This window comes from Musa acuminata, chromosome BXJ2-8 (assembly GCF_036884655.1).
Source record: "Musa acuminata AAA Group cultivar baxijiao chromosome BXJ2-8, Cavendish_Baxijiao_AAA, whole genome shotgun sequence".
In the NCBI taxonomy this organism is placed as follows: domain Eukaryota; kingdom Viridiplantae; phylum Streptophyta; class Magnoliopsida; order Zingiberales; family Musaceae; genus Musa; species Musa acuminata.
The window spans coordinates 48,328,188-48,439,202 of record NC_088345.1 but is presented as its reverse complement, the minus strand read 5'-3'; the positions used below and the strand labels follow the sequence as shown (position 1 = coordinate 48,439,202).

The following is a 111,015-nucleotide window of genomic DNA, read 5'->3' as shown; positions in this document are numbered from 1 at the left end:
AAGCATCTTGTTGACTGTTGTGTTCTCCTGTCATGTACAGATTATGAATGAGGAAGTACAGCCCTTTCTTCTTCAAAAAAGATTTTGCTGGCTGGATTTGAAGAACAAGTCTCCTCAAATAGTATAAAGCTTTTGAGAACAAGCTCTATCAGAAACAAGTGCAACAAAAGGAGTTCTTTGGCATGAGGGATCTGAAAGTGTGTTGAGTACTTCAGTGAAGTTTTGTGGTAGTCTGGCTTTGTGATATCATCAGTTAGTTGGGCAGAAGAGGACAATACAAAAAGAAAGACAGGTTATTATACATCATTCTTTTTTATTTTGATTTCCTCTCCCTAGGTCTACTAGGTTTTGAAAGTTGAGATCTCAAAGACATAATTGGATAGCTGCCATGAGAAGTAGAAATCATGAAACTACAAATTATTACCATGAAAGATCTTTAGGAACTATGTTGAAGGTTATACAGATTAATAGGACTGTTATTCTTTTGTGTCATCTTACGGTGATGTAAGAGGACAAGTACAGGTCAGATATCTGGTGACTTGATATGCTTCTTCTTTAATCAGTTTGGAGCAACAGTGGCCCAAGGATAATCCAAACTTCTGGTTGCAAAGCTCATGTTGTTCTAGACAATATTTATGGTCCTTGAATTCTTGGTGATAATTTGTGATACAAAAACTTTAAAATTTAGTTGCCATGTAAATCTCAGATTCAAATAAACCTGAAAAATGATTTTGTTGGGATGCTGCATTACCAAACATTTGACCCTTCTTAAACCCAACATTGACGGGAGTCTGTGCTTTAGGATATCCACATAATATCACAAAGATAAAGATGAAATAATGGTTTGACACTTCATTTCTTAGTTCTTCAAATGATGAAGAGGTGCTGCAGATAAACTCTGTACAGTTTTTTTTCTCAAAAACTTCCTGATGTATCCTCAAAGGTGAAAAAAGAGATGGGGAGGATTGTAGAAACTGGAAAAATGGGAAATCCTTGCAGCAGGATTGCAGTCCTTTCTCTTCTATAGAAGAGCTTCTATGGCAGCATATGGTGTGTCCTCTATCATGTGCCTTTTATTTTTGTTAATTAGTCATTAAAACTGGTGACATTGATTTTAGTTGACATTAAAACTATTATTGATCTTTGAGACCATAAAGATATCCTACCAAAATTCAAGAGGACAAAGTAATGTCATGATTATAAGGAAGGCACATACATTTTAAAATTAAACTTATTAAGATATCATAAAGATAATCGATGAAATACGTTAATAGCTTATCGAAGAATAAATCAAATTGACTATTAATTCTTGAAAAAAAATTTAAAAAATAATTTATATTAAATGTAATGAATGTAATGTATCTATAGGACTATATAAACTGTTATGAAATATAGAAAGTTTTTAAAGTTATAAAAATTTTTTAAGTGAAATGTAAAATATTTTGTCATGTTCTACGTTTCCTTTGTGTGATAGCTCTATCTCTTCTTCATATATAATTTAAAATTTGGTATCAGAGCTCAAGTTAAGTTATGATCTCTTCTTCAAGCATCATTCAACTCCAGATTCCTATATTGACAAAAAAAAATTATAATATATGGTACATCCAAATAAATATTCTTTTAGACTCCTAAGACATATGGGAGTTTATAGAACATGGATTTATTGAACAAGTCTAGTAGAAGAAGAAGTATTGAATGCAGAAGCAAGAAAACACTCGAAGGAAGAAGGAAAAAAAAAAATTCATAATTTACCAAAGTCTTGATCATACGATATTCGAGATCATCACTTCGGCAAATAGTTCAAAAAAAGGCTTGAGAAATACTTTCAAAAGCATTCGATGGTATGAATAAGGTAAAAAAACTTCATCTCTAAGTTTAGCTGAGATTGAGAATCTATTTTTGATATCATTTCTATTGTTCATCAAATGAGATAAAATGATGAATAAATAAATAATCAAAGAGTAATAAAAAAAATACTAAGATCTTTATATCTAAGGTTTGATTTTATTACTATAGCAATTGAAGAGTTTAAAGATTTAGAACAAATGTCTTTAATAATTAATGGGTTTTCTCAAAATCCACGAAAAAAAGACTTACAAAAAAAAGATAAGAAAAATCTCTAGAGCAAGCACTACAAACCAAGCTTACTCTTAAAAACAAAAGTTTAACATCTCAAAAAGGAAGAGGTCGTGGACAAAGAAAAAGAGGTGATAGGAATTAGATCAATCAAGAATCTCAAAATAATAAAGATGATGGAAAAAATTCTAGCCAAAAAGGTCGAGAATGTGACCGAGGCCATAGACATTATAGAAATTCTAAAAGGTTTAAAATACAATATTATGTTTGCAAAAGGTATGGATACTACTCCTGAATGATATTGTAATCCTAACAATCAAGATGATAAGACAAATTTTATTAAAAAAGAAGACAAGAACAAAAACCATGCTTTGCTAATGACATAATAATTCGAAAGAAGATCAATCTATAATATAGTATTTAGATACAAAAGCTTCAAATCACATATGTAGCATCAAAGAACTATTTTTTGAAATAGATACAAGTTATTCTGGCAACATTATATTTAATGATCTATCTTAAAGACCAATAAGAGGTAAAGATAAAAATTTTCTTATACTTAATAATAACAAATAATTATGTATTTAATGTGTTTATTATGATCCTGATATGAAAAATAATATTTTGAACTTAGGTCAATTGCTTGAAAAAGATTATGATATTGAGACGAAAGATATGCTCTGATAAGAATAAAATATTAATGTTATATGTGAAAATGATAATGAACAAAATATTCCTCTATATTTATATATTTTTGATTGATCAAATTATTTTAAAATTGATATTGAGGATAATTCTATATTATGACATCTTAGATATGCTTACTTAAATTTTGAGGCTTTGAAACTTCTAGAGAAGTATAATATGGTGACAGGATGCCAAGAATTGATTGCTCATCAAAGTTACCTAAAGTATATGTGTCATGGGCAAGTAAGAAAAAAAGTCTTTCAAATTAAGAAGAACAAAAAGAGCATGATATCAACTTGATTTAGTGCACTCAAACGTTTATGGCTATATTAGTCGAGTATCATTTGGAGAAAGTAAGTATTTTCTTACCTTCACTGATGATTATAGTGTCAAAACTTGGGTTTACATGTTAAAAAAAATAGTTTTAACCAAATTCAAATAATTTAATAATTTGGTTGAAAGATAAAATGGTTATAAGATTAAATGTTTAAGAATTGATAGGGGTGGTGAATACATATCAAAAGAATTTAAAAGTATTTATAAAAATAATTTATATCAATTCACCATGGCGTACACGCCTCAACAAAATAGTGTTTCAAAAAGAAAAAAAATAGGATTATATTTAATATGGTCCGATGCATGTTAAAAAAAAGAAGAATTCCTAAAGAATTTTGGAGAGATATTGTTACTTATATAGTTTATTTGTTTAACCGGTTTCCAATAAGGCGAATTGATAATATTACACTAGAAGTATGGATCATACAGAAACCAGGAGTTAATCTTGAGAATTTTCAGAAGTGTTACATTTTGCTAAGATACAAGAAGAAAAGAGAACAAAACTTGAGGATAAAAATCAGAAATGTTTCTTGTTAGGTTATGCTAAAAATTCTCACTATTACAAACTTTACAATCTTATCATAAATAAAGTTGTATGTCAAGAGATGTTACATTTAATGAACAATAGATTTGGAAATAAAAAAGTGATGAGCAACGTAAGAAAGTTATAACTTCAGAAGAAGAAGATATAATATAAGCAACATTGAAGAGTTTTTGCTTGAATCATCACATAGATTGGTTAGGTCACATAATTTAAGAAGTCTAATTGTAAATAGGACAAGAATGACTTAGGAGCTATATAATATGACTTAAAGATTTGATGCTAACAATGATGAACTTTCTTTATTTTATCTCTATGTAAGATATGATCCATTAACCTTCAATTAAGCTTGAAGAAAAATAACGACAAGTTATAAATGAGAAAATTCATGCTATTAAAAATAGGATACATGAGAGCTTACTATACTTCTAAAAGACCACTAAGTGATCAGTGTTAAGTGGATTTTCAAAATAAAAAGAAATGCACAAGAAGAGATGGACAAATATATGCCCAATTGGTTATAAAGGGATACAAACAACAATTTGGGATCGACTACGAAAAAGTATTCATATTAGTTACTCGACCAGAGACAAAAAGATTACTTATCTCCCTAGCAGCTCAAATGAAATAAAAAAAATTATAAATTAATATCAAAATCAATATTTCTTAATGGAGTTGTTGAAGAAAAGGTATATAATCAACAACCCCCTATTTTTATTATTCGTGACTAAGAAGATAAGATATACACGTTAAAGATGGCTCTTTATGGACTTAAACAAGCCTCGCAAGCATGAAATTCTCGAATAATTACTTAGTTTATTCAATATAATTTTTTTCTAAATATCTACATGAATATGCTTAATATGAAATTTAACTCTTACAAAGTTATCTTATTTGTATGCTTGTATGTAGATAATTTAATTTTTATAAGCAATAGTATCCCCATGATTAAAGATTTTAAACACTCTATAAATAAGAAGTTTGAGATAACGTACTCAAGCCTAATGACTTATTTCCTCGATATCGAAGTTGTACAAGATAATGAAATATTTTCATCTCATAAGAAAATTATACATAAGAGATCCTAAAGAAGTTTTCTATAGAAGATTGTCACCCTATTGATATAGCTATAAATTATGGCACTAAGCTGATCAATGAAGATGAAGCTAAACCAATTAATTCAACTTATTATAAAAGTCTAGTTGGATACTTAAGATATTTGACTGGACCTGATATACTATTTAGAGTTGGTTTAATAAGTAAATATATGAAAGCTCATAAGATATCTCATTTAAAGATGGCTAAAAGAATTTTATGATATATTAAAGAGACAATTAAGTATGGAATGTATTATTCATCATCTAAAAGGTTAGAGCTTATTGGATATAGTGATAGTGATTGGATTGAAAACTATGATATTAAAAAAGTACAATTAAATTTATATTTTATTTTGGTAAAGCTATTATATATTCTTCAAAAAAAAAAATATTTTTGTAGAATATATAATATCATCTTATGTTTATCATACAATACGGGTAAGAAGACTATTATAAGAAGTTCATATCGTAAGAGAAGTTAATCAAGATTTATATTAATAACAAATCAACTACTTCCTTAACCAAGAATCTAAGTCTACCACGAAAGATCGAAGCATATCGACACAAGATTTTATTTTATAAAAGATCATGTCAAAAGTAAAGAAGTGAAGCTATTTCATATCAAAATAAGTGAACAAGTGGCCAATATACTCACAAAACTTTTCAAATTTAAAATATTTCAATAAATTTAAAAAATAAAGTTGACATATTAGACGAAACAAATCGAAGGGGAGAAAACACTGGAATTAAAATTATCAAGATATCATAATATATTATCAAGGTAAAATATATTAAAGGTCTATAAAAGGATAAACCAAATTAATTATTGGTTCTTGAAAAAATCTCTTAAAAAAAAGTGTTTCATACTAAATATAATAAATGTAATATACTATGGGAACTATATAAACTACTGTTAGATCATAAAACATAAAGAGTTTTTAAAATTATAAAATATTTTTAAGTTAAACATAAAATATTTTACCTGTGATATCTCTATCTTTTCTTTTTATCTACTTCAACAATATATTGGTCTAGAAATCCATTCTTTCTGCTCCTTGCTAAGGCAAAAGTGAAAAACAATCAATTTGTTGGAGAACCAACATAACAAATAAATTAATATATTTATGAAACAGTTCCCTCAAAGAAAAATAAAAGAAAAGGACTAGATTCACGGGAAAAATCAAGCAAAGCCTCGTTAGATTCGATCAACAGATAACAATTTACTTTAGGCAAGACTCAGGTTGAAGCTTCCATATGTGATCAGATAGTTTCTTCTATTATTGCACAAAATATGCAATGGATCCAACTGGGAGATGCAGCATAAGATCTGAAAATTAATATACAATTCACTAAGATTTTCTGGACTAATATGGTTATTAAAAAAAGGCAACTGTCAGACAATATCGAATAAAGAAAAGGACAGCAGCCTCCATTATAGTGTTTAGCAGCACTTACTGAGCAACTTTCAGTTGTGGACCTACACCCTTGCACTGCATGATATCTCCCTCTCTATCATTCTATCTGCACATCTCCAATGGAACAAATTCTTAAAAAGCCTATGGTGTGAATGACAAAAGAAAAATGGAGTTGAATCAGTGAATAAAATTCAAATGCAAATAGAGAACAATATAAATGTCATATAATATGTCTGATGAAAGAGAGTCATGAATTGGAATGCTCTGAGTGCAGTCTCTGCATTTTCCACCTTGTCTCTGGCAGTGCTTGACCTTTGTGACCAAGGCAGAATCTGATGGGTCCATCCATAGTCTACAGGCTCTGTAACCAACATAATTACTCGTAGCAAGTAACAAGAATATTCAAAAGGAGGTACAAAGTATCTGAAACACTTTGTTGCCAAGAAATGCTCTCTACCTGATCAATAGACAATAATGTGAGTGACCTACCCGAAATGAGTTCCATGAGGGGTTTCCATCATTTATGCTTTATCTTTTACAAATCAAGCCAATTTGCGTATCATAGTGAATCTATGAGGGCCATACTTGATCAAATCCATGTGGATTTGTCAGACATGCCTGCTGTGGAAAGCAATAATGATAGGAACTGGGAGGGCAACATGATTTGGCTTTAATGCAATCTCTCTGACCTAATCATCTTGCTGGATTGGGCCATGGACAGGGAATTTAGATCCTGTAAGTGCTGTAAAAACTTAAATTAAATTAACTTTTGCCTTGATGCAGGCAGACCCAAAATGCAACCTGAAATTGACTTAATCTAACTCAAATACACCTATACATCCTTGGTAACAGTTATCATACCTTCCCTATATAATTCAGGATCATACATGCTATTCATCAGTTATTTATTAATCCAACCCAAACAAAGATAGATAAACTAGAATTGGCTTGTATGGCAGTAGAAAGAAGAAAAATACAAATCAGGGGTCAACTTGGATTAACTTAGGAATGGTGTTATACAAACTGGATGACTTGGCTCTCAATAAAACGGAACATCCTCAAATGAATCACATGCAAAATGGACCAACAATTCCTGAGCTTTATTGTTGGCCTCTAATTCACACACAAATATATCAAACACATGCATGAAACCACAGGGATTTGAGATATCAACTTTGAGAACCAAACTTCACCAACTAAACAGGAGGCTGAGATATAAGCATTGAACACATGGGATTCTGCAAAATAATATGCATAGAAAGTTAGGATGAAAAATACAGCTCCTGGCATGTGGCATAAAAATAAGCTGTCTGGAGATGAAGACCTCGAGTGCAAAAAGACACATGGAAACTACTAATAAAGATAATTAAATGTTAAACCAAATGAATGATAGTGTAGATGTTGGTTGCAGAGCATAATTACAATCATCAAGCTTAGAGAACATTGAACAGAACACTCACTTTTGTTTTCTGTGAAACCTTTTCGATGACCATCCTGCACAGCTGCTTTATCTTAGTTTAGTGGGAATCCTATCGTTTTCATTCCCATGTAACCTGATTGAAAAATGTCTCATGGCTTGGTATTGATTGATATTCCATGCCATAAACTATTAGACATTTTCAATCTCAAGTTACATTTGGCACACCAATTGAGATTTGTATCATAATAAATGAATCAGGAGATTGTCTGCCCGTGAACAAAAAGGTTATAGTTCTAAGACAAAACAAATGATAAGGTCTTTCTTTGTTAGGGTTGGCAATCAGTGGGGTAGAAGTGGTACAATAAGGATATCGATCATGCTGCTCTGGCAGCGCTGTATGCAGGAGGATGCAATCCTATGTAAGTTCTCATCTAAGCACTGCCATCCAACCAAACAAGATGAGAAGACAGTGATCGATAGAATGTTAGATCAAACAGTGGATATGCAGAGTGTGTGCCATATTTCAGTATGTAGGCAATTGAAAGAAATATTGAAAATGAAGAAAATGGAAGAACTTGAGAACATAATGCCGCTAAAGAGTTTCTTCACATAGTGCAAGATTTTCTGTAAGAGTTTCTTCTATCATAATCTCCAATTTATTTAATACAAAATTAAAAGAACAAAAATATTATCTGAATTAAAATTTATCAGAGAGCTCTATTACAACATGACTGACATATTTAATTTGAAAAAGAGACTGTAAATCTGAATATATAATAAAAAAATTTCTGATGAACGATAAAATGGTTCAGAAGAAGTGGCAGAAGATTTGCCTTAAGAGAGGACTACTTATTGAAAATGGTGTACTATGACACAGGATGCAATATGACACGGGACACAAAATAAATACATTGTTTTATGATGTAATGCAGTGCCTACTCTGCCCAGTATCTCACTTGCATCTAAATGACACCACCATGAGATCACTTTCTCTTGATCTTATATTCGAAGTATGGCTAATGGATTTTTCTTAATTGTTATATTTGAAAAAAAACACAAATATTATCTTATGCATCTACAATTCAATGATTACCATGAACTGAAACACACATCAAATAAAGTGCTGAAATTTTCAAAGAGTCTTGCTAATATTCAGCACTTTAATGAATGTATTCTAATAAAAATTTCCTCCCAGCTAATCATTATAACAAATGCTGAATTGAACAACCCATCCTATGGAATCAAAATTCTTAATTTAAGAAATTCAGACACAAAATATATGTAATGAGATTGCAGAATGCTAAGAAGAGAATAGATAAAAGTTGAAGTAAACAACAAGTTGTCCTCAAATATGTTGTATAACTCACGAATAAATCAAAGGGTTGTGGGGTGCACCACCTACTAAAGAAAATGAATGATGAATGGTATTTTGTGGAGGAAAAGAAAAACTATTGCCTTGATTATTTTTCCATGGGTTCTCCATTTCTATATGTAACATGGTCAGTCATGAGTGAACCAATATAAATGTTTACTGAGACAAATCCTGAAAGCTAACATGCCAATTGAATGCAATAGACAAAATGACAAACTAACTGAACAAAGAGTACAATACATGACATAGCATATGCATAGCAAAGAAGCAAGCTATACACATGAATCCATGTACACTAGCAATGTACAGACAAATATATGCACAGTACAAAAGCACGAATACACAACAAACCATGCACTTCTAGCAGTGTACAAAATGACACTAGCAGGAAATACCGGAAGATTACATAAGGCATCTTCAAAGCAAGTACCACTGCCAGAGAAAATGAACATACAATAATATACATCCCAGTATAAACTTGATTAGTAATTAGTGGAACACAAATTTCCAGAAACATACAGCAAATGCAATTTTTGGCAATAAGTTGAGCACAATAGAAAAGTTATAAAATCTGCTAACATATAAGAGTCCTCCAGTTGACATCTAACAGTACAAACTTGATTGGGAATTACTGGAACACAAATTTCCAGAAACATCAGCAAATAAAATTTTTGGAAATAAGTTGAGTTACAATAGAAAAGTTATAAAATCTGAAGACATATAAGAGTCCTCCATTTGACATCTAACGTTCAAGGATTACAGAAAATGGCATGCAAATAACCAAGGATGAAAAGTGTCCTAAATGAGAATAATGCAAGGTAAAAAAAATAAAAATAGAAAACAAGAAAATTTTGTGCTCAGAATTCTCAATGAATGGAAATTAAAATTAAGCTAGTCTCTTACCATCTCTGTCACCATGAAAGAAATATTGTATGTCTAGTCTCTAGTTAATTCATGAACACAACAATACTTGAAAAAAAAAACAAGTGACAAAACAAAATGAGTGAAATATCAAGTATCTCATCCATCAGCGACATTTAGCAAAGGAATTATACAAGAATTCAGTAAAATTGGTTGAACATTCTCACTTGCACTCTACTCCTGCTTTGGCAGCTCGACGATGCTTGCTCTTCCGCCGGCTCCCATTATACTGGAAACAACTAGATCTAGTTGAATCACCATTTTTGGATTTCAACCCAGAACCATTTTCCTCCATGACCATGTCAGATTTCTATTTTGCTTTTGAATATCTCCTCTTCTTCCCATATGCCACTGTTAAGCCTTCAAGCTTTTTGTTTGGTGCATCAAGCTTCACAACATCATCTCCTTCTTCAGTCTTTTCAGTAAGTCTTCCTCAGTGTCATCCTTCAAAGGCTCGTGAGGCCTTCCTCTCCTCTTATATGCAGGGAGCATCTTTTCATTGCCACTCCCTGGATCCTCACTAGAAGTGACCACAGCCAAATTTCCTCCCCTTTCCTCTGCCTCTACCCATCAGCCCCAAACCGGCAACTGAAATTACTCAGGCAATCATTTGCACTGTAAAGAGAAACAAAAAAGAAGTCAGACTAAGGGACAGTCAGCTTAAGTCATCACAGTATTATATTTATCTATTATTTGCAATGGTGTTATGCTACAACATCCAGCAAGAAAAACAAATGGAATATTGAACTAAGGTTGAGGAAAGTGACTAATACAAGGTCTTGCTAAAAAATATTCAGATCAAGCATTGAAATATCATCTGAAGCTTCAAAATGGTATAATGTAAAACGCTAACACGTGATAGCCAAAAAAATGAAAAAAAAAAAATCAAAGATCTGATGTATGAAGCAACCTTAGAGGAACTAAAGATGGACCTCAAAAGTTTCAAGATAAAGAATAGAAATAGTCAAAAAAGGGAAATTCTATCCATGGTTATCAGAAAAGAAAGTAAACAAAGCATTACAAATGGTTGAAAGATATAGAAGAATCAAGGAAAAAGAAACATTTCTCTTTTGGAAAGACAAATCCTTGGCAACTTCACCAAAATTTACATCTGAAAATAAGAACACACTTCCTAACGAACCCTACCGAGAAGCACTTCTATGATATATGGAAGAAAAAAAAGAAAGAAAAGGGGGGGAAAAGGAACTTTCAACAATGAAGCATGGCATATCCTTTTAAAGGTTCTGGTGATCATTAACCGATAAGATCCTGTCTAACATCAAATACAAGTAGAAAAAACACACAGTAAGTAGAATACAAATCCCTGAAAGAGAAACAAAAATGACATTTTTGGTGTGAAGAAATCTTGAAACTAACCTTGTACAAACATCAGGTCTTGACCACTAACCTCTGGCATCTGATGAGTGAACAAGAAGTGGAGGAAGGAGGCATAAAAAAGATCGGATTTTTGTGGTTCTGCCCAACACAAACTCGAAGATTTACTTGTCAAAGAATGATTCCTTAGAAAACAGAACGAGAAGTCAAATTCGACGGAAAAGGGAATGTGATTTGAAAGAGGAGAGAGGGATCCAGAGAGACCCGAGTATTAGACCCCTGCCATGATCCAATACCCAAGCAAAGCTAATAGATGAGCAGAGACACAAGAAGCCAGGGAGAAGAGAAGAGAATACGAGACCATAGATAAGATGAGATACTTCCTTGTATAGATTGCCAATAACTATAACTATAACTATAACTATAACTATATATATATATATATATATATATATATATATATATATATATATATATATATATATATATATATATATATATATATATATATTAGACTATAGCCTATAATAGTTTTCCATTTGAAAGTAATATAAAAAATATATTTTTCTATCAAAATAGAGAATATATATAAGGTGTTTGATGTCTCATGATTTCCTATGTGGACATCAGTCCAAAAATAAACAATCTTTTATATAATAATCGAGATTATATATTTTTTTAATATTTTAATTTATTCATCTTTAGACTAACTTAAATGTGGATAGGAACAAATCGAAAGATCTATTAGACTTTGCTCTGCGAGACAGTTCTAAAGATATACATGCCCGAATCATATTGAACTGACTAAAATATCATCATGTATATATATATATATATATATATATATATATATATATATATATATATATATATATATATATATATATATATATATATATATATATATATAACCAAAATGGATTTGAAAGAAAGCGAGTCTTCTCTTCCGAAGTAAAGATTGAAAAAGGTGTGTTGACTGAACCCTTTTAAGTTACTTATACATATTTAAACAAGGTTAAAAGTAAATTTTGTAGTCCAGCGTTGGAAAAATTTAAAATCGAGAAATGATATCAAGAAAGAAAAAGAAAAAGAAAAAGAGCTTGTGTCCTAACAACATCTGAAACGGTTAAATTAACGTCCAAACGATACGTTACAGGCATCCGCTTGGTTATCCGTGCCAACGCCACAGTCACAGGACCCACTTCACATCCGCCGTTGCTTCCTCGAAGCTGACGCCGGAGCCTTGGAAGGCGCTGCAATCTCTGCCTCCTCCCTCGCCCTCTTTGGTGGCCTCCCCACGCCCCGCTTCGCCGAGCCACCGCTCGTCTCGGCCACCTTCTTCCCCGAACCACCGCTGCCACCTCCTCCAGTACTCGCCTGACGGGAGCCCTGCTCCTTTCGAGCGCCACCTTTTGCCTCTTTCTTCTGCTCCGTACCTCTTCCGCTTCCGCCGCCGCCGCTGACTCCTCCCGACGATCTCTTCGGCATTTCCTCGACCGCTCCTTTTGGATTCCGCTTCATACGTTTCAAGAAGCCCGTGGAGCCTTGCTTTTTCGCTGTAGAAGCTGCACAAGTGGCAGCACCACCGCCCGTGTTCTTGTCTGGCTTCGCCGCCTCCCCGACGGCCGCCACATTCTCCACCGGTTTGGACTTGAGGCACGGAGAGGGAGCAACGTTGGACCTTTTCGCTGCCGGGCTTCCTTCCCCGTTACCGCCCCGGACCTTGCTGGTCCGCCAGCCTCTGGTTCTCCCAGAACGAACGGACCTTTCCTTGGTAGTCTTCTTCGGGAGGCTCTTCTCCTCGTTGTCCGACTCAATTCTCGCAGGATCAGATTTCTCTTCCTTCTCCACTGCCGCCACAGCTGGCTTGTTCGACGTGGAGCTGCGCTTGCGGCAGGCAATTAGCAGCGGCGAGGAGTTCGGTTTGTCAACTAGGCCACTGGAGAGGTCCGGTTCGGTCTCGGATTTCGAGGCGGTTGGTTTGGGCTCAGGAGGGGGAGGGGGAGGCTGCGGCGTGGGTTCCGTCGGCGTCAGAACAGTGGTAGCCATTTCCTTGTTCACGAGCCGTCGAAGATGAACGGCGGCGGCGAACTCGGGGGAGTCTTTGGGGTAGAAGACGGTGGTGTTACCGCAGAGCAACAGCAGATCCCGGAAGAACTCCGAAGTCGCGTAAGAGCGCCCGGGCTCTACAGGGTCCAGCTTGGCTCGCACCATCTCCAGGTCCACGTGTTGCCGTACGATGCTTCGGTATCTCACGCTTTCCTACGCATAGAAACAACTGGTCAGACAAAAAAGAGTAAATAATTCTTTTAAAAAAGCCGAGTTACTTTATATGGTCTAAGACCCCAATGAAGAATACTAACGTTAATAATTGCTTATCTAGAAGACAATCTTGAAACGACAGACTTGACGTGGAAGTTACAACTGACAGGTCATTTGCTACGTCCAACGTGCGACGTCGACAAATAAATAAAGTTATCTACCCAATCTGTAATCTGGTAAGCAACACAATTATAACCAAAGTTCAAACAGCTCAAAGTAAAATTAACAGAAAATTAGCTAATATAGAAGTTGCTATTCTTCAGACTGTCAACTAAATATCGAAGTGAAAAGTCTCGAATTAATAGTCACATAGTTTATTAATTTATCGATTTCGGGGTGTCCGGAAAGAACTATTAATTGTATATTTTTAACTATATATATTAATTGTCACTTTATATTACTTTTTATATCTCGTGCAGCCGTTTCCGAGAAACGAATAAACTGCGTGTCTTTATCACCACAAGATGACAAGACTGTTTCGCAGGGAAAACGATGAAGGCTCGTCGGGGGCTTGCCACCGTTGGATCTACGACTCACGGATACAATTACTCTTGCCTTTTCGGGTTCACTTTTGCACTCCATTCCGTCGATCCGACGGTGGAGAGGCGAACTTATACACGTTTTCCAACGAGTCGAGCATATCACATCCAACGGTCAAAAAAGCCCCACCGTAGCCACGCACGAGTTTCTACGAGACCTATCATTTTGGTTCCGAGCACAAGTCGATCAGAATTTTAAGGATGATGTCGATGAGATACATGAAAATAACGCGAGATATGCAAATTGGGAAGAATAGGAAACCTGGCTCTCGAGCCGCCGCTCGAAGACGGACCCGTATTTGTGCGACCGGATGATCTCGAGGAGGGAAACCGACGGCTGTGATGCCGCGGCCACCACCCCGCTCATGATCGACGCCTCCTCCGCCTCCGGCTCCTCGACCCCGCCGCCACCGATAATCGCCGTGCCCCGCCGCCGCGAGAGGCTTACCGAGCTCTGCACGTCGCTGCTCTCCTTTTCCCCCTCCTCGTCTTCCTTCGACTCGGCGATCGACTCGCCCATCGCTTGCGTCCGGGCCGCCGGGCTCCCCGTGCTGCTGTCGTACGAACCCTCCGCCGCCTTTTCGTCACCGCCGGTGGATGGCTCGGCCGCGTCGCTACCGGCACCGGCAAACGCTGCCTCTTCCTCAGGCTCCCTGCAGTCCTCGCCGGCTTTCTGCTTCGGGTCGGTGGAGTTGGACTGCTCGCACGAGGGGCCGGAGTCCCCGCCGGAGGAGATCCGGTTTCCGGAGAGGCTCTCCGGCGTGGATCCCGGCGCACCGCCCCCCTTCTTTGCATCCACAACCGGCTTCCCATCGCCGGACTCCGCATCCCGTGCGCTCCGCTCCCGCTCATCTTGTAGCCTTTTCACCTTCAGTTGCAAAGATCTAAAAAATATAATTTAAAAAAAATACTAAATATATTCACGATCCAGCAATCGGGACCGTCTGATCTTTATTCAAGGGCAAAAAAGGAGGTAAAGAAACCTAGCCAAACAAAATACGACGCTTATATAGATATAGATGATATTAACGATTAATTACCCGATCGATAGATCGTAACGTTGGACTTCGCGGCGGAGCTCCGCGACACGGAGCCTCCGGAGCTCCTCGAGCCATGGGACGTCGGCCGGCGGATGGGGATCGTCCTCGCCGCCGTCATCGTCGCCGCTGCCGTTGACGGCGCCGGCGCTGAAGCGGCGCTGGAGGTCGCGGTATCGCTGGCGGCAGCCGTGGGGGGTGATGAGGTGGGAGGCGGGGGTGCGGGACTGGATTTCGATGGCGACGGAGTCCCAGCGCCGGGTGCCATGGCGGTTGACGGCGCAGGCAAGGAGGAGCTCCTCCCACGTCCCCCAGATCTCCCTCTCCTCCAGGTCAGAAGATCTAGCCATACCCCCCTCCTCCTCAACCCCGCTCGCTACGCCGCTGCCATCGCGGTTGCTTAGGGTTTCGCCCTCCGTTTGGTTTTTGGTCCTCCTCCGTTTCGGTGCCTTTTTAATTTCCTTTTTCTTTTTCTTACGCTTTGCCCCCTTTCTTTTGTTTTATTCTTCTCTCATGGGTGAACCGTAATGCGATGGATTGATTCGCAACCCTTTTATAGTGAGTGCTTTGCGAAGTGACAATGCTACCCCGTGACTTTGTCGAACTAGCGCGATCCACGAATTAAAATAGTTTTGTGAGCTCCGATCGTTCGATCCTTGGATTCGTCTTTCTGGCCGTTGATCGTGGATATCTGCTTTTCTCCCATCAGATCACCTGACCTTTGTCGACCATGAAATCTCCGTGCCCACCAATACCCACCCAGCAACAATGACGCGTGTTTTCACCGATATATCTATTGCATACCCAACACGTTCAGGACCCACATGACGTGTCATCCTGTACCCACTAAGAATAATTGGGCCTGGCCGATTACCATCGATGTCGAGCCCGATTGCGGATTAGGAACAAAAAATGTTCTCGCCCGTCTTCCATTAGGGAATACATGCTGAAAATTAAGGAATCGCATATGGTTGTCGGCACATTGTCCAGTGGACGATCTAACCCCGTAGTTGTCGCCAAACCGAAGTACTCTTTTACTTCTCCACCATTCGTACCAACCCCAGCATAAAACAAACGGACTACCATTTAATATAAACGAAAAGTCTTTACGAGAAGATGTCGACACCTCGTTCTTTATTCCCAGTCTCCCGTATTCGTTTCATTTGATGCAATCCTGCCGGGAATCAGACCACACGATCTTACGGTCGACAAACTAAAGACTTACAAGCACGTAACGATGCCGGTATTCAAAGGCATCATCTATTTGGCTCTATGCGATAAATCAACAGGTTTAACTCGGTCAGAAGCCGGGGCCCGTGGTGGAGCCACGACCACCAGCATGGGGGTGGCCGCCGGATGCCACCGGAGCTTGGCCAGCCGGGTGGCCAGCCACACCGCCGCCTGCAGCTCCACCAGCCCTCACATCCTCCCTTTCTGCCGCGTGCCGCTCTTTCGCTGCCTCCTTCTCGGCCTCCGCCTCGTACTTCCTCTCCTCCTTCCGCCGCCCCGCCTCCGCCTTCTCTTCCGGGTCCCTGGCCCTCATCTTCTCCACCTGCGATACGACAGATACAACACCTCAAGTCATTCGTCCATAGCATTCATCGAAATAATATCCACAACCTTTTCCTCGACGGAGGCTTTGGTCTTCTCCATGCCGGCCTTGGTGGAGGCGGTGATGTTCCCCGCCGTCTCTTTTGCAGACTCCACCACTCTCTTCCCGCTTTGCATCCTGCAATAGTGTTCAGCGTGCAATTTGTGCTTGCGACCGAGGGAAATCATGAATCGGCGAAGCTTTATGTAGGCGTGGGGAGGGCGCAGCGCGACGTGATAAGTTTGCCACGCCCACAGAGTGTTAAAGCTTCGGTCGACGCATGGAGGTCTGAGTCCGCTGCACGTGTGTCCGAACTGGCATACGTGGCGCGTGATGCCAGTCTTAGACAGGAGACGCTGCGTGAGGATACTCCTGGTGCGGTGTTTATTAGCTATATCAGATTAGGGCTTCTAAAACGGACTAATTATATTTTTTTATTATTAGTTATTTTTAATATTTTAATCTTTATATTTTTAAAAATTAAGATCTTTATATTTAAAAAAAGAAAATTATTTAATTTTATTTTTTTTTCTCAAATACTGCAAATGCTGTTAAATAAAAAAATACTAAATTAAAATTAAAAAATAATTTTATAATATTATTTTTTTATCAATATTAATTTCACCTTATGTAACTTATGTGGAAGCAATAGTCAAGAAAAATTTATTAAGAAACAAAAAATGTACTCACCCATCTTCCATGAATTTATTAGGGAATACTCGCTACGATGACCACACTATGATGGGATGACTCCTCAGAAGCCTAAACCCTAGTGTTTTGTTACAGATGGAAAGGGGTTGTCGCGACAATGCGAGGATGGGATGGAATCCTCACAACTTGCTCGTCGTGTGATCTTCGAACGTTAAAGTCGATCCCCGATCAGAACCGTAGCTCACGTACATGAAAAGAAATATCACAATATGTGATTTCTTGAGGGAAAAGTCATGAATAAAAAAAATTCTCAATTTCATTAAAATACTAACAAATTCAAGCATCAAATTTGTACATGAATTTATTATCCTACGAACGCTCTACTTCATTAAAATACCAGCAAATTCAAGCATCGAATTTGTACATACATTTATTCATCCTACGAGTAATAACTAGACTTTCGGTTCATTCTCTTCTGATAGTGTAAGAGGCGTCAACAGGAACATCTTGCAGGTATGGTGATGCACGCCGGCTCTCAGTTCGTTCACGAACCTCTTCTCCGGTGTCGCATGCTACAGCAACCAATAATGTACAACCATGTTAACTACAACTGTCAATCGGTGACTGCAATGTGTAGGAGAAGATGACAAAACATTTGGAGTACCTTCCAAAGATCTCTGACTTCCACAACCGTGTTTGGTGGAAGACCAATGTCATCCCATTGGGCTGTGATGGTTCTGAATTCAGGGGAACGGTTCAACAGAACGACTACAGTTCTGTATCCAGAGAGAGGTCCTACCCAAACCTACATCCAAACTTCCATGATCTCAGGACTTGCGTGCTTCATGGGATGGCAGAATATGAGAAAAACTTGCAATGTCAATTACCAACCTCGGAATCTCCATACATTCGCACCTTCTTAGCTTGAACACCGAAAGGATCTGTTCATCAAAAAACAAACCATATGTGAAAGCCATGCTCATGAGAGCCCCATCGAACTCGTCGCATATGCCTACCTTGGTTTATAGCAATCACTTCCTCGTTGCCAAGGATAGCCAAGGTTTCCTTGGTCATGCTCCTTACATCACACCCGATAATAAGAGGAGCCTGCAAAGATGGATTGGATTGGAGTAAAGCTATCTGTAAATAGAATCTTCACCATGCAGAAAGATGATAAGTGAAAGAGAGTTATGCTACCTTGGAAGCGGCCTAGAGGCTGAAGTGCACGATGTACTCATCGTTACTCATACCACCATTTCCAACTTCGAGCATATCTGGATCTATAGACGTAAGCCGACATGTTAGATGTCTTGCACAGAAAATGATGGGATCGGCTAATTATACAATCACTTACCATTCTAGCCGCCGGGCCTTGCATGCTCAGCATAAACTTCATTCTGATCTGCCCTCGAAACCATACTGTAACATAAAAAAACAACACACATTATGCCATGTCACACAGGAACATCAAGAAGAAACGAAAATGAATAACTGTACCTTTCCCATGAATCATTTATGTCGAAAGTTGTTCTCCAGCTATTCCCCAACTTATTAGCCCAAAGAGCCGGATGCATGTCTCCCCTAAATAAAAAAAAACAAGAGCAGAGTCGATCAGCAAAGAAGCAAAGGATTATTTGCTCTTCTATTCTCTAATATTCTTTTCTTTTTTTACCATTCACAAAGAGAGAGGAAAATTGGTCTGCCTGTTCTCATCAGAGCTCGAGTCATCTCAGGATACCTACATCGACAGTTCTTCTTTATTTCAGTAACACATACAAAATCTCACCAAGACGAAAAAAAAAGAAAACCTTACCGCTTCATCGGTTTCAAATTATCATTGTTACAGTTGTCGTACTTGAGGTAATCAATGCCCTGGTACAAGAATAAGAAGAATCGACAAACTAATTAATATCAGAGAAAGCTTCAACAATTCGACCACGCATGCTTACCCATGAAGCAAAAGTTTCAGCATCTTTCTGCTCATGACCAAGCGAACCTGGCATCGTCTGGCTACATGTTCGATGCCTGCAATACCCGACAAGTCTTATTTCAAGAACTCACAGATCGAGACAGTCATGAAGAGATAATCAGAATTCATTGTTTCGCTAGACTTACCCTGCATCCGAGTAAATACCAAGTTTAAGCCCCTTGCCGTGAACATAATCCGCTAGAGCTTTGATTCCTGATGGAAACGTCAACCTTTTTGGCACCATATAACCCTGGAAGCATCCATGAATGACCATAAGAGTTGATGAAACACTAAAACGAATGCCTTTAAGTATTTATGAGCAATGCACTTGATGCATCATTTCATAAACCAATCAATAAAAACCCATTTACAAACCGTTGAATCACGATTATGCTCAGCCCAACAATCATCTGCATGTCCATGCCATAGACAATTCATCAGATTTACTCTATCTAAATCTAACGAAAATGAAATTGTGAGTGAGGCTATGAGAGGCATACCTATGTTGACATATCGATATCCAAGTTTAGCAAGCCCGGTGGACACCAATGCATCCGCTATAACATCGAAACAGAACATCACTAGCATATCATAAACCGATCTACTTATTTTTTGTTAGAAAAAACACATCAATATATTTGTACCTGATTCTCTAATTATAGTCTCGTTGATATCACAATAAAAGTGATTCCAAGTGTTCCAACTGCTCTTAAAGTACATCTTATGATCAGAAAAATTTACATGAATCTATCAAATAAGAAAAAAAAGAAAACATACCCCATGGGAGGAGTCATCCCAAGCCCATTTGCAAGCAAATTCCGACGCTCGACGACCGGTCTTGCTTCGAAGCCAATCAAACATTGGCTACACAGCATCACCACAGCTAACATCACCAAACCAATTTGCTTCTCCATCTTATTCCTCAGTGATACTTCCTCCTGGTACTTTTTAATAGTTAAGTCTTAGAGAGCTTTATAGCCCTCGAAGATGGCCTATTCCGTTAGTATTGATAGAGATTTTCTGTTAGGAAAGATATCGATAAGATTATCACGATCTCATAGATATTTTGAGAATATATTATTATAATTTTAAATTATAAAATATTATCTTGATTATATCAATAATAAAGATTAGATCTCAAAAATATTTCTGAAATTATGAAATAATTTAATAAATATTTTTATAATTATTTTTAAAATAAAATATATAATTATTATATTTTTATAATTTTAAAATTTATAATAATATATTATCATGATTCTATCAATAATAAAGAATATATTTTTTAAATTATGAAATAATATAGATTTCATTGAGATAAGATTATCACGATCTCATATTTTAAGAATATATTATTATAATTTTAAATTACAAAATATTATCTTGATTCTATCAATAATAAAGATTATATCTTAAAATAATTTTTGAAAACATAAAATAATTTAATAAATATTTTTATAATTATTATTTGTACATATAAATTTATAATCATTATCAATAAAAATTTAATGAGTGATAATCATTGGTACTGTTAATTCATAGCGTTTTAGGGTGAGTAGTGTAATTTAAAAAATATATTTTTTATTATTGATAGAATCATGATAATATATTATTATAAATTTTATAATTTAAGATTATGATAATATAATATGAATATAATATTAAGATTATGATTATGATAAATTATATCATGATTTATCACGATCGCTTTAATATATTAATATTATATTATCATAATCTTAAATTATAAAATTTATAACAATATATTATCATGATTCTATCAATAATAAAAAATATATTTTTTAAATTATGAAATAATATAGTTATAATTGAGATAAGATTATCACGATCTCAGAATATATTATTATAATTTAAATTATAAAATATTATTTTGATTATATCAATGATAAAGATTAAATCTCAAAATGATTTCTAAATTATAAAATAATTTAATAAATATTTTTTATAATTATTTTTGAAATAAAATATATAATTATTATATTTTTATAGTTTTTATTTATATATATATATATATATAATTATAATTATTATTAATAAAAATTTAGTGGGTCATATTTATCGATACCGTTAATTTATAACGTCTTAGGGTGAGCTATATCGATACCAAAAATCTCTTTAGAATGAGTTAGTATAATAAAAAATTATGATCATGATCAAAGGATTATAAATCATGATATAATTTATCATAATCTCCTTAATATTTTAATATTATATTATTATAATCTTAAATTATAAAAATTATAATATTATATTATCATAATTTTATCAATAATAAAAATATATTTTTTAAATTATAAAAAATATAAATATCATTGAGATAAGATTACCATGATCTCCATATTTTAAGAATATATTATTATCGTCCTCCTCTACTACACCTTTTTCTCTAATGTAGCATCCGTATAACTTTCTTCTTCGGCATGATTCTATCAGTAATAAAAAATATATATATATTTTTAAATTATAAAATAATATAAATATCATTAAGATAAAATTATCATAATCTTATCGATATTTTGAGAATATATGAAAAAAACTCTCTACTCTATTAAAAAAAATCTTTTATTCTGTTAAAAAAATCTTCCCTTATAAATAAGAAAAAAAATATATTAATATATTTAAATTTTTTTAATAAAATTTCTTCAATAATTTTTTTTAATAATTCTTCTTATCTTCTATTCTTTCTAATAAAATAAATTACTATTTAATATAAACGATGTCTTTACGAGAAGATGTCGACACCTCGTTCTTTTTTCCCAGACTCCCGTGTTGGTTTCATTTGATGCAATCCTGTCGGGAATCAGACCACACAATCTTACGGACGACAAACTATGACTGACAAGCACGTAACGATTCCGGTATACAAAGGCATCATCTATTTGGCTTTATGCGATATATCTACATGTTTAAATCGGTCAGAATACGGGGCCCGTGGTGGAGCCACGACCACCAGCATGGGCGTGGCCGCCGGATGCCACCGGAGTTTGGCCAGCCGGGTAGCCAGCCACAACGCCGCCTGCAGCTCCACCAGCCCTCACATCCTCCCTTTCTGCCGCGTGCCGCTCTTTCGCTGCCTCCTTCTCGGCCTCCGCCACGTACTTCCTCTCCTCCTTCCGCCGCCCCGCCTCCGCCTTCTCTTCCGAGTCCCTGGCCCTCATCTTCTCCACCTGCAAGACGACAGATACAACACCTCAAGTCATTCGTCCATAGCATTCATCGAAATAATATCCACAACCTTTTCCTCGACGGAGGCTTTGGTCTTCTCCATGCCGGCCTTGGTGGAGGCGGTGATGTTCCCCGCCGTGTCTTTAGCAGACTCCACCACTCTCTTCCCGCTTTGCATCCTGCTACAGTGTTCAGCGTGCAACTTGTGCTTGCGACCGACGGACACCATGAAACGGCGAAGCTTTATGTAGGCGTGGGGAGGACGCAGCGCGACGTGATAAGTTTGCCACGTCCACAGCGTGTTGAAGCGGTGCTTATTAGCTATATCAGATTAGGGCTTGTAAAACGGACTAATTATATATTATTTTTATTATTAATTATCTTTAATATTTTAATCTTTCTATTTTAAAAAATCAAGTCCTTTATACTTAAAAAATAAAATATTTTTTTTTCTCACACCAACAACTCCTCTAATATAAACACTACAAGTGCTGTCAAATAAAAAAAATACTAAAATAAAATTAAAAAAACAATTTTAAAATATTATTTTTATTGATATTAATTTCTGGAAGCCATAGTCAAGAAACCAACTTCAATAGTCGAAAAATTAATAATCTACAAGAACGGATGAAGAGGAAGAGATAGGATCACTAAAAAGATCTCCTTTCCATCTACTGTTTCACTTTCCAATAATTGAGTAACACTATTTTATTTATATTTTCTAATAAGACTTTTTCTTTTATTTTTTTTAAATAATAAAAATAATATTATAAAATTATCTTTTAAATCCTGTTTTAATATCATTTTGAGTATGTGATAACACGGAAGGCAGTATAATCCGTATTAACGCAATATCACAAGCACATTGCGGGCAAGAATGGAAGGAAGGAATATATGCGAGCACATGGTGTCGATGAAAACAAGCAATCCGACGATAACAAGACCAGCAAGTCTTTAGGTGAACGGAGCGAAGTACGGAGGTTGGGTTGAGACCTCTCAGCCAACACGAGTCACGGGCAAGGATCTAATTGGAGGGGGAGCTCCGCCGTCCTGCTGCTCCTCGTTTAGGGCTTTGTTCCTGCCACGAGTATCGCCCTTCTCATCCCCCCGGAAGTCGTCGTCGTCGTCGTCATCAGGGTCGTGGGCGGGGTCTGTGCGGGAGATGGCGCCACGGAGGCGGTCGAGGAGGGGCTTGAAGGCGGTTTCCACCGCAAGCCACGCCAGCGCCAGGCCTCCTGACACCAACAGAGCCCTCTTTAGCGCGCTCCCGTCTCCTCCTCCGGCGCCTCGCCGTGCCATCGCTCGATCCTCTCTTCTGTATGATGAAATGTGCAGCAGAAAGACAGGGTAAGAGTTTGACGCTTTGGTGAAAGGTTATGTTGCGATGGTCTCAACTAATGGCCTTCCGATTACAGCTACTGGGCCAAATATACTACCACAGACGTTTATATGGGCTGTACTAACTCCATGTCATATCTGCTGCCAAGTGTATCAGTCTTTTAGGGGTACAAATTTATCGCATGAACTCGATGCTTATTTTAAGTGTCCGATTTATCAATTTATCAAATTTAAAAATTATTAATAATATTATAAATTTTTGATCTTTTATAAATTGATTTAATATATCACCAATCAACATTTTAAGTTTACATAATTAATTATCATGTGACAAAATCTTTGACTTGTTACTTTAGATCAGGAATTCAAAGTCAGACGCCATCTTTCTTAGCTGGCAAAAACTTTTAACCTTCGAGGTTTTAGATCCAACTTTCATTTTCATCGCCTTATCCACTCCACAAATAAAAAAATAATAATAATAAAGAAACTAGTTTTTCTTGTAGTTTACTGCTGATCATGATATCGCTATCCTAGCCATTCATTCTAGCAGTAGGTAAGATCCTTCGCATCAGATAATATCAATTATCCTTAAAAAAATATTAACTTAACAATTCTAGCAAAATTGACTAACCAGTTAATCACTCTATTTTGTTTTCCTGCAATCATCATAGCTTTTAACATAAAAAAACTTGGATATTAACACCTCTCATGCAGATTGGGTAACCCATCTTCATTTATTTTGCATCATGTACAGCACATGATAGAATATGAATCCAAGTCTGCTTCTCTCATCCCAACCATGTACAATTAGCATTTTAGCAGCTTAGAGAACTGATGAATTGATTGAAAAGTTGGTTTATGTAAGAAGAACATCCTGCTGACACCCAAACTAAACTGATACAAGTAAACAATAGTTAGCTAGGAAGAGCATGATTAATAGGTATATTATCCATTTAGGATAATATACCTCCTGATTGGTTGACCAGCTCATCGTCGACCGTGGAATACGCTTAAGTTATTCTAAGAATACATGCAAACTAAATACGATAAGCAACAAACTCCTAGTCATCAATCAACTTTCTTAATTCCAAAATGGTTGATGCACAGATCCAGACAACACAGGTACTCTAAAAGTAAACAATTTATTGACAGTGAAAGAACGAATTAGTTACTTGAGTTCTCCAAAAAATAAATCTGTCACTACAATCTAAAGACAGATAACTACAACAAATATGTAAAGAATTAAATTGTTGAGTGCTTTTTCTTTTCTATTTGCAGCAAGTAATAAGCACACCTCTTACAAATTCAAAGAAGAAATACAAGTAAAACAACGGACCTAGATAGGAAAAAACTGTTTGCAAGTGTGCATCAAGATCACGCATCCACATCAGGAAAGATGATCCCCTGCAAATTAATTGCATGTGGAATTTGGATACTGGAATGAAAGCTGAGATGACCGACAACAAAACATTAATGATCAAAGATTCATCATGTTACCTGAAATCAATAATTAGTTTACATAGCTGAAGCCGTCATGCTTCCTTTTGTTAGGTCTACAGAAAAAGCAATACTGAACCCAACATGGCTTGGACTTTTCAGGTTGCACCTTAACATCCTTTTTAGTGACATATTCAGCCACGTACTGCACAACAGCCTTCAGAAATATGAAAATAAATTATTAGATCATCCTCCAACGTAAAATGAAAAGTGTGAATGCAATCAAAATTATGCAGAAAATATTTACTTGTGCACCCATCTCAGCTATATGCCTAGGTGGAACCTCCAAGGGGTTCTCTTCTGCATGAAGCACACGAAGCTGTGACAACATCCCAAAAGAATCAGGAAGAACTCTAATCTGGTTGTTGCTGATATCTAGCTCCTCAAGCAACTCAAGATTGCCAATGGAACGTGGAAGAGATTGTAAATCGGCAAAGTTATTCCCTACGTTTAGCTTGATAAGTGTAGTTGCAAGGCATAAGCTCTCAGGAATTGATTCAAGCTCATTAAAGCTAACATCAAGCTCCTTCAACTTTGATAATGATGCCATTGTTGTTGGAAGTCCTTTGATATTATTGTAGCGAACAGAGAGAATCTCCAAAGATTCTAACCTCCCAACAGCTTCTGGAAGGCCCTTCAGACGATTATAATCTAACCGAAGCTCAACAAGAGCGACACAATGCCCAATAGTGTGTGGGAGCTCCTCAATGTCATTTGTTTCTGCATTTAATTTCTTCAACCGTATAAGATTCCCAATTGCGTCTGGCAGTGAGGAAAGCTGGTTTGAGCTCAAGTCAAGTTCCTCAAGATGCACTAATTTACCAAATATAGATGGCAACGATGTTAAATTATTCCCTCTCAGATCTAGAAACAGCAGGCTACAAAGATCCCCAATAGAATCAGGAACTTGAGAAATTCTATTCGAGTGGAGGTCCAATCTTGTTAAAGAAAAAAGAGAGCCGATCGTGGCAGGCAAGGCTACAATTCGATTTTCTGAAAGGTCAAGAGTAACCAGGCCAGAGAGCTTCCCAATCGAATCAGGTAACCAATCTATTTGATCTATCAGCTTATTCTGAAGATTGAGTTCACGAGTGCCTTTCTTTGCAGAGACTTCAATCAAGCTAGCTAGTTTAATAAGGCTCAGCTTCCCACCTTCTTCTCCTGCACGATACATCAAGAATAAGCAAACACAGATAACCATATATATTTCAAGAGCTTCCATAACGATGTACATGCCTACTGCTGACATTCCAATCCTAAGCTTCTGTTAGAACTGACTCAATGAACTTTCCTACAGTCATGTTTCTCTCTTCTAAACAGTAGATATCTGTATAATACTCTGAGCACCATTGCATATATAAAACCTAAATCAATGCTTCATTGGTCCAAAATTTTTTGTAAAGAAAATTATCAAGCATTTCAAATATTGCACAAATTCTAGCAGGAGCAGAAGAATACACAAACTATAATCACTTATCACAGGTAACTTGTTGCCTAATTAAACTATAATCACTTACCAGAAATAACTTCTTTCCTAGTTGTCTGGTTTGGGATCATTCCTCCGGACAGGTGGGACTTAGTACCAATCCCATCTATATGGGACTTTGGTATTTTCAGGAAACTGTCATCTCTTGTAACACGATCACTGCTCCTTCCAGCCTCTTTCTCTGAATAGAAGACAGATGTGGGGCTACTTGAATAACCAGTAGGAGTCTTGAGATTGGCCGTGCTAACCTTCTCAGAGTTCATAGGGATTGATGGAGCCAATCCACTTGAGCTTGAAGGAAGACAGCTGGATGCTCTCTGGATCAATTTATCAAACAAGATATGGACGTTTTCCAGATCAAGCAACTTAAGAGCTTCCCGCTTCTGTTCTTTGCTCTGATGGCACACTACATTCTTCTGCATCTCTTGCAGCACAAAGAAGAGCTCTTCGGGGACCTCGAATCCCTTATTCTGATTCTGGATGGCATCGATGCGGGTTTGCTCTTCCTTGTCCACGTTGCGAACTAACGCCATCGCAGCCTCAACCTCATCTATTCCTGGTCGTGGCGGCAGAGATCGATGAAGCCTCATGATCTCTTCGACAACACTGTCGACGGAATGTAAAGAAGAAGCCATTTCTTGCAACAAATTCAGACACGCAGATCAGGAGGAACTGTTTGCGGAGCTTCGACGAGAGAAAAAGATATCACCTCACGAGCTCCTTTGCTTTTCCAGAACAAGTTTTGGGTAACAAGCAAGAAAAAGGAGACCACCTAAATCATCTTCCCCACACAAATTCAACAAAGATCTGAACTCTGGCGCAGCACTACCCGAAAGGCGCCGCTTTGAGCACAATGGCGATGAGCAAATCCAGAAAATTCTCCAACCACGAGAAGAATCACGCGTAGGAAATCTCGAAAGACGGCCTCAAAAAACCCATCCTTCTCCACAAACCAAGAAGAAAAGCCCAATCTTTTACATCAATTCCCTAGAGTCTCACCCAATTCTAACGGGATCTCACCAACACAAGCTCTAATTGAGAAGAGAGAAACAGATGAACCACCAACGAAGAAGCAAGAGAGATAGAGAGAGCAGGGCTTCTATCTCATGGATCCCTGAGGAAGACAGCGAGGCAACAGTGATGAGGAAACGGAACGCCCGGAAGGACGATAAAGTAGCGATCTTTATTACAAATCGCGTACATTTCTCCCTCCGTCCCTCTCTTCTCTCTCTCTCTCTCTCTCTCTCTCTTCTCGATTTCGCTTCACAACAGCGCACTGCTCTACCATTAAAAAAATAGAGAAACCAGTGTAAATAAATCAGAAATATATAAAAATAGGACCTGGAAAAGGAGCTCAATAAATAAGCCACTGCACCTCTCTGTGTCCCTCAAAATCCAGCTGTATCTGCTCTCAGCTATTAGGAAATTGTCCTGTAATAATAAATGTAAGCTGGAATTATGGGCTACTGTTAGTTTGATCCTAAGAGAGAGAGAGAGAGAGAGAGAAGAAGAGCTACTCAAGAAGGCCACTTTGTCTTAATACAAAACAAATGTAAGCTGGATTTATGGGTTTCTGCTGATCTGATACTATAAAAACAGAGAGCGAAGGAGAACATGGGACGGGAAGGCAAGCAGTGGGCGATGGTCCTACCGGCGCCGGCGTAATGGATCCACCAACACGTCCTTGTGGCTCTCGTGGCCCATCATTTATTATATGCTTCTTTTGATCTTATCTCCATTTCCGAGACCTACGGCTCATTTGCAGGTAAATCCACTTTGGGTTGCCTTGTTGAGCACTGCTCTCACTTCATCATCACAAACTTACCATGAGAACTGGACTCGAGATCTATTAGTTTATTAATGATGCATACACTTACTGCATTCTGGTCGCATGAACTGGTGAGTATGGCTTCTTCCCCAACGGATTGATTACTAATCTTCCTTTTAACTTGATATGAACTGAGCCTCATTCATTGAGCTTTTGACGTGCTACAACATTGCTTCTTATTCACAACAACATGCATACTCTCCGGGTTTTGAGCTCAGTACGATGAAACAAATCTCATATTTCTCGAGAAGTTTACTCAAGAACAGAATTCTTACAACTCGGAAACATACACAGGAATGTGATGTGAATAGGGAGATGCAGTCGAATATATATATATATATATATATAGGGTTGCTGGAGCAGCCGAATGCCCTTCCCTCCTTAGATGATGCGCCATGGGAGAAGGTTGATTGGTCAGCAGATCAACTGTACCGAGCAGTCGTACCGGTGGTGAAGCATAGTGCTTCGGAGCAAATCTGGGATCGAGTGTTCCTTCTCTCCGTCTCTGCCTTAGCAAAACTAGCACAGTATAAAGTTTTAGCATCGAGCAAGTATACCGAGATGGCTTCGTTCTCGAGAGCAAATTTGTCGAGGATGAACAACTGGCACAGAAGTACTACTTACTCATCACAACCACATATTTTACATGATTCAGTTCTTATTCTCAGCATCAATCATCAATGCAATGATTTGATCAAACAGGATGTATGGATTTTGAATTAAATATATTTTCTCAAGTTGATTCAACAGCTTGTGGGACCAACCAGACAATCATTTTTTATTTATTTATTTTTCTCTTCATGTAAGAAAGATATATTAATAAGGCTATAAGAAAGAAAACCATTCAGACAAATAAAACAAGTAAGAAAATAAGAAGATATAAAAATCATAAACCACATGGCAACACATTTATGTGAAAAACCACAGGCAAGACTCCATAAACTGATCACAATCAATGAAAAATAATCAATAAGATGAGTTTACTAAGGAGAAAATTCAGATGTCAGAAAACTAAGCAGGAGGGGGGAAGTCTAATCTACATAAAAAAAAAAAATCATGAAAATCAAATTTGAATGGACCATCCAATCATCCTCAGATTTTTTTTCTGCTCTGATGGCATCCTTTATTTTCTTCCTTGGCTTTCTTCAACATGTCAGTATTAGGATTTCATCTGTAACACCACTAGTCAGTTCTACCCAACAAGTAGTGTGGACTAGCAATAGTTTATTAGAAATTGATGATAACCCAAATATTCTATTCTGTAGACTTTGTTTTGCTTAGTAACCATAATTACTTGAGTATTAAGTGTTTTTCTTATAAAATCCAATGTATTGTTTCCACATAACCATTCAAATTGAAATTATATCCTCTTTTTTTTCACCACACTCATCTTTTTGATATGGTCAAATTTCCTTGCTCATAGTACCATTCCACTCCTTTTTTATCCTGGAAATGAATGATAAGTTTGTGAGTTTTGACAAAGTGGATGTGAGAAGCACCTCCCAATGCAAGCTGGGCAACATGGCTCATGGCTTTATTCAGCAAGTTGAGGGACAATGGCCCCCACTCCTTGAAGCTCATATACTACACAATTCCATCTTTCTATATCTTACAATTTCTTACTTTCTCACAGATGCCCCCATCTCCCACAACATCTTTTTCCATGGCACCAGTTTCCCCCTGATGGAGAATCCCACCACTCACCTCAATGAGATAGATAGTTCTTTAAGTAAATAGTCATGATTGATTTACAAGAGAGAAAGAAATTGAAAGCAATTCCTTATTACTTAGTATGTTAATCTGAAAATTAATTTAATTTATAAATATAATATATAAAATTTATCGTATATAAAATTTATCGATGATAAATATATAAATTTTAATTTATAAATCTGAAAATTAATATCAAATTTATCGTTTGTAATTTGATTGTGTCCATCAAGTTGTATTAAAATGTAAAATTTTAATAAAAAAAATTTATTCTTAGAAGTTTGAATACATTCAAAGTTTTATGATATCTATGTATCGATATCACTTTTATTCTTATATCGAGTGTCGAAATATTGACATATATCGAGTTCTAAAAAATAAAAAAATATATTTTTAGTTTATGTTGATTCGAATATGTATAATGCTGGGCAGTATTATAAACATCAGAAAAGAAAACTATTTTACCGCAATGAAATTTGGTAATGCTCCATTAACTTTGACGAATCTAAGAAACCAACACACACATCCAAATGACGTTCATCAATCTCTCGTTGCATGTAACCTTAAAAAGACATTCGGTGATGTTTTCTGCCACAGCGATGATGTCTCCAAATGCCTGCATAGAGTCATCCTCCTGCCCCATCGCAAGCAATCTCCAGACAAAGGAATACCAAACTTGCATCATGGTCTAATTCTCGACAAGATCTCTCTCTCTCTCTCTCTCTCTCTCTCTCTCGCTCTCTCTTCTTTTTCTTTAGCCACTCTCCCTTTCTCTTTCCCTTTCTTTTTTAGTATCCTTGCCTGCAATCTCCAGACATTCTTAACTGTGTTGTTGTCTGTCCTCTCCCTTCTCATACATCCCATAAAAGCCAGCTTGGACTCGTCAATGGCCACCGCCACCACCACCACCACCACCCTCATCATCATCACCCATTGCTCGCAGCTCCTCTCTCTTTTCCTCAGGGCAAGCCTAGATTCTTGAGCTCCCCGCAACCCCATCCACCTCGGTCCACTCGCTGCCTTGTTTCTAGCTACCACGCTTTCCTTTACAAAAGCAGCCAAAGGAAGAATATTATTCCTTAATTGAACTCTCGGAATCACTTCAGCCCCCTTTGGCATCTTTTGCTGCCTTCACTATATAACCCACCCGGCATTCTCCTTCCAGACTTATCGATTCCCTCTGCTTTCATGTGCCTGCTTCCTTCTCCCACACTCTCCCAGAATCACAGTGCAACCCTGGAGTCTTCTTCTTCTTCATGGAGGTAATAATCTAGCTACCATTTCGTTTCTCTGCATTACAGCAATATGAACCATGCAAATGGCTTCTCGAGTTCGATGAGAACAAGCTCATGCTAGTATCACTTTTGGTGCCACAGACTATTGAGCTGAAGGTGGACATGGTGGCATTGCATGAGAAGAGATTGAGGAAATGCCTATCCAAAGTCAAAGGTGTGATCCAAAACTCTGCAATGTTCACCCGGTGGTAGTAATACATCGTGACGGTCTCTGTGCTCATTGTTAATGTTTGGCAGGGATAGAGAGGGTTGAGGTGGAGGCCAGCATCGAGAAGGTGGTGATCACCGGGTATGCAAACAGGAATAAGGTCGTGAAGGCCCTCAGGAGAGTGGGGCTGCGAGCGGAGTTCTGGTCTGCGCATAATGAGATACTCAGCACCTATGCCACTGGAAGCGTCATGTTCAACACCTACAGTTTCTTTTAGGGAGCCGCAATGCATACACATCCTAACAACACTATCATATCTTTGTTCATTTGTTTCTTCTGCCTTTTCCTTTGTTTGAGAGGGGACCGGTGGCCATGTTTCACTGCCACAAGCTCTGAGAAGAGTTATCTGTGTTCATCCTAATAACCCCCCTGTGTTTTCTGTAACTAAGAGGTGGTAAACCAGATGGTTGAATTCAGTAGGGATCTCTGCTCACGGAATGATCACAGGATGAGAAGGGTATAGCCATAGATGATGTGTGGTGAGGTTTTGCATGCACACGCAAGGTTTTCTAGGTTACAGAAGTCGTCTTCTTCGAGAAACAATAGGCTGCACACCCAACGTTTTATGTCAATGAGCTGGTGGTTTAGTGCACAAGGAAGACGAACCTGCATAAAGGTGTTAATGGCGACATTAAATGTTAAACTGGAGTGCTACATCAAGGTTCAATTCAAACATAATTCAAATATTAAACTTATAGTTCTAATTTGATCCAAAACAGTAACTGAATAAGTGATTCAACATATTTAGGTTCAAATTAATAGTAATAGACCCATCTAGACCTTATAAACTCATATCTGATGCGGAGTAAACTGAAGTATTATAGCAACTCAAAGCAATAGGATGGATACCATTGGCTGAAAAACTGAAATATTGCCGATCCTAGACTCGATCCATTCACCTTTCGATTTTATGTAATCATAATCTCCACATATAAATCATGAACACGCTAATAAGTGTTGAAGGTTCAAAAAATGTCGACACATGCAAGTCCACAAAGAGTACTCAGATACATGATAATCTTGTTTCAGCAAAGAACCTTCAGCATATGATCAACCAGATTTGGTGCAAAGGACCAGAAACATGTTTTCCCAGCAATTTGTTTGCGTAGGTTCGTCAGTACATAGAAAGGGACAAATTCCAGAGTAGTTTGGAAGAACAGACTGCTAAAAATGTGGCTGGGAAGTTGATATGTATGTTCTCACTGAACAGCACAAATGGAAAAGATGAGAGAATTTTTAAGAGGATCAAGGCAGGCACGGGTTTGTTTAAAGAGTCAGGATGGTTCAAACAATGCCGTCGACATAACATAGCTGCCATAGAAAATCTAGATCTGAAGGGCAGTCGCAATAGAGCCAGCAAGACTGAGCACCTCAAATGGAGCCTTGTTAGCTATGGCCTTCACCGTAAGTGGGCATGAGTCGGTTATCCAAAAGTATGCAAATTGATGATCTGAACCCTCTAAGGAACACAGAACATTATTAGAACATGAAAATGCCATTGAAGAACTTGCCCAATATCTAAAATGAGTTTGTACCAGCATTTTTGTGTAGAAATCGCTCCCATGATCTCTTGGGGAACACACCATGGGTGACATAAGCACTTACTTTTCCAGCACCATGAGCAGCTAAAACTTTCTGCAAATCAAAAGCAAATGGAACTATTGTGTCGTGTGACCAAGTCTTATGGAGACTGCCAGCAATATTTGACAGTAAAAAAGCTCAACGATTGGTGATTCAGATGTAAGCTAAATCAACATTTACCTAAAAAATAGCATGTATGTATTTGATCCTTTGTAAACCAAGAAGCATGAAACAACAGGAACATGATTGTGCTTAGGCTGGTGGCTTAAAATATTTCTGATGTTGATCTTCATAGGTACTATAACATAACGAGAATCTTTGAAAGAGTACTAAGGAACCAATAAAATGTGTTTTAATAGATTTCCTGATGCTCACCATTCTCTTTATCTGAACATTCTTTAACAGAAATGCATTAAAATGCAAATATAGTACATAGAAAATTAGTTCAGCTCATTCTTATGTTGAATGTGTATAGATCAGATATTCCTTTATATCGTAAATGACCACGTATGGTTTTTAAATTTACAAAATAAAAGTTTTCATTGTCTACAACAGTAAGAATATGTACATGAATTATCCTGACAATACAAATATTTACAGGAGGGTTTTCATTGTCTGGTGCCCTTTGATCCTCTCATCATAAGGACCTTCTGGTTAGAGAATTTTGCCTACTAGGAACATCAAATTAGTCTCAAATTACTTCGGGTGTTCTAGCTGCTATACACACCAAGACCTTTTTGTCGGAGTATATCACTTTTAAATTGACTAGCATTTCTCAGATATAGCAAAGCAGATAATAGAAGGATAATTAAGAATGTAATTAGAAGCATGTTAATTATCACTACATTATAGATTGGAACCAAAAGTACCAACTACATAACTCAGTACAACTGGTAGATTGAACAGTGCAAGATGCATATGAATTGAAGAGAGAAGAGGTAATCTACGCAGAAATTTTAGACCACCACTATCATAGATGAACTTATTCAGTATACTTCCTGAGATTAAGAGCTAATAATACAGAAATTCAGGGGTTAAATTTTCTTTTGCTAATAAGGTGCAAGGTTTTCATCAACAGGATGCACGAGCAAGAAGATAGTAGAGTCAAAACTCTACAGAACTTCTGTGACTCGTCTCAATGTGATACCTGACATTCAATAAGAGTGCCACCAGATTGTACCAAATCATCCACGATGACAACATGTCGACCCTCAGGATTCCCTTCCTTAATTCGAACTATTCTCTTGTCACCTTCACGAACCTTTGCACAAACAACCTGTTATTTAATAATTGAACCTTCAGTCAGAAACTCCTTGAGAACTACATTTATTGTATTCACTGTTTGTGACCAGCAATCTAACCATTGGAAAGTGCATCAACAGCTTGTGAAACCGCTTCCATGCCCCATCATCTGGGAAAGCTATAGTTATCTACGTGGGTGACAATCACATGGGTCAGTGGATCGAGTCAAGATACATAACAGCAAAATTGCGATACGATATACTTTTTAGATCTAAAATAACTGTGTGGATAATTAAATGGATACATTATCTGCATCGGGAAGTTCATGAAGACGCTGCAACAATAGTGGAATGCCAGTTTCAAAGCAAGGCAAGACATCATCCCCAAAGTAAAATCTTTCCTGAGAAAATCAATAAGAAGATATGACACATAATGCTTGGACATATGAAACAAGGTTGATATATGAAAAATAGGCATATGAAATCATCTTGAGACTTGAACAATTGTTTAGACAATGGTTCATCTAAGGATCAAACTATATCGATTATCGAGATCAGCATATACAAGAATAATCTGAAGCAAAGAAGTCATCACAAAAAAAAAATTAGGCACTGAATAAATGTGCTTTTAACATATTTTCATATCAGACGAGACCAGTTGTTGATATTTACATGCACTTTCTCAACAATTTTGAGCACAAAACATTGTGTCAAAGCCAAATTCAGAACCAACTTGTTAAAAGCTGGAATTACAGATTTGGTTGTAAAATCAGTAAAAGATACATTTGAAAGTTGTTGATATAACTGAAAGTTGTTGCCAACAAGATTGTGCACATATCCCAACAAGAGAAATTAAGGTCAGGAAAGATATTATTAAAACAATATTACAAAAAACAACTTTATGATGCAAAATATGATTTTTTTTAAAAAAAAACATAAAGCCAAATAAAAAGCACCCATCAATATAGAGCCCATGGAGAGATTATTTCCATAACTCAAGTTCTAGTACCCAGGTTGCAAAGGAGCAACTTCACCACTGTAGTAATGGTTGCCCACAAAAACATGATGTGAAGGTCGAACAAAACAAGAGTGAAAGAATAAAGACTAAGTAGAAAGAAATAAAGCAAGTCTGTTAAAGGACTTGATCGGTGATTTATTCTAAATTTCTAACAACATAAGAAGTATATTTATTGTATGTATAAAGAATATACCCATGCACTTATAGTCCTTAAACATTAAAAAATTGGATCACGAGTGCCACTTGTCACTAAGTTGGCATGAAAGAAAGGGTCTAAAACTCCTCTGTATATCTTTCAATGCTCAGGAATTTGAAACATTACACCATCATTATACCAGGACAAGAAGAAAAACATAATTTTGACTGTAACAGAACATTCAACATTTTAACGTTATGCTTCAAGCTAGTGCAGCCCATTAAGCCTTGATTCTACTTTAACATAAAATAAGAAGATGCTTTCCTCATAGATCAATTGTCAAACATAGGTCAAATATAGTTAAATTATGGACAGGTGACGAGCTAAAAGTTATTGCCCATGAAAAAGCAGTAAGCACCTAATGAAAGAATACATGATGTGCCAATTCACAGGACAAATATTGATGCATGCTATTTATGAAGAAAAGGCTGTTAACAAGATCACAAGTACAGAAAGCTGCTAATTACGATACAGAATATTCAACAAAAAATTAAAACTTGAAAATAATTTCTAGAAACCTGCAATGCATGTATGTCATAGATGACAATACTAGTTGGACCACCCCGAGACTTAGGAATCATTGACAATATCCGTGCCATTGTAAATGCAGTAGCCACATCTCCTTCTTCTTCCATCCGTTCAAAAGAACCAGTTGGGAAGAATGGCAACACCAAGGTGAAAGAAGAAATAAATAGTTTTGGCAAGGCAAAAATTGCAGATATTTGCTCAAAAATGACTCCTGGTGAGCTGAATGAGGCTAGAAAGGCAACATGCTGTCCTCTAATATCATGTGCGTTGTTAATAAAAAGGTTGGGGAATCCATCATCAAAGTTCCTGATAACATAATAGAAAAATGAATCAGTTAAGACATAACATTTCACTTTGGCAAAACAAACTTCTAACAATAATTTATCATGAAGACAAAGGAAACATAACCAACATAGTAGATGAGGAGAGAAATTATTAAAGTTAAAAATAAGACTTTCTCAACTGAAGCTACAGATGAACAACCTATACAAGCTTCCTATGGGATGGATTTGATCGAAACCCCCTTTATACCATAAATACTAGTTCCCAGTGATATGGTCAAATCATTTAAAAGAATCAACTTTGATGAAGCATACATGATAGGTGATCCTGCTTCATCCATCAGAAAGATGGTACTCCTTAAGCACTTAATTCTGATGCTCTTGGAGAAGGTAAAAGACCAATCAGCAACCTCGTTTATTAACTGAGCTAAAAAACAAAGTAACTTCATAATCCTTACCATAATTTGGACCAATTCCATGTGATCTATTTAGTGGATTCTAGAAACATCAATTTTATTAAGGTGCAATCCTCAAGCAAATAATTTATGTTCCAAGTCTTTTGACATTAGTAATTTTCTCACAAAGTGTGGAGGAGAAGACATTTCAATATGGTTACAGGGGTGAACGAAAAGACCTAATAGATTAGCATGTACATGCTTTACTATAATATAATCATGAATTCCTATCTTAAATCTAGTCTGGAATATTTTAGGGTCAAGTTAATCCATTTGCATTTAGAGACGTAATCAAGATACACCACTTTCTAGACAATAATTGATTTGCAAATAGGCAGGCAGTCTGTTCAACAATCGGACTGCTCTTGGAGAAAACTTCCCAAATAAGATCCCCATATTCCACAAATCAACAACGTCAACATTTGTTCAAGAGATAACAACAGAAGGGACGAAACGAAGTACTTTTATGCGGTAGAATGATAAACCACCCACACAGATTCATACATGCTTAACATAAAAAAGTGAAAGGCACAACAGATTAAGTAAAAAAAAACTTACCTTTAACTAAGTCAACCAAACGAGAACTCTACATGTGCCTTAATTTTGACGAGACACTCCAAATACGCAGGAACAGATAAAAATCAAGAGCTTAGGGGAAAACGCATCACTAAGAGAGTTCAGCAAAATGCATCTGGGTACTTAATGTACAGAAGGAAAAAAAAAGCAAAAGATGAAGAACAACAAAATCCTATTTCAGTTAAAAAAATCATGCATCCGCTGTGCACACACAAAATTCAACGCGCAGGACAAGAACGCTAAAGATCAAATCTTTAAGGCAGAAGCCTTAGAACCCATCTCAGTTATCTTATCTACTCGATAACGGCTCCTACACGAAGCTCGCGGAACCACAAAAAGGAACTAAGGAAATCAAACGATGGTCTACCTCCAAGTGATGGTCTGGAGCTGGATCACGTCGGAGTGGTCGGCCACCTTCCTGGCGAGCTCTTCGGACTCAGCGCAGTAGAAGAGGTTTATCTGCTTCTTTGCTCTTTTAGCCATCTCCCAGCACCACCGCTGCCCGCTGCCGCCAAAACCTACTCTCTTCTCGTGCCTCTTTAGGTGGAAATGGGTTGCAACATAAAGAAGAGGCTGAATAAATTCCCCCGCACCACTGCGGATGCCCCAAAGACTGGCAGGTCTTTATTCTGATGACTTTTGTAATCAAAATTACTTTTTTATTTCAATGGTGGCGACTGTTGAAGCATGACATTTGCGACACCCCCCAACGGACGCAAAGCCCTGCTCAGGCGAACCCTACACGGGCGAGTCGTAAGGAGTCTTTCCATTACATTTTGGGCTCTGGGCTCGAGATAACACAGGCCAACAACCACAGCCACCCTTTAGCAGCGGCATCTAATGATGCAAGTTGCAGGATGATACAAAAGAATCGCCTCGGTTCAAGACATAAACCTCGATCAAGATATACATACACAAAAGAATTGATGCTGCAATTGATGGAATATGAGAAGAGCTAATCCCAAAAACCAAAACCTGGTAAGAAATGTCTCAAATCTAGCGCCTAGAGCAAGCAGGTCATTATATCGAATACTTGGTGAGCAGATTCTAGTGTTGACAGCACTATACCGGGCCCGAAAAGGACCGCCGCCATCGCTGGGAGGCACGGCTGGGCTGTTCTCCCGTTACCTTCGCCTCATCAGCGATTACTTTCCGACTGATTCTGATTCAATGGCCACGACAAGTAAACTAGACAGGTCGAGGTGTAGGATACGGTGTGGTCCCGGTCCGCCACAAAGACCGCCATAGAGGCTGCCACGACGGAATTAGTGTCCTCTCTCATTCCGGGGCCCGTGGCATCTACCCAATGGGAAAGCTGATTCCATTGTATGGTGGCTCGGCCAAGACATGTGAACTGAACTTTAATATCTTTATAGATAGCGTAATCTGTTCCTGCGTTTGGTAATAGACACGAGAGGGAGATGGCGAGACTTGTGGGATCGCCGTGGGCTCGAATTAGGGTTCTTCCGGAGCTCCCTGCGCCTCTTTTCCGCCGGGGCTTCGCAGCTAAACCCTATATCTCGGTTCGCCGGAGGAACCTCTCCGTGTCGGCATCCTATGCAAACGCCGGCCCGACCGAGGGGGAGGTACGGGTCCGGTTCGCGCCGTCACCGACGGGGAATCTGCACGTTGGGGGAGCGAGGACGGCGCTCTTCAACTACCTCTTCGCCAGGTGCGTCCTTGGACGTTTCCTCAATCGCCTAATGCGAGTGTTTCTTTGTGTTGGATGATTATACTGTTTTTCACTGTTTAAATAGTTTTATTGGCATATATTTCTGAGCCATCAGTGATTCTTTGATTACTTGCGTCCTCTTTCCTTTATCTAATATGAAAAGAGACGCTGGTTTATGTATATTTATCAGCATGCCTGCCTTGAAATGCATACCCAACTATTGTTTCTTGATATCATGCGACATTATGACTCCGCTTTTTGAACTTCTGATCTTCATAGTCATATTAATTCTCTAGAATATTTTCTTGTTTGGAACATCTTTACAGATCACAAGGTGGGAAATTTATTTTGCGGATCGAGGACACTGATTTGGAGAGATCCACAAGGAAATCAGAAGAAGCAATGCTAAATGACCTATCTTGGCTTGGTCTTAACTGGGATGAAGGTATGTTTTGTTGAAGTGCTGCAAATATATCAGTTATTATTTGCTGTGCTTTACATTACTCTTTAATTCTTACTTTTTTGTTTTCATGTACATTTTTGTGAAATATAGTATATTGCATTGTACTATTGGGAGAGCCTTATCTATCAAATGCTTGATTCCGATGGCTATCAGTCTGCATCCTTTGCGTAAGACAGATACACAAGGGAAGATAATTAATCAATTGATTGTTTAACAACCAAAGCAACTAATTTCTTTTGTTAGAAATCCCAATTTCATTGATGCTTGCAGAGAAATGCATTTGCATTTTTTAGCTTCCATGTTGATCTTTCCAATCTCTGTTCCATCTTATTCTGCTTATAATCTAATAGGTACCTTTTTTCTGTTAACTTTGACGCGTTGCTGAATATTCCATTTCTTCTGCTGTTCCTTATTTTGGCAATGTTACTCAACCAAATTATTACCAACTTTATGGTGAAACTATAGAATGACAAAGTTGCCAAGAGCAAGAGGATACTATGGTGATTAATTGTCAACTGGAGGTTTTAATATTTTCATGACAACGCAGCTTACTATAGCAATCAAAACCAGTATCTCAAAAACTTATTTAAGTACTAACTGAAGAAAATATCAGCTCAATAGCTTATCATTTTCTCTTAGTTTGAACTCTTCAGTTTTGTTTTCGTGCATCTATCTTACAGATGCAATAAGTGCATCCATTTGTTGCCCTATAGTAGGTAGTAGACATATGTCAAATTCAAATGGTTGTTTTCTCAGAACCCTAAGTCATAGGACTAAAAATAATCCGTTCTTAGATCTTAAGGTAAGAAGCAACATTATGATATCTATCTTTGAAAATTGTATAACTGGGTTTTCCAATTGTTGTATGAATTTACAAGAGAAAACTAACAAATAAATTTTATAGCAAACCTGCATAGCTAGGACTATATTTAGATTTAGGAACAATAGAATCTATGACAGAAGTCATGCATCTAATCTATCTTTTAGACACTCATGCATGTGCATACATGTTTATGTATGATACAGTTTTTTCTTTTATGATGGAATATATATGTGTATAGTTATACTATCAAGTATCAACAACTATAGTTTACAAAATCGGTCTTGTCCAAATTGGAGTTGGCCATTTTGGATCAGGATAGGCATCAGCCAAACCAATTCTCTCGATCTATCACCTGGATCCTTGGTAACTGGAAAGAATGGCTGGAATATAAGCTAAAACAGCTAACCCCGCCATTAATATACTGGTTGCTAGAAGAGGAGGTCATGTAATGAAATTCATTGTGAAGTTCGTGGCTTGTATTCATTGTCATCACACTTGTTTGCTGAGGTTACTAGCTAAACTTGCCACAAATATACTGGTTGCTAGAAAGGGAGGGAGAGGAAGTCCTACAGTGTAATTTGTCGCCAGACTTGTAGTTTGTATTCGCTGTCATCACTGCTGTTTGTTGCTGTCGCTGTTACCATGTCAATTGCAGTCTGTTGCCAGCACCAATCTCTATTGTTGTTGAGAGAGAGGGAGGACGGGAAAAAGAAAATAAATAAAGAAGTAGTATCTTCTCTCAGGAATCATGAGTCTTGTGACTCTTGAGAGACTGGTGATTCTATGGCTCGAGCTTTAGAAAAATAAAAATATAAAGAAACTGTTTATCACTTGCCTGATCACATACCTACCTTGAGATTGGGTCGTAGGCAGGACTCAAACACAACAAAACAATCAGAATTCTGCTGTGTCCAATTACAGTGCAACTATGTGAGTAGACATGCCATGAGCAAGTAGTCACGATACTTAAAAAAAGGATGTCCTACTTATGGAAGCTATTCTATATTTTTTATTGACTTTGTTGTTGTTGTATATTTTTTATTGGAGGCAGCAAATGACTCTAGTGGATTCATATGAGGTCGTTGCTGCCTCCCACTGGAAAGTAGGTTGGTGAGGTGGTCGAGACCTGTACAACAAAATTGACATGAAGAATTAGATTTTTGTTTAAAAAAGTTAAAATTTCCATTAAACTTTTAGATTTTGTTTTGGTCTTCTAAAATTTTCTATTTTAAGTAAAAATCAAGAATTAATTAAAAGTAAATTGCCTTTTTTTGCTTTGGTAAGGTTTGAAGATACAACATGGGGCATGATTTATTCTTAGGTAAAATCTCTAATAATTTGTCACAAGTGTTTTTGTTTTCTTGCCTTTGTTTCTAAGTTTTCTGTTTGTATATAGTTATTTCTTACTGAAGTTTTGGAAACAAGAATTCATTTGAAAAGAATAGACAATGTATCGAATATATTTTATCCCTTGGTTTTTCAGGTTTTGTATCTAACAGAAAAATCAAAGAAGGGACTCCAGAGAGCCCCTAAGAGATACCTTGCTTCATTAAATAGTGTATGATTTATAGTGTTTCAGCTCCTAACTAAGCCTACTTTTTCATCATCGTATCACTTAATTAAAAGATGTGATATCGTGTGCTAAATCTACAGGCTCTAGTGTGGGTGGAGATTATGGTCCGTATCGGCAATCAGAACGAAATTCCTTGTACAAAGAATATGCTGAGAAGTTGTTGGAAAGTGGTGCTGTCTACAGATGCTTCTGTTCCAATGAGGTAATTTATGGAAACTTTTTACCAGAATGGCTAGTTAGGTGCTTGCTTTATATGGTTCTATAAATTTATTCACTAGGATATCTGCAATTGCTTTAACTAGAATACCATAAGTTATAACCTGTTTTATCTTTTCAAGAGAATTCCCTCTCTTGTCAATAGGTACATGAAACTTATGGGTTGACAGTAATATCCAGTGCCACTGTTCTTTTTCTTCTTCGCCTTCTTTTTGCCCTTGGTTTCATCTTAAATATTTATGTATTCTTTTATCAAACAAAGAATTATTGGTAAACCTAAAGTCAACCTTCAGGACTAATTTTTCTGCTTTTAACATGTGAACATTCTTTCATGGTCAATTAATTGTCTCTTTTCTGAATTTGAGTTATTAACCACTAGTTTTCTGTTCAGAATCAGAACATCTTTTGAGTCTTTGACACAAAATTTGAAGGCATTTCAATTAAAAAATTAGATTCTTACATGTGATCTGCATGTGATGAGTCACTTGGAATCCGAGACATTGCCATATTTTATAGATATCAATGGTTACTAAGAAGAAAGAAGATTATTTTGGAAATGCTGGTTTTCTATATGGCTGCAAAAATAGCATCATCACCATGTCTGTGATGGCATGAAAGGCCTCTTCCATTGTACATTGTAGTTATATTTAATAATTTAGGCTGCTAATATAGCAACAATGCTTCAAATGTTCTGGAAAAGAGATTTTGAAACAGTTTAAAGTTGAAGTTGTTGTTGTTTTAGGTTGTTCCATAAATGGTACTCCTGTTAGTAATCTCCATGCAAAGCCATATTTCTACACTTTTTGATTTGGTTGGTCATTCATTTTTCCAATATTTAACCCTTTCTCCTATAGTATGTGCTTTGAATGGTTTCTTTAGACTAATTAAGAAAAAGAAGAAAAAAGAAAGAAAGAAAAGCATAAAGTCATGTATCCTATTGTATTTGTATTGATGGTTTGTTACATCTTAAATGCATACGCAGCTTAAAGATTCAATTTCATACTTTTATCAATGAGTGGACCATGACAAATGCCTTGAAGTTTTGTAGGAAAACTATATTAGTGAAACCTGTCTTTAAAATTTCCATCAACATTCTAGAGGATCAACGATTAGGCTATAGCCATGTGGTGTGTACCACCTTATGTGCAATGGTGCATTCTGCACCATCTATTTTGAGTGGCAGCACAATTTTAAAGGGATAGCCAGGTGCTCAATTTCTGATTAATGTTTAGTATTCTATGGACCTGTATTTCCAACTTAGCAACAATAGCAGTGGCCGTCCAACATAGAAGTAGTATCCAACATAGTTGGAAAATTTTGTCTCTGACCATGAATAATGGGAATATGTATGTTGAATTATTAACTTGGAAAAGTTTAAATTCCTGGAAGTAAAAAGGTTAAGTACAACCACTGTCCAGGAACATTAGCTCTTTTATTTTACATTTTCTCTTGGTTGTTGGGAAATCCATTATGGCTTATGTGATGCATTTTATGTCTAAACATATAATCTTGGATCTTAATTTTTGAATGATAATTGTATTAATAAGAAACAAAATTTGGGGAACTATGAGGTTCCTTGAAGAACTACTGATGCTAGGGCCATACATAATCTCAAGTATACCTTGCATAGAGAAAATAGAAAGATTTTCTCTTTTGTAATGTTGTTCAAATCCAAGCATGATGATTGTGCTTCTTCAAATCTGTGTCATTCAGCCCATCAAGGAAAGTCCATAAAAGAGTAATGACTTGAATCATGAGAATGAAGTTTGATTATTCTATCTCCTTTAGTGTTACCCAGTCACTCTGTGATGGTTGTGCTTGTTCAGTTTAAATTCAATTTAAATTGTCATTCAGCCAACTGAGGAAAATCCTTGAGCAGAATTACTGACTTTTGACTCATGATAAATGATATTTTTTGATCTGAAGTATTCCAATTTGATAAAAATGATATTGCGTGGATTACTGAGCTCTTTGACTGAAGATCACATTTATACTTGAACTTTCTGTAGTTTTGAATGTTTTATTTGTTAAGATATCATAAAACCTATCAGGTTTGTTGCTTATATGTGCTTCTGGGCTATTTTTCCCTGTGACACAATGATGTTCTTTGTCATATGTCAATCAAGCATGACACCTCACTGATACGCTAGACTAACTCTTTTGATGTCTGAATGAACCAACCGTAGGTATATAAGCTACAAAACTGATGATAGAATGAAACTGCATATTTTGCAGGTCCTAGTGGAAAACGTAAGTTGGGAGTTACAATAAGAGACAAGAAACTTTGTATCTATTTCTTTTTAGTTTTTTCACCAACATTCAAGTATATAAATGTCAAGTATGCTAATAATCACAAGCATATGTATCTTTGGCACTACAATATCTGGAGCGTGGATCACCCTGTTATGTGGAATGAAAACAGGAACACAGAATAGTAGTTCCAGAACATGATAAAATAGGAGTGGATTTCTTCATATTACTTAAATCAGAATGAGACAAGTTTATTTGCAAGGGGATTGTACATATTATGAATTAGGGTGCAAAAATTGATTCATTAGGATGGCCGTCTAGAGATAAATGCCTCTGTATTAGCCCTTTTCTGTTAACACAAGATTTAGCAAGTAGATAATGCAGAATTTCTGTAAGATGTCCAGTAGAAAAAGATTCAGGACACATGATTTTCTTTCTGTAAAGACTGCATATGTTTTCTTTGGAATATTTTGAAAATTTGCTATTAGGTACTTGGTATGGTTCTTTCAATAGTTGTATCTGAGAGCAGATGTCCTTTTTGTTCTATTGACTATTATTATACAGTATCCTTCTTTTTTTCAGTTTGTTATGTTCATATAATGAGTTTCTTGTTAAATTTTATTTCTAAAGGAACTAGAACAAATGAAGGAAAGAGCAAAACAGATGCAGCTGCCACCGATGTATACGGGGAAGTGGAGAACCGCATCAGATGAAGAAATAAAGCAGGAGTTGGCAAAAGGAACATCTTACACATATCGTTTCCGTGTACCTAAGGAAGGAAACTTGAAAATTACTGACCTTATTCGTGGTGAAGTAAGATATTTGTTTATCTTGCTTTCTAGAAAATATAATGTTGGATTAATATTGTGCATACCACGATTTTTTTTTTCATATTTTGAGACTCCTGGTTTCATTAATTTAATTTTAATCCATGCGCTGCTAATTCACTACATAGTCTCGTGAAGGTCAGTTGGAGCTTGGACACACTTGGTGACTTTGTCATTATGAGAAGCAATGGCCAACCTGTATACAATTTCTGTGTCACAGTTGATGACGCCACAATGCGAATATCACATGTTATAAGGTAGTGTCATACATACATTATATGACATTTTCTTTCAAGTTTACAATATTCTCATAATGGATTCAGGATGAGCCTTCATCATTATTTGGTTTCTTAATTTCAGAGCAGAGGAGCATTTACCTAACACCTTGCGACAAGCACTTATTTACAAAGTATGCTCCTGTTTCTTTTATCCTTGTACTTATGTTCAGATGTAATGCCAATGGTGAATCACTACAAACATGAGCAACGTGGTGAATCATTATTGATACTCTTTGCAGGCACTTGGATTTTCAATGCCTTCCTTTGCACATGTTTCTTTAATTCTTGCCCCGGATAGAAGTAAGTTATCAAAACGTCATGGTGCAACTTCGGTCGGACAGGTAACTAATTGATTCAAGAATAAGTTTCATGGCTGACCTACCGTTACCACAAAGATACTGTTTGAAATTCTTTCAATATGGTCAGCCCTTGTAGATATTGTACATATTATTTCATTCATTTGTTAGTTCAGGGAGATGGGGTATTTACCCCAGGCAATGGTGAACTACTTGGCACTCTTAGGTTGGGGAGATGGTACCGAAAATGAATTTTTCACCATTGATCAGCTTGGTTGGTGGTTTTACTTTGTTTCTTCTCATGTTTATATATGTTTTGATTCATAATGATAAGAATTAGAAAGGAAGAAGTCATGTGTTTGCTTACTGAAGTGCGCAATTCAACTTTGCAGTTGAGAAGTTCTCAATAAGTCGTGTAAATAAAAGTGGGGCAATTTTTGATTCTACAAAGTTAAGGTACAAACTAGAAACAATTTAATTTATTACAAGTATGTTGAATTGTGCATTGAGATATTAATGATGCTTTGTTTTGATGCAATTATTATGGAGCTAAATATTCATAAATGTGAATTCCTAGTTTAAAAAAATTTAAATATATTTTTTATGCTGTTCCATGTACTCAAATTCTTAAAGTAAAAAAAATGAAGTCAAAATACGTAAACGGCAGAATTCTTTTAATACTACCTATGTGTCCTTTAATTTGTTCATAAACATGTAATCTTTGATTATCTCATTGGCACCTCAAATTTAGTGCCATATCAGATGTACAACTGAACTTATTAGTTGATAATCAGTCGAGTTGATTTCTAGGGTTTAGGGTGAGTCTGTTACTACTGAACTTATTAAATTGATGAATTAGTTATTCAACCAAATGAATCGTAACAAATGGTATCAACATGAACGGATGAACCTATTATTGGACATGGTGAGGGGCACAAGTGACAAAGAACTATTTGTGTATGGGGTTGAAACTTGATAGTATCATAGTGTGGAATCAAATCATCATTAGGTTGAGTCACATGCACCATACTAGGATTTGATTCCCATGGATGGGATTGGAGGCACATCATGGTATTCTACTAGGTTGAACCTCACATGCAATATATTAGGATTCGATTCTGGACTATATTCGGACATTGACGAAAACATTAAGCTTAAATATAAGAGATGTGAAACCTCATGTTTGATCCTACATCAGTTATGGGAGGTCAATTGAGTTGGTTTGTTGGTTTATAGGGTTATATTGAGTATACTCTTATTAATTTAGGCTTGAGTATTTTGGGTTAGTAGTTTAGGCTTATCAAGTTAATGACTCATATATCCCAATTAGATTTTGACAACATTCACAAATAGTGTTACTTCAGAATAGTTTATTTGCATTAGGCATGTTGGTTATGAATAAGAACATACTGGAAATGGTAGGTCGTTGTTTAAGGCTTGCTACAATTACTTCATATGGTATGATTTTCTGTGCCCCTTCTGTTTACCTAGGTGCTTCTTTGCATGCACCTGTGACTTGCTGCAGCAGCATGAGCTGCAAAATTGTATAGTGGTTTTCTATGGTATAGGTTGCATGCTAGGATTATTTTTTCAGTTCCGTTTTAATCCTTTTATTGCTTTAATTGGTTAAGTAATTTCAGTTAATTTCTCTTTCTTTTCTTATCCGAGTTATCAGTTATGTATGCTTAGAGTAAGCCAGTGGAGGCTGACCTTGTCAGCAGAATTTCTGCGGCTTCAATGAGTACATAGGGTTTTTCTTTCTTGTTGGATAATCTCCATTGTTTTTGCCTGTTCCCTTACATGATCTGCTATCCAAACAGATGGATGAATGGTCAGCATTTAAGATCCCTTCCGCCAGAAGAGTTGTTAAAGATTTTTGGAGACAGGTGGAAGTGCACTGGTGTTCTCTTGGAATCTGAAGGAATATTTATAAAGGTGAGATTTAGGTTTCATCTTTTGCCATATTTGTGCAATATAGGGACTGACATCATTGTTGAAATTTGAGAGTTAAAATCTTGCATATAAACACTTAAGGCGCCATACGTTGTAGTTGTCTCAGTTCTACTGTAGTAGTTTGTTTGAAAATTTAGATTGGAAGGTTTAATTGGAATTATAACCAAGTGGATGTCACTTAAATGGTTGATTTCCATGAGTCCATGAACTCAGGAATCAAAACAAAAATTAATAGGCTATTTTGTTATAAAAAATTTAGGGATTTTGAAATGTTAGAGCTATTTTTTGTCACTTGAAAGCAAGGTTCGCAATACCGTACCGTACCAGTATTTCGACTTGGGCTCGGTACCAGTACGGTACGGTATACTGAGCGGTACACTCAGGTGTGCCGAGCACTGTAGCGCTGCTACAGTACTACAGTGCACTCGGACCGGTAACAGGCGGTCTACGTACCGACAACCTGTCGGACCGGTACATACCGCCCGTACCGGGTGGTACAGTCGGTACGGCAGACCCTGCTTGAAAGTTCTTTGTGACCCATCAGGAATAGAAGTCGAAATACAACTCACCTAGTATGTGTTTAAAGTTTGCCAACATCTAGAACTTGGCTTCCTTACAATCAAACATAAATTACCCATTAGGATTCAGATTCTATTACCAAATGTCCCAAAATCTGTGTAAATTTGTGCTAGGATTGGTTAGGTCTTTATCTTGTTGATTCTGTGCTTGTGTTGAAGAATTTTTCTTATTCTTGAGCCATATATCTTGTTGTAGATTGAGTCAAACTAACTTTCAGCATTAATAGTTAAATGATTATTAAATAGTAAACACAAAGTTACAGTGACCTTGTTGAATATAGTCATGCCTGTGGACCGGGCTTGGGACACAATAGGTCCCATCAATATCCACACGCACTATAATCTCATGTATAGGGTCCATATCCAATTGCCTACATAGTACACGGTGGAATCATATGTTAGTTGCACATATATCAGACAATATTTATTCTAAGCTGATTCAAACAATATGTATCAATTAACCAGAAGTATTAGAAGTCATCAACTCAACATTGTTGCAGTATAAATTGTTGTTGGCCTTTTTTTTCTCAAGTAATTTCCTTAGATGCAGTGTTGGTCATCCTCGATCCACTCCCTTTAGTTCTATATCAATGTTAGCAGCAAGACTTGTTTCTCTAGGCTCAGGCACGGTAGCTCAGGTTTTTCAACCATTTTAGTTGCATGAGCATCTAAGGATGGAGTTGATGATTATATGAGAATACACAGTAAAACTTAGCACCACTAGTAGGTGAGAGTAAATAAATAATAAATGATTGTAATACAATTCATATAATAGCTTCAAATGTATAGAGCATGCATGAGGAAGTGGATCTGGGGTAAACATACCTTTAAAGGACGTTTGGTCAATTCACAGTAGTCATAATAAAATGTGATATAATCACTTCAAGGGAATGTGGTCATTTGGCGAAGTTCATGAAAGCTAGTTTGATCCAGTTGGGGGTTCATTTGCTCAGGTTATGAAGCAAACGGTAGATCAGTGCATTTCAATTTGATATATTGAGGTGATTATAAGAAAGAATGCTAAAATGCACAAACAATGTCCAAATTGTGAAACCGCTGTCTATCGCAGATTTTTGAGGAAATCCCTATTATCTTTAGACAATATGCAAATGGGATATAACAGAAGTTAACCCCTTCTCGACCTGCGTGGTTTGCTTGTTGTTTATCATTGATTTTATCAACTTTCTGGACATGTTTGATTCATGTTTTACAGTAACATGATTACAGACATTGCACAATGATGCTTGCTGCACAAATATACATGCAGGATGCGACAGAGTTGTTGAAGGATGGGGTTGATCTAATAACAGAAGTGGACACAGCTCTGTCAAATCTATTGTCTTATCCATTGTACACTACTCTATCTAGGTGAGGGTGAAAGCTTCTTATTACATGATATTAAGATGATCAATACTTGATTCACTTCCACATTGCTTAGGTTGTTTCTCCTGTTTTCCAAATGAATCTTGTGTTATTATTCTAGGTAAATTTTGATTGGCCACAATTGTTTTGACACCATTGAACTCAAGCATATAAGAAATAACTTCCTCAAGTGAATTTCCATTCATTTTTAGTTGAGTGCCACTGAGGGATAAGACTATATGTGAGTTCTAAATATGATTTTCTGATCAAGTGTCATCACATACAATTGACAGCGAAGAATGTAAACCTATTGTACAAGACAAGCTTTCTGAGGTGGCTGCTAGTTTAATTGCTGCTTATGATGGTGGGGAGCTCCCTGCAGCACTGGAAGAAGGGCATGCTGGTTGGCAGAAATGGGTGAAAGGCTTCGGCAAGCTACTGAAGCGCAAGGTCAGTTCTTTCTGATACATTAATAGTGTCGATAAGTTTAGTGTGTCATACTCGAAACTGTGGACCCTTTGGATACTATACATTCAAGGTGTGCACAAGTTGCAACGTTCAAATAATCTACTACATCAACATTTTGTCAGTATGGAGCTGGGGACTGTTGACTGGTGGTCTGAGTCCATGCTAAGCAGTCATATTCTATTAGTAATAGTTTATTGCTGATAGCTTGATAGTCGCGATTTTTCTAAAAAGTCATGCAAATGCTAATCCTTTTTTAATGTAATCTTTAACGGCAATAAAAGGACCCTTTTTGGGCTTTGTACTAGTGAAGTTTGTTGTCTTTCCTATTATAAATGTAATTTGTTTTGAGGCAAGTTCGTCGTACCATAGCGTATCACCTGGTACAGTATCAGTCTGACAGGGGATTGGTATGGGCTGATACATATTAGTGAGAGTCAGTTGTTCTGAAATTATCCTAGAGATGAATTAATCATTCATTGAATTTAAATTTTCTTTGTGAATTTTCTCAATATCTCGTGTTAACTGTCAAATTTTGTCTGCTCATTCTCTATGTTTAACACCTCAAAGCCCACCTTATGCCTTGTGCATTTTTGTCAGGGGAAGTCTCTCTTTATGCCTCTGCGAGTCTTGCTGACAGGAAAGCTTCATGGCCCAGATATGGGAGGCAGCATTCTTTTGATATATAAAGCTGGTCTTTGGGGAGTGGTTAACCCAGAAGCAGGTTTTATAACATTAGCCGAGAGATTTAAAATGTTGAGGGAGGTCGACTGGGAAGCCTTGGACAAGGAGAACAAACAACTTGAATCTGTTGCTGGTCAATCTGATTAAGTTCGTTTATACCCTTCAGGTACATTTTACTATCAGGTTGGTGCAACCACAGTTGTGTTTTGAGCTCTTTTGATGGTCTTGTGTGGGATAAAGGTCGTAACCCAACTACCGAGCAAATCTGCACACTTTTTTTCTGAATATTGACCCTGATTTGATGAAATATTTTCTTTCAGTACCATCTAATCTCTCTAGACTGCCAATTGCTTTTGTGGAGTGCCCTTAAATTTTTCCAAGCACGTTGTATGACCACCTTTGGACAGGTCTTTCATCGGCTGCGGCGGTGTGTTTCTTGCTGCCACAAGTTTCATCAGTTCTGCTGGATCAATTTCACCTGCTCGTTGCTTATGCTGTGTGTGGGCATGTACCTGTCTGCCTAGGTATGCTCTTCACAAGCATATAGGCCAACTGTATGCTTGATAAAACAGCATGGCACAGCATAGCATGATTTTGATTCGCCCACTTATCTTTGTTAGTTGTTCTAGCATGTTTTGATTGTTCTTCATAACCTACATTTGTCGAGGTTGTTATCCATGAAAATTTTGAAGGCTATGATTGAGTTGATAACTATGGATTTTTTATGAAACTGGAACACAGTCTGGCGAACGAACGTCTCAGGTATTGTAGGCTGTCTACATGGCATGTCTTTGGTAGATGCTCATTGCTTTCTCTAAAAGCAGCTTAAAACAAAGATACTAGTGTTATGGTAAGAGCTTCTGTAGGGTTTAAGACACCATCAATCTCAGTGATTGTAAATACTAGTTCCAACAAAAACAATCAATGGCTACTACGAATTCCAAGTACCAAACACTGGTCTTTTAGCCAAAAAAAAGAAAAGAAAAAAAGGAAAGAACAAAATAAAACGCCTGTCGGCACACGAACATGGGGTGATTCTCTGGTTGCGTTGTGCATGGATGGATCCTCAGAATCTGCAGTGAGCTCTGCAGTTACTGTGGCAGTCGTAGAAGCACGGCCCATCGCAGTGCATGGGGCAGAGCAGCTTCATTCCGCCGCACCGCCCCCTCCCGCTGCACCGGGCGTACTCCCCCACCCTGTACAAGCTCGAACTGTAGTTGTGACCGCCATCCGCCCTGTCGTCTCTGCTTTCATGCCTACTCCGTCTTCTCCTGCCTGCACCACCCCCTCCTCCTCCTCGTCCTTCGCTGCCACCCGAGCTGCCACCGCCACCACGTCCTCCGCCTCCGCCTCCGCCACCACCATTTTCGTTGCCCCATCCCCATCCATAACCCCAACCCCAACCCCAACCCCAAGTACTACCAGCTCCACCTTCTCCGCCGCCGCCACCATTACCACCACCACCTCCTCCCCCTCCCCCTCCACCTCTCCCACCTTTGCCGCCGCCGCCACCATTACCACCACCTCCTCCTCCTCCCCCTCCCCCTCCCCCTCCCCCTCCACCTCTCCCACCTTTGCCGCTGCCGTTACCATTACCATCCGTCAACCATTGCCTGCGCTCGTAGACGTCTCCCGGAGTAACGTTGACATCTCTCTTACTGAGCTGCGCGGGTTGCAATTCATTGCGTGGCGACGGATGGTCACTCGCGAAGCAAATCATGATGGTGGAGACTGCGGCGGAAGCAAGACACAAGAATCCCTGCCATGGATTCCTTCTCGTTCTTCTTCCTCCTCCTCCACCTCCCGATAACCTCATTTAGACTGACTCGCTCCCTTTCTATTTGCTGTTCTCAGGACGCCAGGAGACGACCATTTGATAGCTGCACATTTATTCTAGTGGAGCGTGTGGTGACGGTAATGATGGGAACAGCTGGGCAAGAAGAACCGAGGAGAGACTGCGGGCTCAAACGCGCGCGCACACACATAACAGAATAATGTGGCTTGCATTCTACTCTTCCCCGCATGCCGAAGACTGCTTTCTATTGACCAGTGCGTTAGGGGCGGAAATGATTGCAGGATTAGGATGGGGTTGGCAATGCTTGCTCATCCTTCTCTTCCCATTACCTCGCACACTGTTCCCCTCAATGGAGGCTTGCATCAGCCATCCTCTTTCTTGCGTCCACTAGCTTTGCCCATGTTGGAAGTCGGGATGTAAGCTTCCATATCTTTTCTGCATTGAGCTATCAAGGAAGCATTCGTGGTATTCTACTCACTGCGCTACGATTGTAAGTCCATCGTTTCCATGTGTCAGTGCTTCATATCATGACTGATTGAAGCATCCACCAAGCTGATATGTTGAAATCAAGAACAAAATGTGTTCTTGTCGATTCGTATTTGAGTCTTCTATGGATTGTTTGATACTAGAAACTGACTTGATGCAGGCAGCGCGAGATCGCCTACATTGGAGGCGTTTTTGCGGGCAATTGTTTCAGGTAAATCTCACAATATTTGGTCAAATATATCAACATTTCTTTCAAATTCTCAATATCAAGTACATGCCTTACCACTTTAACATTCTCTAATCTTTGGAAATCTTGCTCATGGGTGTTGGACTATTGTAGAGAATCAACCTCTACATACCTTTTGGTGCAACAGGAAGTAGTCTAGCAGAAAACATCAAGTTTTTCTTCTATTTTACCCTTTTTTGCACTCGAAGGACACTGACCTATCATATTGAATGCCATTAACAAGTATTAATTTGAGAATAAGGATGGGTTAATAAAGTGGACAACAAAATGTGCACTTAATATTGGATGACCAATTTTTTGACCAGCTAAAAGAAAAAAAAAGAGTTGATAAGAGACAATTTGATCGGTCGATCATTGGTACGACCCGTAGATTCGCGAGAAATTATTCGAGTCTATGGGCGTTGGACTATTGTAGAGAATCAATCTCTCCGTACCTTTTGGTGCAACAAGAAGTCTAGGAGAAAACATCAAGTTTTTCTTCTATTTTTCTTTTTTATTTTTCACTCAGAAGGATAATGACCTATCATCTTGACTGCCATTAACAAGTATTAATTTGAGAATAAGGATGGGTTAATAAAGTGGACAACAAAATGTGCACTTAATATTGGATGACCAATTTTTTGACCAGCTAAAAGAAAAAAAAAGAGTTGATAAGAGACAATTTGATCGGTCGATCATTGGTACGACCCGTAGGTTCGCGAGAAATTATTCGAGTCTATGGGCGTTGGACTATTGTAGAGAATCAATCTCTCCGTACCTTTTGGTGCAACAGGAAGTCTAGGAGAAAACATCAAGTTTTTCTTCTATTTTTCTTTTTTATTTTTCACTCAGAAGGATAATGACCTATCATCTTGACTGCCATTAACAAGTATTAATTTGAGAATAAGGATGGGTTAATAAAGTGGACAACAAAATGTGCACTTAATATTGGATGACCAATTTTTGACCAGCTAAAAGAGAAAAAAAGAGTTGATAAGAGACAATTTGATCGGTCGATCATTGGTACGACCCGTAGGTTTGCGAGAAATTATTCGAGTCTATGGGTGTTGGACTATTGTAGAGAATCAATCTCTACGTACCTTTTGGTGCAACAGGAAGTCTAGGAGAAAACATCAAGTTTTTCTTCTATTTTTCTCTTTTATTTTTCACTCAAAGGATAATGACCTATCATCTTGACTGCCATTAACAAGTATTAATTTGAGAATAAGGATGGGTTAATGAAGTGGACAACAAAATGTGCACTTAATATTGGATGGCCAATTTTTGACCAGCAGCTGAAAGAGAAAAAAAAGGGAGTTATGACCTAATGCATATCATTCATTGCAAGAGAAGTTCAAACTAAGATTTCAATCATTAAACACACCACAACAGCTTAATTTGTTGAAGATTCAGAACGTTCAATATATAGAATGAAGTTATATCATAATCTTAGTCTAAAGAGTATCAGATGAATTAAAATGAACTTGATGAAAGACTTGGAAACAAGTTGTTGTCACTTACTTGAAAGAGCTTTGGCTTCATAACATTACATATATTTGCCGGAAAACAAGATATCCACTGTATGGCAAAGTAATTGCAGGGATCAAACTTCAACACTCAGAAAGGTGACACAGTAAGTTGGGAACTGAGAAAGTGGAAGCTAGACAGGAGGAAGGTACAACCAATTAATATGTTATTGGAAAGAGAGACATAGGTACAGAACTTTCTATAGGAAGAAAGTTCTTTAAAATTGGAGTACACTGCAAAAAAAATTTGAACTTGAGAATTTTTTCTGCTCAAGATATATTTGAAGTTTATTATAAGTGATAAAGAACATTTAAGTTATTAAAAGAGAAGTCTTCAACCTTCTTTTAATTCATTTTAACTCTTAACTTTTTAACACAATGGGTTTTAATCGTCCCAATGTCTCTTGGAAAATTCTCATATGTAAGATTTATAGTATGGAGGTGTCAACTAGTTTAGCTAGTTAAAGATTTTAACGATTTATCATATTCTGTTTTGTTACTTTTATTTTGTAAAGTAAATTATCTTATGATATTATAATAAAAATTTTAAGTAAATTATAAAAAAATTAAAAGCAATAAGCTATTAGGAAATGACTCAATATTATACAAACTTTAACAGTCAATCAATCAAGTAAAAAGTCTAAATTTTAACAAGAAGGTGACTATGATTGCTTTCATTTTTCATTTCAAGATTGTTTTTAGTTTTGGGTAACTCAGAAGCTTGAGGAATATACAGTCAGTTGAATCAGAGAAAAAAAAATAAAGCAAGATATCTGTTTTCACCAGGAAATAAATGGGTGCATGAGAAAGATTTAGGAAGACAAAAAACAAAAAAAGTTAGTATGGAGTTACTTGTTCACTCAATGCATTCATGCGTAAGATAAACATGGTTTTGCCCCTCCACTTGAAATCTTACCTTAGCCTTCTTTGTGATCTCACATCACCCTGTTTGCAGCAGCAGAACCTCCTCAAACTTCAACAATGGCGGCACCTTCAGTTACTATCAAGAGGAATAGGAGGAGGAGGAGGAGGAGGAGGAACTTCTGGCAAAGAAGGAACTCTGAGGAGCAGCTCGTAGCTGTCGCAGAGGTCGCGAAGAGATAGATGCCTTATACCAAGGAGAGAAGAAAGTCTGGCGAGAAGGAAAAAGAAGAGAGAGAAAGAAATAAACGAATTATTATAACCCTCCAAAGTATGCATCAAAAACCGCGTTTTTTACGATTTATCAGATTCCGATGACAACCCGACATACATACCACAAACGCCATACCGCGTGGGTCCGCCCACTACCTGTTGGTATGGACTTCCTTCTTGGTTGCTGGGCCCACCCCACATCTGTAAACGGCTCTGATGATGATGATGGAGTTGCACGGATCTTATGCGAGGCGTCGTTGGAGAAGATCCCGGTGGCCTTTCTTTGCGTCCGGCGTAAAGCATATCTAATGCCCCCCTCGTCCTCCACCTCTGTCAGAGAAAGAGTGTGACAGTGAGCTACCTGCCTATCCTCGTTTCTTCGGGTTCCGCTCGAGAGAACAGGGCGTCTCCGCTGTAGATCAGGGAGGAGCGGGAGAGAAACACCGAGAGATGAAGGCCAACATGAGAAAAGAAGGGGAGCATGGAGTTCCCCCAGCCATGCCGTTCCCTCTCCCCCGTTTTGACTTGAAGGCCTTCGCGGTCACCCTCGTCGTCCTCACACTCCTCATGGCCGCGTGGCAGCTCCAACCTTACCGGCCCTTCCTCTCCTTCCGCGCCTTTTGCCCTCCCCCCACCGCCGCCGCCTCAACTCCGCTCCAAAGTTCGAAGCTTGCTTCCTCCTCTCCCTCCCCTGCATCCGCTTCTGCGATTCCGATTCCCGGATCTGGACTTCCCGTCCAGGCTCCCTCCGACCCCAACAAGCGGGTCTTCCGGGCCTATGGCAGTGCCGCCGCCCTGTTCGTCCAGATGGGCGCCTACCGAGGCGGCCCGGCCACCTTCTCCGTCGTCGGCCTCGCCTCCAAGCCCACCCACGTCTACGGCACCCCGTGGTACAAATGCGAGTGGCTTCCCAACCCCAATCCCTCGGCCGCCGCCAACGCCTCCTCGCAGCCCATTAGGGCCAAGGCGTACAAGATGCTCCCCGACTGGGGCTACGGCCGCGTCTACACCGTCGTCGTCGTCAACTGCACCTTCCCCTCCAACCCCAACGCCGACAACGTCGGCGGCAAGCTCCTCCTCCACGCCTACTACTCCGTCCAGTCCCGGAGATACGAAAAGTTCGTAGCTTTGGAGGAATCTCCGGGCGCCTACGACGAGTCCCTTTACCGGCCGCCGTTCAAGTACGACTACTTGTACTGTGGATCCTCCCTCTACGGTGATCTGAACCCCAACAGGATCCGGGAGTGGATGGCCTACCACGCCTTCTTCTTCGGCCCGAACTCGCATTTTGTCTTCCACGACGCCGGGGGAGTCGGGCCCGAGGTGCGAGCTGTGCTGGAGCCATGGGTGAAGGCGGGTCGGGCGACGGTGCAGGACATCAGGGCGCAGGCAGAGTTCGACGGCTACTACCATAACCAGTTCTTGGTAGTCAACGATTGCTTGCACAGGTACCGACACGCCGCCAACTGGACCTTCTACTTCGATGTGGATGAGTACCTGTACCTGCCGGAGGGGAGGACGCTGGAGTCGGTGCTGGCGAACCTCTCTGCCTACACACAGTTCACCATCGAGCAGAATCCCATGTCCAGCAAACTGTGCGCGCTCGATTCCAAGGACTACTCCAGGTGAGAGCTCATTGTTACCCAACTCGAGACTGTTTTCTCTTCGTTCGACTCTAAATCTCTCTTCTACCGACGGTCAACAGAGACTGGGGTTTCGAGAAGCTGGTGTTCCGCAACTCGATCACCAGAGTGCGGCGAGATCGGAAGTACGCGATCCAGGCCAAGAACGCGTACGCCACAGGAGTACACATGTCGGAGAACATCATCGGAAAGACTACCCACAAGACCGAGGACATGATCCGCTACTACCACTACCACAACTCCATCAACGTGCTGGGCGAGCCGTGCCGGGAGTTCGTGCCATCGCCGGCCCAAGGCAATGTGACATGGTTCGAGAAGATCCCGTACGTGTATGATGACAACATGAAGCGTCTGGCTGAGACCATCAAGCGCTTTGAGAAGCAAACCATTGGAAGCATCGGAAGATAACAGTAGGAGTAGCAGAAGTGATGATCCATTCATACGTTATACAGTAGACATTCGTCAGAATTCTTTGGGAGATCTCTGTTCCTGAGCTCGGAGGTGGATGCAGATTCTGCTCGTATCTTGTTGGGTTGTCAGAGGCCATTGGTTTTGACCAATTTGGACTGATCAAAGTGAGAGACGTGATTCAACAGAGCTTCTGATTTCTTTCCCTTTTTTTTCCCCTTTATTTCCCATAATTTCTCTCTGGTTGGGGTCATGTGAAGTGGTGGGCACATTGATTGAAAGGAATGTTACGTGGGAAAGGAGCTTTTGGAGCCCGTGACCTGTGTCCATTGAAGTATAATACTTGCAATCCAATAATACATTTCTATGCGAATGTGGTCGAGGCAATTACATGCATGCATGCATGTAACCTGTGCTCTCCACGCCACCATACCATCCACCCAATGACATGCACCGTCGAAGACTTCTATTAAATCTAAATTTATAAATATATAAAAAAATTATAATCCTATAAGGATGACTTTTGGATTTTCTCAAAAAATATTCCTTATTTTAAAAAATTTTCCAATAATATCAGGAATACTCAGCATCTATCCATTTTTTTTCCTTCATTTTTACATTATATTATAATATTTTTTTATATTATTTAAAATACTATAATATAATATTTTTATACTATTATGTTTGTATTTTTAAATATTATTAAAAAATATTATATCATAGTATAAAAATATTGTAACTAGATTGATTTATCATGTGAATTATTTCATAGAAAAAAGAAAGAGATACAAAGTAAATGACTGAGTATCAAATTAATAATATTTTAGGTATTAGATAAAAAAATATACTGTTAAAAAAAATTCTAAAATTGAAATATTTATCATAGAACAAGTGCATGAGTTTAATAAATGGTATTAAGAGTAAATCATGAGTTTGAATAATACACATATATATATCTTTTTATTTCATTCCATATCTAATTTTAAAAATATATATATATATATTTTTCATTGACATGTTAATTCGAGTTTATGGAAATCTTTCCCACTCAATTAAAATCTTGGATTTTATCTTCATCAAAAGCTGGAGTCGTCATGTAGGTAATGGGAAACCTCTTTGCCTTGGATGTCATCCATCTACATCGCTGTATGTGCAAAACGTTCCGAGGTTGCCTGCCATTGACGACCTCGAGCGCTCGAGATTAGTGGCCAGAATAATGCGGCAACGGTGAAGACAACGCGCAGCGTATGAACTGGCCGAGGATTCACACACTGGTCCTCCATCCATCCGTCCCTCAGTTCCTGTGTTCCCATTAAAGCTATTGCCCTGCCTTTACGGCCATGGCTCCACCTGATACCACCCGGACGCTTCCTGCAGGCCAGAAATGAATTGCCAGTTCGCACGGCATCAATCAAGCCTCGTCGTGTTTCTGCATGTCCACATGCAGACTCTCATCATTGGTTGTTGTTTGTCCCTTTCCCGATCAAACTGGTTGGTTTCGCCATGGCGTGTTGAACGCAGAGGCGAGGAGAAGTCGAGTTGGCAGGTCGACGAGCGCGTCACTGTTCCTGGATGTCAGTCTGATGGGACGACGCATGCATGCTGGCACGCATTGGTTGCTGGAAAGCTGTCACTGCTTTTGATCTCCCTCGTCTACAGTCTGGTCTCCCCTATCTCCATGCTTTCGGCTTCGTGAGCTGTTCACGTCCTCATCTTTCATGTAGCTCTCGTCCGTAGGATGTCACATCGTGCAGCATACAAAGGATTTGGGACATCTTTCATCCGATGACGTTGCCCAATTAGTATTCCGTCTTCCATCAGCCACCGACGTTGCCTATCGGAAGCGATATCGCTCATGGGGCCCTGCGCTTCAGACCTTCATCGCACCCTCGTTGTCACCCACCCCGCCCTTCATCGCTCCATCTTTCACATCGTCGCGGTCGAACAACTCCCTCCGCACCGGGATCTTCCTCGCGATCAAAGAGCTCCCTCCGCGAGGAAGGCAATGACGTGCGGAGGGAGTTCTTCGATCGCAAGGAAAGAGGGAGCGACGCCGAGGGTGCGATCGGGGTCGGAAGGGCGGGGGCCCCATGAGCGGCACCTTCTGCAGCGGCGACGAGGAGGTAGAGCTCCTTGCCGCCAACAAGAAGGGGTGGGGCAACAAGGGCGAAGGCGGAGGGGGCGGTGCCGTTCACGGTGGGAGCAAGGAACGAAGGTAACAGGCGGCACCGCTCACAATAGGGGAAGGTGACATGCGACGTGGTGGAAGGGGAAGGAGCATTTTTATGGTAGTAAATGTCAGAAAGAATAGAAGATGAGAAGAATTATTGAAAAAGCTTTATTGAAGAAGCTTTATTGAATAAGCTTGAATGCATTAACATATCTTTCTCCTATTTATATAAATTAGGAGGGAGGATTTTCCTTAATAGAATAGAGAAATTTTTTTGAAATCTTATCTGCTATTATGCCCCCGCAGGTGCTCCTGTCAAGGATATCAATCTTAGATCGATGTAAAGCAAACAGTTTACGAGCTAAGGAGGGCTCGCTGCGGTTGCTGCGACTGCGACGACGATGGTGGCAACTACAGCAAAGGAGGAAGCTACAGCTGAGGAGCAGTAATGCTACAACAGAGGAGATAGTTGTAGCGATGCTACAATAGAAGAGAAAGCTACAATAGAGGAGGAAGCTACAGCGATTTGGTGGAGAAACCTACAGCGATTTGCTCTAAGCAGAAGCTGAGGACATGAAGGAGAAGAGGGAAGGAGCGGGCAGGGGTTAGAGAGGGATCCACTGTCGAGGGCACGGAAAAGAGTTCCCCCCTTCTCTATAGAGGCAAGGGATATGGTGAATGACAAGCTTCGATGGCCGCGGAGTCTTGCTTGTCTCACTTGCTCTGGTACCATATTGGAAATAATAGAAGATAAGAAGAATTATTGAAGAAGCTTTATTGAAGAAGCTTAAATGTATTAACATATCGTTCTCCTATTTATACAAATTAGGAGGGAGGATTTCCTTCAACAGAATAGAGGATTTCCCTCAATGGAATAGAGAAATTTTCTCAAATAGTTGGGAAAATTTTATCTGCTATCAGTAAAAACCAATTAGGGGGCATCATTGGATAAAAGCTCAATGCTGGTATATAACATAATTATATGCTTACAAAGATAACAAGAACCAAACTTCCTATTTAGTTAGATAGGAGGAGCATGAAATTATTATCATCATCCCTATAAATGGGCTTATTAACTCATATGTTTATGCTGTTTTATGATCCCAGATGGGAGCAATTACATCTACTAATGGTCTGTCCTGAATCTATCACTTATTCACAACACTCATACAGAGATGATCATGATAGAATCATCACTTTTTTCTCCTGTACATGATGACCTCTATATTTTCATCAAAATTATCCATGAAGTAGCAGACATTGATCATTTGTGAGATAAGAGAGCTTTGAGCTGTTTCGGATCTCATTAGCTCCTCATCTTCTCAGCTCTGTTAATGTGATTCAAATGCAAGTAGTCAATAAGCAATCATAATTCATATGGTTTCTCCAATCAACTGGCAAAAATAAAACAGCAAAATTGTTGATGATATTAACAATGATCTCAACTTAGAAAAAAGCACAAAATTCAAGATTGCCTTGATCTCCTTGGAAATGAACAAATTTTTTATTTACCACAGATTTTCTTAGCAGATCTCCGATTTCAAATACCTTTTAACTTGTCCAAATGTTTATGGCATAAAATTGGATGATCATCTTTTGTTCAATGTGCTAGATGTTTTTGTTGATTCTACTGGTTTTCAATATGCTTTTTCCTTTTATTTGTTGGTCTAGGGACTGAATATGTGTATAGCTTTGTCATTTTTGGTGGTACTCACTTCATAAATTTTCTAGACCTTGTATGATCGTCTGTTCGTCGTCCCATTGTACATCATTCACCACGGGATCAGGTTCCCTTCCGATCAATTGAAGTGGAACATCCAGCTCTGGTGGAGTCTGTGGAAAGGGAAGCACATCAATTGGATACTAGTTTATATGATTGCTTACTGAAGTCCAATAATAATAGTGAAACAAAGTACCATGCAGCGGATAAGTGGCCAATTAATCTCCCGGAAGAAGGGGTGTTGTTTGATCTCATTGGCTCCAGTTTTTGATCCCAAACGATTAGCAGGGTCTCTGTTGAGTAATCCATGGATTAACTGCCTGGCTGCAAGACTAACCTGTCAAACACAAACAATCACCAAATAAGAAATTGTCTTTCCATAAGTTCCATGTTGAGATTGGAAGTGCTGAATTTTCAGCAAGAGAACAAAGAAAACAATACTCCCAAACTAAAGACCCTGGATCTATAGAAAACCACATCTTCTAACATGCTTGCCTTGTATGTTTCTATAATACAATCTAGAATAAAGAGCTGTAACAGAACTATCTAATTTGCATTCTATCATTCTGTGTAATGTGCACTCTGTGCTCATAGGGTCAGTTGCCACTAATTAAGAGGGTTGCTAATGAAATTTTTGTGTGTGTGTAAACTCTTTATTATCTCTTCTAGTGTAGCAGGGCCAATTTTATCAAAAACACAGAAAAAACATATAGTCTGTATTTGTTATAGGAGTCAAAGAGAAGAGATATTGGTAAATTTTGTTATTCTTGGAAGCCATTGGATCTAAAGTAGCTGTAGTAGGTGGACAATGCAAAGAACACCACATTGCACTTCAGAGCAAGGTTTGCCGTACCGTACCGTACCGGCGTTTCGACTCGTGCTCGGTACGGTACGGGTGTACCGACCGGTACACCGAGGTGTACCGAGCGCTGTAGCACTGCTACAGTGCGCTACAGTGTTACTGTAGCACTGCTACATTGCGGACCGGTACAGGGCGGTCCGCGTACCGACAACTTGTCGGACCGGTACATACCGCCTGGTACGGGCGGTACGGCTCGGTACGGCAAACCCTGCTTCAGAGGGTCAACATTTTTTTTTGTAAAGAAAAATAAGGCACAAAAAAGGCTCATAGCAAAGGCTGTTTTTTGTTTTTCTTAACCCATGTTCAAAAGGCATTGTACTATACTCAAAAAATCAATCCATGTTCTTGAAGATATCTGTCGAAGGACATCTGAAAGCTTATCAAAATATGTGATGTGAACAATATTACCTAAATAAGGTTAACTTTTAAGTCCTAAATTATGAATTTCTAGAACATTTAAGATTTTCAGTCATTGAACATAGGGTATTATTAAGTCATAACAACATACTGAATAATGAATCCTATTGACAGGACAGAAATTTGTAGTGGGAATAATGAATAGAAGTGTGAAGCTGCTATCAAAACCCCATTTTGATCTTCACAGGGCAGCCATTTCTATTTCTTTGTGCTCTATTAGCTGCTAAAGAAATTTGAAGTTTATGACTAGCGCTATTGGCATCAACATAGAAAGGGAAGATCGGCTGCCATTATAGTTTTTGAACTGAAAACCTTTGATTGTATTAGACAGAAATCTTTGTTTCAGTGGGAGAAGCTTTATTTGCAGCTTTTTTGTATTCAGGTATGGTGACAGAATAACCTCATAGTGCCATAAGCAAGAGTCTTGGATATATTGAAGCGAAGGTACTAAATATGATGCAGGTGTATATTACATTTATATGCCATAAACAGTAGGACCTGATTGTGGGGTAAAATTTCTTACTGGAATGCTACTAGGAAATGTGAGGTCCTTATGCAGAATATTTGCAAAGGTCTTCTGCCGATTTTTCCCCCTGAAAGGTGTACGGCCATACAGCATCTCATATAACAAGATTCCTGCATTTTAATTACAAGAAGTCAACAAAAGGCAAAAAAGAGAACTCACAGAATAATATTTTGATTGAAATAAGGACTGTTCCTTGGATTACTACAAGGCAGATTCTTAGTCACTGATCTGGAATTCATGCTGGCATGATTGTCTTATCCAGGTGACTTTTGCTGACATGATTATTCAGTGATCTATATAATTGTTCGTGTGATTATCAATGTAAGTGTGATTATGATTGCAAAATGGCTTTTTCCACCTATTGTTGACCAGGAAACAGAAGCTACTTGGAATAAAAAAAGAAGATTCTGATTGCAAATATTGAAAACAGAGAGACCTGGATATCTAACATTAGTTAGTTAAAGGTTTTGCTGTGAAAGATGCTTGAGAAAATTTCTCCAGTTAAATGGTGCAGGACCATATGGTGCACCATGGAAAAAGAAATCCAAAGTTTGCCTTTGTTCTTAGCTTTGCTGTTAATGGCATGCTGATGACACACGATAAATTGATGATAAAGGGTGTTGCATAGAATCCCAGTTTTGTATGTTGCAGCAGCAGTATTGTGACTAACAGATCTCATGCTCCTGTGAGTAAGAATATGTAGGAACAGAAACTGATAAAGTTCAGCAAGATTAACAGAAGTACATGATTGTATAACAAGAGGCTCTTTCATTCTCTACATGTCATTAAGGCAAGGCTTTAATCAACAATTTTAGTTCTCTGTTGCTGGCTGCCACAGTTTGTAATCTGACTAGGAAGAAACAATCACATCTATAAAGATAAAAAAGATGAAAACCTAACCAGACTATTATCAAGAAAATTGTTAATGCGGTTATGTCAAAATTTTCTATGAATTTTATAGTTAAGGATACTGCAGCCAGTTTGCCTTAAGAAAAAGGATACCAGATCTGCTAGAATATTGGGACTTTCCATCTCATTTTGGAGATGACTTGAGTCTGGTGTTAGTCAGAATATCCCTGGTTATGGAATAAGAAAGATGATGCCAAGGTTAATGATTCAGCAGATATAGGCACTGAGTTGCTGGATTTTTCTGATTGTTTTAGCTGTTACAAAATCAAGTGAACAAATATGAAGTATCTGTAATTTGTGTCACTGTAGAAGTTGTTGGTGATGTTTCTACAGAGATGTGGATTTGGTGTGAGGGTATGATTTGGTGTGAGGGTATGATTTGTTGCAATATGAAGTTATTGTACTATTCAGTCTACTTATTTCTAATGAAAAGTATTTTTACAAGCTATTAGGTGTAGAAAGGTTAAGTTGGCCTAACATTCTACCTATTGTCCTTCAACATTTACAATTCGAATATATGTTGCTTTTAATATTGACAATCATTCTAGCATGGTTTTTTTGTCTGAAAAAAACTTTATAGTACCTTCTATTTGCCACTAACAAACTTAGATTGACATAATTAGGTCATTAGATTGTGAAAATAGAAAGATTTGATAAAAAAATACATGCTTAAGCAAAGAAACACAACTTAGCAATTATGCCTTGTGTGCATGTGCTTACCAAGAGCCCACCAATCAATGGCACTGCTATGCCCTGCTCCTGTAATAATCTCCTGAAAGAAAGAGATTTTAGGAGATATAAGACAATCACAAAAGAAGCAAGCAAGTACTTGAAACTAATTATACTTAATAGTAATATTTCAAAGATATAATGAAAGTAATCATAAAAAGTATCTGCGACTCGTGAAGAGATTTTGGTGATAAAAGACACAACATAGATCAGATTCAGACAGAATTACACTGAAAATCAAAACAACAACGTGGCGGATTGCTTTTTGATATACCAACAGCTTACAAGAAAAATTTTCCTTACTATTCTTGCAGTATAACAAGTTCTGTTTGGAAGTCGGATTTCTGTATTATCCACCAGAATGCGTATTTAAATTTATGAATTATGTCATGGTTTTAGTCAAAGAGACATGCAGATAATGTGCCAATATGGTACATGCCAACTAGCAGGCCACTGGTGCATTTATTATATATGCCAGCTAAACTGCATAGAAATAATCAGCATCTGCAACCCATGATATCAGCAGTATCTTAATGTTTGTCCTATGTTTTCCGCTCATATTTTCACAAGTTGAAATTCCTCTTAAAACTATAATTCACATATACATGTTCATCAAAGACAATGAAACCCGATCTATCTGGATATTAGTTTAGGAACCAGTAGAACTAATGCTCAAACAATATTATAAAATCCTATGCTTTCTGCTCATATTTCCACAAATCGAAATTCCTCTTCAAAGTCAAACTATAATTCTTATATACGTTTTCATCAAAGACATCGAAACCTGATCTATCTGGATATTAGTTTAGGAACCAGTAGAACTAATGCTCAAACAATCTTATGAAAATGGAAGAAAGTAGAAACAATGAATAACAATCTGAATCTTGTTGATGAAATGAATAAAATTGAGGTCTCCAGAAATAATTTAGAACTCTAGTAACATGGACTATAAATAGTAAATCTTTGTTGTGTGAAGCATGTAATGTTGAGTAGGTTAAGGTTGAGCAAATTTGGGTATATCTATTCACTTCAAATGCGCACGAAGAGGGCTAAAATTTGTCCACAAATCTTCCAAGATTATGAAAATCTTCCAATATTTTCCATATTTAAAAATGTTCAAATCTAAAAGCCTCTCACCATGTCTGTCTATTGTTTCATTCTAAAATGAACAGTCTATAGGTCGTTTATAGTAAAAGTTCACTTTTGTGAAACTTATATGCGATCATTTTGACAGTTTAACCATGATTTTATATCCTTGCATATGAGGCTTGTATGACCATATCTGATCGCAATTCAAGATGACTTATAACATATCTGTAAAAATTGCTGCATATGTATGACAATTGCAACTGATGACCAGCTCAAGGACATCCTTTTGGTGTGGATGCTGCAAAGGTTTTAGGACAACCGAATAATGCAGTAATATTGTTGACTTGATGGAAAATGAAACCAGCGAAGACATTTCAGCAATGAAATATGCATCAGGATAACAAAATATGCAGCAGTTGTGGCAATTTAATATAATTCATCATGAGTATATGTGTGCCAAAAGAAAAAGCATGGTAAGCCATTAAATGGATTGGATTCAGTATAAAATAGAGGAAATCTGAAACTAAGAACAGAGGTTAGAGGATATAAAACTGAGAGCAAATAAGTGAGAAAGAAAGAAAGACATAAAAGCAAAGTCAACTATAAGCATGATGCTAGAAGGGTATTTCTTAATTTAAGTTGTGTCATTGTAAAAAGTTAAAAACAACTAAAGTATCACAAGCAGGAGAGAAGACCATACTGGAGCTATATACTCTTCTGTTCCAACAAATGAATTTGATTGAGTACTAGGTTCTGCTACAAAGGTTGGACGAAGATGATCTCTCGATTTTCTTCTTTTTGAGGGTAATGATTGTTTTACCACCTGCATCAGGCAATATAAAAAAGATTTCTCAGAATAGAAAAACTTATGAAAATACTCCAATCAATGAGAGAATTAAAGACCAAAATAATCTAAATATACATATTTCAGTTGACAAAGTATTCACAAGTCGGCAAAATATCTTTTATCCTGATAGAATTAATGTCACTTGTGAACTTTTCAATATCTGTTGTTCGTGTCTTCTTAGTGTTGCTTAGATAATTTATTATCCAGATACATTGCAGTTAAAGAACATTGAGATATGCTTAGTTGTAATCCTTAGATATCTGATTCTAGTCCATCTTGAGAGAAACAGAGAAAATTAAATAGGATATAACAATTAAAGTTTATTGTAAACTCCAACAACAAGTAGTTAAGTCACCCAATTATTTTGGATTGGCTACATGAATCTTTTCATGTCATTGAGCTTTATAAAAGGTGACCTTTCTAATTAATTCAAGAACATTCAAATCTCCTCTTTTGTATCTATGCAAGTCTTCTTATTTGTCCATCTATCTGTCATGGCACCACATTGCTAATCAAAACGCCTCATCTGACCATATCATCTTAAGGTTTCCTTTAAACATATTCACATCATCTTAAACATTCCTCTCATAATTTATTTTTCATTGGACTTACACTTAATTGTTTACAAATAGATAAATATATTTTCTATATTTTTTTTAACTTCATGTAGTGACCAGTACATGAAGAATTTCAGCTACACATATTTTTGTATATATTGCATAAACTGACCAACACTTAGATATGCAAAGTTATAAACTATAGTTGGATTTATAACTGACCAATTATATTTATTTCAAATGTCAGTTTGTCCTTGACTTTTGGGAGATTGCGAAGAACCACCTCAAAGTTAACTTCTACAACTTTAACAATTGACACTAAGGTACTTGGCTTCAAAAACCCTCTACCTCTGAATCAGTACAACTCTCCCACCTTCGTAGCATAATTGATATTTCCTTGTGACATGTTTGATTAAACTGAAACAGTGTCTGCTTTTGCATCCTCCAGGTTACAACCTCTTCCCTTATGAGAAAGGTGGTTATATCCATCAATGATCTTCATCAGTTTGGCAAGGAATCTGAGAGGATAAGTAATTCCAAAACTGTTAAAAACAACACTATCCCATCTGAGTTTAACGACATTTTTAGAATGTGATGGTGCCTGGTTTCATCCTAAAGGATCAACAAGTAAAATATATGCTGGTTTGTTCTCCCTATTTTGTCCTGCTCAAGCTGAAGAAATTGTCATTCTAAAGGGACTCTAAGCCAATTCTCTAGGTTTTCGGTAAATTATATTCCTTTTGGACTCCTTAAGATGCAGCAATTTTGTCACTAATATAAACAAGGTACCTTGGTACATCATTTCCTTGTTTCGTAACATTTAGAACTTGATCATGGAGGTCAATAATGTCTGTTTTAGACATATTCCTAGAACTATTAATAATGAGGCCCACCATCTTGCCTCTAGGGAACTCTACCGAATGGAAAATCATCTTGGGAGATAATTTGGACCATACTGACATCTTTATAGACACTGCCTATCATTTTGACTAATTATTAATCTTATTTTTTTTAAAAATAACTGTCTTATGAAAATTTTCTCTTAATCTAAGGGATATCCTGTGATGACACAAAACCATTGATCTCCCTCTCCACTTCATCCAACTTTAGAATATGAATAATATATTCATCAATTTCTTCATCTTGTTAAATAATAAATCGGGATATATCTATAACAAGTTTTCAAAATCTCCATCCTATCTCAAGATTATTTACTAGTCAAACCAATATGATATTGGTATAAATCCATGTATTCGCACTCAAACCATTCGATACTATTTGGACCAAAGAGAAAGAGGGAGAGAAGATGGTTGGAGGAAGAGAAGAGGAGTAGGATAAGGCATAATTGTAGGTGGAGAAGATGATGACCTTGATGAGGATGAGAAGGTAGTAGTAGTGGTGGCATATCATAGATGTTTGCCCAATATGAAACGAAAAAGAGGAAGGTAGTAGTATCGACAGATCCATTTAAAAGGATTGTTGAATAATAGTTTCAATCCGATGATGAGACACCATCTCCCTCATAATCCATATATGTGAGGTCTGTGGAAATAATAGCAACATCAATAGTTGTACAATGATTGATGGTGATGATGGCGATAGTCGATTATTCCAGCTACTTAGCCGTAGGGTGGAGCATGGATGAAGGAAAAGCACCTTATGTATGCCACCCAGATCATGGAGCTCGAGTGTCTACACATTATTTATGGCCAGAAGGATAAAGGTAAGGGAAAGATAGTCAATGACTATGAATAGATTAGTCAGACCTATATGATATGGACACTCATAGGAGTTCATTGTATTTGTAGCCTTCACATCACAAAGATTCTTATAGCCAACAATTATATGATGATAGTTAGTCATTTTTTTTTTAGTTCGATCATTCCTACATTACAAAGCAATAGGTCAGTGATGATAGTTGAAGTTCTAGTGCACTCCAACCTCCATAGCCCTATGTACTATAGTCATACTTACCTCAGTGGGCTCTTTAGTCATGTGTAATTAATGATGATGAGACAATGATCGTTTCCACATTGATGGATCAATAACACATGGGTTACCAGTACAATGTCATTTGAGCAGTTCCAATATTGGATTCAATAAACCAGCCATATTGACATGAAACTTTATAGGATTAAGGACCCTGTTCCATGATTTCAGTCATCCATTTTAGTGGTAGAAGAAAGTATATATAATATTATCTTAATTAATTATTTTATTTAAATTTTAAAGTTTTTGAATCTAATCTAACATATAACTCTCTTTCCTATAAGTGACTAAAGATAAACAAAAGCACATTCCTTCGGAGGATTGTGTGACAAAGTTGTTCCTCGACATATCTGAAAAGACAAAGATAATTTTTCATCTATATAACCTTGAATTTCTATTCTCTTATGGCTTAGATACATTTTATTCTTATATTAATATAATTTATATATATATAAAATTAGGACAAAAAACCATGAAATAGGGTTTTTTAATTTCTAGCCATCTTTTTGGCCCTTTTTTGGAACACCAACACTAACCGACACATACCGATTTGCCTAGTGACCGATATAACCAATTGACATGAGACAACATTCCTTGGTTTTGGCATTTAGTCTTCATATATTACCTTTAATGCCAGTATTTAATTTAAATCATGGTCAATCCTTTTCAAATACTAAAATAGCCAAAAACCATAATAAAAATATGGCGGCATTTTTCATCAATAGGATACAAGAATTTTGTTGGCTTGTTTTGACCAAGAACTACTGTGGCCTATAATTTTCCTTTAAAAATTCTATATTGAAAACCAAATTATAGAATTCTTTCTATTCAACACATTTAATCCAACCAAAAACACTACTAGCTAGAAATGGATGTGTGACTCCTTAATGGTCCCACTTTGGAAGATGAGGAAGATTTTGCTAGTATATATGACTTTGATGGTCAGTTACTAATAATACTTTTGGGCCCTGTAGCTAGGCCCCGACACAATCATTGTTAGATTAGTAGATCAGTGGCATAATAACCAAGTAATATAGCATATATATGGATCATAAATGTCCTTGGTATTCATCTGATCCTGCACTGATACTATGTAGGAATGACAATGATATGGCATGCACAATCTATGACTTAATGTATTGATCCTGAGTATCACGCAGCTATCTATGACTTAATATATTTACTAATTACTACTAATTTGAGTGGGCTTAAACAATTTGTGCCACATAATGCTACTACATATAAATTACTAGGTTAGTCTATAATTCATGAAGGATCTCAATGCTAAATGTATTATACATCTCGCATTCTCTATCAATCATTTATGTCTCTCAGTTTATTGAACTTGTTTCAGATATACCTCTTTTTATTTGTTATAAATTTAAAGGTTATTTTAATTAATTTCCTTTGTTCTTGATAGAGTCACTATACAACTAATTTGTAGTATTTAAAGTTTAAACTACTGAACTACAAAAGAAAAGTACAAATCAAAAGTATCAGTTTAGATTGTAGAGCGAGCAGAGCAAGGTTACATTTCTTAGTGACAGTAAATGACACTTCCAGAGAAAGGAGATAGAGTATGTATATAAAAGCCAACCATGTTAAGAAATGGAATCGGAAAGCATACTTGTGGTTTACAGTTTGTCAAGAATGATAAATCAAAGTCTGTCAACACGACATGCCCATCCTTCTGGAGTAGGATGTTTTCAGGCTTTAGATCACGATATATAATACCTATGTGAAAATGACAGAAATAGTTGTTAGACATGATTTTACATTTTAGTTGTGAATTGAGCACTTCAAATGCAAACAATTGGCAATGCAAAGAATGAAGAGAGAATATCCTACATGATAAACCCTGTAGCAATCAATTTTTTATTTGAACATAAATGTGTACAGCCAATAGTAATTTTAGCACTGTCAACAGCATTATGTAATGACATTTTCAATATTAAAGTGAATTTTTGCCTCAAAATGAATCTTACTAATGATTCTTGTTGTTGAATTTGTAATGTGAATATCAACATGAGCCTTGATACAACAATTGGGTTGCTCCTTTGCAGCCTAGATGATTAAGGTTTGAGTCATGGAAACGGTCTCTATACTTGGGTAAAACTGCATATGTCAACCCTCCAAATATGTCTGAACTCTCTGTACCCAGACCCTACATTAGTGGAAACCTCCTACACAAGAGTCACCATCTTTACTAAATTCTTGGCTATGGAAATCCAAATCAACAAAGGCTCATATCAATGTGCCTGTATCATTTGGACAATGGACCAGAATGTGAGCAACCCAATTTCAAGTTATACCACTTATTTAGCACCACATCACTCAGTCTTGGTTGAAACTAGTTGAAGTCCTAGTTGTTCAATTTCAATTGAAAGTATCAAGTGGCCAAACCCAAGCCCTAATCTCCACATTCTTTGTTTTGTGACACCCCCCTCTCTCCCATCTCCTCCAATAACCTGTTCTAACTGCCACCTCTGACCAAATCCGGTGGCGCCTCTTGCTTTGGCAAGCCCTCCACCTCACAGGCTGACAATTGTAAGGTCTTGACCATGAGACAAAACTGGGACCCCATTATCCTCTTTTGATTTTTTATCATTGAGCCATCACTAACTGATATATCAAATTATTTGCATATCATATTGGATGGTTTTGGTAACAGAACATACATCATTGACTACAACATCAATTAGAGTAGAAAAAAGAGGAAGTGAAGGAGCAACTTTTCCTCCTATTAAGAAAGATATATACATTTTTAAAGAAATATGAGATTATACAAAAAAGAAAAAAAATGACAATATGCATACTATTGGTGAATTTCTTATCAATAATTGCAACTGATAAGATCTTCTAGAAGAAAATTTAACAATTAGAAATCTCTTGAAATGTTGATACTGGAGTTAAATGAACATTGTTGTGGAATTGCACACATGATTTAGTTGACTGATTTACCTTGGCAGTGAAGATATTCTAGACCAACCACAACTTCAGCTGCATAGAACCTGAAAATTATTTGAATATCAAAAAAAGAGATAATAAGAAACAAGATAACTTCAACTATATACAAGAACTATTTTGCATGATATTAAATCACAAACATCAGTCATTCAAGAAATATTTCCAGAAAACCTGCAAACCTGATTAAATATATTTAAGAATTATCATAGCATTTCTTTGATTAAATGGCTCCAATATTCACTATAATACACCAATTAATAAGTGCTAGTAACCTTGTTCTGGATACACCATGAGAAGCTGATTGAGACGGTCTTGTTTTAATTTCATGGAGAACTTTATTTTTCTATTGCTAAGTTCTCGATTATAGTACTGGATATAGGTTGTAGTTGTTGCTATTAAGCAAAAATTTGGATTCGTAAAATTAAAATAATTATATTCATTCATCACAAGTTCTTGCTACTATCTTACTAACATGTTGTTATGACTAATTTTCTCATGGTGAATAGGTTAAATTATTACTTAATTACTTGTTATTATTTGTCATAATATAAAACTGCATACCTTAACACACTAAATGGATGCCAAAATTTTGCCATATATATATATATATATATATCATATATAACATTCTGTGCCCAAAATCTTTATTGTTGTACCCACATTGCATCTTCTTATTTTAACATGTTTTGACATCCATACATACATACATACATACATACATACATACATACATGCATATAAATAAATATATATATATATATATATATATATATATTTAGTATCAATCTTTCATATGTTATGATTGGTTCATAGAGCAAAGCATAGTTTTGGGGAGGGAAAATCTACAGGGTAGCATAATAATCAAGTCTCCAATATTTAAAAGCTCTGAAAAGAACCATACTTTGCACATGGAAAAACTATTTTGACTAGTCAAATCCATAATTCCTAGGTCACAATGGAATAAGTACTCTTACGAGTGCCTATATGGATGAATACACTCATCAACATATGCATGTGCATGTCAATGTACAGGTTTTTCTCCTACTGACAGAAGAAAAACAGCTATTTTAACTGGTTAAGACATGGTTATGTAAACATTTCTTATACTTTTTAGTTGTACCTCGCAGCTTCCTCTTTGAAAATCTTCATAGGTTGCTTGTCAATCAATGCAAATAGTTCTCCTCCAGGACAAAAGTCTGTAATTAGGCAGACGTGTGTTGTGGTCTAAGGAATATAAGAGAAATCAGTAACTTAGATTTGATTGACAAAGGCCATTTAGCAATAAGAAAACTAGTGAACTTAGATACACCAATATGAATACCATAGTGCATCAAAGTACTCTCAAAGATAAATCAGTGGTTGGATCAAACACAACTAGAGGAACCAGAAAGTGTGAACCAAGATTGTAGTTATGACAGTAGATAAAATGAACACAAGTGAAAGATGAAGACAAGTCAATAAATATCTACGTATAGATGTTCAAATGTTGTATGTGACTTTCTTTTATATCCATATTAGGATTCTATCATGAATTACAGCTTTGTCATGGAATTGTCGAAAGATAAGATTTCAAGTAGCAAAGAATGCATTTTCACACATGCATCATAATTCATATATTGGGATTAATTAGATGAAGTTCATGGCTTCATGCAACAACATCACATTCCTAGAGAATCTAGCAAGTGAAATTACAGTTTTGAGACTTTTGCATAAAGGCAGATAGAACGTTAGAACTATTAATATTTACTGACTAGCATACAGAATCCTAGTGCCTTGCATAATCTTGCTTGAATCATTCACTTTAGTTTCTTTTCGTATAAGAGTTGACACTCTTTTACATGGATCACTTTTGAAAAAACAAAAATGGAGAATTTGAGGATAATTTGTCAGGATTCTGAACACCAATCAAATCAAATTAATATCAAATGACATGTTGGAGATGTAATATAAAGTTGACTTTATCCGGTCAACTTTAACAAACAAGCGATTACTAAATTGGATGCTCTTACTACATTGAATTTATTTTGTTGTACATAAATGAATGAAGATTTAAGTTGTTGGGTCAGAAGAATAATATTAGTGATGTGTAATTATTGGTGTGACATCTCGATAGTTATCACATCAAGCTTTCATGAGATGACAAACAACATCGTAAACCAGGAAATTTCATGCTGTTCCCCATGAAGGATGTAAATTATTTGACAGGGTAGATAAAAGAACCCAAAAGTCGACATTTGGAACTAAGGTAAACAAGAACTTTGAAGTATATGACTTGATTGGTATATCATTTATAGCTTGGTTTTGAGCATTCTAAATTTAGGCCACAGAGGATAATGTCTACTCAGGTTAATGAACTAGTATGTAACTTGGGTTGAATTAGAAAGAGAGTGCAAATACAGAATAAGGGTCATAGAGCAACACAATTTCAAGTTATACCACTTATTTAGAATGAACCTCTTTGGAATTAAGGATCAAGGCTGCATAAATACAGCCCTCTACAATGCTGGAACATGTTTTTGGTACATTTGTTAATTATGTGCAATTGTTTATTTATATCAACTTTTAAGGGAAACAAAAGAACAACTTCTACAGAAACTTTAATCTTGAGAATTAGGTCCATTGGTTAAAAGAGATAATAGGAAAAAATTAGCAAGTCCAACTCATTCTGCTCCTTATAAGGTGATCTAGAACAATATCCTCCAATATAAACATGTTAAATGAATGCTAAAGGAGACTACAGATGATTTAGATAAAGAATTGAGACCCAGAAATCAGAACAAAGTGGTAGTTATTTGAAAATTGTCTTTTACGATAAAAGTTGACAAAGGATTCATATTTTAAGGTCTAAATCTAAAGCATGATCAACTTGATCAGCATCTCTTGATGTATCTAAGAAGGTATTAAATGTTGGTACCTCCAGAATCTTATTGAACTGATACATATTACCCACTAGTCACTAGTCAGTATGGTTTAATACGTCTTTGTAGAAATACTAAATGATACTTGGAATTGCCTAATACATTGATATTAATCAGTATAATTGATTCATTGGTTTACAGATACATGATGATGCTGTGTCCGATGAGGAAGCTCAGTAAGCATGATGGATATTGAGACAACTTCCAGTACTATATTAGGCATGGAAAGAAGAATTGTGAATCCCTTTGGGTTGGAGATTAATCAACTGAACATATTTTTCATTTTAATCAACTCAAAAACCAATTTTAGCACTTTAGAGGGTGATTTTATAAATATTATAAGTTGCCACATGGCAAAATCTTCTATATTTCTACTTTACTATTCTAAATTGCATGACAAGAAGAAAAAGAAAGACAATGAGAAAAAGTTGAAAAAAATTAAAACTTGGGTTTGATTGAAGATTACAAACAAGACAGGAGTTTTCTTGAAATTTTGTCAACAAGGAGGGTTATTTGTCAAAGCAAATATGAAAATATAGAAAGAACAAACAATTTTCATAGATACATGGTGGTATATACTATATAGAAAGGGGTGAAAGGGACTGTAATTGTGATCATCAACACATTAATGAATGATTTTTTTCCCCACAATACTAGTAAATTGAAGGAGACTACAATGTTTCCTCAAAGTGAGTATGGAAGGATTGGAGTGAGTCTATAACATTCATCCAATTTCTATCTTCTTGTCCTGTCTCTCTTCAACCTATCCTTCCTCTTAGATCATACCATTATATCAGTCCTAAAGCCCCCAAACCCCTGTTATCGTATATCATTTTTCACCATACACAATCCACAAAAAACCCAAACTGTTGAGAACCTAATGCTGATGGAGCTGCCAATCATTGGAAACAAGTGCTTCAATTGATGCATTTTCTCCTTTCAAAATTACATGTTTGAACCTGCAGTAATTGAATTTTCATTGTCGAAATAGTTCTAATGTAAACTGAGTGCATTTTACATATTCTCATATCTGCCTTGTCCTTTTTCTTCTTGTTTCACTAATTTTATTCTCAGTCCCTTAAGCCCTTAGCAACCATTAGGATGTCCTATATTAAAGAAACTTCTAAGTTCTAATGTAAAGAATAGGATTTGAGACCCAATTAAATTGCAGTGAGGGTTTGGAATTTGCATGGCTTGATAAAAGCATACAAAAGCTTCATATTATACTGTTTGAACCACCACATGATAAAAAATGTTATACAAGGTTGTGTGAAGAGTGAAGACTATGCAGCTTTGCTTCACTTATCACTGCAAATGTAACACTGATGGCTTTGCTCCACTGATATATAGTAAGGTCAAGGCTATGCAGCTATGCACCATGGCTTCCTCATTTAGATATGTAAACCCAATGATTTTTGAAGTATTTCATAGTGCATGGAATATTAATAAATTAATTTACTATGAAAACAAATAAAATGGTGGTTTTGATTTTTGAGCAAACCTGAAAGGAAGTGTAAAGTGTTGGAAGAAATGGATGGTCCAATAGTGAATAGATCTCCCTCTCTACGCATGCTCGATGAACCTGTTAAATCCACAAAGAGTCAGTCTCATTCACGAGTAATTGTATATTCCTACACTAATTTTAGTAGTTTATCACCTTTTGTATATCAGTGTTTTACAGTGAATTAAGCATAAAAAAACTAGACTTCTGCATATCTTAAGAGTGTCAATAGCATGGTTTGCAGTATCGGTCCGTACCGCCCGGTACGGGCGGTACGTACCGGTCCGTCAGACTTTCGGTACGCGGACCATATGTTACCGTTCCGACACTGCTACAGTGCTCGGCACGCCTGAATATACCGCTCGGTACACCTGGGTGTACCGAGCGGTATACCGTACCGTACCGGTACCGAGCCCAGGTCGAAACTCTGGTACGGTACGGTATTGCGAACCTTGGTCAATAGATTATAAAATTTTGTCGCTTTAAGGTATACATGGAACTGGAAGTATTCAGTCATCTTACAGAGATGGACAATGGAAAATGTTTTCTAGCCTTTGAACTATGTACATAGTTCTTGTAGATGGTCTAACAAATATACGTAAGAAAATGATACTTGACGTTTGATCAGCTAATCCCACATCTCAGTGGAAAATAGCAACCCCTTGTCAAATGAGTTAGCAAAATATATGCTTTACATGTCTAAATATACTCGGATGATATATCTAGTGATATCTTCAAGCTTAGGAATCCATCTTATACTGGTTACTCTTTACATAATAATGAAATCAGGAAAAAATAAAAAAATTATTGCATATGGAACTTGAGGATTTGTTGGTATATAGTCCATGCATTTTAATCTCAGATTTAGATTCTTGTTTCTATAGAAAATGCATAGCTATCTATAGTTTTACACTATCAACAAGCACAGCAGTGTTAGCTGTTAAGTACATTTTGACTTCTCAAGTAAAAGAAAAGAAAAACAATTTTGATATTGAGGGAGAAGTTTTTTGTCTTGGAATGTTCTTGGGATATTTATGGACTTTGTTGTGTGCAATCTACAACTGTGGATACAAAATAAAAAGTATTGTTGGAGCTAAGACTCCACATAAGAATATTGTTAGATGCAGAATTTATTCTCATGAAAGAAGTATGGAATTCATTGTTTAAAAAATACCATCATAGAGAAATATTCATTAAGATTTGATTAGAGAAAACCTTGTTGCGATTCAACATTACTGATTTGTCCATAGCCTTCATGGCAAATAATTCACCAGTACCCTGCAGTTCCACCAAATGTACACTGAAACAAAGGCCAATAGTTAGATTTCAATGGACAATAAAGTTTATAAAATTTAAAGAGAAAAGTTGTGACAAAAGAGAAATGTGTGCTATGTGATTACAATATGCCTCATATCACATTACCACAATTTTATATACAAGTTTTTATTGCACCTAAAATTGTAAGAAATTTTAGAACCATTACTTCTGTTTTGATATTTTGAGTTCATTATCCAGTTCATAAATTCCTTTTAGAAGTTATCCTAAGCTTACAACTTACAAATTCATTAGTGACAATAACATAAGCAGTTTTGGTGGAATACTCAAGAATGAGAAGACTCCATAACAGGCCATGACCAACAATTTGGGATTGGTTGCATGGATTTTTTCTCTCGAATGAACTTGATGAAGGGGCATAATCCAATTTTAGATTACTGCTAATTAGCTATGCTTTAGAGTCTTATTATTATGTTTGTCTTATTTTTGCAGTCACTTTATTGCTCTCATTAAGAGTCTTCTAGTAAGTAGTGTGTTGACTACTTGGGAGCATGTTTTTTTTTTGGTTGGGATGTGTTTGTCATTATTGTAGAAGCTCAAGGGTCTCCTTTGAGAAACATATACTTCCCATTAAATGAAAAAGAAGGCAGTCTTTTGGTTTTGCTTCTCTAAAAATATCTACAGATAATTCTCAGCAGGTTATGCTTGGATTGAATCTTCCTATCAAGCTATTGGCTTGGTCGCGTTGAGTGGCATCCGTGATTAGCAACATCGAGTGGCATTCATCGCCTTCGGTTGAAGAAAAGACTTGTAGAAGCACTAGTACTAGCATTGCCCAACTTCTCCAAGACTTTTCAAGTGGAGTGTGATGCTTCTGGCATTGGAATAGGGGCTGTTCTAATACAAGAAGGCAGAGCAATTGCTTATTTCAGTGAGGAACTAAGTGATGCTAAGTTGAAATATTCAACATACAACAAGAGTTGTATATGGTACTTCAAGCCTTGCAACATTGGGAAGATTATATTATCAAAGTGGAATTTGTGCTTTATTCAAACCACCATGTTTTTAGGTTCCTTAAACCATCATGAGTTGCTTACTTGAAAAAACTCAGCTTTGTTCTAAAACACAAGGCTGGTTCATCTAACAAGGTAGCTGATGCCTTGAGCAGGAAGTACAGCTTGCTGATTACTCTTTCTTATGAGATTATTGGATTTGATCTTATATCAGAAAATTATGCAGCTGACCCTCTCTTCTCTGAAGTCTTACAAGAGTTGGATGAGATAAAAAATAGTGATTACACTTATGAATGACTATCTTTTCAAAGGAAATCAGCTTTGTTTACCGGAAGGTTCTTTATGAGTATTTGTCATGAGAGAATTGCATGGTGGTGGGCTTGGAGGACATTTTGGGTGAGACAAAATAGAAGTACTTGTTAAAGAAATATACTTTTGGCCTATAACATAAAACGGGATGTTGCTAGATTTGTGCAAAGATGTTATATTTGTCAAAAGGCCAAAGGAGGAGTGCAAAATACCAGTTTATACCAGCCCCTTCCTATTCCTAATGCTTCTTGGGAGGACGTCTAAATGGATTTTGTTTTTGGTTTGCCTAGAACACAACATAGATATGATTGCATTCTGGTGATTGTTGAAAGATTCTCAAAGATGACTCACTTCCTACCTTGTAGAAATTCTCATAATGCCTCACATGTGGCCAATTTATTCTTCAAAGAAGTAATTCATTTGCATGGAGGCCCAAGGTCCATTACTTCGGAACATGATGTGCAATTTGTGACTCACTTTTGGAAGACACTTTGGAAACTTTTGGGTACTAAACTGCAATTTTCTATTTCCTATCATCCACGAATAGATAGCCAAACAGAAGTGGTGAACCATTCTCTTGGGAATTTATTGAGAAGCTTGGTCGGTGACAGTCCTAAAAGATGGGAGTTGATTCTTTCTCAAGCTGAATTTGCCTACAATAGCTCTCTTAACAGATCCACAAAAAAAGCTTCATTTGAAGTGGTTTATGGCAGATACCTTAATCAAGTTTTGGACTTAGTCTCACTTACAAATCAGTCACATCTTAGCATGGATGCAGAGGGGTTTGCTGCCCACATTAAGACCATTCATGATCAAGTTCTTTAACAGTTGAGGCAAACTTCTTAACTCTACAAGTCAAAGACCAATGTGCATAGGAGGCATAAAGAGTTTGAACTTTGAAGAAGGTGATCTTGTCATGGTTTATCTTTTAAAAGAAAGATTTCCTTCTAGAACATACAGTAAACTTAAGCAAAGGAAGTTTGGACCATGTCAAGTTGCAAAAACACTCAGACCCAATGCTTACCGCTTGGAGCTACTAGATGGGTTGGCAGTCAGTCCAATTTTTAATGTGTGTGACTTGAGTCTATTATATGGGGACGAGGATAATCATAATATTATCATAAAGCCGAATGAATTTTCCACCAAGTCTATGAGCTCTACTAGAGAAGTCATTGATGCATTGGATGTTTGAAGTATTATAACAAAGTGTGGCACTTATGCTCAATACATAGTACATTTCATGGGAAAGCCCAGTTCTAAAGATGTATGGATGTTAGCTCAAGAACTCCAGAAGATTGACGAGGCACTTTGGAGGTAGCTCACTACAAATTCGAAGTCGAATTTTTCTCAAGCCAAGGAGAATGATGCAGGGGCATAATCTAATTTTAGATTACTGCTAATTAACTATGTTTTAGAGTCTTATTATTATTATTATTTATTTCTGCTGTCACCTTATTGCTCTCACTAAGTCTTCAGTAAGTAGTGTGTTGACTACTTGGGAACATGTTTTTTTTTCTGTTGGGATGTGTTTGTCATTATTGTAGAAGCTCAAGGGTCTCCTTAGAGAAACATATTCTTCTCATGGAAAAGAAGCTAGTCTTTTGGTTTTTGCTTGGATTGAATCTTCCTATCAAGTTATTGACTTGGTTGCATTGAGTGGCATCCACGATTAGTGACGTTGAGTGGCATCCATCACCCCTGGTTAAGTGACATCCTAAGACATATCCTTCTTAGTTGAAGTCTTCAGATTTTGGCTAAATTTGCAGGTGCTGGCTAGCATTAGAACTCTATCGAAATGTTATTGGGAAGGTAAAGCACCAACTTTCTCATTGTTTGTGATCAAGTCTCCCTATCCTTCGTTCACCTCTCTTAGCATCAGCAGTCAATTTCACCCACCTCATTGATTGGTACAACCAAGGTTTTTAATCTTGTACCATATCGGCATACCGAGCCTTGCTCGATACAGTATGTACCAGTATACTGAGTGGTATGCCAAGGCGCACCAAGCAGAGAACACGAAGCAACTTAGGGTTTTTGTACCTGATTGTGGACGCGGAGGAAAACTCCCCCCACCAATGGGCGAAGTGCCTCGGGGCCAACTGGTGCATGCACGAGGGGGAGTGGCAGAGGGGGAAGGCTTCTAGAAACGGAAAGTTCTCGTGGCCCTCCAATGCAACCTTCATGGGCGAGCTCCGTTCTGGCCAGATGGAAGCCTTCGGGACCACTGAGTCGGAGGGCAATGCCTGCCTTGGTTCCTGTGTTGCCAACCGAGAGCATGGGTTTGGATGCAAGTGGCACTCTAACGACGACTATCACAAGGGTGGCTAGTGGCGCGACGCACAGGAGGGCTACGATCAGTACATGTGGTGGAGCGGGAACCAGTACATCGGCGAGTGGTGGAATGACGTAATATTCGACCGCGGGGAGCTCATTTGGGCTAATGGCAATCACTATGACGACCACTGAGAGAATGTCATTCCGAAGAGGAGCAGCGTGTTCACTTGGCTGGATGGTAATTGCTACGTAATGCTCGGTATAGGTCGGTAATGGTTGAAATTTTGATCGTTACCACCAGGTACAGCCTCGTATCACTCGATACGAGGCCAAAAACCTGATACCACCCGATAGTGGGCAGTCCACGTGTCGATCTATTGGCGGATTGGTATGTACAGCTCATATCGAGCGATACAGTATGAAATTAAAAACCCTGGGTGCAACTACAAGATAGTCGATTGCCAAAAAACCTTAAATTGTGTTATTGTTGGGGAGGGAGAAGAGAATTCCAAAACCAAAAGAAAACACCCAGAGATCAACAATCAAAAGAATATATGAGAGAGCTGACACAAGATTAACGTGAATCGACAAATCCTGCCTTCATCCATGGAGAAAACAAAATTCTTCACCATGTGAGATCAATTACAATTCCCCACTCAAACATGATTTCCTTGTAGACCCTCTTACATAAATTCCAAAAAGTTTACGCCCTTTTCTCTCACCCTCTCGTGAAGGAAGGAAACCCTAGTAATTAGCTACTTTCTATCATTTTATTCTTGATCAGAGATTTAGAACTATCCTAGTTATTATTGAATACATTTGTTATTCTTTTTTCTAATAACTCCACTTATTTGTCTCTCTGCATCCTCATCTCAAAAATACTAATATTATTGATAAAATTTTGATATTGGATATCAATAATTAACCTTCTAAATCTGATGGCAAATCCCAGCCTAGGAAACTTGGGAAAATAAATTTGATTAGAGATCCATGTCTAGTTTCCAAATAAAAAGATTTACTGTAATGGTTATATTTTTGGCTTGTGTAACCTGGTGTGTCCACCAATTTTTGTTTAAACCTAGAAAGTGAATAAAAAAATGAAATGACAACTCTTGCAATAGGGAGCATTGCTCATCCGAAGACAAATAAAGAAAGAAAAGTATGAATACCATACCGAAATATAACAGCCTATAAATGCTAAATACAGTGATAATCTACAATTATGTAGAATCACTCAATCAAAGATGCTAATAATATTATTTATACAAATAGCAACATTTGAAGATGCCTACACAAAATGCAAAAAAATGATACAGACCGAAACTAATACGAAAAAACTATTATGTAATATTTCTATGTTTTTTGAAACTGATTTCCAGCAACAACTAGGATGTTGAAGCAGGTTCTATGGAGATTGAATTCCACACTACATAAAAAAGGATGGAAATCAATTCCAAAAGATATTCTCCTCGAAGTAGGAAACCGAAGCTTTGCAAGGTTGGGATTGGGGCAAACGAAAGCAATAAAAGGAAAAAAAAGCTATTAATGAGAGGATCCTCAACCCTACTGATAAGAAATCTTGTACCGTCAAATGCTACAGTAGATCCTAATCATGTGTAATTTTCCACTTATTTGGAAAACTAGTACAAAATATATCCGGCTTGCTCAAGTAATTTAATCTACTATCACGGACAGCTTGTAGGGAAGGTGTTTGACACAATGTGTAGCTGTGTTCGTGCTTTTCAGTTTTGTTCATATCTTGACAGCATGTAAGGGGTTTGTACTGGGCTTGGCAATCTCATTTTGGTTGGCTTTGGTAACTGTTTCAGGCTTGTACACACAGGATGTGTGTGATCATCGTATAGAGGCAAAAGTGCCTAAAAATAAGCCATCCATGTAGCTATTTTGGGTGTTTACTAGGTGCATAGAGTGGTAGAAATGTTAGTCATCTCAACACTCTAGAGCTATCTGGGTGGCACAGCGTTGGATGGGCCTTTGGGGTAGTTTCTAAGGCTAGTTCACTGTCTAGTTTCGTTATGTCATACGGGCACTAGAGACTATTGGGTGCAGCAGATTGCTTTAGACCCTTTGTTGCATAACCATTAAGGGCTTATGAAATTCATCTTTATATTTTGTATTATCTATCAAGTGTTTACTAAAATTTCTGCGTATGGGATCTCGATTTTAATGATTCCATTGACTCATCTTCTCTTTTGTAGGACCTTAGGGGATCCTGCGAATTTGCAGCGAGGCTGACCCCCTGCAAACGGACACGCAAAAGTGCCACATGACCTAGAAAAATCTTGCTAAGTTTGTTACACTATGTCAGTTACATGCATTATTTCCGATGTTTTAGCTAACTATCCTCTATGCCATCATGTTCATTTCCTGATAATTTTTAGTCATATATTTTATATTAATCTGTGCTAAAACTTCTAACTAGAATCTCTTAAGGATCTTTCTCTTTATTGTTATTTATAGTGGGTTTTTTTCCTAATTTTACATTTTTTCGTTGTAGCAGTAATAATGTAATATACGATATATCCATGAATCTCATGCTATAAATATATTCTGGAATTTTTTGTACTTCTTCAAAAAAAGCAATGATCTTTTTCTTGGAAAATAATTAAAGGCATGATATTCCATTTCCAGACAACCATACGGGAAATGTCACAAGTGATACTGAAATTGAAATGAGAAGTCCATAATATGATATTACTGACATCAAAGATAGCAATACCTTCCAGTGTCCCCACATCCTAACGGTCTTAGAGGCCTAAAATTCTTCAAGCCAATTTCTTCACCTTTTCCAGCAATCTATAAAACCAGAGATAGAAATTAAATCTTATATGATTTAATTGTTAATATAATGAATGCAGGTAGTGCAACAAGCACAGTGCAAAATAGATTAACCAAACTATATATGCAAGTTAGGAGATCTTATATGATTGATCTCGGAGCATAATTTCACTCATACAAGAATGCCAAATCATACTTCTTTTGTACCAGAGAATTCATTAAACAGCAATGATGGAACTTAAAAATCAGCAATAGCTTAAAATCAGGATAATGTAATGGACATTCAGAATTCATAAAGTACCTAAATATTTGTTGAACCAACTCTTATAAACTTCCCCCAAGTTCATATTCCAAAATTCATTATTTACTTGACAAGACATTTTTTATTAATAGTCAACTTATCAAACTCACTTTTCCATAATTATTGAGAGTTCATACATGGAGGCTAATTCATATAGGACATTTACTGTTTACTATTGTCTGTATGAAAAGTTACAACTCTCAAAGATTATGCCAATATATTAATTTCTTTTTATGTTTTAACTTGTCTAAATTCTATGTAATGTGATGTTCTTTTGCCTTTCATCTCTAAATTCCTTCCCCAAAAAGAATGTCGGGTTATCATGTGTAATGTTCTTCAATGCTTTTTCTCATATTAATTTCTCATTCTGCCCCTTGTTCATGTTTAATTTTTTCTTATTCCAAGTGCCAAAACAACAGGCATATATTTATAGGGTCTTTTGGACTTTGTGGTTTCATGGTAGCAAATTTCATATTGGTGCATCTATTGTGAATCAGTACATAATCATATATAAGGATCCAACTGCTAGTTTTGAAAAAGAGAAAGTTTGATTTCATACTTAATTTATTTGTTGAGAGTAGAGAGGATGTCTCTTGCTCAAAGAGTATCTTTATGGTGACCAAGATATTGAAGAGCAAGGGCATAGGCCAGTGTTGAAAAAGAGAAATTTTGATTTCATGCTTAATTTAATTGTTGAGAGTAGAGAGGATGCCTCTTGCTCAAAGAGTATCTTTATGCTGACCAAGATATTGCACAGCAAAGGCATAGACCCAGCCACTATAAAAGAAAATTTATTGCAGACTGATAATAGGCTCTTTCATATTTCAGGTGTAACATATCTAAAACTAAATAGCTGTTGTTTTCATAAATAACATGTTTCAGGACAAATCCCATCCCCTTCCCTCCATAAAAAAGATAATAATTGTAAGTTGTAACAGTATACACAATAAGAATAATTATGACAGTAAATAAAACATCAACAGAAACTGTTGGCTTCTTCAGATATACATAACAATCTCCAGATTTTAAAGAGTTTAACCTGAAAATTCTGTGTTGCACCTAAATACGCAGAACATGTTTCTGAGCAACTAATAACTTAAAATGAAAAGGTCAGAATTGTCATGATACCTCTCCATTACCTTATAAATGTGGCTACACATTTGGCACTAAACACAATGTTGAATGAGTACCTTATTAATTGCTACCCAAGAAGAATTGTTCTTTTTGTGAGGCTTTGGAAAGACAGGTTTTGAATGGATTGCCCACAAGTACTCTGGTCTCTGAATGCAACAAAATATTGGTCATTCAACCATGAAAGTAAAAGCTAAATATAAGTTTTTTATATGGCACTAAATAAACATTTTATGAAATCTAAAAATATTTATGTACAGAAAATACAAATGGAAGTGCATAGTGCACACTACAAATTAAAGATGAAAATTGAAAGACAACTGCTTTACTACATCTATCTGTCTATATTAAGTTAATATACAATAAAGGAGCACTTATGAAGACTTCTACAATGACGACCACAAAACTACTACTACCACTAATACCAACCAATGCTACTACCATTAATACTACTAGTACCACCTACCAAGCACTACTATAGTAGTATGAGCAACTGTTCCCAACTATTTAGGGTCCACTGCATGGAACATTATGTCATTGAGCTCTTGATTGTAGTATTAGTTGATAATCCAAAATGCCATCATACCTTATATTATTCTTATAATACATCTAAATGTAAATTCTAGAAGTAGTCTTCCATCCATTCTAATCATCAGATTTTGCCAGAGAACTTTCACTGATCATAGCAGAGATTCCTAGAGAACTTTCATGAAGTAAAACATACACTTCACTGATCATACTGGGAATTCATCTGTCTGCTCACTATAGGAATTGAGCTTTTATCTAACTCATATATTCTAACCATCTTTTACATATTAAAAAATAATGAATATCAAATTTTCCATGGCTATCTTCCGAACAAGGTGCACAAGTTATTAAACAGTCAAATATAAACATTGTACAAGATTCAACTCTCACCTTATCAGTTTGACATTTGGCACTTTGCTTTATCAACTTAATCAGTTGGACAAACATGAGTTACTCATTGTCTAAATTTTCATATCTAGTAAAATACTCAACTCTCAACTTCTAAAAAATTTGAAATTTGACACTTCTGAGGCTTCATCAACTTTATCAGTTGGTTATCCCCTTGGAAACAATATAATCTGCTTCAGCCAATTGCTTCATTGAAACCTCCTTGCATCTGTCTGGATTGTAGTTTCGTTTGGTTTTTTTCCTATGGCCACCACCCTTCTTATGTTTATTTTAATATGCTCTTGCCTCTCTGCATGACCCTCCCTATATATTGACAGGAATCTTTTTCGCTTGATTATTTTAGCTCAACCGAATTGATCCATCGCAAAACCATGTATCATTCTTCTCTTGGTCCCTGGCGCAAAATATACCCTCTAGATCATTGAGAAGCCATATCTGTCAGAATCATGTTCAAGATAATTTTATCCTTCCAAGCCAATAATGTGACACATGGTTACTTGTGCTGTTACATATTGGGAATAGTATTCAAGTTTTACATCTACAAGGCAACCAAAAGAGATAATAAAAAAAATTGATAATATTTTGACCTACTGTGACAAGTAACAAACAGATTATCATTGTGTCCATTTCAAGTCATACGTCCATTCCAAATGCTTATATACCAATTCCACAATCATCAAACCCTAGATGAACTACTTATCTGGAAATTATTGAGTTATTTTTAAAATTTACACATGTCAAAAGATGCTTAGACACACTTTATAGCAAAAATCAAGGATAAATCCTCAATTATTGAAGTTGTAACTTGTTGAGGCAAGAATATAGTGAACATTTTTTGAATTTCTTTGTCTAGCTTAGCTAAAGAGCAGCACTTCAGCAAGATAACATTTCAGAATATATGTAGCTGCAGGTGATATCAGTTTCTATCAGGCACATAGTCATAATTTGCATTTCATTTATCAGTACTTATGAGTTAAAAGCAATTCAGGAACTTCTAGATTGAATGGTCTTTCGCATATACAAACTAAAATAGAAAGCAATGTTTGTTGCACCGCTTGAGTCGGTATGGTATGGGCGGTATGGACCAGTACGACTGGCAACCGAAACACGAATCGCCGAAGTCCCCGTCGACATGCCCCAATGTATCGTGTGTCAATACACTAGTACATTCCGGTATGTACTGACCTGACAAAACTCCAAGACGGGTCTGGTACCCAAAATGATGAACCCTGATATAAAGTATTTAAATTTCCACTCATGACTTTATTACAACAGAATCAAATTAGACCAAATTCTCCTGATGTAGAGGCAATCAAAAGATTTGCATAAGTAATACTTAAACTCAAGAAATGTTGAATAACCTAAAAATGTTGCTTGCAAAATGGAAAAAGTCAATGGCTTTCTCCAAAAACAAGCAATTAGAAAATGTACCTTACCAAGTTGGGATCAGGAAGCTCTCTGACAGCTTCATCTACATTCTCAGCTGTAGCTTTAACCTGGGTAACAAGCCACAATATTAGATGCAAATGAAACAGTATATCATAAAATTTTACACTTTAACAGAGCAGTATAATAAATATTCAAAATTTCAGATGGTGGAAAAATAACATGCTTCCGACATGAACGAAATCTATTGGTATCTCCATCATGTATGAAATACAGTGACATTGTTCTGGTTGTTATTTGTATGAGATTCGTAGGAAGAATTAGTTTACTAATACTGTGCTAGTTAAAATTCTTTTCACACTAATTCTAGTCAGGTAATTCATTACGGTCTCCGTGTAACTTCATCCATGGACATTCTGTCATCTAGTTTTATAGTCATTTTCATATTTACAGATCCTAGAAAGAAATAGCGCATCTCCACATCTTGTCAAAAGAATATATTTGTCATAAAATGTTTTATGGTTTTATAGGATTTTGGCATTGTGATACTCCTGTCTCATTTTGTCAATTACAATAAATTGCTACATATTGGCTATGAAAACTCCTTATCTTTACTAGAAATATTTCTGTTAATAATTAGTATGATTAAAGTTCAACATTCAAACTAAAAAAACACTAGCAGGCATTTAAAAATTTAGATTGAATATGGACCACCAAATGATGAATGTAAAATTAATGAAAGAGCATCCACTATACTTTGATTAATTATTGTTTTTTAAGTAAACTTCTTTGACATAGATAGAACTATTTGTTCCATGTGTGGTTTTGAAAACCTTAATCAACCAATGTACTGATTATGGACTCACGATCAATGATTATCATGGTCCTCTGTGTTGCTTATATCTCATTATGATAACTGAGGAACAACCTGGCAGTGAGGTTCTCTTAAGTATTCAAATTCTCTCTAATATGTGTGAATTTTGCCATTGAAGCACATGCAAGAGAGGAAATTTTGTTCTACTATTTGATGTGGAGGACAAACTTAATAACTAAAGAAGTGACCTCTGAGAGGTTGTTGCATTGAAAATACATGCAAAACATGATTCCTTCAGCCCTTGCATAGATAGCATGAGTACAAAGGAAAAATAAAAATTTGGGAGTCTTACAGAAACACACTTCCTTCAGTCAAAATCATTGAAATATCCATGTCCTTGACCAATGTAATTAGGTTGAAAAACAAAGAGATCATGTAATTACCACTTTAGCACTATGTAACTCTGTCTTCTCTGAGAGGCGGTTTCTAAGGGGTTCAACATGATCACTGCCATCAAGTTGCACTCCAATGAAGTATTGAAGCTCACCCTATCAACATAGTGACCAATAATTTAATTTCTGAAATTTATGTTACAGTTACAGGATACACCGTCCAAAATAAACAACTTTTGTATGACCTTTTGATCACGCATTGGTTGCAAGTGGAATAAGTTCCAAAACTTCTTTCCTACATCAAGTCCAATATATGTAAGACAATATCAACAAACATAATCAAATGAGTTTAAAAATATACAGCAGAATTTATCATATCCAGTATATAGATTAAATATGAGCAGCCTAAGATGCAGTTTTCCAGTTCATCAATTTGGATCAGATGATCAATTAGAAAGGTTATTATATAGAAGCAAAATCACATAGCACTGCTACAAACTTACCACTCTTTGTATAATTAATTAATTGGACTGTGACTTCCCTTTGCTCTCTTATAGCCTCCCTTATCTTTGCAACAGTTCCTTGATCTGTATCAGGTCCTTGAAGGAATCTGTAATATGCATAAAAGATTGGTGCTGAAGATTTCGTGACAATACCAATATAACTGAAGTATTGAAAGAACTACTAAAATTCTAGTTAGTAAAATTCACAGCCAAAAAAATAGAAGACTAAAATGACCAAGATTAGTAGTTACAAAATTATATATGCTTTCTGTAAATAATATATGATGCTTCTTAGAAGTTACAAAATTTCTGTTTCATGTGATAGTTACAGAGATGGAGCTGTAGAATTTTAGGCTTTTATCTTAGTTCACAAATAGCAAACTTGTCCACTTTAATAGTCACTCATAATAGAAATGCTGTGGAGTTCTGGCAACTGCTGCTATGTTTTGGAATTGTTGAGAACCTCAGCTTCCATGATGCAACAACCAAGTGGCAAATTACCATTTCAGAAGCATCATTGATAATGTAAATTGAGCTCCCATCCTCCACCAACCAAAAGAAAAAACAATCTCTCTCCAAGGTAAGTAATCACAAACAAATATATAAATTAATCCAATTAATGATCATGTTAAGAAAAACTGCGGCAAAAAATAAGTCTTTGTTCAAACAAAAAACTGGTTAGTTGCTTATTCAATTTACAGATCATGTTCAAGAAATAAAATATTTTCTGGAATCTCTAAGGACAACATGAAATTTTACAGAATAAGTCATCTCCAATGAGGTGCCAATTTACTTCAGAGGAAGTTGATAACCTCCTATGGAATTTTGGGAAGAAAGAGAGACAAAAGAGAGGAAAGAGAAATAGATTAAGAAAATTAGGTAAAGAAAGCTTTACTGTTTACTTCAATGATGTGCCAATGGCCAGAACCAGAGACTTATATGAGTTGTGGAGAAAAGAGTTAATCACATCTCCCATAAAATCCTTTTTGAAAGATAACTCTACAACTCTCAAGATAAAAGTTTTATTGGAAAAATAAATAACCTAAGTTATACAATATTCAAATAGTGACTATAAGATACCAATTAGGCTAATAATAGGAATCTTATGACCCACTAAAATAGCCAAGGTTTCAAATAACAGTCAGAGTGACTTATATGGTTATACTAAGTTATAACTCATATTACCAGTCTGAACAAGGATCAATATCAGACCATATAGATCAGTATCAGTTCATCTTACATTGTTTTATTATTTTTTAAAACGATACCATGAAGTACAAACCAGTATATTACCTAGCATACCAATCTGATTGGTTATCGGAATGTGTATCAGACTCGGGTTTAAATTATTGAACTAGCTATTAAAATTGACTACAACTGTCAAAAAAAGCAAAATATAAAAGAATATTTTCGAGTAGGAATGGGGATGATGTAGAATCTTCACTATTTCCACCAATTTGCCTTAGGATTGTTATATATGATAAAAACTAAAAATCTCAACTCAAATGAGTATCATTCCAGTCCTGAACCATGCTAGAGTTATTCCCAAGTTGTGTTTCCTTGGTGATATGATATAGGGAGACTTTACATTAACTGGTTGAATCCTAATCTTAGCTGTATCACACATCAATTAATTTGTCCAAGGTGACAAGACATGCTAGTAACGTTTAAGCCCCTAAAAGTTCAGCCCGATACCTTAGAAAAATCTATTGCCCTAGACATGAGATATTCTCAGTATGTCCTGACCATGCCTTTATTTGGCTTGGTCCAAATACAACTTAACTCTATTGATGTATGCACAGGATCAGTAGAGGTCAATCCTAGTTTTAAATTGAATAATCAATTAAATTCCACATAGGATTAAAGATGAAGATCAATTCATCACCCATAAGTGAAACTGTGTTGCTCAAAGCACTTGTTGGCAGTTGTTGACAAGAGATATTGGAAGCACATCCAGTACCTCCAATATCATTTGACCATGGTTATTTGAGATCAAAATAGATACCAAAGACCCCAACCTGATCTGCTACAGGTCAATCTATGGACACATGGGATCTAGAATCTTACAAATTTATCCATTATCTTGTACTTTCATTAGAAATTGTAATCAATTGACTGTTATATATATTGCAATCTAAATAAAGAAAAGCATATCATATGTCATTTATAAGCTAAACCTTTTACTTTGAGCCAATAGTTTAGGGATTTTACTCACAAGGAGCGGTGATGCCCTTACTAATTATGCTACCCAATGGGGATAGATATAGACATTCTATTTTACATGTTTGACGCTAAAGAATCAACTTCCAAGGAACTGATGCATGAAAGTTTGATAACGAAGAGGTTGACATTGAAAAATCTCTTCTGAGAAACCAGCATGTCAATTGATCAAGAAAACCATTTTTCTCCATGATAGACAGCCAACTTTATTTCTAGTTTGGTTCGCATTAATAAGCAGCTTATCAGTTAATCATAGTATTGTGATGCAACAGTGAGCAAATATGAGTTCAATACACTCCTAGTAAAAGAAAGAAAAGGATATGACATGTAACTCTCAGTCATCAGATAAGAATTTGTGAGAAGCACCTTTTAACAAGTGCACTGCTAATATCATAATCTTTCATATAATTTGATCAAATCAGCATGATTAGAACAGAATTTTATAAAAATATGGAAGTACATGTTGAAAAGGTAATTGCTTAATAGCTGCTAGTTATGAGATGAGGGAATTGTCTTTACATACCGACAATTTCTTCCTAAAATTTCTTCCCGTGTAAACTCTGTCAATTCAAGGAAGCTGTCAGATGCAAATATCTGCATAAGAAATAACCACATAAAATTAGTCTCCTGAGTTTATGTGTGGGAAACAAAAAGGATATTCCAACAGTTTACCATTTATCAAACATAATATATGTGAAGCTCATGATTATTATAAAAGGAAAAGTCCAATTCTTCGTGGTGCCAAAACAATGAATGAAACTAACTTGATTAAAAAAAATTCTTTTCATATTTAAAACCTAATATATCTATCATCACCTGTTCTAGAAGCAGCAATAAGTATTTTCATAGATATAAGGCTTACCTAAGTGTAAAAAAGTTAAAAATTCAAGTTTGGAAGAAAAACTCCAAAACATGTGGACAAAATTCAAGTTACTTGTACCTTAAAACATGAGCTAGTGGAGACACCTGAATCTTTAAACATATTTACATATGTGCATTTGTATATACATGCAATTATATACCCTCCTCTAGATACGTATATGCAATTATTGAATGCTTGATCATGTTGGATTCATTTTCACGTTGTCTTGTAATAGAATAATGTAAATAATCTTTCAGTTAATTGATCTTACTATTGGATTATCTGGAAGTCTGGGATCTGTTATCACAAAATTCTTTTCTATACGCTCCAATGTTGTAGCTAAATCAATTCCTTGTCGTATATCTGTTTCTCTCTCCACATGGTCCCAACTTTCAGTGCGTTGGACATCTTTGGTCATTAGAATCTCTGGCTCAATATCAGGTTCATATCTTTCTATGGAACTCTGTTTCCTTGCCATAAATCTGCAAATTACTGGAAGACTTTTAGTATAGCAGCACAAATTGTTGCTTGTGTATCTGGAAAATTTTCAACATATAAGCTACATTATTGAAGGAAATTATTCGGATACATGTATTAAACTGTAAAGAAAATAGAAGAAAATATTAGAACAATAATAAAAAGTATCCCTATAAATAAGAAAAACCTATTGAATGGAAAATTTGCTATTTGTTCACACTCATTAGTCTGTAAGGGCATTAATGCAGACTTCATTTGTGCTAGTATCTGCATTCAGAGGAGGAGATTAGTAGCAAAGTTTGAAATCCACAATTAATAACATATGTTTGGTTTTGACAGGTCTGATTTCAACAAATCCATCATCATGATGGTTTTGCAGTTAAAAAAATTGACTGGTGCAATTAGTTGCAGTGACAATGGCATTGGCACATGTCAGGGTGTTGAAACATTGATTATCTCTGTAGTCCATACTCCATACAATTGTTGTTTGAGAAGTTCCAGAATACTTCAATTGCTTTTTTTCCATTCTTGCCAAAAGAATATACCCAAAATCCTAACCTGGATTGATATTGAATGTACAGCTAGAAGATGGAAGTAAGTGCATGTGAAATTGATCAAAGAGATCAGTTGTTATTCCTTGGAAACTAATCAAGTTGTTGTGAAGTTACAAGTTATCTTATGTGCACTAGGAATTTCAAAGAAACCACCATTTCTAAAGGCTATTTGCACAACTGATTATGGAAAGGATACGAAGTGAAGTATCAACGGAAGATTTGATATTCATTAGTAGCAGTTGGGAGCTGCATGCAGGAGAATCCCCCATGCATCAACCGGAGACAAATGATATTTTCATGGCTATGGTAAACAATGACAACTGAAAAAGATATTCCTACATGGATATATATTTGGTTTATAGATTAACGATTTTACCAAGTAATACAAAAACTATTCATGGGAAATATCAATGAATAATTTGTTTTCCCTGTGATCAGTAAATTAATTCATAATGGACAATATTGGTCTCTTGTTACGATGTAATTTTTCTAGCAATAACTAGCATATACTTTCAAGTTACGTAGCCAACAAGACATTATAGGAAGTAGGAACTTAGGAAGACTGGAATTTTTTGGTACAAAGTCAAGGATGTATGGTCTAGGTATAATTTGTCATCAATTATTTACTTAATAGTTCAAATTTCAAAGGGCTCTTACCCCACTATATTAGGAAAATATAATAGTATGATAAGTGCAAGACTCTAAGTGACCAAACTTAGTGTGAAAAAAAAAATGGCACTTTAACTATAAGTACAGGACTTGAATTTTAAAATCTTCAAATTTTCTATGAGCAGCATGAGACAATCATTTGTGAAAAACTACCTCCCTTTAATTTCAAATGAGAATCCAAAACACAATTATTTTTGCATGTCCTGAAATGATCTTTTTCTCAACTTTTTGTCAAATTAAACATCTCTCCTGTAAAGAACTTGTCCACACACTTGGTCAACACCTGGTCAAACTTACTCCCAACATTAACATTTACTTTCCAACATATTTTGTGCCTAAAGAAGTGGGAAATCAATATCCACTAACTTCTCTCTACATGTTTCAAATATGATTGGATGTTGAATAACATGCTATACATACTTAAAACTTTAAAGAAACAAGTTTGGTAAAATGTTGGGTTCTTGGGCTTCTAATGATCACCTGACATGCACTGACGGCATCTTGTACTAATGATGATACTTGTTAATTATTGAGCAATTTTGTATTAAAATCTATATCAGGTCAGTAAATGATATCACTTACCCAGTTGAGGAAGAACGACCAGGTTTCCAACTGCTCATTCTTGATGACTCGCGTTTAGCATCTAATGAAATAGTCATTCTACCTGGTGACTTAAAATGTTTAATCTCTGAAGAATCTTGAAGGGAAGAGTCAATTTGGATTGTCTCATGGGCGTCAAACTTGATAGCAATATCATGATCTACAGCTTGTGAGTGAGAGCGAGGATGCTTCACAGTCTGGACAACCTCCTCAATAGAAGACAAGGCCTTCTCCTTTTGTCGTGCTGATGTGGAAAGACAAATAAGTTGGTCCCTCTTGAGCAGTAATCAATATGCTAATAAATAGAATGCTTTTGAAGTATTCTAACCATCATAACGAATCAAAGACATTGGCAAGGCATTTGGGCGCATGGTTTTGTCATTTAGACCTTCTGTATATTTGCTGACCTCAACCTGCATCCTGAATTTAAGAGTGCCAGAAGTGTCAAAAACTCTGAAAGAAAATCAAACGAAATATTTAAAAGATATTTGGTATAGTAAGAATAGAAAACTGAAAAACCAAATGCAAGATGGGTATCGGAGTTCATATGTATCCAATAAGTAGATAATAAAACATGTCTAAAACTTCTTAGACCATTTTAACAAAACAATACACCACGCACAATATTAACTTTATTATGAAAAAAAATTATAAAGTAGGTAAGTATCATAGCTTTTGCTATAGTTCTCCCTTTATTACAGCAGTAAAAAATTATATGGAAGAAATTAGCAAGCATCTACAAGCATGCAGATTTAGAAAGAAAAGATGCTGGCAGAAATGATACAAAATAAGTTTCTGTAAGCTAATGATGGTGATAAGTTGGAAGGGATGAAAGAAGCTCTACATGTAATTCCATTCTTATAGTTAGCATTTGGCAGTTAGATGTGATGGGAACAAACCTTAACAGAAGTTTCTCTATTAGTTACATCCAAGGTCTATCGTACCGAAGTGTACCGCCCATACCAGGCGATATGTACCGGTCCGACAGGTTACCGATACGCGGACCGCCCGGTACCGCTACAATGCTACAGAGCTATACTGTAGCACTGCTATTGTGCTACAGTACTATACTGTAACACTGCTACAATATGAAAAAATAAAAATTATTTGGTACACCAGGGTGTACCGCTCGGTACGCCCTAATGTACCATTCGGTACACCGGTATCGTACCGTACCGAGCCTGGGTCGAAATGCCGGTACGATATGGTACAGCGAACCTTGGTTACATCATCTTGAAACCCTGATGTTATATCTTCTTTAGTGGTATTCCTGACTGAAAGAATTACTAAAATGGTAATAAAAGACCCAAATTCATTTTGACAAATCAGCCTTATCATATCCTTCTCAACTAAATTCAATTCAACATAAATAAAACTATCTTAAGTTTGAGAGACTTTGTCTATAGATCTGGAGTTGGCCTGTGGTCATTTTTCACTTTTATTCACTAAATATTTCAGACAAACATTAGAAAATTGCCCTAAAGTTAACATTAAGAAGCTACTAACAAAGCATATGATGCCATATACTACAAGCCTCGGTCTTAATTTTATTGATCATTTTAATTAGTGAGAACATTAATATGGATTTAAATTCGCATCACTTAAATCATTGGAGAACTTAAATTAGACTAGAGTGATACTGACTTCCTTTTTGAGACTTGCTCTAGTTAAATCCAGACTTTCTTTCCTGGAAGAAATCCCAGAAAAAGTTATTCTCAAAAGGGTTGAAAAGTCTAAACACTTATAAAATGTCTGGACTCTATATTTATTAATTATATAATTTTAACTTCATGATATCAACTTATCCAATTTAACAATAAATAATAAGCAACGTCTTCCTCTCTGAAGCATAGTTTTGTGGTTCATTTTAGCCCTCAAATTTCTGATATAAAACTGCAAACAATAGGGCTTGTCCTTTTAGACAATCATAAAGTTCTTTGAATAATTATCACCAAAAAATTAAGTTATTTTGGTTGACACAGTTTACCCTCTGAATCCAATTTACGATATCAACATAACAAGCTTTTTAAAATATCTAATAAGAACTATTTCTTGTATAAACCCAATATGTTACTATAGCAAAGCTGGTTCTAAACTATTAGTTTGACCTGAGAGGACATGTGGGCAAATCTTCTTCGACAGGCCCCACCTTGGGCTCAAAAAAATGCAGAAAGATGAGAGAAACACATGAGACAACACCATTCAGACATATTTGAACTATAGAAAATAATGTTGATCTTTAATCCACTGCAACTATCAGAAATTGGCTTTTTAGTATTCCATTCTCGAGTCTTCCAATGTTGCAATAAGTTATGCAATTGTTATCTCCAAAGAAACTCATGTAAAGCAAGATCCAATATAGATACTGAGCAGGTATAAATAGAGAGTTCTGAATTACAATTTGCCAAGAAAAGATTGAAAGCTAGGAAGATAAAGATTGCATTAGGTAGAAGGAAAAGACTCACCCTATGTATTTGACAATATTCCCATTCACATCCCTTATGGGTGTTATGGTTAGAAGGTTCCAAAATTTCGTACCATCCTTCTTGTAGTTTAAGAGCCTTCCACAGTAAGATTTTCCAGTCCTGACAGCTTCTCTTATCTTTGCAATTTCCAGTTTATCAGTATCTGGGCCTTGAAGAAAACGACTGCAGCAAAGAGAAGAGAGTGTTGACGATTATTATGTAAATGTTATACATATCATTCATCAAAGCATATGAATTTTTTTTTCTATCATTTACTCCATGTCTCCTTGGAATAATTAAGGTTATATAGCCTGCAATCCTTTCTGAGCTGCAATTGAGCTTCATTTCAGATTGAACGCTTAAATGAAGGAGAAAATACAGGACGCAGAACACACCAGTTTCTTCCAATAATTTCCTTTGCCGAATATCCTGTCATGCTGAAAAAACCAGTACTAGCATACACTATAGGGCAATCAGGCCTTGTTGCATCTGAGACAACAAAAGTCTGCTGAAGAGTAGAGAGTGCATCCTTCAGTTCTTGAGAAACCCGAGGGATTGCTGATTCCAGAGAATAACTTGACTCAATCGAAGTCCTTGCTGAGTCTGAAACTATTTCTGTCGATATTTTATTTCGATCCCAAGAAGATCTTTGACTCTCACTTTTCTTATTAGACTTCCCACCATCCAAGTTATCTACAATTCCCTGCTCTCCTAGCTTCTGGTTCAGCAACTGTGTGCTCTTAATCTTACTTGTCTCCTCTAGTATTTCAGTGGAGGCTGGAGGCATTTTAGAACCCACGGTTGGAAATGCCATCCACTTTTCAGTCGGTTCAGTGTCAGTTAGCATCCCTGATGCACCTTCAGATTTGCATGAACTTGGTATCATTTTCACACTAATTTGTGATCACCAAAACTAAATCCAAATGCTTCTCACTTGACCATGCCTGCTTTATAGACTTGGAGTTCTCGTGCCCCAGATTCAGGTCCGGTGAAACAATTTGACCTGTAGATAGAAGTCCAAAAGGTACATTAGGAAAAGAGAAAAATATCATCATGGCAACAAGTTCTTGAGATAGTCAAATGTGGATATTGACAACTATCACGTAAGTACTATGAATTACAATCGTCAGTAGACAGCTAGATTTGATCAGCTCATCCGCAAACACAAAGGACTGCTACTAAGCAACACATGAAATCAAAGAAATCACATGATCAGAAAATAGAAATGTTCTCTTTTTCTCCTAAGATAAAGTTGACCATGTGAACCAGTGGCAAGCAGACTCACTTAGCAATAGCGGAAGACATCAAAGGAAGTCTTAAGTATCATAAATGTGATTCCTTGAGGCAGAGGCCAAATGGGGAAATTCTTTTTTAAACCTAGACTTGACAAACAAGTGACACAAAAGACTGTGGCTATTGCAACCAAAATTTCCAAACTCGAACTGACAAAATTTCAAGAGAAAAAAGAAGCTCCTTTTGATCATATCAAACAAATATTTCAGAGACAAAAGAGTACAAAGATAAAAGAACTCAAATACCATCTTTCTTTCTTTCTATCAAGAAACATTCCTGGTTTCTGAGATATAAAAGGAAAAACAGTTAAAATGAAGTCCCGGAACGACCTTCAGGAACTTTGTTGTGGTAGTAGCAGGAGGTGGCCAAAGGTGCCGGGTATGCTGGATTACCACGAACAGTCTGCTGCTCTGTTCGGGCCTGGCAGATGGGGAGATAAGAAAAGAAGGGGGAAAAAAAAGAAGAGACGAGGAAGCGCGAGCCAAGGAAGAAAAGGAAATGAAGACGTAGACGAAAGGAAATCGAGCATAAAAAAAAGAAAACCAGACAAGACACCACCGCACAAAAATCCAAAAATCTTCTCTGCCTCCTCCTCCTGCTGCTGCTGCTGTTGCTGCGGTCAGCTGGAACGGACGGTTCGTAGACGTCTATTTGGAGCATTTCTATCCGAAAATTTCTGGGGTCGTGATTGCCCGAGCGAGGAGACGCGTCATCCTTATATTTCTGAGGCTGCAAACTTTTCGGGATTTGTTTTTTTGTGTGTCTTTTATTTTCTTTCACCCATCACTCGAGAGTCTTGTCTCGTGTTTCTTCCACGCCTTCTCAGACACAGGAGGGCAGAGGCTTGGCTTGGAAGTACCGGTAAAAACGGCCGCACCAGTTGCGGAGAATCTAAGCAGCTCTTGTACAGAACATCTCATCCGCACCCGAGAAGACAACCAATCCAGTGTTTGACTACAGCTTTTTGTCTTTTGATCTAAAAAGAAGATAATGATACTAATTACTCTGGTAATAGATGCACAGATTAGTAAATTAGAGAAGACTCACCCGGCAAAGATCTTCCTAAGATTACTGACATGGGCTGCAAATAGAACTGTCACTTCTTTAACTATTCTTCTGGCATGAGTTCTAAGGCTAATTACGTCAAAAAGCTTGTCGGCATCCCAGAAAAAGGAACAAAAAATGCTCCAAATGCTGACTACTGCATGCAGACTCGAAACAAATAGATAAATGAAAAGGAAACAGAAAAAAAATTAGTGAAAAAAGATGATATTTCCATTTCAACCAAACTAATTGTTACGAGGATGTGTGATGTTTGCAGGTCTCCTACCATCGATTCCCTATCCTTTGGGATATCATGTGTTTGGATTCTTGCGAGGAGATGTCTCCCTTGGGAAAGTCTCTGCAAGCATCGCAGTAATCTCCCTAATCATTCCCCAGTGAAAACTGACAAGTCACCTGCAGGTCTGATCAACTATTTTATCCAGACAGTGGTTTACTCTCTCTTACCTTTTCGGACTCTCCTTTCATGTTGTGTTGGAAATTTAGATTTTTGTGCTCCCAAAAGAAAGGATGACAGTGGATCACATTGCATTGGCTACTTCGAGTTCATGGATGTCTAATGAGATGCAACCACTGGATACCAAATTGTGGCCAGACAACAATGCTGGAAGCGTGGATGCGTGTCGACAGCGCTGCAGTGTGCCATTGTCATCGATACCAATGGGGACATATCATGCAAACGTACCACAAATAACGAAGCAAATTGGACTGACATTTCTTCTCTTCTCATCATTGATGCTTGTGCTGACCCACCCGGAAAATTACGCTCTTTAACGTTGATACATCAAACATTTATGTCACTTTCTCTAGCAAGCCCAAATCAAATACCGCATACTGTCCTCTTCGGTCGTACAAAATTTAGTCCCCACATGCAGCAGATGGAGTGCGGATCCAATACCACCAAACATAAAAGAAAGAAGTGCATTGCGACAGCGTTTCGTTGGATTACTGTTCGTGTATTGTCCGTTTTTGAGGTAGGATAGAATTCGAGTGAGCGGGTGAGGATGTCCACGAATTCTGCAATCGAGAATGGACGTCAGGTGAAGACGACCTCATGACAGAGAAGTAATATTCGCCTGTCACAGGAGGAGAGGCCATTGGAGAAGAACAGTCTTGATCAAGATTAATGAAACATGGGCGACGCACTCGCCAAGCGGCTATCCTTTGAGCCACAACCACAGGACGTGATTCCACATCCTTTCTCCGTCCCTTGCTGTGGCATCTGCTGTTGTTGGCTTTCTGCAAAACTTTAGGGAGAAAAAAATAATAATAATAAAAGGCATGAGGAATATTTTTATTTATAATATTTTAGAGTATTCAAAATATGTATTTATATTAGTTATAAATTTTTAAAATAAAAGATCAATCATAACCCAATAAATCTCATCATCCCTATTTGTTTATCTGAATCTAAATTCTTATATCTAATCCTAACTATTTGAATTAATTTGATCGCACCACTTAATTTAAAATAGTTATAACTTAAAGTTTTTTTGAAAAAAAATAAAATTTTTCTTTTGTAAAGATATCGATACGTTGATCCTTGCAATAGTCTATTTGAATTTTTTCTTTATAAATTAGTTCATGAATGAAACGAAATAAAACTTCGATATATTTGGTGCCTCATAGGATTCTTTGTTATTGTAATAGTAAACTTATTGTCATACTATAGTTTAGTTGATTCATCTTGTCTTTTCTTGAAGATATGTTAAAATTCTTCCAAGTCAAATTGTTTGATATATCATATTTGTAACTGCAATTTACTTTGACTAGAAGCTTGAGAGAGTAACATATTTTTATTTTTTTATTATCCTTAAAGTTAGTTGAGTATAAATCATGAAGTATTTTTTCTATCATCCACATAACTAGTCCAATCGCTATCGGTATAAAAATATGACTTAAAATATTTCATCTTCTCATAACGAATATCATAATTTAGGATTCCCTTAATATATTTAAGAACTCATTTAGCTACTCCAAATTTAGATAATAAAATAATTACAAACATAATATCCGACCTTCAATGTGTGAAATAAAAAAAACTCTTCAATTAAACTTCCATATTATTTCTTATTCAATTTTTTATTCTACAATCTAACATAAGTTTATCATTTGTATTAATTAGAGTATTCACTAGCTCACAAGTTGTCATATGAAATCTTTTTTCTTGGCATAAAAAAAATTTTCATTCTCAGAAAATTAGAGTATATTTTTTCTTGGCATAAAAAAAATTTATTTGTATCTTAAATAATTTTCATTCTCAGAAAATAATATAAAAGCCCTAGATCAATCATTTCAAATTCAGACATCATATATTTTTTTAATTCAATAATTATATCTGATAAATTTTTAGTATAACTCACATCATATACATAAAAAGATAACAAAATTTTATACCTTAGGCTTTTATATAAAGTTAGTTTACTTGGATTTTAAAAAAATATATTTAAGAAAGTACTTATCAATTCTGTTGTACCATGTCTTCGTTGCTTGTTTCAAACTATATAATGTCTTATCCAATTTGTACGCTTTATCTTTTAGCCCTTTAATTTCAAATCTTTCAAGTTGCTTTACATAAATCTCTTCTTACAACTTTCTATATAAGAAGGCTAATTTCATCAAATTGATAAATCTATCATTTTTCCTAAACTTTCAATGCTAATATCATTTTAATTGTATTGATTTTAGCAATTGAAGAATAACTTATAGTTTATCATTCGTTACTTACGCCGAAGCTGCAACTTCAAAACAAGTAGGTCCTAAAGCAAAATATACAAAATCACCATATTGGTATATCTATAATATACTATAAAATTTCCCTAGAGGTATTTCAATATAACTAGAAATATGAAAAGATTTGGATGAGGTATTAACAATAGACAGTATATCATGTGTCTTATCGGCTTTTTCTCCTACAACTATTAAAATTTTAATTGTTTTAGAGTTTAAAACGTCTTCACTAAAACTAATATTATGACTTACGATCAATATTTTTAGTTGTTGGATTATTAAGCCTAAAGCCTTTTTCTCGTTACTATATCCCATAAATATGCATTCAATACTTTTGTCATCAAGCTTGTTTCTAATTTTTTTGTAGAAATATTATAGTAAGTAATAAAAATAAATACCTTTAAATGACCTACATCTAGCTTTCTGTTCAACCATGTTTCATAAGAGTGTTTTCTCTTATCCTTCTTTGGTAGTAAAGTGATTTAACAAATGTACTATTATACTTTTAACTTCTACCTAAAAGTCATTTGGTATTATTTTTTCTTTGAGCATACTCTCGACCACAACTTAGTTCTTTTACTCTACTACTCTATTTTATTGGGGACGTAGCTTATAATTAGTTACTTGTGAATATCTATCTTTTTATAAAATATATAAAAAAAATTGAAAGTGATTTCATCCCCTCTATTAGTATGCAGAGTTTAATAAAACAACCATTTTATTTTTCTACATATACTTTGAAACTTTTGAAAATAGAATTTTTTTTTTGTTTTTTCTTTTAAAAAATATACCTACATCATCCTTATACAATCATCTATAAATAAAAAAATATTTACTTACAATCTACATAGGTCCATAAATATCTACATGTATAAGTTTTAATCATTTTTTTGCTCTCCAATGATTTGTCTGAGAGAAATTTCTATATTATTTTTTAAAAATACATAATTCATAAATAGTATTTTTATTCTTAATTTTAGGCCAACCAACTATCATATTCTTTTGATTCGATAGGTCTAGTCCACCATAATTCAAATAACTATATATTTTATATCATAATGTAGATTCATCGATAATAGCAATAGTAAATGCATGTAAAGGAAAAAATAAATAATTTATTTTTTTATGATCCTCATAGTTGCTATCAATTTTTTAATTTTGATTATAAATTAAATATTTTTCATCATAAAAATAACATAATATCTTTTTCTCATCAATTGTCCTATAATAATAAGGTTTTGTTTTAAATCAAGAGTAAACATCAGATTATTAAAAAATTTACCAGATTTATTATTCATAATAATTATTTCTTTTCATTTCACCTGAATCTTACTATTATTTTCTATCTATACTCTAGATCTGATTGAGCCATCAAGTCTTTAAAACAAACTTTTGTCTCTTGTCATATAAGTATTTTTTATTTATCCAAAAGTCAAATAGTTCTAGAATATTATTTTTTCATAAAAAATATTTTTTTAATATTTTCTTCACTATTATATTTTCATAATAATTTGTTTGATTTTTGTTCTAATATATTTTTTAAGATGGCCATATTTTTTTATTACGAGAGCAGGAAGGAATATTTAGATTTTTACTTTTATACCAATAATATTTTTTACTATCTCAAATTTTTTAGCAATAAAAATATTGATAGGTTTCTTTGTTACCTTTGAGTTTCTCTTACTTTCATTTGATCGGTCTTGTCATTGTCTTAAGGGCTAGATAGTCCACGACTTCTATCATTTTGATCTTTTTCTTGAGACCTGATTTTTGGATCTTTTTTTGGATTCTTCTTTTGTATCTTTTTTTTTATCTATCTTCATTTGAACAACATGTTCTGAAATTTCATTTGGGGATTTGTTCACTTTTATTAATGAATTTAAAATAAGCTTATTAATTCACATATGTAGCTTAGTAGAAATCATATCAAGTTTCAGATATAAACTTTGTAGAACATTTTCTACTACTATAAAACCTTATTTGGTTCACAATAGAATAGATTTTTGAGAAAAAATTAATAATAGATTCCAAAATTTTTATCATAAGAGTTTCGAATTTACATAAAAAAATTTAAAGTTTTTACTTTGTCTATACCTCCAAACATATTTTTTTAATATTTTTTAAGCTTTTGTTAATGTTGAAGCTAATATGATTCGAGAAAATATAGATTATATCTATTGCTTATAAGAGAGTTATCACATCTTTCTATATATAGATCCTGTAAATCATACTCAACAAAATTATTTTCTATGATCTAAAACCAATAATTTTAATGGTCTAAAACCAATAATTTTTACTTTTCAAGATACGAAGAATTTAGTTAGAAATACTTACCATAATGTCTAATATCTTCTTTTTTTCACATTTTTGTTCGATTTGTCTCCTTTCTTTTCTTAATCAAAGTACTCATACTAGTTTTCTTCGAATCTGATATCATGCTTGTTGACTTATTATAAAATTTTAAAAAGAAATAAGAGAAGATAATAAGATAAAACCAAAAACACATATTTATATTAATCAAAAGGATAATATATAAGTTTTTTAAATAAAAAATTAATCATAGTTCAATAAATCTTCTAATCCTCATATACTTATTTTAATCTAAATTCTTATCTTTTTGTTACATCTATCTAATCAATTGTTTGAATTTAATTTTATCACCTGCTTCCCGAGCCAAAACAAATGAGACAGTCGCCGTTGCCCACATATAACCAGTCCATGATCAAGACGTCGAAAGTTAGGAGATGAGAGGAGGTCAGTAAGCGGAAACGAGTACGTATAATCCCAAGAACAAACACATGATAGGTGCCAAAAAAGTTAGGACGATCGATCTCCAACTCTGACTCTCGATGTTCCCGTGGCTCGTAAGTCTCTGATCGATGATTTCTTATTCATTTATGCATATGAATCAAAGGTATAGACAATTGTCTACAGCATCATGATCCTGAACTCATCGAAGCTGATGACACCATCGTCGTTGGTATCAAACCGCCGGATCATGTTCCGGCACTCCTCCATGCTCTTCGACTCACCCAGCCGCTCAAGTGCACTACGGAGGCTTTTTGGCGTGATGCATCCTTCTCCCTCCATCTCGAACATCCGGAAGGCCTCCCTCATGTTCTGCTCCTTCTCGTTCTCCCCCTCCCCGTCCACCAGCCTCACGATGTCGTCGAACCCCAGCAAGCCATCGCCGTCACTGTCGATGGACTCCACCACCGCCACTGCGTCCTCGTGAGACAACTCCTCGCCCATGGCCCGCATGCAGCTCTGGAGCTCCGTCGCGGAGATCTTTCCATCACAGTCCTCGTCGAAGAAGCAGAAAACTCTATGCAGCTCTATACCGGTCGACAGCATTCGCGTACCGGCGGTCGACGCCTCGGGCTTCGCATGATCCTTGGGTGGCGTTACGGTGCTGCCGAACCAAGTTCTCGGTGGTGAGAAGGCGGCTGAGTGCTCATTCTTCTTCGGCACCTGTACCAAGGAAGAGCTCATCGTCGAGGTTACTGCCTCAGATGAAGATGGACGCCCCATCGAGAGTTTTCTGAGAAAGGATTGCGATTTATATCGAAACAGTTAGATAGTTCTGCTGGTGAATGATTGGTGACAGCTCTCAACCGAGACAGAAGAAGCTGCCATCCAGGGGAAACTGCAGGTGGGAGCTTAATCTCCCAGACGCAGCCCCACACATGTATAGTGCTAGAAGTCAGAAAACAGGGGCTGAAGACTATAAGGTGTATACAGGAAGATACAACAAGTTGGCGCCGGGAGATCTGGCGATGATGTTTCGTGAGCATCTGCATTCCATGACAAAGTACTTGACGAATTTGCTACCTGAAGAAGTGATGTTCCGGGAAATTTCATCGGCCAGACTAGATCGCCATATTCTTCACGGCAGTTGATTCAACGCCCGCAAATTCTTCCAAAACCTCCAGATTCTCCATTGACTTTTTATCTCAGTTTTCACTATTATCCAAAGGATAGTTGGTATTCTTCCCTCGATCAATTGCTTGATCACAAAAATCGGCTCCGTATTCTTGCTGTTTTGGTTGAATTCTTCCTAGGCTTACCATTCATATTCTTCTTTTCTAGCATTCAAGATAAACATTACAAGAGAATTTCCAACCAACGCATATGTGAAAGGAGAAGACTGGCGATTGATTTCCTTTTTCTTTATCTTATAATTTCCCTTACATATATGAGTTGATTTTTATGGTAATTCATGCGTAATAGATCAAGTCGTGCAGGCTTATTCTGTGAGTCACGGAGACGCAAAAAGAGAAACTTCCATGTAAATGCTGCTGACGACATAGGACAACAAGATATCCATGAGAGTTCTTAAACGTCATCCACCGTCCTCCTTCATTGTACTGTCAAGGACAATTCCATGGCTGGCGGCACTTGGCGACCCAAAAACCATCGTATGCCTTCATCGAGGAAAGTAGGTAGGTCAATCCCCATGCAGTGTGTACGAAGTCTCAAATGAAAAATGTAATTAATTCAGAGGTGTCAGAAATCATGAATTATAGGATGCCATTTGCACGAATTTTCTATCTGACACGCGCGTAAGGCAACCGATTGGATAAAAAAATTGCAGGCATTTGTAGAGACTGTTATTGGATTAATTAATTAATGGGTTCTGTGAAAGGGATGAGCGCGCCTATCCGTGGATAACCTTTTTCGATTACGAAATATTATAATCGAATTGGTGAATTTAATATTGAACTTCTTAATCAATCTAATTATAAGATTTAAAAAACTTGTTTGAAGTATTATCTCATAAGGAAAGATATATGAGATGTAGTTGGTAGTAATACAACAACTACATGAAGACATCACGAAGAGATAGAAAATTTTAAATGCAAAGACTGAATTTGTATTAAAGAGATTTATTTCTCACAATCTCTCTGAATACATTATTCGTTGTAAATTAACTTAAGAGATTTTGATCACTCTTATATATTGGTTAACAAAAAGATATTATGCCTCGACTTTAATATTTGAATAATGATTTAATAAATACTATCCAAGTGATCTCTTAATTTTTTAATATTTTTTTAAAATTAAAAATTTATGTGTAGAGATATCCAAATGAGCAATTAGTATAACTTGAAATATATTCTTTTTGAATAATATAATATTTCATTCGTGCATAAATTTTTAATTTTCAAAAAATATCGAGAAATTAAGAGATCATTTTAAATAGTATTTACTAGATCATTCTCCAAATATTTAAGTTGAGTCATATTTTTTTTGTTGAATATGCAATCCAAATCTTTGAAGCTGATTTGTAACGAATATGTATTTAAAGATATCATCAGAAATATATCTTTTTAATAAAGATATTATTGCACCAATCACATCCTTTATATCTTTCCGAGATAAGACTCCAAACAAGTATTTCATATATTATAATTAGACTGATTAAGAAGTTCAATATCAAAACTAACGACTTGATTATAATATTTTATAGTCTAAAAAAATTATTTTCTTTAGGAAGAAGATCTTAAAATATATATAATCATACTTGTGGCTTTAATACTATACGAAGAAAGGAAGAAATTATATACAAGTACAATCCTTTCTCAAATAGTAATAACAAAGTACTACTAGCCCCAAATCAAATCAAATAGAAGAAAAAAAAAATAAAAGGCAAAAAAAACCATATTAAACTTCTGAAAAAGAAAAACAGAACGACTCCTCTACACATATAGATGTCACTTATTTATAATATAAAATATATTAATCCCTAATCTCTATAGCTTTATTTAATCTTATTTAAAAAATAAGATATCAATTTGAGATCTTTCATAATATATTTTAATATTTTAAATTAAAAAATTTTTATCCCTACAACTCTATCTAATTTTATTTTAAAAAAGAAAATATTAATTTATGATAAATAAATACCTCGAACATCTTTCTGCAAATTCCCACGGAACTACGCGTGTGTTCTTCCTAAAAGATGTTCACTTTATCCTCGCTCAGATAACTTTGCGTCAGATCGAGTGACGGAAGGAAGAGCATTTTTCCGACGAAGCTGGCATGGGATGGTAGCAACGGAAATTAAGAACATGTAGGACAGAGTAATAAATACTTATTCTACGGACAAAAGATGTTGAGTTTGCAGAACACCAGAAATAAACGACGCAATCATCCGCAAACTCGAGGAAGACACCCTAAGATCGAGGGCGGAAGAATCATTCAACATCCAACCGAAAACCATCTCCTGTAGAGCCGGGTTTGCCGCCTCCTCTCGTTCTGGCGCATGGCGCTCGCCGCCGTCTTCTCAGCAGCGCCCGCGGCCTTCTTCAATTCCTTCACCTTCAGGTCATATGCATCGGATGTGGAAACAGGCATCGAGGTTAATTACCTAAGAAAAGAAATAATGTCGCGGGCAACCGATGACGGCAACTGACCTTTGTCGTCCGTGGCTTCTGGCTTTGCAGCTCGCGAGCACCGCTCTTGAACAACTCGCCCGTCCTCCAGGATCGTTCGACTACCGTGCTGGAGCAGATGCCGGTGTCCTTGTTCTTCTCCTCTGTGACTGCAGTTGTATGGATGCAGCTGCCATTTGCGTCTGCTCCTCTGCTCGTGCCAGTGCCGATCTCCTTGTCCAGTTGGAAGCTTAGCTATTGGCAAACGTACATATATGCAGAGGAGAGAGCAATTGAGAGAGAGAGAGAGAGAGAGAGAGAGAGGCATGAGGTTGCACGTGTCACGTATCACGAGGAGGTTACCTGACGAATGCGGGTCTCAAGCAGGTGGAGACGGTCGATTAGGGTGCTCTTGAGGTGCACTTCGTGCATGGCGGACAGGGAGTTGGATCGATGATGTTGGCCAGCCCTGGGCGTCCTCAATTGCAAGTCCGCGGTGAAATAGCAGTCAGGTAACAGCCGCTGCTTCTCCTCCAGCTGCCTTAGCTGCACACAAAGTACTGTGTCGTGAACGATTGAGTATGCGCTTCCAAACCTTGTAATGGCGAAGCAGTGAGTGGCACATACGCGATGGTCAAATTGTTCCAGCCTGCTCAGCAGTGATTCTGCCGGAGAAGAAAAGGTGCAATCCCTTGCTTGAACCATCAGAGATCGCCTCTCGGATACTCGCAGCACTGGATCATCCATATGTCTGCCTCTCTCTCTCTCTCTCTCTCTCTCTCTCTCTCTCTCTCTCTCTCTCTCTCTCTGTGACGGTTGGTGGGGCTGTCTAACTCCGCTGAAGATAGGCGGGTGAGCGACACTACTTATATATATATGCGTCATCTCCTCCAACTAAAAGCAGGTCCTTAGCAGTGTAAGTCGGGGCGGCCATCCGACCAGGTCGGATCTCTTCCTCTGGTTATGGGGTTCCGTCGTTGCTAC

The 111,015-nt window shown here is 36.6% G+C and overlaps 12 protein-coding genes, 2 long non-coding RNA genes and 1 pseudogene across 19 annotated transcripts; 4 read left to right on the top strand and 11 right to left on the bottom strand.

The window, feature by feature from the left end:
* Positions 1 to 12,215: 12,215 nt before the first annotated feature.
* LOC135585466 (uncharacterized) lies at positions 12,216 to 15,616 on the bottom strand. Of its 2 annotated transcripts, none has more exons than XM_065122332.1 (3): positions 15,102 to 15,616; positions 14,324 to 14,945; positions 12,216 to 13,462 (listed from the first exon to the last, which is right to left on the bottom strand). In XM_065122332.1, exons 1-3 carry the CDS (start codon positions 15,446 to 15,448, stop codon positions 12,404 to 12,406), a joined length of 2,028 nt encoding a protein of 675 aa, XP_064978404.1. In that variant the 5' UTR covers positions 15,449 to 15,616; the 3' UTR covers positions 12,216 to 12,403. The 2 variants fall into 2 exon arrangements, with proteins under 2 accessions (XP_064978404.1, XP_064978405.1); XM_065122333.1 differs by having other exon boundaries at positions 14,324 to 14,929; positions 15,102 to 15,318.
* Positions 15,617 to 16,164: 548 nt separating this feature from the next.
* Positions 16,165 to 16,850, bottom strand: LOC135618446 (11 kDa late embryogenesis abundant protein-like). Its single transcript, XM_065119315.1, has 2 exons — positions 16,719 to 16,850; positions 16,165 to 16,650 (listed from the first exon to the last, which is right to left on the bottom strand). The coding sequence occupies exons 1-2, from the start codon at positions 16,824 to 16,826 to the stop codon at positions 16,399 to 16,401; spliced, it is 360 nt and encodes a 119-aa protein (XP_064975387.1). The 5' UTR covers positions 16,827 to 16,850; the 3' UTR covers positions 16,165 to 16,398.
* A 942-nt stretch (positions 16,851 to 17,792) lies between these two features.
* On the bottom strand, positions 17,793 to 20,223 carry LOC103996513 (alpha-galactosidase 1-like; annotated as a pseudogene).
* A 1,966-nt stretch (positions 20,224 to 22,189) lies between these two features.
* Positions 22,190 to 22,792, bottom strand: LOC135618457 (11 kDa late embryogenesis abundant protein-like). Its single transcript, XM_065119321.1, has 2 exons — positions 22,566 to 22,792; positions 22,190 to 22,497 (listed from the first exon to the last, which is right to left on the bottom strand). The coding sequence occupies exons 1-2, from the start codon at positions 22,722 to 22,724 to the stop codon at positions 22,246 to 22,248; spliced, it is 411 nt and encodes a 136-aa protein (XP_064975393.1). The 5' UTR covers positions 22,725 to 22,792; the 3' UTR covers positions 22,190 to 22,245.
* A 581-nt stretch (positions 22,793 to 23,373) lies between these two features.
* LOC135619880 (plant intracellular Ras-group-related LRR protein 4-like) lies at positions 23,374 to 28,501 on the bottom strand. 2 transcript variants are annotated; one of them, XM_065122331.1, is made up of 7 exons: positions 28,192 to 28,501; positions 27,526 to 28,092; positions 26,848 to 27,453; positions 25,578 to 26,491; positions 25,331 to 25,487; positions 25,170 to 25,237; positions 23,374 to 23,810 (listed from the first exon to the last, which is right to left on the bottom strand). In XM_065122331.1, exons 3-5 carry the CDS (start codon positions 27,449 to 27,451, stop codon positions 25,344 to 25,346), a joined length of 1,662 nt encoding a protein of 553 aa, XP_064978403.1. In that variant the 5' UTR covers positions 27,452 to 27,453; positions 27,526 to 28,092; positions 28,192 to 28,501; the 3' UTR covers positions 23,374 to 23,810; positions 25,170 to 25,237; positions 25,331 to 25,343. The 2 variants fall into 2 exon arrangements, with proteins under 2 accessions (XP_064978403.1, XP_064978402.1); XM_065122330.1 differs by having other exon boundaries at positions 26,848 to 28,092; positions 28,192 to 28,500.
* A 2,827-nt stretch (positions 28,502 to 31,328) lies between these two features.
* Positions 31,329 to 32,276, top strand: LOC135619879 (heavy metal-associated isoprenylated plant protein 28-like). Its single transcript, XM_065122328.1, has 3 exons — positions 31,329 to 31,616; positions 31,731 to 31,803; positions 31,887 to 32,276. The coding sequence occupies exons 1-3, from the start codon at positions 31,611 to 31,613 to the stop codon at positions 32,072 to 32,074; spliced, it is 267 nt and encodes an 88-aa protein (XP_064978400.1). The 5' UTR covers positions 31,329 to 31,610; the 3' UTR covers positions 32,075 to 32,276.
* A 589-nt stretch (positions 32,277 to 32,865) lies between these two features.
* LOC135619878 (ribose-phosphate pyrophosphokinase 4) lies at positions 32,866 to 38,877 on the bottom strand. 4 transcript variants are annotated; one of them, XM_065122323.1, is made up of 7 exons: positions 38,101 to 38,877; positions 36,412 to 36,727; positions 34,985 to 35,080; positions 34,800 to 34,868; positions 34,586 to 34,714; positions 33,393 to 33,492; positions 32,866 to 33,316 (listed from the first exon to the last, which is right to left on the bottom strand). In XM_065122323.1, the coding sequence occupies exons 1-7, from the start codon at positions 38,214 to 38,216 to the stop codon at positions 33,183 to 33,185; spliced, it is 960 nt and encodes a 319-aa protein (XP_064978395.1). In that variant the 5' UTR covers positions 38,217 to 38,877; the 3' UTR covers positions 32,866 to 33,182. The 4 variants fall into 4 exon arrangements, with proteins under 4 accessions (XP_064978395.1, XP_064978396.1, XP_064978398.1 ...); XM_065122324.1 differs by having other exon boundaries at positions 32,866 to 33,307; positions 38,101 to 38,457; XM_065122326.1 differs by having other exon boundaries at positions 33,000 to 33,307; positions 34,619 to 34,714; positions 38,101 to 38,365.
* Positions 38,878 to 39,129: 252 nt separating this feature from the next.
* On the top strand, positions 39,130 to 51,498 carry LOC135619877 (glutamate--tRNA ligase, chloroplastic/mitochondrial-like). Its single transcript, XM_065122322.1, has 13 exons — positions 39,130 to 39,405; positions 39,732 to 39,850; positions 42,345 to 42,466; positions 45,361 to 45,543; positions 45,696 to 45,814; positions 45,918 to 45,966; positions 46,075 to 46,176; positions 46,303 to 46,405; positions 46,524 to 46,587; positions 47,952 to 48,066; positions 49,930 to 50,030; positions 50,318 to 50,474; positions 51,090 to 51,498. Exons 1-13 carry the CDS (start codon positions 39,155 to 39,157, stop codon positions 51,318 to 51,320), a joined length of 1,716 nt encoding a protein of 571 aa, XP_064978394.1. The 5' UTR covers positions 39,130 to 39,154; the 3' UTR covers positions 51,321 to 51,498.
* Positions 51,499 to 52,105: 607 nt separating this feature from the next.
* Positions 52,106 to 53,131, bottom strand: LOC135586084 (glycine-rich cell wall structural protein 1.0-like). Its single transcript, XM_065122329.1, has one exon. It carries the CDS (start codon positions 52,987 to 52,989, stop codon positions 52,240 to 52,242), a length of 750 nt encoding a protein of 249 aa, XP_064978401.1. The 5' UTR covers positions 52,990 to 53,131; the 3' UTR covers positions 52,106 to 52,239.
* A 628-nt stretch (positions 53,132 to 53,759) lies between these two features.
* LOC103996515 (uncharacterized) lies at positions 53,760 to 56,258 on the bottom strand. The gene is made up of 3 exons (XR_010489520.1): positions 56,123 to 56,258; positions 55,202 to 55,258; positions 53,760 to 53,898 (listed from the first exon to the last, which is right to left on the bottom strand). It is a non-coding gene; the product is annotated as an uncharacterized LOC103996515 (long non-coding RNA).
* Positions 56,259 to 56,617: 359 nt separating this feature from the next.
* Positions 56,618 to 58,707, top strand: LOC103996273 (galactan beta-1,4-galactosyltransferase GALS1). The gene is made up of 2 exons (XM_009417162.3): positions 56,618 to 57,965; positions 58,046 to 58,707. Exons 1-2 carry the CDS (start codon positions 56,791 to 56,793, stop codon positions 58,389 to 58,391), a joined length of 1,521 nt encoding a protein of 506 aa, XP_009415437.2. The 5' UTR covers positions 56,618 to 56,790; the 3' UTR covers positions 58,392 to 58,707.
* A 1,488-nt stretch (positions 58,708 to 60,195) lies between these two features.
* LOC135619876 (uncharacterized) lies at positions 60,196 to 61,353 on the top strand. The gene is made up of 2 exons (XR_010489519.1): positions 60,196 to 60,679; positions 60,868 to 61,353. It is a non-coding gene; the product is annotated as an uncharacterized LOC135619876 (long non-coding RNA).
* Positions 61,354 to 61,505: 152 nt separating this feature from the next.
* LOC103996274 (phototropin-2) lies at positions 61,506 to 100,453 on the bottom strand. The gene is made up of 24 exons (XM_065122321.1): positions 100,195 to 100,453; positions 98,968 to 99,575; positions 98,573 to 98,755; positions 96,436 to 96,527; positions 96,090 to 96,351; positions 94,079 to 94,289; positions 93,469 to 93,539; positions 90,726 to 90,832; positions 90,468 to 90,517; positions 90,274 to 90,378; positions 89,067 to 89,126; positions 86,754 to 86,843; positions 85,204 to 85,280; positions 78,808 to 78,892; positions 77,593 to 77,673; positions 74,294 to 74,397; positions 73,168 to 73,217; positions 71,834 to 71,940; positions 67,514 to 67,636; positions 65,716 to 65,767; positions 64,084 to 64,196; positions 62,478 to 62,618; positions 62,277 to 62,394; positions 61,506 to 61,889 (listed from the first exon to the last, which is right to left on the bottom strand). The coding sequence occupies exons 2-23, from the start codon at positions 99,456 to 99,458 to the stop codon at positions 62,278 to 62,280; spliced, it is 2,772 nt and encodes a 923-aa protein (XP_064978393.1). The 5' UTR covers positions 99,459 to 99,575; positions 100,195 to 100,453; the 3' UTR covers positions 61,506 to 61,889; position 62,277.
* Positions 100,454 to 106,417: 5,964 nt separating this feature from the next.
* LOC135618326 (putative calcium-binding protein CML19) lies at positions 106,418 to 107,644 on the bottom strand. Its single transcript, XM_065119209.1, has one exon. The coding sequence runs from the start codon at positions 107,186 to 107,188 to the stop codon at positions 106,586 to 106,588; it is 603 nt and encodes a 200-aa protein (XP_064975281.1). The 5' UTR covers positions 107,189 to 107,644; the 3' UTR covers positions 106,418 to 106,585.
* A 2,105-nt stretch (positions 107,645 to 109,749) lies between these two features.
* LOC135619337 (uncharacterized) lies at positions 109,750 to 110,811 on the bottom strand. Its single transcript, XM_065121255.1, has 4 exons — positions 110,659 to 110,811; positions 110,395 to 110,577; positions 110,074 to 110,286; positions 109,750 to 109,978 (listed from the first exon to the last, which is right to left on the bottom strand). The coding sequence occupies exons 1-4, from the start codon at positions 110,776 to 110,778 to the stop codon at positions 109,859 to 109,861; spliced, it is 636 nt and encodes a 211-aa protein (XP_064977327.1). The 5' UTR covers positions 110,779 to 110,811; the 3' UTR covers positions 109,750 to 109,858.
* Between the last annotated feature and the right edge of the window lie 204 nt (positions 110,812 to 111,015).

Coding starts and splice junctions, on each gene's coding strand:
- LOC135619878 (XM_065122323.1), bottom strand. CDS start 38,216: ATGGCTAAAAGAGCAAAGAAGCAGATAAACCTCTTCTACTGCGCTGAG. Junction 36,728..38,100: donor CTCCAGACCATCACTTGGAG/GTAGACCATCGT, acceptor TTATGTTATCAG/GAACTTTGATGATGGATTCC. Junction 33,493..34,585: donor GCACTCTTATTGAATGTCAG/GTATCACATTGA, acceptor TTTGATTTGCAG/AAAGTTTTAGCTGCTCATGG.
- LOC103996274 (XM_065122321.1), bottom strand. CDS start 99,458: ATGATACCAAGTTCATGCAAATCTGAAGGTGCATCAGGGATGCTAACT. Junction 96,528..98,572: donor AATATTGTCAAATACATAGG/GTGAGTCTTTTC, acceptor TCTTAAATTCAG/GATGCAGGTTGAGGTCAGCA. Junction 96,352..96,435: donor GTCTTTGATTCGTTATGATG/GTTAGAATACTT, acceptor TTTCCACATCAG/CACGACAAAAGGAGAAGGCC.
- LOC135585466 (XM_065122332.1), bottom strand. CDS start 15,448: ATGGCTAGATCTTCTGACCTGGAGGAGAGGGAGATCTGGGGGACGTGG. Junction 14,946..15,101: donor CGTTACGATCTATCGATCGG/GTAATTAATCGT, acceptor TATATTTTTTAG/ATCTTTGCAACTGAAGGTGA. Junction 13,463..14,323: donor AGCGGCGGCTCGAGAGCCAG/GTTTCCTATTCT, acceptor TTCTATGCGTAG/GAAAGCGTGAGATACCGAAG.
- LOC135619877 (XM_065122322.1), top strand. CDS start 39,155: ATGGCGAGACTTGTGGGATCGCCGTGGGCTCGAATTAGGGTTCTTCCG. Junction 45,815..45,917: donor CGAATATCACATGTTATAAG/GTAGTGTCATAC, acceptor TCTTAATTTCAG/AGCAGAGGAGCATTTACCTA. Junction 46,177..46,302: donor GTGCAACTTCGGTCGGACAG/GTAACTAATTGA, acceptor TTCATTTGTTAG/TTCAGGGAGATGGGGTATTT.
- LOC135619880 (XM_065122331.1), bottom strand. CDS start 27,451: ATGGCTTCTTCTTTACATTCCGTCGACAGTGTTGTCGAAGAGATCATG. Junction 26,492..26,847: donor TAGGAAAGAAGTTATTTCTG/GTAAGTGATTAT, acceptor TGTATCGTGCAG/GAGAAGAAGGTGGGAAGCTG. Junction 25,488..25,577: donor TAGCTGAGATGGGTGCACAA/GTAAATATTTTC, acceptor ATATTTCTGAAG/GCTGTTGTGCAGTACGTGGC.
- LOC103996273 (XM_009417162.3), top strand. CDS start 56,791: ATGAAGGCCAACATGAGAAAAGAAGGGGAGCATGGAGTTCCCCCAGCC. Junction 57,966..58,045: donor GATTCCAAGGACTACTCCAG/GTGAGAGCTCAT, acceptor GACGGTCAACAG/AGACTGGGGTTTCGAGAAGC.
- LOC135618457 (XM_065119321.1), bottom strand. CDS start 22,724: ATGGTGTCCGTCGGTCGCAAGCACAAGTTGCACGCTGAACACTGTAGC. Junction 22,498..22,565: donor AAGCCTCCGTCGAGGAAAAG/GTTGTGGATATT, acceptor GTCGTCTTGCAG/GTGGAGAAGATGAGGGCCAG.
- LOC135618326 (XM_065119209.1), bottom strand. CDS start 107,188: ATGGGGCGTCCATCTTCATCTGAGGCAGTAACCTCGACGATGAGCTCT.
- LOC135619879 (XM_065122328.1), top strand. Junction 31,804..31,886: donor ATGCCTATCCAAAGTCAAAG/GTGTGATCCAAA, acceptor AATGTTTGGCAG/GGATAGAGAGGGTTGAGGTG.
- LOC135586084 (XM_065122329.1), bottom strand. CDS start 52,989: ATGAGGTTATCGGGAGGTGGAGGAGGAGGAAGAAGAACGAGAAGGAAT.
- LOC135618446 (XM_065119315.1), bottom strand. CDS start 16,826: ATGCAAAGCGGGAAGAGAGTGGTGGAGTCTGCAAAAGAGACGGCGGGG. Junction 16,651..16,718: donor AAGCCTCCGTCGAGGAAAAG/GTTGTGGATATT, acceptor GTCGTATCGCAG/GTGGAGAAGATGAGGGCCAG.
- LOC135619337 (XM_065121255.1), bottom strand. CDS start 110,778: ATGGATGATCCAGTGCTGCGAGTATCCGAGAGGCGATCTCTGATGGTT. Junction 110,287..110,394: donor TTGAGACCCGCATTCGTCAG/GTAACCTCCTCG, acceptor GTTTGCCAATAG/CTAAGCTTCCAACTGGACAA. Junction 109,979..110,073: donor AGAAGCCACGGACGACAAAG/GTCAGTTGCCGT, acceptor TATGACCTGAAG/GTGAAGGAATTGAAGAAGGC.